This window comes from Mytilus galloprovincialis, chromosome 2 (genome assembly GCF_965363235.1).
Source record: "Mytilus galloprovincialis chromosome 2, xbMytGall1.hap1.1, whole genome shotgun sequence".
In the NCBI taxonomy this organism is placed as follows: Eukaryota; Metazoa; Mollusca; class Bivalvia; order Mytilida; family Mytilidae; genus Mytilus; species Mytilus galloprovincialis.
This window is the reverse complement of record NC_134839.1, coordinates 78,631,569-78,747,470: the sequence shown is the minus strand read 5'-3', so window position 1 is coordinate 78,747,470 and position 115,902 is coordinate 78,631,569. Positions and strand designations below refer to the sequence as shown.

Sequence of the window (115,902 nt, the reverse complement as noted above, 5' to 3'; positions counted from 1 at the left end):
TTTTTAATGCCATTCTTTTATCTGGCATTTATCCCAGTAAATGGTCTGAGAGATACATTACTCCCATATTCAAATCTGATAACCCGCAGAACCCTGAAAATTACAGAGGTATTGCCATCAATAATAGTCTTGGCAAACTTTTCAATACCATTCTGTATAACAGACTTGATAAATTTTTATCTGATAATAATATCATAAACAAAACTCAAATTGGTTTTTCTAAGAAAGCTCGCACTTCGGATCACATTTTTGTACTAAAATGTCTCATAGAAAAATATGTTAAAAGAGGCAAAGGTAAATTGTATGTATGTTTTGTAGATTTTCGCAAGGCCTTTGACATTAAGGTTATTCATATTGGTATATTATACAAATTATTACAGTATACAAATAATGGTATTTTTTATAACATTTTGAAATCTATGTATAGTAACGACAAAGTGTGTGTTAAAGTAGAAGACAAAATAACTGATTTTTTTAGATATAATGTTGGTGTACGACAAGGTGACGTTTTGAGTCCCACATTGTTTAAACTGTTTATTAATGATTTGCCAGATATATTATCTAACAATTATGATGATGTCAATTTAAATGATGAAAAGATACCATGTCTACTTTATGCTGATGATCTTGTATTAATATCTGACTCAAAAGAAGGGCTTCAGAAGAGACTTGATACTTTGTGCACATTCTGCAAAGATTGGTGTATGGAAATAAATGTGAAGAAAACCAAGATTATAATATTCAATAGGAGTGGTAGACTCCTTAATGAAAATTTCAATGTAGGAAATAATTCTATTGAATGTGTTAAACAATACAAATATCTTGGCATAGTCATCCAAAATACTGGAAACTTTAATGAAGCCAGGAAACAATTATTCCAAAAAGGTCAAAAGGCTTGTTTTAAACTTTATAAAGATTTGAAATCATCTAATCCTCCTATTAAAACTCTTTTGCATTTATTTGATCACTGTATACAGCCAATTGTAACTTATGGTTGTGAAAATTGGGGTGTTATTAACATTACTTCTAAAAGGAAAAATTTGTCCCTTTATGACATTTTTAAAGATTGGGAGTTTGAGAAGCTAAATTTAAAATTTTGTAAGTATATTATTGGTGTTACAAAGATGTGCACAAATGTAGCAGTCCTGTCTGAATTGGGTAGATATCCTCTTTATATAAATTTGCTAACACATATGTTTATGTATTGGCATAGACTAGAGAATTCTCCATCTGATTTATTGAAAAATGCTTATGCTGAGTTAAAAATGATAGAAAATAAAGGTCAAACTAGTTCCAATAATTCATGGCTCTCTAATATCATTTTCTACAGTGAAAAATTGGGTATTGACCTAAATATATGTAAAAATCTAGGAAAAAATAAATTTAAAAACTTATTGAAAAAACAGCTCAAATAAAATTTTCAAAATGATTGGGAGAAAATGCGAGATTTTTATTTACAGAATCAAGGCAAATTGGACACTTATTTTTCATTCCAAAGGACATTTGACTATGAAAATTATTTAGATTTAAAGCACCCACAAAAACATTTGTTAACAAAATACAGACGTAGCAATCACTGTTTAAGAATAGAAACTGGCAGACATGAACGAATTACCAATGTATGTGGTAAATATGAAATATTACCTCGACATGAGAGGATATGTTTATATTGTAATACAAATTGTATTGAAAATGAAATGCACTTTCTTCTGGAATGCCCTATTTACAATAACCTCAGAAGAGATATCACTGATTATATAAAAAAATACCCCAGTTTAGATAGTTTAAATATAAATGATCTTTTTTCATGGATCACGATTAATGAAGATAGCAGATTTTTATCTATTTTATGTGCATACCTGGATAAAGGCCTGCAACTAAGAAAATCAGAAAATTAGTTAAATACTCTAAAATATATCAAAATTATCTCCCCTTGACCACTGATCCTTTCTTCATGCATTTGAATTATTATTTTATGTTTCTTTAATCACTCTGTAATGTTTATGTCATGTTGTAATTAATGTTATGCTCTTAATGGGCCCTTTAATTTGGAAAATAAAAAAAACATTGTATGCAACCCGACTTTTAAAATTCATAAAGATTACTTAATTTACTTAACTTTACTTTATGTACTATTTTATTTGATTTTGCTTTTTTCCTCTGCGTCAAAAAAGCTTTGTAATATTAGATATAAGGTTAGTCTTTTGTTTTGCTGAAACGTAAAACATAAAAAATCTATCGAACTTTTAGTTTCGAAATCAAACATCTATATTTATCATTTCGCCGAATTTTATTTTGTTTACATTTCGAAGAAATACACGTGGTTTCACTTTCAATTTTTGTTACAAGATATTTGATTGGCCAGTAAATAAAACACTGTCCAATCAAAATTAACTTGTCAAAACAAACACAAATGCGTCAAAACCTGGAAATTCCCTTTTCCGACATTTCCAAGAACAGCTCGCTCTAGGAAATATCAGACCAGTTTACCAAGGCACTTTGTAACGTAAGTTATATCCGGTGTCATGTGTGAGAACTTTTGTCAACAAGACATAGAGAACGCAGTATTATCTTGCACAAAGACATGCGTCGTTGATAAAATCAAATGCATGTCAATGTCTAGGTCTCAAACATATTGCAAAATCACAAATCTAAGAAATGTTTTGCATTTTTTTCTATTTATACCCAATAAAAAAATGTCACATGTACCCCCAAATATCATTGCTGCTAGGTTTTTCCACAGGAAGTTTGTTAAGTGGTTAAGATATACTCATCTTTAGATGAAAATTACTGATAAATATTAAAATTATTCATATTTTGGGGACATTTGTAAATTGTTATATCTATAGGAATTACAGATATTTCATATGTGAAGTAGATTGAGCTTGCTGAATGTCATGACCTTGTCCCAAATTTATCTAAATATTGTGTTCGCTGGTTTTGGATCGGTGCAAATCATGTGTGGTAAAGCTATGCAAAAATGAGTAAAAATTCCAAGAGGAGTAAATTGCAATCTGAAGCATATACATTTGAGATGGAGGAGTGTAAGATAACACCAAAAATAGAACGACAAACCAGTGCTGAATATGCCAGTAATATGGACACTGCACAATATGTGACACTAGACAATGTTCCATCTAATCAAATTAATGCTGGCCATGGTGTGCTGGCACAAACATGTAAAAAGGTGGGAATATATTATTTTTTTAGCATTCTCAAATAACATTGTATTTTTAAGTTACATTAATGATTTTACAGGCACTTGTGTTTAGATTGTAAATTGAAATTGAAAATACCTTGAACAAACTGTAGAATACATTTGTATGTCGTCATGTACATGTACAATGTACATGTATGTGCATGCTCTGGTCTTGCCACTGAACATTTTCCTCAATAACATGCAGTACATGAACAGCTTGTACATGTAAATTGTTAAACACTTTGAAAACTTTTACATGCTGCATGGGTTTTTGTTCAAATTAGTTAAATATTCAAAATCAGAAGATAACAACACTGAATCAATAAGAGAAATTGTATACAATGTATGTAGATTCTAATAAAGTATCAATACAGGTAAGGAGGGTAAAATTAGGACAGCAACTGAAAATGACATGTTGGGTAGGAAATGAAATTTTTACCTTCAACATGTCACACAGAATTCTCATTGAGCATGTTGAGTTACTGTAACAATAGGTCACACAGATACCTCATAGAGTTACTGTATACTGTAGTAGGTCTCACAGATTTCTTATTGAGTTATTTATTCAACAGGTCATACATATCCCTTATTGAGTTACTGATTCAACATGTCATACAAATTAGGAGATAACTGTATTGTATTTTAAGCTCCGACGGCATCAATTGGGGATTTGATGGTCGCAAATTAAGTTTACTGGCGAGGCGTTAGCGGAGACAGTAAACGGGTATTTGCAACCATCAAATCCCAAATTGATGCCGTCGGAGCTTAAAATACAATATTGTTATCTCCATTCTAATGAAACTGACAGAAAACAACGTTAAAACATGTATTTAAAATCTGTCATATGCCGTCTGCGCTTGCGCGTACGTCCCATAGCATCAATTGTCAATTGATGCCATGTAAGAAAGTGACGTTATCCAATCAAAATGAACGTTACAAACGTTGTTGCATTAGAATCCCTTATTGAGTTACTGATTCAACATGTCATACAAATAAATCCTTTATTGAGTTACTTATTCAACATGTCATACATATCCCCTATTGAGTTACTGATTCAACAGGTCACACATATCCCTTATTGAGTAACTGATTCAACATGTCATACAAATCCCTTATTGAGTTACTTATTCAACAGGTCATACATATACTCATATACAAATCCCTTATTTGGCTTCTGTTTCAACAATTAACTCACATATTATAATTAAGTTATTTATCAACAAGTCACAGAATAGAAGTTCCTTCATAATATATTTTAAGTTCCAAACGGAAAATATATTCTGGAATATTATTACCACAGGAATAAATATTATAAATGTTATAAAATATTTGTTCCAACAGGAAAAGATATTATGACAATGTTTATAACAAAGTTTCCAATGGAACTTTTGTTAGGCAGAACAAATATACGTTGACAACACAGACCTGTCATTGGGATTCTGTTTCAACGACTTACCCACAGATTTTCATTGAGACACACGGGTCACACTGTTTCATTGAGACACACGGGTCACACTGTTTCATTGAGACACACGGGTCACACTGTTTCATTGAGACACACGGGTCACACTGTTTCATTGAGTTACTGTTTAAACAGGTTATTTTAATACAATAAGGGATAAGGGATGTATCAGTCATCAATACATATAATTACTCTTTAGTCCAATCCCGAAAACTTGGACAACTTCCTGTGTGTGTCAAGTGTTACAAAAACAAAGGTCATCAGTAATGAGCTGACGGAGGAAAAGTTAAGAAAGTGTACTCATTGCAACCCTCTTTACATTCACAGGTTAATTTATTTAATATTTTATTAATGAATTTTATACATATCATGCATATTGTATACATATATAAAAAGCTGCCGAACCAACATGTGTATTAGAAGTTATTGAGAATTATTTGATTCAAAATCAATAATACCATTGCTTTTTAGTCTGGTCTTTGTGCACAATATTGACTTTTGTGTCTTGCATGTGTTTTGCATTTTGATATTTTGTTTTCAGAATTGTCCAATGATTTTGTATTGCAATATAATCCCAGGAAATAATAACTCTTAAAAGCGCTTTAAAAGAATATGTAATTGTCTGTAACAACAAATTGAAATCCCTTCCAATTTAATAATTATTTTTGTAACAAAATCCTAATGCATGTAATAAAGTTTTCTTTTGGGAAATTGAAAAATTCAATCTAAATAGATTAAAATATTGCTTTTACTTTCTGTTTGAGATAAAGGTGAGTTTGCTGAAAACCATTACTTTTGTTATGATATATTTGTTTGTAGCTCCATAAACATACTAAAACTCATTTATAATGTCGATAAACATCGCCTTGTTACCATGGATAAAATAAACTAATATATTCCTTAGGGTAATTGTATCTAAATTCATACATAAGAATAATTTAGTTTATGTCAGGGTTATAGAGTTGACTCAAATATATTGTCTAACTGAATATTTTAACGATTTTTTTACATAAAAAAAAAATAATTACACAGTTTTTACCGTAAGAAATAGATAAACATCCAACCAATGTGTTCCAAGGGACAAGTTTGTTATAAAAATATCAAAGCCATCTAGTTGCTGATTTTCAGCATTTAAAATGACCACTTGGTCTGTTTTAGTATACCTCAATGTTGAATGAAGGGTGACCATTAATAAGTTAATTTTATTTGAATTTTGAGTACTTACACAGTAAACCAAATATATTGTTCATATTTTTTTCGGCAGAGAATTGTTATACTTAAGATTAATTTGTGATGAATGTGTATTTTGACTAGTCCTGATCTTGGAAAAAAAGAAATCTGTGTGTGTCTGTTTATAAGTTGATTTGATTTTGATATTTTTAGTTTGTTTTGTCTTTTCCACTCTCTCTCTCTTTGTTCACATTTTTATTAGTTATATATATATGAGTCAGTCAACCATTGCACTATTTATGTGAACTTATTGCTTTAAATATCCCAAATATTTATAGTTCAAATATATTATATTTTTAAATGTCATGAATTTATTCTTATAATATGGGTACGTTATCTTTCCAGGAAATGTTTTTAGACCTTGTTAAATCTAGGTCAATGACACAATGATAATTACACGTGTCTTATCAGAGTGAATATCTTAAGATGAAAACATACAAATTAAATAAAGTACAAGTCATACAAATGAAATTTTATAAGCATATTTATATTTTTATTTGATAGTTATTTACTCAACACAAAATTACAATGTACATGTAACCTCGGGCATTGACTCATTTCAGTAGCTTTGATTTTAAAATAAAGGAGTGAAGCATAAATAATCAACCAACATAAATCTTTATTGAGTTAGACATATTTTGCACCCTTTTTATACAACCGCAAAAAAAGATTTTGCGTCGTATAATGCTATCATGTCGTCTGCACATAGTCGTCTGCGTCGTCGCTGAAAGACACATTTTGTTTCCGGACAATAATATAAAAAAGAAGACGTGGTATGATTGCCAATGAGACAACTATCCACAAAAGACCAAAGTGACACAGACATTAACAACTATAGGTCACCGTACGGCCTTCAACAATGAGCAAAGCCCATACCGCATAGTGAGCTATAAAAGGCCCCGATAAGATAATGTAAACCAATTCAAACGAGAAAACTAACGGCCTTATTTATGTAAAAAAAAAAGAAAAAAATGAACAAAAAACAAATATGTAACTCATAAACAACCGACAACCACTGAATTGCAGGCTCCTGACTTGGGACAGACACATACATAAATAATGTGGCGGGGTTAAACATGTTAGCGGGATCCCAACCCTCCCCTTAACCTGGGACAGCGGTATAACAGTACAACATAAGAACGAACTATAAAAATCAGTTGAAAAAGGCTTAACTCAACAAGTGGACAAAAATACAAAAATACAGATGGACAAAAATACAAAAATACAAAATAACTTTTGTTTTAGTGAATGGATCTATATAATTTTTTACCAGAAGGTTCAATACCACTAAAGGAAGGTTGGGATTAATTTTGGGGGTTATGGTCCCAATAGTTAGGAATCAGGGGCCAAAAAGGGGGCACAAAATAAGCATTTTTGTAGTTTTTATAACTTGTGTTTAAGTGTATGAATCTCTTTGAAATTATACCACTAGTTTCCATATCATGAAGGGATGGTCAATTTTAACTTTAGGGGTTATCTCTCTCAAGAATTTTTAGAATTAGGGGCAAAAGGGCCAAAAAAAGGGAAAAAACTAGGTTTTTCTGGTCAATGGACAATTAAGACAATTTAAAAACAGTGTAAGGGAGGTAATTCAAAAACATTTAACATACAATGTTGGGTATGTTCTGATTTTCCTCCCTTACACTTCTTGTAAATTATGTGTAAAGAAATGTAAAGTTTTGGACTAATTGCAAAAAAAAGGGGGGAGGGGGTAGCAGTTTTTAATTTTTTTCCCCAAATTTTTCAAATTCCAAATTTTTGAAAAGTTTGAAAAAGAAATTTTAAATTGCACAATATTGCGCAATAGATTTGTAAGATCTTGACATTTGTTTTGTGTCAGAATTTCATATTATGTCAAAAGTTTGATCACGATCCAAATTCAGAGCTGTATCAAGCTTGAATGTTGTGTCCATACTTGCCCCAACTGTTTAGGGTTTGACTTCTGCGGTTGTATAAAGCTGCACCCTGCGGATCACCTTATTGTACCTGGTTTTGCAATGGTTATGAGAATAAAGATATTGTTATTAACATAAATCTTCATTAGGTTTGACATAAATACTTCATGGAAATTCTTTTAAAACTAATTGGATGGTTTTGGATTACATGCTATTGATGGTCCTTTCAATTTTGTTGACAATTTTGACTGTTTGTCTTTTTACACTTCCCTTCTAAACACTCTTATCAAAGTGAAGTTTACTTAATTAAATCAAATGGTCCTTTGAAAAAATCTTATTGCAAATTTATTTGCTACAACTCAAATGAATAAAATTGAGAAGCCTACTCAGGGCCATAACTACATTGTGGCAAATGAGGCAAATGACTCATGTTGGAAATTTCCTAAAAAAAGCCAAAAAAACTGAAACAAAAGATTGTCTTCATATCAAATTGTTTTCACGGAAAGTGTCTTGCAAGAAGCAAGTTCTCTTCACTCTCTGATGTCGCCCCTGCATGTTTTTGGTGGTCCATGTTTCTATTTAACTTGGTTTTCAGAGTTGATGGTCTATTGTTTGTACTTCTGTGTCCCGGGTTTGTCTTTTGATCATTTATTGTCCTACTTTATGACTATAGTCTGAGTGTGGATTTTCATTTGTAAACGTGTGCAATGTTGCATGTCCACCAATGTCCAGACATTGTACAAGAAAATATTTTAAGAATATACGATGCTACTGGACACAGTAAAAATAGTCGTTTCTGCATGGAGAATTGAATTTGATATCAAAGAATACAAAACTGCCTTTTTTTTTATATATATAAAACCACAGGCGCTTGTGTATATGATACAGATATATTTTTTTTTTTTGGTTGATTAGAATATTCAAATTTGTATATTTATAAGACATATCTATCACTTCTGTGCATTTTTCACCTAGTTTTGAGTGATTTAATGACTTAGAGAAAATACCCAATTTTTCTTAGTAGGGATTGTGAAATTGGGTATTTTCTCTTGAGTTGTTTTAATGTATTATAGATAAGAAAAATTAAATATTCTAATAAACAGCAAAAAAATCAAAACAATATCTGTATCATATATATCCAAGGACCTGCGGATAAAATCTGATAGCTGACATGGTTTAAATTAAAGACAGACCACAAATTTCCCTGTATCAAATCATTTGAAAAGAAAAAAAACTATTTATTGCCACATGACCTTTTACATTGAAGGGTTTAACTTGCATTAAGTCGTGTTCAGACCCTTTAACAGAAAATAAAGGAATATGGAGTGAATGTGCACGTGCACAGCACCTAATCGCACACAAAGTTAATGCATAGAAAAAATACAAATGATCAATGGTCAAAGTTTTTATTCCTGTTCTTCATCTTGATAGTTGCTGAGGGTCTTCAATAATAAAAGAAATATTAATACCGTAAAACAAGGTCAAGATGGTCCCCAGTGTCGACTTAAGCAGCACTAGTACTTAATGTATAATACTACACTGTCACTATATTTAAATCTAGTCATAAACAAATCACCAAAGTCTAAGCACAATACAAGACAAGAACAGACAGATAAATCCGGTATTAATGATTATGAGAATTACGTATTTGGTTTATCCTACATAATGGTCTTTTTATCATGTCCCTAAAACCTAAAATTCTTAAATTACAATGAATCTATTTTTTTGCCTTGAGACCAGAATATTGTCAAAAAAATAGAAAAGAATTATGTGCGTTTCAATGTAAGAAAGAATCTGGAAACGCTCACAATGCACGATTTTGCGTTATGTTTCTCAGAGCTTCTGGGGGCCTTGAGCAGCCCCCACACCCTTGCCTTGTCAAATTTTTTTGCCTTACTACGCTCAGCGAGTATATTTGGCCTCACCATTATAAAAGGCTAGTTACGGTCCTGCTACTTCAAGTTTGGGGGTGATAAAAAAGGTAGATATACTATAAACTCTTACTGGAACTGTGATAAATGAAAAGTTAATTGACAGTTTAAAGATATTCCTTTAAGGTACTATACTGTGTCAAACTTGTTCCTTTATTGTTAAGAAGCATGGTAAATGTCAAATTTCAATGTAAATTGTTTCAAATTCATTATGTTGAGGTCTTTAATATATATAGCTTCTCATTGTTGCAGGCCATTTACAGATATTGGATTTTATACATTTTTTAACTGCTGAACTAAAGATGTATTCAATAAACAAAAAATACTGGTTGCTTCTGCTTTATCATCCTGTTTTATTTATTTTTTTAGTGCATATGTTGATAGTAATAAAATATTTTTTGAAGTCCAATTTTGCAAAAAGTGTGACTATGTATTATATCAATTCTATTTATTTCAGCATATCTGTTCCGGTATGTCCCTTTGGGCCAAGACCCAACTACTACCTCCAGAATACCTGAAACAAATAGAGACAATCTATGCCACAAAGTTTCCCATAGAGGTCCGTCATTATTTTGCAGAATGGATAGAAGAACAGCCATGGTAAGCTTATTTCTCTGATAGAAGAACAGCCATGGTAAGCTTATTTCTCTGATAGAAGAACAGCCATGGTAAGCTTATTTCTCTGATAGAAGAACAGCCATGGTAAGCTTATTTCTCTGACTCTTGAAGTTACTTAATATGACCAGTAATACATTATGAGACCAACAAAATAAAAGAATCCATTGCAGTTTTATTATTTTACTATTTGTGTTCTTTTTGTGCTAATTAACATCAATTTTTATTATGCCCCATTTATGGGCGTTATGTGTTTACTGGTCTGTGTGTCCGTCAGTTCATCTGTCTGTTTGTTCGTTCATCCTTCTGTTCGTCTGTCCCTTTTCAGGTTAAAGTTTTGGTTAAAGTTTTTGGTCGAGGTAGTTTTTGATGAAGTTGAAGTCGGATCAACTTGAAACTTAATAAACATGTTCCCTATGATATGATCTTTCTAATTTTAATGCCAAATTAGAGATTTTATTCCATTTTCATGGTCCACTGAACATAGAAAATGATAGAGCGGATGGGGCATCTGTGTACTTGGGACACATTCTTGTTTTATCAAATATGTTAAAACTGAATTTAACAAATTGTACCTACTTATCCATACATAAGAATGCTACGATGCCATAGGCACAGTAAAATGAGACCTGTGACATTAAATATTTTAAAAGTCTTCAGAGAAGTCTGGTGGTGAAAAAAGTGTAAAAAGCTTAAACTCACAGTTTGAAGCAATTGTAATTATTCACTTTTGTATTTAAACTTTGCAAAAGTGCTTTAAAAGTAGTAATTGCTTGGTAAGGGAATTCTGCATTATACACAAGTACGGTTTATTTAGAAATTACCGGTATAACAATGATAGCCCCACAATTACTTAGATTAAATAAATATGATGCAGAGATTTCTGATTTTAAGTTATAAAGACCCCACAGCAATTTGTTTTTTTATACTATTTCAATTACAATATATTTAATTGAAAGACTTGATTTTATCTTAGGTTTCTACTGGATGAAAACAATTCTGAAAATTGTCAGTTTGTTGCCAAGAAAACAGTAATTTCATCAGATGAATGGGAGTCAGTTTTGTTTTGTTTTTGTTCATTTTACTTTTGTTTACATTTCATATTTATTCTTCAGTATTCATTATATTATTGTTGCTTGTTTGTCAAGTTATTTCAATTGTTTTATTGTTCTGTTACTAATTATTCAAATAAAAAATTGGTGTCTTGCTCTTTGGCCCTTTGTTCACTTAAACGTAATTGAGCATCCTATTTGTCAATACTTTTAGGAACATTCTACAATTTTAGGGGTATATCATGTTTTGTAAAAATTGTCTCTGTTTAATACCGTATAGCAGGTTATTTTTGCAGGTGTAAAATTTTGCAAACTTTACTGAAATTGAATAAGGTTATTATTTTGGAGAATTTAAAATTTTTATCAATACCTTCGCATTTGCACCAAAAATTTAGCAGAATTTATTATAACGATTTTGTTCTATCCGTGCAAATAGGCGAAAATTCACAGAACATTGAAATGTGATAGTTTAAGCAGAACATTGTGTCCTACTGACACACAGTTTTGTTTTTATCTACTGTTTTGAACATAAGGCTTTCAGTTATGAAAATAAATAAGGAAACTCTATAGAAATGCAAGAGTAAATATTTATTCAGATTAATTGTTTTTTTTCTTCTGATGACATTGTAAAGAACTGCTAAATATGTTGATTTGAAATTAAATAATAATTGCATTCCTATGAGTTTTGAGGCCTTATTTATTTGTTTATTAGGACACCCTGCATATGCTGGTAGTGGTATCAACCCTGATATTCATATGTTGAAGACATCATTTTTCAATCAGTTTAATTGAAGTCTGGAGCTGGCATGTCAGTTAACTGCTAGTAGTCTGGTGTTATTTATGTATTATTGTCATTTTGTTTCTTTTCTTTGGTTACATCTTCTGACATCAGACTCAGACTTCTCTTGAACTGAATTTTAATGTGCGTATTGTTATGCGTTTACTTTGCTGCATTGGCTAGAGGTATAGGGGGAGGGTTGCGATCTCACAAACATGTTTAACCCCGCGGCATTTTTCACCTGTCCCAAGTCAGGAGCCTCTTGTTAGTCTTGTATAATTTTAACTTTTAGTTTCTTGTGTACAATTTGGAGTTTAGTATGGTGTTCATTATCACTGAACTAGTTTATATTTGTTTAGGGGCCAGCTGAAGGACGCCTCCGAGTGCAAGAATATCTTGTTGCATTGAAGACCTGTTGTTGACCTTCTGCTGTTGTCTACTCTATGGTCGGGTTGTTGTCTGTTTGGGACATTCCCCATTTCCATTGTCAATTTTATTTTAGTAGATAGAACCTGGTATTTCCTGATTAACCAGGCATGTGCTCACAGGTTTATAGTTTGAAAAAGCTTGAAGTTTTATTTCAGTTAGTTGGAAATTATTTAAGTATTTTGTGTGTTCACATATGAATGTACAAGGTATTCTGTTTCAGTGTAAGTTTTTCCTTATAAATACTTATTTAAGTCATAAAAACCAATTAGTGTCACTAACTTTGATTTAAGTTTTGATGTATTTATATATATAGGAGTCAGGTAGATGAAACCAACAGCCAGCATGAACAGTATGCTGTTACACTACTCGTCAGCCTGTTACAACTCATACAACAGAAGTCAGATGAGCTTCCTACAACAGGAGATTACTTTTTACTAAAGTTACGTTTCCAAAATGTGATAGACCAGTTACGAGTATGTATGACATAGACATTTTTTAACTGAGTTTGCAATTAGCATTACTGTTACAGTTAATAAAAATAATAAGATGTGGTATGATTGAGATAACTCTCCACCAGAGGCCAAATGACGTAGAAGTAAACTTTACATTTGTAGGTCATTGTATGGCCTTGAATAATTATCAAAACCTAACGTGACTGCATAGCAAGTAATATAGATAATATTGAAACAGCTTCATGAAACAGATTTGGATGATATACCTCATGCTCAAAAGCTATATTGTTTAACTTTGTAGGAAACATATGAGCCTTCACCATTAGCATTTGTTAAAACTGTAAAGAGTTGTCTGACCTTAGAAGAATCTCTGGTAAACCAGGCAGAGAATGTAAGTTTATCATTAATAAGTGACGTTTTGTTGAAGTAAAAATTTGATTTTGCTTATGTTTATACACTTTTTTATACGACCGCAAAATTTGAAAAATTTTTCGTCGTATATTGCTATCACGTTGGCGTCGTCGTCGTCGTCGTCGTCGTCCGCCGTCCGAATACTTTTAGTTTTCGCACTCCAACTTTAGTAAAAGTGAATGGAAATCTATGAAATTTTAACACAAGGTTTATGACCACAAAAGGAAGCTTGGTATTGATTTTAAGAGTTTTGGTCCCAACATTTTAGGAATTAGGGGCCAAAAAGGGCCCAAATAAGCATTTTCTTGGTTTTCGCACTATAACTTTAGTTTAAGTTAATAGAAATCTATGAAATTTTGACACAAGGTTTATGACCACAAAAGAACGGTTGGGATTGATTTTGGGAGTTTAGGTTTCAACAGTTTAGGAATTAGGGGCCAAAAAAGGGCCCAAATAAGCATTATTCTTGGTTTTCGCACAATAACTTTCGTTTAAGTAAATAGAAATCAATGAAATTTAAACACAATGTTAATGACTACAAAAGGAAGGTTGGTATTGATTTTGGGAGTTTAGGGCCCAACAGTTTAGGAATTAGGGGCCAAAAAGGGACCCAAATAAGCATTTTTCTTGGTTTTCGCACCATAACGTTAGTATAAGTAAATAGAAATCTATGAAATTTAAACACAAGGTTTATGACCATAAAAGGAAGGTTGGTATAGATTTTGGGAGTTTTGGTCCCAACAGAATAAGGGGCCCAAAGGGTCCAAAATTAAACTTTGTTTGATTTCATCAAAATTGAATAATTGGGGTTCTTTGATATGCCGAATCTAACTGTCATGATTGTGTATGTAGATTCTTAACTTTTGGTCCCGTTTTCAAATTGGTCTACATTAAGGTCCATAGGGTCCAAAATTAAACTTAGTTTGATTTTGACAAAAAATGAATCAGTTAGGTTCTTTGATATGCTGAATCTAAAAATGTACTTAGATTCTTGATTATTGGCCCAGTTTTCAAGTTGGTCCAAATCGGGGTCCAAAATTAAACTTTGTTTGATTTCATCAAAAATTGAATAAATGGGGTTCTTTGATATACCAAATCTAACTGTGTATGTAGATTCTTCATTTTTGGTCCTGTTTTCAAATTGGTCTACACTAAAGTCCAAAGGGTCCAAAATTAAACTTAGTCTGATTTCAACAAAAATTGAAATCTTGGGGTTCTTTGATATGCTGAATCCAAAAATGTACTTAGATTTTTGATTATGGGCCCAGTTTTCAAGTTGGTCCAAATCAGGATCTAAAATTATTATATTAAGTATTGTGCAATAGCAAGTCTTTTCAATTGCACAGTATTGCGCAATGGCAAGAAATATCTAATTGCACAATATTGTGAAATAGCAAATTTTTTTTTAATTAGAGTTATCTTTCTTTGTCCAGAATAGTAAGCAAGAAATATCTAATTGCAAAATATTGTGCAATAGCAAGATTTTTTTTTAATTGGAGTTATCTTTCTTTGTCCAGAATCAACTTAAATCTTTGTTATATACAATATACAATGTATATTCACTTTTTACTACCAACTGATAAATTATAATAAATAACATTCAGTGATAACAAGCAGTTTTTTTTACATCTTAATATTTTATGATGTATTTAAATGAGTAGTTATTGTTGCAAACTCCATTAGAAATTTTAATTGAGATTAGTTTTGGAATAAGGGAAAGGGGGATGTGATTAAAAAAATTGGGTTCAATTTTTCTCATTTGAAATTTCATAAATAAAAAAAAAATTTCTTCAAACATTTTTATGCCCCACCTACGATAGTAGAGGGGCATTATGTTTTCTGGTCTGTGCGTCTGTCCGTCCGTCCGTCTGTCCGTTCGTTCGTCCGTCCGTTCGTCCGTCCGTCTGTCCCGCTTCAGGTTAAAGTTTTTGGTCAAGGTAGTTTTTGATGAAGTTTAAGTCCAATCGACTTCAAACTTAGTACACATGTCCCCTATGATATGATCTTTCTAATTTTAATGCCAAATTAGAGTTTTTACCCCAATTTCACGGTCCACTGAACATGGAAAATGATAGTGCGAGTGGGGCATTCGTGTACTGAGGACACATTCTTGTTTTGAGAGGATTAATATTCAACAGCATAGTGAATTGCTCTAAGAGAAAACAAAAATTTTAAGTTCATTAGAACACATTCATTCTGTGTCAGAAACCTATGCTGTGTCAACTATTTAATCACAATCCAAATTTAGAGCTGAATCCAGCTTGAATGTTGTGTCCATACTTGCCCCAACCGTTCAGGGTTCAACCTCTGCGGTCGTATAAAGCTACGCCCTGCGGAGCATCTGGTTTTGCATATTACTTTTATTGTATGATTTTCAAGATATTAATTTTACAAGGACCTGCATCTCACGCTTTATAGAAATTGGTGTTGTTGTTTCTAGTTTAATTCTTGAACAATAATTGTTGTAAAGTCATAAACTTATAAAAGTACAATCATGCACTAACAATACATTTTGTACAATCATACAGTTTTTAAAGCAATTGCTTTTATGCCATCGCGTATGGCCATCTTTGTGACCCAGATCAGAGACTCCGCCCAGATCAAGCCATAGTATTTTGTTAAACAAGCTCCTGGTCTGTCATTCTTTAACACCTATGTATGTTTTCTAATGCAATACATAGCTTGAAACTTTAAAAAAAACGTTAGTGGATTTAAGAAGTTTCAGAATATGTTCTTGTAGATGTATTTTTGTATTTAAAGGGTCAACCGTTTGACTATCAAATAAAATAGAAGTCCGAGTGAAAAAAAAGTACATTTTTATAACTGCGATTCCGTTTTCCGCCGTTCGTACGATGTTTCAACAAAATATGGATTCATTTCAGTTGTTGATTTAGTATTGAAAATTTAACTGAATTATCTCCTATTAAATACGGTTTTATATGTTTAATTTGTGTATCTTTAAGAGGTCGGGTGCTCTTGTTCATTCATAAAATTATCGTTCATTCATACATTTATCGTAAAATCAAAATCACTACACAGGTTAATGCGTAGTGTCAAATGATTACCTGTAATCTAAAAATAGACAAACTTTGTTTGCGCAAATAATTTAGCGGAACGAAACCCTGATTGAAAACACATAACAATAAGTTCGTTTTCCTTTTCTGTCAAAACTCCGTAATATTTATTGATCACCTTACTAATGAAATGGACCCGTCCAAACGTAGTAGATGCCAAGTCGGTCCAGATGAAGAGATATTTCAATTTGGAATTTTCTAGTTACATAGATTGAAAAAAAGTATGTCTTTTTAAATATCATGATCAAAACTGGGTATGCATAATAAATGTCAGATGAAACCATTATCCTCGTCTTTTCAGTGAACAAGTCTACTACGTTTGTTGACATTCGACGGTCCACCGTGTTAGCAATTTTATTTCATATGTTTTCGAAATATTTAAGATCATTTTTCGCAATGTTTCCTGAAAATTGATAAATATCAAAGCAACGTAGAGCTGTTTGTTCTTGTTCGTATAATAAAATTGAGAATGGAAATGGGGAATGTGTCAAAGAGACAACAACCCGACCATAGAAAAACATACAACAGCAGAAGGTCACCAACATATCTTCAATGCAGCGAAAAATTCCCGCACCCAGAGGCGTCCTTCAGCTGGCCCCTAAACAATATATATACTAGTTCAGTGATAACGATTTAATGTCATGTTTGTCTGTGACTACCCCCCTTTTCGGGATTGCATGAGAATTATAGTTATCTCGTACCCACATGCACTTGTTTCTATCCATAGGAAGGTCGACTATCCATATAAAACTATTTTGGATAGAAACAAGTGCCTGTGCTCGTACCGCATCAGAAGGACACATTTCAACTGAGCAATAATGTTTGGAACTTAGTTTTAAAAATGATGACAAAGTACCATTATGAAAATATTTTTATTAAGCTGAAATATATATTTATTCTTTACATGTTTATGTCTTGTAAGATATTTTATTTCTTTCCCGTTTTTTAACATTTGCGTCTGGAAAGTTGAAATGTTTTAACTTAATCATTTGTGTTAATGGTTAAATATAAATTAATAATGAAAATTGTTAAAATTAAATCAATAAAGGAAATTATTGCCCAGTTACAAACACTACCAGGGGATAATCCATGATGATTTATTTTTGAGTTATATGTTTCAGCACATGTATATTTGACCCTAACTTTAGCCTGGTAAACGTGTTGTCTCCTTGTGAAATATAAAACATATTAAAAATGACTTTCTGCTAAAGTCTTTTATTTATATAAAGTTAAAACCTTCTTACTTCTAACTAGACAACACTCGTGTCAGGTTTAATTATTATATATATGATGAAAAATAAAAGTCCCCAAACATTAACATGACAGCAATTGCTTTTACAGCCTTTAATTATAAATTTTGCACAGTCATACACTAACGATAAATCTTGTACAGTCATTCACTTATAATAATCGTTTTCATACACTTTTATGATAAATGTTGTAAAGTCATTCACTTATAATAAATTTTGTACAGTCATGCACTTGTAATATATGTTGCAGTCATACACTTGTAATAAAAGTTCTACAGTCATTCACTTATAATAAATGTTGTACAGTAATACCCTTGTATAAATATTGTACAGTCATACACTTATAATAAATTTTATTTATACACTTGTAATAAAAGTTGTATAGTCATATAATAAATGTTATAGTCGTACACTTACAACAAATGTTGTACAGTCATACACTTACAACAAATGTTGTACAGTCATGCACTTGTAATAAAAGTTGTGTAGTCATATAATAAATGGTGTACAGTCGTACACTTATGATAAATGTTGTACAGTCATTCACTTATAATAAATGTTGTACAGTCATACACTTGTAATATATGTTGTAGTCATACACTTGTAATAAAAGTTGTACAGTCATTCACTTATGATAAATGTTGTACAGTAATACCCTTATGATAAATGTTGTACAGTCATACCCTTATAATAAATGTTGTACAGTCATACCCTTATAATAAATGTTGTACAGTCATACCCTTATGATAAATGTTGTACAGTCATACCCTTATAATAAATGTTGTACAGTCATACCCTTATAATAAATGTTGTACAGTCATACACTTAATATAAATGTTGTACAGTCATACACTTATGATAAATATTGTACAGTCATACACTTGTAATAAATATTGTACACTTATAACAAATGTTATACGAAAATGGCTTATATAACACATGTTAGCATCGTTTGTTTACGTTTCCTTGTTTGTGATGATTTTCAGTGTCACAGGCGTGTATTTTCCCGTAAAATGCTTTTATTCAGACGTCATAGCTCTATGACGTCAGGTAGTTCATTCATGAAAAAGCATATGACGTGGGAGTACGATCAGAATAGACCAAACAATATATTCATATTTTACCACAGGTGGGTACTCAAAGCGTTTGAAGGACGTCATGTTAGAATAAATGTTATAGTCGTACACTTACAACAAATGTTGTACATTCATACACTTACAACAAATGTTGTACATTCATACACTTGTATAGTCATATAATAAATGGTGTACAGTTGTACACTTATGATAGTACAGTCATGTACTAACAATAAATGTTGTACAGTCATACACTTTTAATTCATGTTGTACAGTCATACACTTGTAATAAATGTTGTACAGTCATACCCTTATAATAAATGTTGTACAGCCATACACTTATAATAAATGTTGTACAGTCAGTACACATGTAATAAATATACAGTCATACACTTATAATAAATATTGTACAGTCAGTACACTTGTAATAAGTGTTGTACAGTCATACACTTATTATAGCACAGTCATGCACTAACAATAAATGTTGTACAGTCATGCACTTATGATAGATTGTGTACATCCATACACTTATAATAAAGGTTGTACAGTCATACACTTATAATAAATGTTGTTCAGTCATTCACTTACAATCAATGTTGTACAGTCATACACTTGTAATAAATGTTAAGTTAAGTATGTCTGCTTGACATGTTTTGGGATTTTTGTCAGATTTTCTTAATCCTCTGGTTTTATCAATTTTAATGCCTTAACAAATTTTGCCCATTGATCTCTATTTGTCTGTTTATAAATCTTTATCATGTATAATTATAAGCCATCTGTGAAATTCTTATAAAATCTTTGTTATTTTTAGCTCACCTGGTCCGTCGTCGTTAACTTTTACAAAAATCTTTTCCTCTGAAACTACTCTGAAACTACTGGGCCTAATTAAACCAAACTTGGCCACAATTATCATTGGGATATTTAGTTTAAAAAATGTGTCTGATGACCCAGTTAACCAACCAAGATGGCCACCATGGCTAAAAATAGAACATGGGTGTAAAATGTAGATTTTGGCTTATATCTCTGAAACCAAAGCATTTAGAGCAAATCTGACATGGAGTGAAATTGTTTATCAGGTCAAGATCTGTCTGCTCTAAAATTTTCAGATGAATCGTAGAACCTGTTGTTGGGTTGCTGCCCCTAAATTGGTAATTTTAAGGAAATTTTGTCGTTTTTAGCTCACCTGGCCCGAAGGGCCAAGTGAGCTTTTCCCATCACTTGGCGTCCGTCGTCCGTCGTCGTCCGTCGTCCGTCGTCGTTAACTTTTACAAAAATCTTCTCCTCTGAAACTACTGGGCCAAATTAAACCAAACTTGGCCACAATCATCATTGGGGTATCTAGTTTAAAAAATGTGTGGCGTGACCCGGCCAACCAACCAAGATGGCCGCCATGGCTAAAAATAGAACATAGGGGTAAAATGCAGTTTTTGGCTTATAACTCAAAAACCAAAGCATTTAGAGCAAATCTGACATGTGGTAAAAGTGTTTATCAGGTCAAGATCTATCTGTCCTGAAATTTTCAGATGAATCGGACAACCTGTTGTTGGGTCGCTGCCCCTGAATTGGTAATTTTAAGGAAATTTTGCTGTTTTTGGTTATTATCTTGAATATTATTATAGATAGAGATAAACTGTAAACAGCAATAATGTTCAGCAAAGTAAGATTTACAAATAAGTTAGCATGACCAAAATGGTCAGTTGACCCCTGAAGGAGTTATTGCCCTTTATAGTCAATTTTTAACCATATTTTCGTAAATCTTAGTAATCTTTTACAAAAATCTTCTTCTCTGAAACTACTGGGCCAAATTAAACTAAACTTGACCACAGTCATCATTGGGGTAACTTGTTTAAAAAATGTGTGACGTGACCTGGCCAATCAACCAAAATGGCTGCCACAGCTAATAATAGAACATAGGGGTAAAATGCAGTTTTTGGCTTATAACTCAAAAACCGAAGCATTAAGAGAAAATCTGACAGGGTTTAATTGTTTATCAGGTCAAGATCTATCTGCTCTGATGTTTTCACATGGATCGGATAACCCGTTGTTAGGTTACTGTCCTGAATTGGTAATTTTAAGGAAATTTTGCCGTTTTTTGTTATTATCTTGAATATTATTATAGATAGAGATAAACTGTATACAGCAATAACGTTCAGCAAAATAAGATCTACAAATAAGTTTCATGACCAAAATAGTCAATTGACCCCTTAAGGAGTTATTGCCCTTTATAGTTAATTTTTAACATTTTTCATAAATTTTTGTTAATTTTTAGAAAATATTTTCCACTGTAATTACTGGGCCAAGTTCATTATAGATAGAGATAATTGTAGCAACAAGAATGTTCAGTAAAGTAAGATCTACAAACACATCACTATCACCAAAACACAATTATGTCATGAATTTATCCGTGTCCATTGTTTAATATGCACAAGACCAAGGTGAGCGACACAGGCTCTTTAGAGCCTCTAGTTTGTTATTATCTTGAATATCATTATAAATAGGGGTAAACTTTGAAGAGCAATAATGTTCAGCAAAGTAAGAATTACAAATAAGTCAACATGATCGAAATGGTCAATTGATCCCTTAAGGAGTTATTGCCCTGTATAGTCAATTTTTAACAATTTTTCATAAATTTTTGTAATCTTTTACAAAAATCTTCTCCTCTGAAACTACTAAGGCAAATTTAACCAAACTTGTCCACAATCATCATTAGGGTATTTAGTTTTAAAAATATGTCCGTTGACCCGGCCAGCAAACCAAGATGGCCACAATGGCTAAAAATAGAACATAGGGGTAAAATATAGATTTTGGCTTACAACTCTGAAACCAAAGCATTTAGAGCAAATCTGACATAGAGTAAATTTGTTTATCAGGTCAGATCTATCTGGTCTGAAATTTTCAGATGAATTGGAGAACCTGTTGTTGGGTTGCTATCCCTTAATTGGTAATTTTAAGGATGCTGTTTTTAGCCCAGCTGGCCCAAAGGGCCAATTGAGCTTTTCTCATCACTTGGGGTCCATTGTCGTATTTCGTTGTTAACTTTTACAAAAATCTTCTCCTCTGAAACTACTGGGCCAAATTAAACCAAACTAGGCCACAATCATCATTAGGGTATCTAGTTTAAAAAATGTGTCCGATGACCCAGCCAACCAACCAAGATGGCTGCCATGGCTAAAAATAGAACATAGGGGTAAAATGTAGATTTAGAAAATTTTCCCTCCAAATTTCAATGGGTAATATCTCGAAAACAAGCAAATATATCTATATTTTATTTTTTCCTTTTTTGGTTCATTCATTAATCCAATATCAATATATACTTATGTTAATAAAAGCTTGTTATTTTGAAACTGAGTAGCGATCTTCCTTAAGTGTTTTGATATTATATAGATGAACAGTCCTTGAACCCTAGGGATTCAAACCTTATAGCCACTGCTACCCGATTAAACATAATCAAGTGGCCAATAAAGACACTTAAAGTAAACAAAATTGATTAAATTAATTTTTGAAATATGCTGAATAATTTTCTCTTTTGTGAGGTTTGACTAAGTAGCATTTTTTGGCTGTTTAATTAAAAGAAAGGCACATGATTTGTCTTTTGCTCTCTTTGTATAATTTTTTATTTTATAATTTTTTATTTTATTTTCTAGCCTTCACTAGTTATAGAAGATCCAACAGTGCAGCAACTGGCAACTAACAAACAGATATCTAAAGACATAGACACCCTTCAAACATGGACTTCGGTATAGTTTAAATAACTGTAAACAGAAGATTAAGTCAATCGTCCTGAAGAGCAAGAAAAAAACTGGAATATTCATTCATAAATTATAATAATAATTTGAAGCAACAGTTGCTCTATTAGATATTTAAATATAGGAGTATATAAAAATATAAAAATTATATTGGTAAATCTTTGATTTATCATTCCTTCAGGGAATTTGTTTTCACTTTTGGATTTTTTTGTAACTATACCTTTTGAAGATCTTTTGGATACATCTAAATCATAAGCCAAAAAATGGAAATTGCAATTTTTGCAGCTTGAAATTTTTTACCATCACACACCGCTAATATTGGATCTTAGTAAATTCTGAGTGAAATAAAATCTGTATGAAAGAGTTTTTTGTGTATTATTACAGGTGACAGACACAGAAATAAAACAACTACAAGATAAACAGGAAGCATTGATTATACACTGGAAAAATTCACCAAACATTACAGGTACTTATACATTGAAGTTCATAGGAAAAGGAGCTTGTGATATATTATTGTCTGTCAATAACTACTCCAGTGTTTAATTATGATATTGTAAAACAGAATGTACACACTGATTTTGTTTCTTATCATTATAAGTTCATATATATATACAACTCGTCTAAACATCAACCCAACAATGTTAGATCTGTAAATTTGCTTTCGCAAATTTTTGGTTCTTCCCTCGCCGGGATTCGAACCCATGCTACTGTGATATATATATATACTGTGAAAGGACTGAAATTATAACTGATGTAAAATTTCCCTGTCTACAGTACTCAGATATATATATATATATATATAATTTCCCTGTCTACAGTACTCAGATATATATATATATATATATAATTTCCCTGTCTACAGTACTCAGATATATATTATATATATATATATCTGAGTACTGTAGACAGGGAAATTTTACATCAGTTATAATTTCAGTTCTTTATATATATATATATCTGAGTACTGTAGACAGGGAAATTTTACATCAGTTATAATTTCAGTTCTTTATATATATATATCTGAGTACTGTAGACAGGAAAATTTTACATCAGTTATAATTTAAGTTCTTTCACAGTAAGAATTGAAACCTGAAAAATCAAGGAAAGTTATGCGTAAGGAGAAAGGCAGAGGGGCAGATTGGAGGCTGCCAAAAAGTGGCTGTTCAAAATTATATGAGTTTTTTACCACATTCATTTTTAGTCACAAACCTATGCTATTTCAAATATTGAATCACATTCCAAATTCAGAGCTGTTTTTAGCTTAAATGTTGTGTCCATACTTGCTGAACTGTTCAGGGTTCGACCTCTACAGGAAAAATTGGTTTGTTATCACTCTGACAGCCTCTTGTATCACTTGATTAACATGTAAAGCTGCTCACTTTCTTAATCATTTTATATAAAATTTATGTTGGCAAAGGAGATTGTGTTTGTAAATTGTGAAAAAAAGAGGAGGCACGAAAAATATCTAAGTCTACAGTAGTCTTATACCGATTCCTCGATATTTGGATATCTTTCATTTAAAACAATGTTTCATTTTAAAATGTATAACAGTGTAACTTACCTAATCCGACACTCGAGTATTCCATCATCCTGCTTTAACCGACACATTTTCACGGTCCCAAAATATGCCAATCCTTGCAGAAAAAACCTGAGTATTACAACACCCTGCTTGATTCGACATTTTTTTCTGGTCACCCAGTGTGTCTGATTACACAGGTTACACTGTAATGTGCTTTATATAGACTGAAATGTGGGTCTATGTACTTTTGTTGAGATTTCATTTTGTATGTATCTCCAGCACAACTTGGCAATGCCTTAAATCAGTTACAACAGAAATTGGAGTTTGCTAAAACCCAGATACAGCAATGGCAACAAGGGGGAGATAATCAGCATGAGTTAGAGAAACTGAGGAATGAGAAAGAAGAGCTGATGAACAAGGAAAAAGAAATTTCAGCACAGCAAAAAAATGTTCAGACAGAATTATCAGCCAAGGCTCAAGAAGTTATGGAACTTCGTTCGGTAATTAGAGGAAATAAAATTTTATAACCATTGCTTGAAAGTCATATGTTATTATTTAAGTATACTTTTTACATTTCTAGATGGTATTTTATATTAATTGCAATTGATATATTTTTTACTTCATGGTTTCAATTTAAAATTGTTTTGAGAAAACTTTGGTTTGATCATATTGCTTAAAATTTAGCAGAAAAAAAACATTTGAAGTTATCGATTGTTGGTATTAGCTTCTTATAGTATTATGTACTTAAAACTAGTGTTGTCAAATCGTACACTTTTACCTAACCAGTTACTCGTATAATCGTTCGACCGATTAACCGGTTAACCGGTAGTTGAAGTTTATGTTTGAAGGCCTTATCAAAAGTACCCTACACATCGATATAAGAAGATGTGGTATGAGTGTCAATGTGACTACATTCCATCCATGTCATACATTTACGTTTTTATAATACGATGAATTGAAATTTGGCCTTTGGTTTTAAAAGGCTTGTCTGTGAAGATTCCTGTCGAAGTTTGACTTTTGATAATCAAATACACGGTGTCAATTATGGCGTTTGTACTAACTTCAAATTGAAAAATAAAAAAAAACGTCTTGATCTCGTAGAATTGAATATGTCTGGAACCGATGATTCTTCCATTTTGTCTTGTTGTCTCCAAAAATAATGTGAGTTGTTTCAATTAAAATTGATTAATCCTGATATTCGTACCATCAAGTATACATTGATTACATTCACGTTGGCTTGCTTTTACAGTTTTTGATTTAGCATTTAGTTATGACAAAGACTTGCACGACGGAGATTTCACATTCAGATGTAGGTCTACACAATATAAGATCAAAAGTGAAATAACCGGTTAGCTTTTTTGGTATTCGGTATTCGGTCGTTCGAACGGTTAACCGTTTAACCGGTTAACCGTCGACAACACTACTTAAAACATAATCAGTTTTTATAGATAAATATTTAAAATTTGTTGTTTGACAAATCCTCTGATTTATTAAAGAAATAGTATGTTGTAATAGGGAGCCGAAGCATATGTTTATCTCTTGAATTGTCATAAATCAACATCCAAAGAATCAGTACTGTCAATAGACCACTTTCGAGTTCATCCGTCACCGGAAAAAACTCGTCAATTATACGCGCCTTTATGACGTCATTTACCAGATAGAGGGGGTCGCCTGTATCCCTGCACTATTTACGTTCATCAAGCGTCTTAGTGATCCTCATTGTGCAGGATAAACTAGAAATAATGGTTGTTCTGTAGGTAGTTAATCACAATTCCCTAATGACAGCAATGCTGATTGTCAATTTTGATAATTCAATTTGCCGAATAATTTGTACAATATAGAATTATAGTTTTCCAACCACTCGCTCAACATTGGAATGGAAGTAACGACGCCCCTAAATGCAAAAATGACGTTCACTAAAACCCGAGTTGTTGACAGAAATGCATGGAACTCGAAAGTTGTCTATTGTCATCAGTTATTGTCATAAAGAAGAATCAGATCTGTTGCTCTGAAGCTGCCAAGCATCTCTATACATAACTTGTCTCTTATTATACTTTTTAAGTACAAAAAAATACAACACAAAAATTATTGAATTCTGAAAGGGGCTATTTGCTATCCAACTCTAAATATCCTGTAAGAATTGTAAATGATTACATCTAAAGCCAACAAACATGGCTGCCAGCTTGCCACATTACTAGAATTATAAAATTTTATCATTTAGACGTTACTTAACAAATACAAGAAATCATTCCTGTTTTTGGAAGATGTGCAAAAAAAAGTGATTGATGTAGAGTTGATTGCATGGAAACGTAAACAACAGTTGTCTGGGAATGGTGCACCAATAGAGGAGAAACTTTTAGACAGACTACAGTCATGGTATGTTATTTTCTCCAAAAACAAACAACAATTTTTTATTTAAAACCGTTTTGCTTATTTTACAATTATTTATGATATAAACCTTTGAAATTTGCCTTCAATGTCAAGTTATAAATTTAATGCTGCAGAATGCAAGATGGGTATGCTAGTCTGTATAAAACTACATGATTATTGACATTTTTCATTCAGATTTTTTATAACTTTTCAAGTTATGTTTTACCAATTACACAAAAGATTTTATTAATAGCATAATTTACATGAAGTTAAAGAGAAACAATATGCATTTTAAAATTACACTCCAAAAAGGAGGTTTATTTTACTCTGTCTTTGTTTTACTATTTTTAGCACATGCAAAATCTATAGTTGGATTTAAGGTCTAGAAATTTAATCTTTAATTAAAAATATGTCCATGTTACAGGAGTGAAAGCTTGGCAGAAATCATCTGGAAAAGTCGACAACAGATTTTACAGTTTGAAGTTTTACGTACTCGTCTCCCACTGAACACCTCAACAGAGAACCAGTCTGACATATTACCAGACTTGAATCAGAAGATTACAGCACTATTGTCATCTTTAGTTACAAGGTATTTAAAAATTATAAGGTCGCTGAACACATAACTTACATATTTATGTTAGACTTTTTATGCCCAACCTAGGGCATTATGTTTTTCTGTCTGTGTGTCTGTTGTTCGTTCGTTTGTCCCTCTAAATTTTTTGGTCAAGGTAGTTTTTGCTAAATCAACTCAATCCAATCAAGTCCAATCAACTTGAAACTTAGTACACATGTTTCCTATGATATGATCTTTCTAATTTTTATACCAAGTTAGAGTAACTTTTTGTTGCAATTTCACAGTCCACTGAAAATAGAAAATGATAGTTTTGAGTGGGGCATCCGTGTACTATGGACACATTTTTAGCTCACCTGGCCGAAAGGCCAAGTGAGCTTTTCTCATCACTTGGCGTCCGGCGTCGTCGTCCGTCGTCGTTGTCCGTCGTCCGTCGTCGTCCTGCGTTAACTTTTACAAAAATCTTCTCCTCTGAAACTACTGGGCCAAATTTAACCAAACTTGGCCACAATCATCATTGGAATATCTAGTTTAAAAAATGTGTCCGGTGACCCGGCCAACCAACCAAGATGGCCACCATGGCTAAAAATAGAACATAGAGGTAAAATGCAGTTTTTGGCTTATAACTCAAAAACCAAAGCATTTAGAGCAAATCTGACATTGGGTAAAATTGTTCATCAGGTCAAGATCTATCTGCCCTGAAATTTTCAGATGAATCGGACATTTCATTGTTGGGTTGCTGCCCCTGAAATGGTAATTTTAAGGAAATTTTGCTGTTTTTGGTTATTATCTTGAATATTATTATAGATAGAGATAAACTGTAAACAGCAATAATGTTCAGCAATGTAAGATCTACAAATAAGTCAACATGACCAAAATGGTCAGTTGACCACTTTAGGAGTTATTGCCCTTTATAGTCAATTTTTAACCATTTTTCGTAAATCTTAGTAATCTTTTAGAAAAATCTTCTCCTCTGAAACTACTGGGCCAAATTTAACCAAACTTGGCCATAATCATCATTGGGGTATCTAGTTTAAAAAATGTGTCTGGTGCTTTGCCCAACCAACCAAGATGGCTGCCATGGCTAAAAATAGAACATAGGGGTAAAATGCAGTTTTTGGCTTATAACTCAAAAACCAAAGCATTTAGAGCAAATCTGACATGGAATAAAATTGTTCATCAGGTCAAGATCTAGCTGCCCTGAAATTTTCAGATGAATCGGACATTCCGTTGTTGGGTTGCTGCCCCTGAAATGGTAATTTTAAGGAAATTTTGCTGTTTTTGGTTATTATCTTGAATATTATTATAGATAGAGATAAACTGTTTACAGCAATAATGTTCAGCAAAGTAAGATCTACAAATAAGTCAACATGACCAAAATGGTCAGTTGACCACTTTAGGAGTTATTGCCCTTTATAGTCAATTTTTAACCATTTTTAGCTCACCTGGCCCGAAGGGCCAAGTGAGCTTTTCTCATCACTTGGCGTCCGTCGTCCGTCGTCCGTCGTCGTCGTCGTCGTCGTCGTCGTCGTCGTCCGTCGTCGTTAACTTTTACAAAACTCTTCTCCTCTGAAACTACTAGGCCAAATTAAACCAAACTTGGCCACAATCATCATTGGGGTATTTAGTTTAAAAAATGTGTGGTGTGACCCGGCCAACCAACCAAGATGGCCGCCATGGCTAAAAATAGAACATAGGGGTAAAATGCAGTTTTTGGCTTATAACTCAAAAACAAAAGCATTTAGAGCAAATCTGACTGGGGTAAAATTGTTTATCAGGTCAAGATCTTTCTGCCCTCAAATTTTCAGATGAATCCGACAACCCGTTGTTGGGTTGCTGCCCCTGAATTGGTAATTTTAGGGATTTTTTGCTGTTTTTGGTTATTATCTTGAATATTATTATAGATAGAGATAAACTGTAAACAGCAATAATGTTCAGCAAAGTTAGATTTACAAATAAGTCAACATGACCAAAATGGTCAGTTGACCCCTTTAGGAGTTATTGACCTTTATAGTCAATTTTTAACCGTTTTTCGTAAATCTTAGAAATCTTTTACAAAAATCTTCTCCTCTGAAACTACTGGGCCAAATTAATCCAAGCTTGGCCACAATCATCTTTGGGGTATCTAGTTTAAAAAATGTGTGGCGTGACCCAACCAACCAACCAAGATGGCTGCCATGGCTAAAAATAGAACATAGGGGTAAAATGCAGTTTTTGGCTTATAACTCAAAAACAAAAGCATTTAGAGCAAATCTGACATGGGTTAAAAGTGTTAATCAGGTCAAGATCTATCTGTCCTGAAATTTTCAGATGAATCAGACAACCTGTTGTTGGGTTGCTGCCCCTGAATTGGTATTTTTAAGGAAATTTTGCTGTTTTTGGTTACTATCTTGAATATTATTATAGATAGAGATAAACTGTATACAGCAATAATGTTCAGCAAAGTAAGATTTACAAATATGTCAACACGAACGAAATGGTCAGTTGACCCCTTTAAGAGTTATTGCCCTTTATAGTCAAATTTTAACCATTTTTTCGTAAATCTTAGTAATCTTTTACAAAAATATTCTCCTCTGAAACTACTGGGCCAAATTAAAACAAACTTGGCCACAATCATCATTGGGGTATCTAGTTTAAAAAATGTGTGGCGTGACCAGCCCAACCAACCAAGATGGCCGCCATGGCTAAAAATAGAACATAGGGGTAAAATGCGGTTTTTGGCTTATAACTCAAAAACCAAAGCAGTTAGAGCAAATCTGACATGGGGGTTAAATTGTTTATCAGGTCAAGATCTTTCTGCCCTCAAATTTTCAGATGAATCCGACAACCCGTTGTTGGGTTGCTGCCCCTGAATTGTTAATTTTAGGGAATTTTTGCTGTTTTTGGTTATTATCTTGAATATTATTATAGATAGAGATAAACTGTAAACAGCAATAATGTTCAGCAAAGTTAGATTTACAAATAAGTCAACATGACCAAAGTGGTCAGTTGACCCCTATAGGAGTTATTGACCTTTATAGTCAATTTTTAACCATTTTTCGTAAATCTTAGAAATCTTTTACAAAAATCTTCTCCTCTGAAACTACTGGGCCAAATTAATCCAAACTTGGCCACAATCATCTTTGGGGTATCTAATTGAAAAAAATGTGTCTGGTGACCCCGCCATCCAACCAAAATGGCTGCCACGGCTAAAAATAGAACATAGGGGTAAAATGCAGTTTTTGGCTTATAACTCAAAAGCCGAAGCATTTAGAGAAAATCTGACATGGGTTAAATTGTCTATCAGGTCAAGATCTATTTGCCCTGATATTTTCACATGGATCGGATAACCTGTTGTTAGGTTACTGCCCTGAGTTGGTAATTTTAAGGAAATTTTGCTGTTTTTTGTTATCTTGAATATTATTATAGATAGAGATAAACTGTAAACAGCAATAATGTTCAGCAAAACAAGATCTACAAATAAGTTTTCATGACCAAAATAGTCAATTGACCCCTTAAGGAGTTATTGCCCTTTATAGTTAATTTTTAGCATTTTTCATAAATTTTTGTAAATTTTTAGAAAATATTTTCCACTGTAATTACTGGGCCAAGTTCATTATAGATTGAGATAATTGTATCAACAAGAATGTTCAGTAATGTAAGATCTACAAACACATCACCATCACCAAAACACAATTATGTCATGAATTTATCTGTGTCCATTGTTTAATATGCACATAAACCAAGGTGAGCGACACAGGCTCTTGAGAGCCTCTAGTTCGTAAATCTTAGTAATCTTTTAGAAAAATCTTCTCCTCTGAAACTACTGGGCCAAATTTAACCAAACTTGGCCATAATCATCATTGGGGTATTTAGTTTAGAAAATGTGTCTGGTGCCCCGCCCAACCAACCAAGATGGCTGCCATGGCTAAAAATAGAACATAGGGGTAAAATGCAGTTTTTGGCTTATAACTCAAAAACCAAAGCATTTAGAGCAAATCTGACATGGAATAAAATTGTTCATCAGGTCAAGATCTAGCTGCCCTGAAATTTTCAGATGAATCGGACATTCCGTTGTTGGGTTGCTGCCCCTGAAATGGTAATTTTAAGGAAATTTTGCTGTTTTTGGTTATTATCTTGAATATTATTATAGATAGAGATAAACTGTAAACAGCAATAATGTTCAGCAAAGTAAGATTTACAAATAAGTCAACATGACCAAAATGGTCAGTTGACCACTTTAAGAGTTATTGCCCTTTATAGTCAATTTTTAACCATTTTTCGTAAATCTTAGTAATCTTTTAGAAAAATCTTCTCCTCTGAAACTACTGGGCCAAATTTAACCAAACTTAGCCATAATCATCATTGGGGTATTTAGTTTAAAAAATGTGTCTGGTGCCCCGCCCAACCAACCAAGATGGCTGCCATGGCTAAAAATAGAACATAGGGGTAAAATGCAGTTTTTGGCTTATAACTCAAAAACCAAAGCATTTAGAGCAAATCTGACATGGGATAAAATTGTTCATCAGGTCAAGATCTAGCTGCCCTGAAATTTTCAGATGAATCGGACATTCCATTGTTGGGTTGCTGCCCCTGAAATGGTAATTTTAAGGAAATTTTGCTGTTTTTGGTTATTATCTTGAATATTATTATAGATAGAGATAAACTGTAAACAGCAATAATGTTCAGCAAAGTAAGATTTACAAATAAGTCAACATGACCAAAATGGTCAGTTGACCACTTTAGGAGTTATTGCCCTTTATAGTCAATTTTTAACCATTTTTCGTAAATCTTAGTAATCTTTTAGAAAAATCTTCTTCTCTGAAACTACTGGGCCAAATTTAACTAAACTTAGCCATAATCATCATTGGGGTATCTAGTTAAAAATATATATTTGTCCGGTAACTCGGCAAACAAACCAAGATGGCCGCCATGGCTAAAAATAGAACATGGGGGTAAAATGCAGTTTTTGGCTTATAACTCAAAAACCAAAGCATTAAGAGCAAATCTGACAGGAAGTAAAATTGTTGATCAGGTCATGATCTATCTGCCCTGGAATTTTCAGATGAATCGGATAATGGGTTGTTAGGTTGCTGCCCCTGAATTGGTAATTTTGAGGAAATTTTGCTGTTTTTTTGTTATCTTGAATATTATTAGCTCACCTGGCCCAAAGGGCCAAGTGAGCTTTTCTCATCACTTGACGTCCGTCGTCGTCCGTCGTCCGTCGTCGTCGTCGTCCGTCGTCGTCGTCGTCCGTCGTCGTTAACTTTTACAAAAATCTTCTCCTCTGAAACTACTGGGCCAAATCAAACCAAACTTGGCCACAATCATCATTGGGGTATCTAGTTTAAAAAATGTGTGGCGTGACCCGGTCAACCAACCAAGATGGCCGCCACGGCTAAAAATAGAACATAGGGGTAAAATGCAGTTTTTGGCTTATAACTCAAAAACCAAAGCATTTAGAGCAAATCTGAATTGGGGTAAAAATGTTTATCAGGTCAAGATCTATCTGCCCTGAAATTTTCAGATGAATCGGTTGTTGGGTTGCTGCCCCTGAATTGGTAATTTTGAGGAAATTTTGCTGTTTTTGGTTATTATCTTGAATATTATTATAGATAGAGATAAACTGTAAACAGCAATAATGTTCAGCAAAGTAAGATCTACAAATAAGTCAACATGACCAAAATGGTCAGTTGACCCGTTTAGGAGTTATTGCCCTTTATAGTCAATTTTTAACCATTTTTCGTTAATTAAAGTAATCTTTTACAAAAATCTTCTCCTCTGAAACTACTGGGCCAAATTAATCCAAACTTGGCCACAATCATCTTTGGGGTATCTAGTTTAAAAAATGTGTGGCGTGACCTGGTCAACCAACCAAGATGGCCGCCACGGCTAAAATTAAAAAAAAGGGGTAAAAATGCAGTTTTTGGCTTATAACTCAAAAACCAAAGCATTTTGAGGAAATCTGACTGGATAAAAATGTTTATCAGGTCAAGATCTATCTGCCCTGAAATTTTCAGATGAATCAGTCAATCGGTTGTTGGGTTGCTGCCCCTGAATTGGTAATTTTGAGGAAATTTTGCTGTTTTTGGTTATTATCTTGAATATTATTATAGATAGAGATAAACTGTAAACAGCAATAATGTTCAGCAAAGTAAGATCTACAAATAAGTCAACATGACCAAAATGGTCAGTTGACCCGTTTAGGAGTTATTGCCCTTTATAGTCAATTTTAACCATTTTTCATAAATTAAATTAATCTTTTACAAAAATCTTCTCCTCTGAAACTACTGGGCCAAATTAATCCAAACTTGGCCACAATCATCTTTGGGGTATCTAGTTTAAAAAATGTGTGGCGTGACCTGGTCAACCAACCAAGATGGCCGCCACCGCTAAAAATAGAACATAGGGGTAAAATGCAGTTTTTGGCTTATAACTCAAAAACCAAAGCATTTTGAGGAAATCTGACATGGGATAAAAATGTTTATCAGGTCAAGATCTATCTGCCCTGAAATTTTCAGATGAATCGGTCAATCGGTTGTTGGGTTGCTGCCCCTGAATTGGTAATTTTGAGGAAATTTTGCTGTTTTTGGTTATTATCTTGAATATTATTATAGATAGAGATAAATTGTAAACAGCAATAATGTTCAGCAAAGTAAGATCTACAAATAAGTCAACATGACCAAAATGGTCAGTTGACCCCTTTAGGAGTTATTGCCCTTTATAGTCAATCTTTAACCATTTTTCATAAATTTAAGTAATCTTTTACAAAATCTCCACTGAAACTACTAGGCCACAATCATCTTTGGGGTATCTAGTTTGAAAAATGTGTCCGATGACCTGGCCATTCAACCAAGATGGCCGCTACGGCTAAAAATAGAACATAGGGGTAAAATGCAGTTTTTGGCTTATAACTATGAATTCAAAGCATCTAGAGCAAATCTGACAAGAAGTTAAATTGTTAATCAAGTCAATATCTATCTGCCCTGAATTTTTCAGATGAATTGGACAACTGGTTGTTGGGTTGCTGCCCTCCAATTGGTAATTTTTAAAGAAATTTTGCCGTTTTTGGTTATCTTGAATACTATTATAGATAGCGATAAACTGTAAACAGCAATAATGTTCAGCAAAGTAAGATCTACAAATAAGTCAACATGACCTAAATGGTCAATTGACCCCTTAAGGAGTTATTGCCCTTTATAGTCAATTTTTAACAATTTTCATTAATTTGGTAAATATATGTAAATTTTTACCAAATATAGTTCTCTGTTACTAATGGGCAAAGTTCATTATAGATATAATTGTAAGAAGCAAAATCGTTCAGTAAAGTAAGAACTTCAAACACATCACCATCACCAAAATACAATTTTGTCATGAATCCATTTGTGTCCTTTGTTTAATATGCACATAGACCAAGGTGAGCGACACAGGCTCTTTAGAGCCTCTAGTTATAGATAGAGATAAACTGTAAACAGCAATAATGTACAGCAAAGTAAGAACTAAAAATAAGTCACTATGACCAAAATAGTCAATTGACCCCCTAAGGAGTTATTGCCCTTCATAGTCAATTTTTAACAATTTTCTTAAAATTTGAAGATTTTCAATAACATTTTCCACAGAAAGTACTGTTATAGATAGAGATAATTGTAAGCAGCAAGAATGTTTAGTAAAGTAAGATCTACAAACACATCACCATCACCAAAACACAATTTTGTCATGAATCCATCTGTGTCCATTGTTTAATATTCACATAGACCAAGGTGAGCGACACAGGCTCTTTAGAGCCTCTAGTTGTTTACTGTCAATAATATTATGTTAACCAAAACTTGTGATAATTTTTCTGAAAAATGATTAAAATACATAAGAGCTGTGTTGGATAGAAATGTACCTTATGTAAGTGTACGTTAACATGTAGATCTATAAGAAATGGAACAATTTTGATACATTCAAATTCATGATGACTGTTGGTCTGTTGTGTAGGTTTCTAATAACAAATCAATTTTCAAACAGTTACAGACTTACCTTCATATTTTTTTCAACCCAAAAGAGGATAACGGATGTATTGATGTTTTTTTGCATGAGGTCCATATTGTGAATTCAGGTTAGCTTTATTAAAGTTTCAAAAATATTTCATTTTTTCAGTACATTTGTGGTGGAACATCAGCCTCCTCAAGTGTTGAAGAAAGAATCTCGGTTCACGGCTAAGATTAGATTGTTGGTAGGAGGAAAACTAAACATCCATATGAATCCACCTACAGTGAAAGCTTCAATAATCAGGTAATATATGTTATCTATATGAAACAACCTATACACCATATCCCTGTTTGTCCGCCACTACTGGACATCACAAATGTTCCTGTAAAATTTTGACAATAGAAATTATCTGATGCCACAATGGAAAAAGTGATTGTTGTATGACGTCAAAAGTTCAAGCGGGACAGATTTCCAAATAGCCATAATGTGTATTGTGAAAACTTCTATGCTCAGGTTATACAATTTTCTCCCCAGTCTGTTTAAGAACTGTTTTATTCATCCCTTTTGTGTTTCAGTGCTGTGCTATTGGACAGACTGCAATACTGTTCAATAACATCACCAAACGATTTTTGATTTTTACACCCCTGCACAACAGAGTAGCAAAAGTAAGATATTATTTTAAACCAATACTAACAGGATTGCTTGGATTTTTCATACAATTAAAGATTTATTTACAGTCATAGTGTCAAAGTTGGTGAGAGACAATTTTAGTGGGAGAATGCTATAAATCCAAATCTGGTGCAATAATTCAATACTATAAGATTATCCCACATTATCTTTATATTAGTATGTTTAGCTGGCAAGTAGCATTTCTATTTGCAGCCCTTATTATTTAAACACACAGAATTGTAATCCTTTAAAAAAAGGGTTTATGGAATGTATTAGCCTTTTTATAACATTTCTTATAAAACACTTAAATACTTATTATAATATGATGTTCTCCTTTTGCTTTGGAAACAAAGCAAGATTCTAATTCCTATAAAACATATTAGTATTTTTTTGCCCATACCATAGTGGAGGGGGCATTGAATTTTATCTTTGTTCCTCTGTACGTCAGTCCGTACATAACCTAAATTGGTTTCCGTTTTCTAACTTCAGTTTGCCTCAACCAAATGTTATGAAACTTATACACAATGCTTATTACCACAAAACACAGATCAAGTTTGAATTATGGTGGCATCAATTTCACAATTCCAAAATTATGTCCCTTTTCAATGGCTGAATTACATATTTTTCTGTTTCCAATTACAACCCTAAACAATGTTTACAGCAGAATAAGACAACTAAAATCTCTTTAAACCTGCAGTTTTTACAAAGACTGCACATATGTATTCCATGGATCTATTGGCATTATCAACTAATAAATAAATCTGTCTTCTGATTGGTTAATAGCGACACGCCCACTATGACGTGGTATATTCATACTCCAACATGTGTGTATGTTGTTATTATTAATATAAATAATATAAAAAGTTCTTTGAGCCTTATTTTTGATAGAAATTTATTTATAATGAATGGCAATAATTTGTTTGAAATGATTTATCTTTCTACTACAAATGTATATAATTTCAGTAATGTAACTTTTTATTCCTAGATTTATCATGTTAAATTTGGTTTTTGTTATGTTTATTTTAGTGAGGAACAGGCTCGAGGATTACTGAAGAGTGATGTAACAGCCAAAGATGCTGATAGTGGGGACATATTGAATAAAGAAGGAACGATGGAATATCACGATGGGAAAGGAGAACTGAGTATACAGTTCAGGAATATGGTAGTCTATTATAGTTTAAATCACACTTTGGTCATTCATTTTATGTGCTTATTTGGTTAAATTGCTCTCCTGTATGTTTTATACTTTTTTTGACAACAGTGCTTGACAAAAAAAATCAGTAAAGTTTAAAAAAAAAATATCATAGACATAAAATCTAAAAGAATTCACTTGGCAATACATTTTATTCAACACTTTGAAACAGAAAAAAACTTTACAGTGCAGTTTAAAAATATATTTGGGTGAAAAAGACAAATAGATAACATTACAGTTAAATCTCAGTCATGCAGATCAATAAACCTAATCATAAATAGTATGCAGACTTGCGCCAAAAGTGAAGATAATTTAAAGATGGCTGCAACATACAGCTGTGAAGTACCTGTCATATTTCAACCTTTGATTTCTAGTTTATATTTATCTGAACTTAATGTGTAATGATATAGATAAAGAAGTGATACGTGTACAGGGTTTTCAGGAGTGTTGAAAACATTATTGTTATACATGTAGTGGAATGTTGACAAACCTAAGCCATTTTAAGTTAGCTGTTTCATCTAGATTGTTTTGATTTAGATACGTCACAATTATAAGAAAGCCCTGTTTAAATTCAGAGTGAATTGACCAGCTGCAAGAAAATTGGTTACATATCTGGTTTTATTTAAAAAATATATTTTAAATGGTGGCATAAACACTTTCATCTTCATACAAATGACAAGAAAATTATATTTTTGTTAGTATAAATATTTTTTATGTTATGAATATTTTTTTAATCTTTTTATATTTTCATTACAGCAACTGAAGAAGATTAAAAGAGCAGATAAAAAAGGGACTGAAGTAAGTTTGTACATTTTATGTTAAACTAAAGTCAGTAAATATTATATTTCTTTTGAAATCTGCAATAGAAAAATTAAAAAAATAATTCAATCTGTGGAAAAGAGGATACAGTTTTTTAGATATTCTGTTTCATAAATGCATGGAAGGATAAATACATTTTTCAAGATTGGATTAGCAATTGAATATACTCACATTCCCCATTTCCATTCTCAATTTTATTCATAGGTTATACCGTATAGCGGGTTATTTTTGCAGGGTGTAAAATTTGGCTTATTTTCGCATATAGAACAAAATCGGCAAAATAAATTCCATCAATTTAAAAGACCTAATGCAAAGGTATCAATCAAAGTTTTGAATCCACCAAAATAATAATGGCCAAAATATTTTGTACACCTTATTCATTGAAATTTGCGAAATTTTACACCCGCCAAAATAACTCGCTATAAGGTATGACCATGATTAGATATGTTTAGGTTATCTCAATAAAGTGCCCTTGAATTGTATTATTTGATATATTATGATTTTAATCATTTTGAACCGGTAACATTGGTATATATGTTGATGAGAAAAAAAAGAGTGGATGTCAAAATGATACTAAAATAAACCAAAATTTTGTTATAAAGCACATCATTCCATTATATTATCCATGATTAAACTGTTCCTGTGTTTGTCATCATCTGTAAATGTATCATGTGCGTCTACTGGATATCCAATCTTTTCCAACATAAGTTTTCATTTAATTTGACATTCAATCTATACACAGGGTGGATTCTGTCAACCAGGTAATTTCATTTGAATGGCTTTTAAACAGTTTAATTCATATATCCAACACCAATATTTCTATTCAGTAAAATGAATGATAAGTTTTCCCAGTTCTATTGAGCTACTGTTTTTATTATTTGTTTTTATTGCATAGGCTGTAACAGAAGAAAAGTTTTGTATCCTGTTCCAATCTGATTTCCAGCTTGGCATTAATGGTGAACTGATGTTTCAAGTTTGGGTACGTTTGATTATTAACCTTAAGAATGTTAAGTTAAAAGCATGATTACTATTTTCTTTAAAAATCTGTGTACACATTTTTGTCGGATCTGCGACTTTTGTCGCAGAAGTCGCAGAAAAGCTCGACGTAGGGATGGTGATCTGGCAGCGGTGGCTACGGCAGCGGAGACATTAGCTAACTTCTTAAAAGCTTTATATTTTAGAACGTGGAAGACATGGATGCTTTATACTTTGTATATGAATGCCTCATGTTACTAAGTTTCCGTCAGTCATATGTCTAATGTCCTTTACCTCATTTTCATGGTTCAGTGACTACTTGAAAAAAAAACTAACATTTTCTGTAATGTTAAATTCTCTCTTATTTGAAGTAATAAGATAACTGTATTTAGTATGTGCGTACCTTGCAAGGTCCTCGTGTCCGTCAGACAGTTTTCACTTGACCTCACCCTCATTTCATAAATTAGTGAACAAGGTTAAGTTTTTGTAATCGAGTCCATATCTCAGATACTATAAGCAATAGGTCTAGTATATTCAAGGTATGGAAGGACTGTAAGGTGTAGATGTCTAAACTACTAGGTGTCATCTGACCTTGACCTCATTTTCATGGTTCAGTGGTTATAATTAAGTTTTTGTGTCTTGGTCTGTTTTTCTTATACTGTATGCAATAGGTCTACTATATTTGGTGTATGGAATGATTGTAAGGTGTACATGTTTAGCTGGCAGGTGTCATCTGACCTTGACCTCATTTTCATGGTTCAGTGGTCAAAGTTAAGTTTTTGAGTTTTGGTCTTTTTTCTAATACTATACACAACAGGTCAACTTTATTTGGTGTATGGAAATATTTTATGATCTATATGTCAGTCGTGCAGGTTTTATTTGACCTTGACCTCATTTTCACAGTTCATTGCTCAGTGTTAAATTTTTTGTTTTGGTCTGTTTTTCTTTAACTATAAGCAATAGGTCAACTGTATTTGTTGTATGGAAGATTTATTAGCTGTACATGTCTGCCTGGCATATGTTTTTTTATATAAATAAGGCCGTTAGTTTTCTCTTTTGAATTGTTTTACATTTTCTTATCTGGGCCTTTTATAGCTGACTATGTGGTATGGGCTTTGCTCATTGTTGAAGGCTGTACGGTGACCTATAGTTGTTAATGTCTGTGTCATTTTGGTCTCTTGTGGACAGTTGTCTCATTGGCAATCATACCACATCTTCTTTTTTTATATTCATCTGACCTTGACCTCATTTTCATGGTTCATTGGTCAATGTTTAGTTTTCTTGATTAATGTTAAGTAGATGAAAAACAAACAGAGTACTTTAAAATATAAATTTAAAAATGTAGGTAAAGGAGCAATTTCCTACTGAAAACTGCTATCTTATAACCTACACTCATTGTCATTCATAACTTGTAATTCAATATTTGCATTATACATGTACTATAAAAAGGCAAAACATATTCCTGTGTCAACATTTTATATGAAATCACTGTATAATTATTTTTTTTTAGACATTGTCACTTCCTGTTGTTGTAACAGTCCATGGAAACCAAGAATGCAATGCCTTAGCAACAGTGTTATGGGACAACCAGTTTGCTGAGCCAGTAATTATTAGTAGTTTTCAAAAGAATGTAAATTCTTCATAAGTTTTAAGCATGCATGTACTATATGGTAAATGGTAACGTACCTTGCATGCCATTGCCTTATGGTCTTTGTTGTTAGGTACAATAAGGTAAGGTATTGAGGTAAGATTAATGAATGACCTTTGTGGATTATATGGTCATAATGCTATGGAGCTGCCCTTATATGGAATGATTACTTTTGCTTTGGGTAACATATCCTTTAGAAAAGAGAAAGTATGAGGCACTTATTTGGCACCTTGATCCTTCAGATGTTCATAAGGCAAAGTCTGTTGGACATTGGCATGGACAAATTTCTCATTTATTTTTCCTAATTAGTCACTGTACTGAATTTAGTAGGTGAGGCAATTGTGTTCAGTGCAGATGTTGTGTTTTGTTTTTGAAGAGCGGTGACAACAGTTTAAAAGTCTTACTTTAGATAATAACTACAGGCTATATCCAAGATTGCTTCTTTAGACTTTTGGTAAATAGTTCAACCGATTTGTCGCAAGAAAACCTTTAACATTAATACACATTCCATATGACTGCTGGTAGCTCTAGTTTGCTTTGCAAATGACATAAATTGTTTTGACAATTTTAAGAATAGTCCTTTCCAAGTTATTAGATTTTAATCATGAAAACTCTGCAATTTAAAACTTACAAAGGTGGTCACAATAACTATTTTTCAGCCTTATTTTTATAACAAAAATTATTTTTACAAGTTACTGACATATTGAGTAGAGACCAGTGGTATTGTAATATGCATGCTTGTATATAGTGTAGTACCGTTTAATATTTTATATCATGCTGATACATATATGTATAACAAAAGGACTATTGTTAAACTGTACATATGTATAAGCATTTAGTGGTAAGTTATTTCTTTTATGCCTGTCACATTATGTGGCTTAAAGCTTAATGGATTGTACGCTAAATCATTGTTCTTTGAAATAAATGTTCCATGCATGAATGTTAAATGTATAGTTAATATAGTACCAACATATAAACATTTTGTAAAAGATTTAAATCCATTTAGTTATATTTAAAAGCATAAAGTTCAAACAGGTTGTTTGTAGGCTGTTCATGCTATATATTCTTAATTTATGTATTTGCAACATCAGATTAGAATTATTTGCCCTTTGACCTAATAAATTGACATTGATTTTATGCATTGTTCCTGTTCTTGCAGCCAACAGTTAAAGTTAAAAATATCCCAAATTTCATTTAACTGAAAAAGGAGTTGACATTATATATAGAACGCATGAATAATGAATAGAAATATAAAACAAGAAAAAGAAAATATCATTTTATTAACACAAGTAAGTTATTGAAATTTGTTAAATATTTTACAACCAATTTACCTTAAGCTTTAAAACTGACATTTTCTTTATGCAATTTTCACCAAATGACTTCATATTTGGTCAACAGCTTGACACGATGGATTCATTCAATGGATCTGTTATACACCTTCTCCCTGCTTGACAGTGTTGGATTCAAGGTGTGAAGTCTCAATTGATCTGTCAGACACCTTCTCCCTGCTTGAGCCACTGTACCTTAATCAACCAACAATTTATCAATCTCCGTGCTTGAAAGTGATGGATTAAAGGTGTGAAGGCTCAATCGATCTGCCAGACATCCTCTTCCTGCTTGCCAATACTTTGAACTTTCAATATGTTGAATGAGCATTGCATTTTAGTCGCACAATACTATATTACTGAACAGAATGACTTCATCTGCAGTTTGAGAGTGATTCCTTGTGATTTTTAAGCACTTTTCAGATCCACCAACATCCTGTTTTCTCATACATAGAATTATTAGTGGGGTATGCTTAACATAGAAATATGCAAATTCTTGTTTCAGATGGTTATACCAGAGTTGCTACACTTAATGTGACATAATTAAGGCAAATTGTACAAATTTGTTTCACAAAATTTTATCGTTTATTGACCGGTGCATATTTTGACAATTCTCCTACATGGAATCCATATTGCTTATCATCAATTTTCATCTTTGATATTGTAGGAATTAGCTTCAAGGAAATCTTAATAATGAAGGAACCATTATTTACTTTTAGGGAAGAACACCATTCCAAGTTCCTAGTCAGGTGTCATGGACGTTAATGTCACAGCTCCTCAACACTAAATTTCAGGCAGTGACAGGGAAAGGACTCAGCCCAGAAAACCTGAACTATCTGGCATCAAAAGTGTTTGGTAAGCATAATTTTAGTCCTAAAATTATCCAAACAAATTTTGTTCTGAAGGTTGTATTTCTGCTGATCTCTACTGTAAGATGAGATGTGATACTTTTATTCATGCTTTGACTTTAAAAGTGAAACACTTTTTGAATATTGTGCATAATTTGTTTTGTAATAAACTATTATATAAAGTTTTATCATTCAGAAGGTAGAAGACAAGATGCTTAATACCTTGCATATAGATGACTTTACAACAGAATCCATTGAGTGTGTAGTTAAAGATAATATCTTTGGTTAGCTTGCTTTCTAGCTGAACCGTGAAGTCATTGTTAGGTTAGGTAGACTACCCTTCTTTTAAAGGTAAACTATAGTCTAACAGATATGCGATTAGTCTGTAGTAATAGACTACCCTGAGGAGGGTAGTATACATAACCTAATAATGACTTCACCTAACAAGCAAGCTAACCAAACATTCTACCTTTACTTACACACTCAATGCATTCTGCTGTAAATATTTCACGACGTTTCTGTATGTATTATGTCATATTTATTTATTTATTTCAGGAGGAAATAATAAAACAGATGAATATTCAAATCACAACATAAATTGGTCTTTATTTAACAAGGTATGGTCTGGTTATTGAACAATTTGGGTTTTTTTTTGTCTGTGAATAGCTGATATATTATTCGAATAAAGCCATATGAAATGTGTAATTTTTAAGTGTTCATATATTTAAAAAGGAGAAAGTCAGGATAACACAGCAATCTTAAAAGTATTTTGTGAAGGGTGAAAATAGCTGAAATAGAACTGTCGATATTCTTAATTACCTGGGCCCTTCAACCTTGATTATTTCAGAATGACCTTTGAATTGTCGACAAATTAGAATGATTACTAGTATAAATATTTAACAGATGTGAGATAAACATTAATGATGCAGTCTCCTCCTAAATATTAAATAGGTTAACAATTTTCCTTTTTATAATAAACTCATTTCTGATATCTTGTATAATGAATAATTAAAGATCTTGTATTTAACTCATTCTAGTGGACCAAGTTTAGACCAAAGTTTATTGGGCGGAAAATTTTTAGAAAATGAGTTTTCTGCTGTTTTATTGATAAAAAATGTTATCTGATTTTGTGTTGATAGGATACATTACCAGGGAGGAGTTTTACCTTCTGGGAATGGTTTTATGCTGTTATGAGATTGACTAAAGATCACCTAAAAAGTCTTTGGTGTGATAAGTGAGTTTATTTTGTTGCTGAATATGTTGTGTTTATGGTTAGTTTTGTTTGTAGGTATTTTTATATTCAAGACACAATGAACCAGACAATCAAATGGTTTAATGTCAACAAAAGTAGATACCTTTGGAATATTCAATAACACTGTGGTAAAGTTTGATAACACTGAAAATAATAATCCTAAATCAGCCCAGAAAGGAAATTATTGTTATGTACCGGTACAAACGAAACCAAATGACCACAATCATTTGTGTATTTTCGTGAAAGAATACAACAAAAGCTGTCACTTCAAATTCTATATTTATGTTCTAACAAATTCAATATGCAATTTACATGGGTATTTTGCACTCTTCAATTGATCCTTTCCGTTATTTTAGTTTTTTATTCCTTAAAAATGAGATTTTAGTACAGACTGGTGCTTGAAACAAGCTTGATGACACACACTTTGTATTATGTATATATTTCTAAAATGACATGAACTTAAAGAAGGAAACCAAATCCTAATGTTACATGAGCTGATATTTATCATTTGTCGTTTTTCCTGTTTGAATGGTTTTATAATAGTCATTTTTGGGGGCCTATATAGCTTGCTGTTCATTGTGAGCCAAGGCTCCGTGTTGATGGCCATTCTTTGACCTATAATGGTTTACTTTTGCAAATTGTGACATGGATGGAAACTTTTCTCATTGGAACTCATACCACATCTTCTTATATCTATTTACACTATTTTATACAAACCTTTCATTGTATTTATTGTACATTTTTCTAAAAAAACTTGTAATCTTAATTTTAGGACAATTATTGGCTTTGTCAGTAAACAACAGGCTCAAGAATGGTTACAGATGAGACCTGTTGGAACCTTTCTGTGTCGATTTTCTGATTCAGAGTTAGGTGGTGTCACTATTGCATGGTCAGCTGAGGACCCAAAGTCTCCTGGTAAGTTCTATGTGTTATTTGTAAATATTTCATCAACTTTTTTTATCTCTACCATAGATGGATATAATTGAGGGTAAGAATTGTAAGTAATTTAACTGTTAACTCTGAGAACTGTTGTATTGCAAGAGTTTCCAAGGTGGAATCTGCTTGATGATTTTTAGACTATAGTAGACAAACTTTCTTTAAAAGATGTGTTGTTTAATGTGAAGTCTTCAGGCATGGTCATCTTTTTAGTGCATATTTGGTGGTAATGGCCTTTCCAGACTACAGCATGTTCCAAAAATTTGAAATTGGCTCAACATAAATCACTTATTGACTAAATATATCACACATACAGGCACACTTTCAACTTAAAAGAAATAATATAGTTAAGTGTTGTCATAATAATTTTAATATTTTACTACCAAAACAACAGGCAAGACTATCTGTAAAAAATATTTATTTTAAAAAAAATGTCCACTGGCTTAATGTCAATTGAGCAATTCATTATTCTTAGAGGTTTTAGTTTATCAAACAAAAAGATTGGAGTACTGATATGTTTGCTGAACCTGGTATTTGATGAATCTATTGTCTTCTTTTCTTTTAGGAGAAAGACAAGTGTGGAATTTGGCTCCATATGGCACAAAAGAGATTAACATACGTACTCTTGCTGACAGAATCAAAGATCTTCCACAGCTTACACACTTGTTCCCAGATATACCAAAAGATCAAGCCTTCAGTAAATATTACACAACAGATACCTGTAAGTTATTATTATCAGTAAATAATAATAAAATTTAAAGAAAGGTTTAAAGAAAAAAATTGACAGAACCACATGTGTGAGATCTGAATATGCATCTAAATTCATCAAAAATGCTAAAAATATTTTTGATACCTATACTTACAATTACTCCTAGAAATAACATGGAAAGACGTTTTTGCAGCCTTTGACTTTAGTCGAAAAAGAAGGGCATAGCGATCCTACATTACGTCAGAGACGTCCACAAATATACACACTGTGGTTAAAGGTTTTGATATTTAATAACTTTCTTAAACTATCCTGGATTTCTACAAAACTTGGACAGAAGCTTGTTTATGATCAAAAGCTAGTATCTAGAAGAAAATTTTGTTAAATTTTGTACCTATTTATCTGTATTTTACTTATAAATGGACTTTCTTGCACTATCCTCGGTTTGTACCAAATTTGGACAGAAGCTTGTTTATGATCATAAGATAGTATCCAAAAGAAAATTGTGTAAAAAAAAAATCTATTTTTTCCGTCTTTTACTTATAAATGGACTTAGATTTTCTGCCAGGAAACAAAACATTCACTCTGTGGTTTAAGTTTTTAAAATTTTAATAACTAAAAGTCTTTCTTATACTATTTTGGATTTGTACCAAACGTGATCAGAAGCTTGTTTATGATCAAAAGCTAGTATCTAGAAGGAAATTTTGTATAAATTTTGTACCTATTTATCCGTATTTTACTTATAAATTTTTTATGGACTTAGTTTTTCTTCCAGTTAACATTACATACAGTCTGCAGTTAAAGTTTTTAAACATTTATTAGATTCATAAACTATCCTAGATTTTTATTAAACCTGGACAGAAGCTTCTTACTATCAAAAGTAATATTTTTATTGATTTTTTTCCTCATTTTTGTTGAGCCTGCGATTAATAGCAAAAGTAGGCGATACACTGGGTTCGGTGGAAACCTTACACATTTTTGAACTCAATTGTGCTTTGTAAACATACAGATATTTTACATATCAGTCTGAGCTCAGTGTTTTACCATTGTTGGGTCAACAAGTATGATTTTGCATTAATTAAGTGTCTAACACAGATTTTAGTTTGTTTGTGTTGGAAATTTCAAATTTATACACTCTCAGTATAACAGTTTATACCAGAACATCATATTTATATCAATAAATGTTATGATGCTCAAATTATATCCATGATTGCCTTTTGTTACTTTGTTACAGGATTATAATTTTTGTTGAGCCTGCAACTTTTGTTGCAGAAAGCTCGACATAGGGATAGTGATCCGGCGGCAGTGGCTACGGCGGCGGCGGTGTTAGCTCACTTCTTAAAAGCTATATATTTTAGAAGGTGGTAGACCTGGATGCTTCATATTTTGTATATAGATGCCTCATGTTACGAAGTTTCCATCAGTCACATGTCCATTGTCCTTGACCTCATTTTCATGGTTCAGTGACCACTTGAAAAAAAAGTTCAGATTTTTTGTAATGTTAAATTCTCTCTTACTGTAAGTAATAGGATAACTATATTTCGTATGTGCATACCTTGCATGGTCCTCATGCCCGTCAGACAGTTTTCACTTGACCTCGACCTCATTTCATGGATCAGTGGTTATAGTTAAGTTTTTGTGTTTTGGTCTGTTTTTCTCATACTTTATGCAATAGGTTTACTATATTTGTTGTATGGAATGATTGTAAGGTGTACATGTCTAGCGGGCAGATGTCATCTGACCTTGACCTCATTTTCATGGTTCAGTGGTTATAGTTAAGTTTTGTGTTTTTGTCTGTTTTTCTCATACTTTATGCAATAGGTTTACTGTATTTGTTGTATGGAATGAATCTGAATGATTGTAAGGTGTACATGTCTAGCAGGCAGATGTCATCTGACCTTGACCTCATTTTCATGGTTCAGTGGTCAAAGTTAAGTTTTTGAGTTTTGGTCTTTTTATCTAATACTATATGTCATAGGTCAACTATATTTGGTGTATGGAAATATTTTATGATCTATATGTCAGTCGTGCAGGTTTTATTTGACCTTGACCTGGTTTTCACGGTTCATTGCTCAGTGTTAAGTTTTTGTGTTTTGGTCTATTTTCTTAAACTATAAGCAATAGGCTCAACTATATTTGTCATGTTTGTTGTATGGAAGCATTGTTAGCTGTACATGTCTGCCTGGCATATGGTTCAACTGACCTTGACCTCATTTTCATGATTCATGTTAAGTTTATATGACAGTCGTAATAAAGCTTTATATTTAGGAGTATCAACATAATATCAATGATTAGTGAAGAAGGCGAGACATTTCAGTGTGTGCACTCTTGTTTAAAGATAGTTGTTTTACATTCCTTTCCTTAGGTCTTTGGTTAATAGTTATCTCATTGGCAATCTTGTCATATCTTCTAATTTTTATATAGGATGAGCTGTAATGAATTTATTTAAAATTTGAAAAGGTTGGCACTTCAAGTACAAAAAATCCTTGCCTAAATCATCCTGTTCTGTGCCAAAGAAAATCACCATTGCTTTCCATGGAGTTATGATGGTATAATACTAAACCCGTAACGGGAGGGATTGTGCTTGATATTCATATGATGAAGACATATCTCAATCAGTTTAACTGAGGTCTGGAGCTGGCATTGTCAGAAACTGCTAGTAGTCCTTTGTTATTTATGTATTATTGTCATGTTGTTTATTTTCTTTGTTACCTATTCTGACCTAGGACTTAAACTCTTAAATTGAGTTTTACTGTGCATATTGTTGTGCGTTGTGGCTAGATGTATAGGGGGAGGGATGAGATCTCAAAAACATGTTTAACCCCGCCACATGTTTGCCCATATCGTAAGTCAGGAGCCTCTGGCCTTTGTTAGTCTTGTATGATTTTTATACGACTGCAAAATTTGAAAAAATTTTCGTCGTATATTGCTATCACGTTGGCGTCGTCGTCGTCGTCGTCGTCCGAATACTTTTAGTTTTCGCACTCTAACTTTAGTAAAAGTGAATAGAAATCTATGAAATTTTAACACAAGGTTTATGACCACAAAAGGAAGGTTGGGATTGATTTTGGGAGTTTTGGTCCCAACATTTTAGGAATTAGGGGCCAAAAAGGGCCCAAATAAGCATTTTCTTGGTTTTCGCACTATAACTTTAGTTTAAGTTAATAGAAATCTATGAAATTTTGACACAAGGTTTATGACCACAAAAGAAAGGTTGGGATTGATTTTGGGAGTTTTGGTTCCAACAGTTTAGGAATTAGGGGCCAAAAAAGGGCCCAAATAAGCATTATTCTTGGTTTTCGCACAATAACTTTAGTTTAAGTAAATAGAAATCAATGAAATTTTAACACAATGTTTATGACCACAAAAGGAAGGTTGGTATTGATTTTGGGAGTTTAGGTCCCAACAGTTTAGGAATTAGGGGCCAAAAAGGGACCCAAATAAGCATTTTTCTTGGTTTTCGCACCATAACTTTAGTATAAGTAAATAGAAATCTATGAAATTTAAACACAAGGTTTATGACCATAAAAGGAAGGTTGGTATTGATTTTGGGAGTTTTGGTCCCAACAGTTTAGGAATAAAGGGCCCAAAGGGTCCAAAATTAAACTTTGTTTGATTTCATCAAAAATTGAATAATTGAGGTTCTTTGATATGCCAAATCTAACTGTGTATGTAGATTCTTAATTTTTGGTCCCGTTTTAAAATTGGTTTACATTAAAGTCCAAAGGGTCCAAAATTAAACTAAGTTTGATTTTAACAAAAATTGAATTCTTGGGCCTCTTTGATATGCTGAATCTAAACATGTACTTAGATTTTTGATTATGGGCCCAGTTTTCAAGTTGGTCCAAATCAGGATCCAAAATTATTATATTAAGTATTGTGCAATAGCAAGAAATTTTCAATTGCACAGTATTCAGCAATAGCAAGAAATCTTCAATTGCACAGTATTGTGCAATAGCAAGAAATCTTCAATTGCACAGTATTGTGCAATAGCAAATATTTTCAATTGCACAGTATTGCACAATAGCAAGAAATATCTAATTGCACAATATTGTGCAATAGCAAGAAATTCCAATTGGATTTCAATTGGAGTTATCTTTCTTTGTCCAGAATAGTACTTGAATCAACTTAAATCATTGTTTTATACAATATACAATGTATATTCACTTTTACTACCAACTGATAGATTAAAACAATCTTTACCATTCAGTGATAACAAGCACTTTTTTTACATTTTAATATTTTATGATGTATTTAAATGAGTAGTTATTGTTGCAAACTTCATTAGAAATTTGAATTGAGATCAGTTTTGAAATAAGGGAAAGGGGGATGTGAAAAAAAAATTGGGGGGTCAATTTTTTTCATTTCAGATTTCATAAATAAAAAGAAAATTTCTTCAACATTTTTTTGAGAGGATTAATATTCAACAGCTTAGTGAATTGCTCAAAGGCAAAAAAATTTTTTTAAGTTCAATGGACCACATTCATTCTGTGTCAGAAACCTATGCTGTGTCAACTATTTAATCACAATCCAAATTTAGAGCTGAATCCAGCTTGAATGTTGTGTCCATACTTGCCCCAACCGTTCAGGGTTCAACCTCTGCGGTCGTATAAAGCTGCGCCCTGCGGAGCATCTGGTTAATTTTAGTTTCTTGTGTATAATTTAGAGTTTAGTAGGACGTCCATTATCACTGAACTAGTATACATATTTGTTTAGGGGCCAGCTGAAGGACGCCTCCAGGTGCAGGAATTTCTTGCTTCGTTGAAGACCCATTGGTGGCCTTCGGCTGTTGTCTGCTCTCGGGTTTGGCATATTCTCCATTTCCATTCTCAAATTTAGTTGAATGCATTTGTATTTTCATTTTCTAGTGCCAGATATTAAAGACCCAGAGGGCTATATAAAAACTCACCTGATCAACACACTCACTACACCGTAAGTATCTATACAGCAAGTTAAGAATGAAAAGTATATTCCATCATGGATTATTATGATTGTTGTAATTTGTAATTTTTCTGCAACCTTTTTTTCTGAAATAATATGTATTATACTTCATATATATATATTTTGCAGCAAAAAGCAGCTTCAGCTTATAAAACAACTTCTACAACTTAATTTTGTACTTTGCTATCTTCATGTTGGTAAAAGGATATGATAGTGATGAGTCTTCTCTCTTTTTAAAAAATTCCTTGTGCACATTTCTGCCAATGTTAATCTTTCTGTTTCATTTGCACACATGTCATGGAAAATATAATCTCATTTGCATATTATCATTGTACGATTAATTATATACTCTTCCAAAGGAAAGATTTCAGTGATTTTTATCAGAATTTCCCTTTATGACATTGAATGCTGTAGAGGTTTCTTTGTTTGTGACATTTATAGCTCAAGTGGTTACCCTTCCTCATTATTCAAACAATACACATTGACTGCACTTAAAGTAAAAATTTGCACCTGTTATAAACAACAAGTTTGACTTATTTTTGTCATTGAATGATATCTTGTTTGTGACATTTTCAACTCCAACAGTTTTTTTTCGGTACGTCTAAACACTGCTCAGGACCTCCTGAGTGCACCCAGGACATACAAAGTGCACTCAGGACCCTTTATAGTCATTGTACCTGTACACAGGATGGATGTATATATTCGTTATACGCTTATCATTTTAGAGTTAAATTTTGGTAGAATTTGAAATCAAACTTAGATAGATACATGTTAATTCTTATAAAATAATGAGGGCACGTGTCACTGATTACACAACTGCCGTGAATTATCATATCAACAAAATTGATTGGATTATCTTTATTGCTGTTTATGATTGTGTTGCTAGTACAGGTTGACATTTAAAATGGATATACACAGAAAAAAAAAATAACTTATTCGATGTACTTTTTCAGTTTATTTTTCATGATGAGTAAATTAATTGTGTTGTGTTTTGCAGTTCATGAATAAAGAAAACAAAAAATCATATTATTTTATGGTTGCCTTTTTTCTGTAACAAGTTTGATTTTTGTTTTTCAATGTGATTCTTTTCTCTATCTCCAAATCAAGTTAATAAACAAATACAAAGTTCACTGAATATCTAATCTTTATTCTCAACAAACCATATACATCACTGGTGATAAGTGTAAAGTTACGACCATCCGAAAATGATAGGCAACTCTAGGGATAAGTTTTCCTTTTCCGATTTTCGTGCTGTAAAGGGTTCATTTGAGTCAAACGTCTCATATACACTTATTGTGAGTGCGTTTATATTGAAATCAAATTTTATACATAAAATCATTCCAATTTTCGTAAAATTGTCATTCAAAAATTCGGACATGATGGTCAGTACTTAAATGTGTGGTGGTCGTAAAGTCAACTATAGTATTTTGGATGATGGTCGTAACTTTGAAAGGTGATTGTAACTCAAGTTTTTTGACAACTTTTATTAAAGTATTTTTAAAGTAAAAGTAATAAACTCAGATGTCATATATGGTTTGCTACAAACAATATTATTGGTTACTCTGATAATGGTATGCAGAAAATAAGCTAAAGAATTATTAAACATACACAGTTCTGATGTATTCCAAACTCCCTTCATTTAGGAGTAACAGTAAAAACTAATCAACTCGCATGAAGCCAAATAGTATGTTAAATTAGGGTTAAGTATTACTACATTATTTACTGTACGTTAAGGCATAAAATTGTTAAATACACGTGTATTCCCTCATATTTATATGTTGTATGTATAAGTAAAAAAAACTTCGCAAACATATCCTATAATATATTCATATAATAAAAGTTACGTTTAAACCTCTTGCCTTGCCTTATTCAGTCTTATTTAATAAAGAAATACGACCATCACAAATTTACGTTACGACCATCCTCAACATTTTTGTTCTTTTAGTTACGACCATTTTTGAATGACTATTTTACGAAAATTGGAATGTTTTAACGCATTACATTTTGTTTCAATATCAACGTTTTTGTTAAGAAATAATACCCAAAATATCATTATGTTTAGAAAACGGAGACAAATCCATTTTTCAGAATTTATTTTCACATTGAAATTCGTCCAAGGCATGTATTACTGGACCTTAATGAGAGAAAAATATCTTACTAAATGCGGATTACTGAAAACATTTGTATTACTCAGAAATAAAATTACTGGACAAGTCGATAAAAATGAGAAAAAACATCTAACTACATGGGATTTGATTGGTATTTTATGCCCCACCTACGATAGTAGAGGGGCATTATGTTTTCTGGTCTGTGCCTCCGTTCGTCCGTTCGTTCGTCCGTTCGTTCGTCCCGCTTCAGGTTAAAGTTTTTGGTCGAGGTAGTTTTTGATGAAGTTGAAGTCCAATCAATTTGAAACTTAGTACACATGTTCCCTATGATATGATCTTTCTAATTTTAATGTCAAATTAAAGTATTGACCCCAATTTCATGGTCCACTGAACAAAGAAGAAGATAGTGTGAAGCTCAGGTTAAAGTTTTTGGTCAAGGTAGTTTTTGATGAAGTTGAAGTCCAATCAACTTGAAACTTAGTACACATGTTAACTATGATATGATCTTTCTAACTTTAATGCCAAATTAAAGTATTGACCCCAATTTCACGGTCCAGTGAACATGTAAAATGATAGTGCGAGTGGGGCATCCGTGTACTATGGACACATTCTTGTTTTAGTATGGAACAATGCAATTAAAGTCCATTGTAAAATATAGAGAGATATGAAAATACGAAAGAATTATTTAACTTAATTTTTGAACTAAGAAAAAAACTAAAAAAAATTATGGACCAAAATTTTAATAAAATACGAAAATCTTAAAACATTGTGATATTAATTTTAAACGTCACCTTGTACTAACAACACAATTAACAAACAACAGACAACAATAAAGATAATCCAATCAATTTTGTTGATATGATAATTCACGGCAGTTGTGTAATCAGTGACATGTGTCCTCATTATTTTATAAGAATTAAGATATCTATCTAAGGCTGCATTTCTTTCTAACCAAAATTTTGTAAACGTTGTGTGGCGTTTGTTGTTGTTTTCTAAACGCTACGAAAGTAGAAACAAATACAACATTTAATAAATCTTTACTGACCCTATTTGAACTTTCAATTATGCATGCACATGTTGTTGGTAAACAGTTTTTTTACAAACATAGAAAAAATATATCGTTTAATCAAGTTCAAGTTCAAAACAAATGTAGGGTTTTTACTAACAAACGACGAACGACAAACTGTTGACGCATCTTTAGCGATTGCATAGTTTGTCAAAATTTATGTAAACTTTGCAAACGTATGTTAGAAACAAATGATCAAAACATGTGCGCGCTTAGTCGTTTGCATCGTTTCTGTTAGAAAGAAATGCACCCTAAGTTCGATTTCAAATTATACCAAAATTTAACTCAAAATAAGAAGTGTATAACGAATATATATCATCCATCCTGTGTGCAGATACGATGACTATAAGGAGGTCCTGAGCGGTGTTTAGACATACCCGTATTTTTTGTGTATTTAAAATTTGTATAGTGATCACCAGTGTAGTGATCACAACGTGTGCCCCTTTTATTATGGACAGATAGAATTAATTTTCTCACAACTACCTTTTTCTTCAATTTAAAAAAAAAATTGTAAGATATCCTCTGTCTTTTGGTAAATTTGGTGCAATTTGAGTACTGTTATGTCACATGTTCTTCAGATAGAATTCATTAACCTGGTTTTATGGTTGTATAATAAACATGCAATTGTTTTGCAATTGGTTATGTCAGTTTTTCAGAAACTTAAGTCATAAATGTTACCTTAATCTGAACCCTGAGCTAATTTTCTTGATTTATTGTGTAATTTTATTAAAGTAATTGAGATAAATTCCCAGATGCTGTTAGTATTAAGGTAAATCAACTATATGATTGTCTGTCAACCAGGGTTCACTGTGGCCACTGTTTCAGATTGATTTTTGTTTGCTTTTGTCAAAAACAAAGCAAAATATTTCAGTAAATGTCAGTTTGATAAATCTTAAAAAAAGAAACAATCTCTTTAGAGGAATGTTTTTATATTTTTAATTTTTATAAAACCTATTTACATTTTTCTTTTGTAAATATTTTATTTTTCTTTTTATCTTGAATTATTAATGTTCACAAACGGTTTACAATCATCATTAAATTAGATCTGATCATTAATGAATCCTTTCTAAATTATTATGTCAGGTACCGTTGAAAGCAGGCCACAGACCTGTCAACTCTCCTGATTTAGTGGGGATTTCTCCCGGGCAAGTATTGATATGACTCTAGAAGTCTTCTGTTATACAAACGGAATATTTCATAACGAGGGAATAATTAGAAGGTGATTAGGTTGATCTTAAATAATGGACAGAGCATGTTATATAAAATAAACCACGGCAAAAAACTTTTGAAATTTATGACAAATGAAAATTTACACTTGTCAAGAGTGTCAAAAGTCATGTAAAAAGGTTCTATAAAAATTTATCTTTTAAAATATCACCACAAGGATTGCTTCTACTTTTAAGGTTATAAAACTGATGTTTACTGAAATGTCAAAGTTCCATGTTTTGCTATATATCTGACAAAAACAAACAAAAATCAATCTGAATAACAACGTGGACACTGTGACCCATGGCAGACAGTTGAATAAAAATCAAAGAAGAAAAAACCTATTGTAAAGTTGATTTTAAAAATTTTGATTTTGTTCTTTGCTTTCCATGTGATTATAACTGATAAAAATATGATACTGTTATGAGTTTCTTGAAGAATCATCAGTGGCATAGCTAGGCCATTTTCAAGTGTACGCCCGAACCTCAGCAAGTTGTCTGAGGGCCCCATCAGGTCCTGGTCATATAACCTGTTGGTATTGGGTTTGAAGGGCAAAGCCCCCAGAGGCTAACGAGAAACGAGTTATCAAGAATGAGATAACATTTATGTCATTGAAAACTCATCAATAGCAACATACTTAGAGTCTAATTTGTTTATCTTTTGTGTTTAATCTATTCATTTTGTTGATTTGAGATATAAAGATCATTGGTTTTAGAGAAAATGACCAAACCAGTTACTTTAAAATATGTTTAAAAGGAGCCATGGGGTAAAACAATCACTCAACCAAGACCTCTTTTTATGTGCAATTTTCTTAAGTGGACATGAATTAATTAACTTTAATAGATTTTCAGGTGTATTATGAAAATTGGCAAAGGTTTCCGTGGAATTCTAGTTCTCGTCTAGGACAACTTCCCGCAAAAAAATCTTTTTATCAGTTCATTACAGGATTTAACAAAATTAACATTTTCCTTAGATATTTTTTCTTGATCTTCTTCTGCCAAAGTCATATGACAATCAATGAAGGTTTACAAATTTACCAGACCGTCTGTTAATTGCGAAAAAATAAGTCCATCAACTGAAAAATGAAAACAAAATTCTTATAAAATTTTGCTTCAGACATTAATCATAAAAAAGCTTCTGCTAAAGTTTCATAAAATTTGATGAAGGTTTGACAAATTACTTAATGTGTAACAAACTAACCCCAGACTTTATCTACTAGTTATATAACTGCAAAAACAACTTCCTTTTATCAGAAAATACGAGTAAATTAAATATATGTCCAACTTTCGTAAAATTCCATGAATATTTGACAAAGTTATTGATATCTAAAAAAAACTTTAAACAACATGCTGAACCTAAATATTGACGCGGCCAACGGAATCTAGGATCACTATGTCTCGCTTTTGCGACTGAAATGTTGCAGGCTTGACAAAAATGCAAATCTCAACAGATAATGAGTAGCTTTAAACAAAGGGAAAGTAAGTAGAATTCACAGTACATTTAGACTTTGACAGAAGATGAACAAATTTATAATACGAAACCTTTAAAAAGTAAATTTCGTTACTTTTATTCGCAATTATACAAGCCATTGAAGAAAGATATACAAGGCTTATATAATTTTAACCAGTTCTTTTTAGTTTATTGAAATTAAAATATATTTTTTTACCAAAATTCAAGTGTACCCCTGGGCGTTTTGACGTAAACGTAGCTACGCACCTAATCATGTAACAGCTAAACCAGCAAAAAACAATTTTGGTTTCGTTAAATTTCCAAATCCTACAGACTTACTCTGTAAATCAATGTCAAATGACAGCAATCTCAAAAATGTGTTGTTGGTCAATATGTCGTCCAAATGTTATAGTGGAAATTACCTTATGATTATGAAAATATTATTGACTTATTAGACCATTATAAAATCATGCAACTGACCTTGGTCAATATAGTGTCAAAGAATTTTTGATTATCCTAAAAGTTCTTCTTCTGATGTCTTTTTGGTTATTTATGTTGTTCAGTTGTTGTCTCTTTCATGTCTAACCCTCATCTCCTCTTACAACCTAACTGGTAAAGATGTCAAAATTACCTTATATATAGAAAATGCCATAAAGACATCAACATTTGTTTGACATCTAAAATATTTAAAAAAAAAATGGTATTGGTGAAAAGAAAAGATATGGGGTATCATCCAAGACACAAAATCAGTACTTGCTTAGGGAAAAAAACACAAACAGCTAATGAACAGTGCTTTCATTGCTGTTCTTCATCTCAAAGTAACTAAATTAAATTATAAAATACATGTATACATGACTTAGTTTAGTATATTATGCATGCATTGCTTCAATAATTTTGATAACATTAAGATTACAAGAAATCCAAATAAAATTTAATGATATCAGTATAGCAGGTGAGACATCTCATCATGCATCCCATGTTTTATAATTGGTTTCTGCTTTCAATTAGCATGTTTTACAGTCAATATTTTGTGAAAAACATCAAATTTTCATAACTATCAGACAATTTACAAAATTATCCTTAACTCCGTCCATATTGACCAAAATCAAAAGTGATGAGTTTCATAATGATTTGTTATGTAAATAAAATTTTCATAATCATAAGACAATTTCCGTAATAGAATTATGACAGACCAAAGTCACATTTTTGAGACTGCAGTCATTATCAAATATATCAACCAGATATATGTGTCATGTAAGTGTGTAGCATTTGGCAATGTAATGTAAATAATTAGACTAGAACAGCTTTTATTGACATGAATGCAATTAAATATGCACATGTAAATAAACGTGGACATAATTGGAGTCGTCGGATGCTTTAGTATCAATTATTGTAGTGAAATGAAACAAAAAACCTATAACACTAATTCCTAAGCTGTTAATCTAACCTTTTTCAGTTGCATCCTTCAGTTAAAAAACTTATAAGTAAAGTTAATTTTGCCTACAGCAAAACAATGGTAAAGTATAAGTTTTCTCTTCTGTGGAAAGGTTTGACCTTTCTAGAGAAGAGATATATTCTATAATTACTCCCTTTTTTTTTCTGGAAATGTGTTGCTCCATCTTTGGTCATCTGTGAAGTGCTTTGAATTTGAAATTGTATAGTATTAAATTTTATAATCAGAGGAGTTTTAAAAAATCTTTTCAAGTTATGTTTTATATACATGTATACATTATTTAAAACTGCATTTTTGCTGCAATTTCTGGAAACAGTTGTTTGTTAATAAGTACATTACATGTACATGTATGCTCTGATCTATAAATTAAAGTCTATCAGTATTTGGTTCAGTCACTCTATTATTCTAAACATTATTTGTATTTTCAAAGAGTCTTTTTTGCCTGATGTGACCATTGGTCAGGTGTTATTTTAAACTGCCAGTAATTTACATATCCTAGTTATCTGACCTATCAGGTTCTAGTTTCATTTGATTGACAGATTAAATCACACATCTTGCGACACTTTCCTTTCTTTTCAAGATGATATCGTAATTTTTCCAACAACTGGCTATTTATTGGATTTTTAATATTTGCTATATGGATAAGATCATGAATTGTGCCACTGACAAGATTATAATTTGAAAATTTTATCTTGGAACCGATACTATTGATTGGACATCATTAATGTTTACATGGACTACAAATCATTTCATGCAATGGTATACGCCAATATTGCTGAATGCATTTGTCGTTACTTGAACACTTCTATTTAAGATATAGCTAAAAGTGTTAAAACATTTCTTTATTGATAATTATTCACAATTACTGTCACAAAACAGCTGCTAGGATTTCAGTCAATGTCATCTTGACTTAAAAAGTTATCAGACAATATATTAATATTTGATGTTGGCTTATAAGGAATAAATTTCCTGACCTTTCTTATCATGGAACTCACGGACATCAGAATTTATAACTGAAAGTGTTAGACTTGATATGTTGTGAAGGACAAGTCAAGAGAAATTGGAGTACCTAATTTCTTATTTGTGAACTACTTATATTGTTCAAATTCTGTACAGATACATTAGACAAAAAGACATAGAAAAATATCGTGATGCAGAGTCTTCATTAAAGAAGCAGCTTCAATGTAATGCTCAATTGACAGTATAACAGCTTTTCTAACTGTTGCTTGTTTTAGTTAATTTGACATGAACTGGAGTGATCTTTAAAAAGGAATATAATAACATCTATATTTCAGTGAATATAAATAGCAGTATATAAATATCAGTATATGTGGTATAAGGTGAAAATTACTGACAGAAAATATTTGCAAAAAGTTATAAGCCAAAGGTATGAGTTGTGATATTTTAACTGCTTGGACTTAAATATCTCAGACAATAAATCTGAAGTAAATTATTACTCTATCACAGTAAACAGTAGACAGTGTTTGCATTTATAAAAGATGGATAAACCTATAGTTATACCATTGAACCTTTCAAACATTCAGAATGATGGATTGGACTTCAAAGATACTAATTATCACTTTCCAGATTATTATAAGGTATTAGCCACTGCGTATTTGGCTATTATTGACATTTTCATCATAATTGGGAATGTGTGGGTTATTTTTATAATTCTATCAAAACTTCGTAAGAGTATGTATTTGTTGTCATCTCTGGTTGTTTCAGATCTTCTGACTGGTATTACCTCTATTCCTTTGTATCTATTGTGGCTTCATCATGTTGATCTATTTATATCACATCCTATGTGCTTCGGTTCATTAATGACATCATTGTTTCTAACTTCAGCCTCAATTTTGAATATTGTTGCCATGACAACTGAACGTTACATTGCTATTTGCCACCCAATGTATCACAAGTCTTTTGTTAAGGTCAATTTCAGAGTTATACTTTCAGTGACAATTGCTGGAATTTGGCTGACAAGTTTTCTCATCAGTCTGTTTTCTTTCATTTTCATGAAAAGAGATTTCCTGATCTGCTCCTATTACAATGTTTATAATGGTCAGTTTCTGTTTTGGGCAATAATATTAGGAGTTTTCAGCCCTTTCTGCCTTTTGTCAGTTATGTATGTCAAAATGTTTCTTTCTGTAAAAAAATGCTTTAAAAGAGAAATTGTACAAAGAATCAGATTAACAAGCTCTAGTTCTCAAACTCGTCAGAAAAACATTTACAAGGCCCTAAGGAAAATGGTGTCGACTCTATGTTTGGTTTTGACTTGCTTTGTGTTTTGTTGGTTTCCATTTTTTATTACTATAGTTTTACGAGTGGTATGTAAAGAGTGTGAATTGCCAATATTGGCTTATGAAGTCATACTGTTGCTTGGTTTGACAAATTCTTTTACAAATCCTATCATTTATTGTTTGAGACACAGGTCATTCAGGTTGTCATTGAGGCAAGGATCATCTGCTGAACAGGAAAGAAGTAACAGTCACAACTTTTCAGATTGATAAGTACTTATAACTTCAGGTGAAAAACAGAAGTTATTCATGCCCAAAGTGCTACACATGAATCAAATTTTCCTTTACTTTATACAAGTTGCTTCAACAATAATCGTAAGTAGTGATACTGGTTTGATATTGGTTTGATCACTCTCACAGTGCTTTTTTCCAAGTTGCTATCTTATGTTTTATTGTTCTGAATTACTCTTCTATGCAGTGTTTGGTTAAAATAGGATTTCTTTTTACATGCATTAATTTAATTCATCCAACATAACCCTCCTTGCGATCAATTTCTTATGGTACTCATAGGCAAATTCAGGGGGCCCTGGGGGGCCGGCCTCCCTGTTTTTTTTGGGAAAAAATGGTTGATTATATAGGGAAGCATGACTGGAGCCCCCTTTAGGTCAGTCAGTGGGCCCTCCTCATAAAAAGGTCTGGAGCTGCCACTGGTACTATATATAAATCAACTATCATATACTAAATTTTTACCCTTTAATAGCTCATATCATAACTACAAGAATATATATGTACTATATTTATAATCAATATTTCTCCTATCCTAAATCATTTGTCAAGTTATGGCTGAAGTTTATGAAGATTCATTAGGTATTAACTGATGTAGAATATTAAACTGATTATTTCTCCTTAAATAATGTCTAATAGAACTGACATTGATATGGTATTTTGTTGGATAGAATTCTCAAATTGCACCTTTGTAAGACAGTTCTCATTAAAGGGAAATAAAACATGTGAAACAGCATTAGTAAATTGGTTTTGGTAGAATTAGTTCATTTGAGTTCTTTGATAAAGGATATTTCAATGTTAAAAGAGTCATATAAATTGGCATTGTGCATCAAACTATTCTTTTTGTAAAGATGATTTAACTATGAACTTGAAATCATTTTACTGTAACTTGACTGTTAATGGTGCTATCCATCTATGGCAGTTTATTCCAAATTCTGACCAATTTCAGTTGTTTTATCAAACCAAACTGTTCAACTGGTCAGAAATTTTGGCAAACTGCTACAGAAAACAACAGTCAAGTCGTGGAAGTGCAAAAAGAATGTATTGGATTTAAGGTGGATATATCTTAATTATCTGTTGTTTTATACATTACTGTATTGTTATCCACATTGTTTTATTATTGTTGATGTGAAATAAATATGTTATCTTCTGAGCTTTTGGGTTTAGTCAGATTTACAATGAAATATTTTTATTTGCTTACATACATTCACCATTCTACTTATTTGGTATTTTTCAAAGATTTTCTAAAAATATGGAACCAAAATCAAAAGTGCCAGTTCAAACAATTCAAAATGCAGTGGTCATTTATTTGTCTTTCTTAGCCAGATGAATTAATAGTCAATACTTGTTATACCCTTGGATGAGGGGTAAACTGGTCTATCTCTGTATGTATGGTTGTCTGTCTTTAAAATCTTTTTTGTTGCATTTTTATCAGCAAGTATCGGTCATATCTTATTGTTAAAATGCACCAAATTCCATCTTATTAAGTATACTCTGTGACACGTTTTAAGTTACTTTCATATTCTTCTTTTTGTTTACTTTAACTTGTATATTAACAAACACAACCTAAAAACAAATTAAAAAAATCAGTTGAAAAGGGTTGAGTCATTAGATCCATAAAAAGGACCAAAACAACTAAGAAAAAACTATAGACTTAACATACTGAGATGAGGATACTTCCAGTTACTGAAATCTAGTTCAAACCCCCAAAAAATCATGTATTCAAGATGAAATATAGATTCAATTTATTAAGTGTTATTAGAAGTCAATGTAGAAAAACATATATATTTTGTTTCAACATAATCCAAATTTTATCTTTGAGAATTGAAATTTACATAAAAACTAGGGGCATTATGTTTTTTTGGTCTGTGCATCTGTTTGACTATTCATCCATTCGTATGTCTGTCTGTCTGTCCCACTTTAGGTTAAAGTTTTTGGTCAAGGTAGTATTTGATGAAATTGAAGTCCAATCAACTTGAAATTTAGTACACATAGATATAGAAAGATGTGGTATTAGTGCCAATGAGACAAATCTCCATCAAAGTAACAACACATGTTTCCTCTGATATGAACTTTCTTATTTTTTACCCAAATTTCATGGTTCATTGAACATAAAAAATTATAGTGTGAGTGGGGCATCCATGTACTATGGAAAGATTCTTGTTTCTTCATCTTGTAAGAAATGATTTGTTCTTATTTTGTACTGTTATACCACTGTCCCAGGTTAGGGGAGGGTTGGGATCCCGCTAACATTATTTATGTATGTGCCTGTAATTCTGTGAAGGCCGTACGGTGATCTATAGTTGTTAATGTCTGTGTCATTTTGGTCTCTTGTGGACAGTTGTCTCATTGGCAATCATACCACATCTTCTTTTTATATATGTCTAATTATGGTAACTGTAATGTCTTTTCTTCACAAATCTACTCAGGTAAAGAATGATTGAAATATGAAGAAGAAATTTTATTTCTTCTTTATTTCTACTGTAATACCTTTTGTCAGCAGTAAAAACACACCCAACTTTGCACAATAAAAAAGAAAACCATGATCAAACTAGATTTAAAATGTGATAGGCATAAATTGGTAGCATAAAACTTTGCTGGCTTTCTCAAATAACTGCCTTGAACATGCATAGAATATTTGCCACTGGATGTTAAGCAATCGATCAAATAATGTTTTTTTTAATGTTCAATAAATTATCTGCCATGCTTATGAATTTTTACAGTAATTGTATCCTCACAAGTATTCCTAATGCCTTGATCCATTGATTAGCTTAGTAACGAACCATTTAACCCCGTTTTGGCCTATTAGGGTTGAGTGGTAATTTTTTTTCTGTTTTTGATTACCAGTATGAATTTCAAAGACAAGTGAAAAATAATTGTTTGTTAGTATTATTGAAAATAAGTATTAAGGTAAGTCTGATATAAACAACATATTTAGAACTCACTTTTTATTTTATGGATAATCAGAATTCAGCTTAACAAAGTAAGACCAGTGAAAATATATGGGCGCACTTGTTTCTAGTAAGCCGGTCATGCGCCGGTCATGTGACCGGCGTACGCCTATTCGTGCGAGAAACAAGTGGAACGGCTTATATACCGGCAAATCTAACATGGCTACCCAAGGACCATTACTACCAGCTATAATAGGTTATGGCCTATTCCAGCTGTTTGAGATAGATGAAGAAGGAAAATTGCAACTATATCTTTTACAGACTGAATTGTGATATTTATTAAACGTTCACAACTGTAACAAAAACGTTCTCAAGAGCGACAAAGCATTTATACGTTGCTCAATTATTTATAATTAACAATTAACGACAGGATAAATATGATAATAATAATAACAATAAATATTTTATTTATAAAGGGTGACTACAATTAGTTACAAATACTTATCTTCCTTGAGACCTCGGCAATTCTAGTACAGTATATAAATACAAATGTTAGTTTGTTTAGTTAGGTTTTATGTCGTTTTTAGCGCGTTTTGGCTATTTCGCGATGATAACAATACAGTTTTAAATGAACAAATTCGGTTCTTACAACAGTCAGCCATGTTTTTCGCCGCTTAGCCGGTCAAATCAAACCGGCTCGAGCGGCGTAAGCCGGGCATGCGCAGTGCTGAATATTTTTACAAACAAGTGTCATGCCGGTTTGCCGACGGCTAACGGCGTAAGCCGTTTGCTAGAAACAAGTCCTACCTATGAAATTGGTCTAGACTAATCAGATGTAAGATGTAGCAGCTAGAAGCTATTTTTAGTTCACCTGGCCCAAAGGGCCAAGTGAGCTTTTTTCATCACTTGGCATCCATCATCTGTCGTTGTCCGTTGTTGTTAACTTTTTACAAAAATCTTCTCCCCTAAAACCACTCTGCCAAATTAAACTAAACTTGACCACAATCATCATTGGGGTATCTAATATAAAAAATGTGTCCAGTGACACGGCTGATAACCAAGATGGTCGCCATGGCTAAAAATAGAACATAGGGGTAAAATGTAGATTTTGGTTAATATCTTTGAAACCAAAGCATTTGGAGCAAATGTGACATGGGGTAAAATTGTTTATCAGGTCAAGATCTATCTATATATTTTCAGATGAATCGGACAACCCGATGTTAGGTTGCTGTCCCTGAATTGGTAATTTTAAGGAAATTTTGCCGTTTTTGGTTATTATCTTGAATATTATTATAGATAAAGATAAACTGTTAACAGCAATAATGTTCAGCAAAGTAAGATCTACAAATAAGTCAACATGACTGTGCCAGGGGTTTCATTATCTTTTATGTTGACTGGTACTTTCCATGTTTCTAGGTGGTACTTTTCTTTTTATTCCATGAATATCTTATATAAAAATTCCTACATTTAGGCAGTACTTGTCAATAGCATAGGAGGGTAAAAGTACCGGGTACCGCCTGCTAATGAATGGCCTGTGACCAAAATGGTCAGTTGACCCCTTTAGGAATTATTGCCCTTTATGGTCAATTTTTAACAATTTTCAAATAATATTTTGCAAAATATTTTCCTCTATAACTAAGTGGCCAAGTTTATTTTAGATAGAGATAATTGTAAGTAGCAAGAATGTTCAGTAAAGTAAGATCTACAAACACATCACATGATCACCAAAACACAGTTTTGCCATGAATCCATCTGTATCTGTTGTTTAATATACACATAGACCAAGATGAGCGACACAGGCTCTTTAGAACCTCTAGTTGTTATTCTTATCAAATTTCCCTTTTGAAGACATTCTTAGACTTAAGGGCATACGATACAGTTACAGGGAAGGTAATGACGTTGCTAACGTTAAATGTTATTTTCGCGACGTCAAACTATGACATATCGGGAAAAGATGCATTTTTCGACTGATTTTTATCATTCAAACTGTTTTAATTTGAAAACGAGTGCATGGACCCCTATTTTTTAAAACAGCAATTTGTTTCATTTTGCAAGGAGATTATGTGACCCAAATTTTATAAAACTGTAAATAGCGCATTTTTTAAAAATTTTGATAAACATGCAGCAAAAAATGACGTTTTTTCCTCTATTCATGAACATTTGATAAATATAGAGTTATTTCGGAATAAAAATTGCATAATTTTTAATGATACTTATAAAATACAGAAATTACCGATTATTTAACAAAAAACAAGTTGTGTTTATCTTTTAAAACAAAAAAGTTATGTCTTTCTTTCGAAAAAGAAAATACTTACACAAATCTGAATTTTGAGCAAAAATACAAAATTTCAACCTCATTTTACTCAAAAAGTAGCACATGAAGGTATATTTTTTATTACATATTTGATTTAATCAGATAAAAAATAGCCTATATGCAAATTTTCATCAACTTGTAAATACAGGTTCAAAACTGTATCGTATGCCCTTAATCCCATTATACTTCATAGGTATAATGATAAAGAAACATAAAGAATCCTGGTCAGTGATCAGATGGCACACATGGTATTAATTAACTCATCCTTGAATTTCAGTATTGATCAGGTGCTAATTTGATTTACCCAAGAAGATGTCATGAGCTTAAGTAATTTCATAAAATGAACTGTACAAACATTTTATATAACTGGCTTAGTTTACATAAATGGTTGGACCTGAACATAATAAATGTAAAAATTAGGAGATGTGGTATGATTGTCAATAAGACAACTATCCACCAGAGTTCAAATGAAATGGATGTAAGCAATTATAGGCCACTGTACAACATTAAATACTGTGAAAACTTCATAATGTATAGTCCACTATAAAAGGCCCTAACATAAAAAAATGTGAAATAATTCTTTTGAGAAAACCTAACAAAAAATACTTTTTATCTCCCTGTAGAGGGGGAATAGTATTTATATTTCATTGGTTAATACTTTTATACAATCCTCCAACTGATATTTACAACAGATTTAAATTTCTTGTGGGTTAATTGTTTGCACATTAAACCAGTAATTTCTAGTACAACAATTTGTAGCTTATTTATTTTATATTATGTCAATTTATTAGCAGTTTGTTTGACAATAGCCCAATTGTTGTCCTGCCATATCATGGGGTGTTGCACAAAGGGGAAAAAACAAGGGAGGGAAAAATTGTCCCTTTGTTTGGTGACATAAGTTACAATGTTTCTCTTCTCTCTCTATGAACTGCATTAGCTTGACCAATATAAATTGTGCCACCTTGATACATTTTTTATGTCCCAGTCATGGGCATTATGTTTTCTGGTCTGTGTGTCTGTTTGTTCGTTCATCAGTTTGTTCGTTCATCTGTCTGTCCCGCTTCAGGTTGAAGTTTTTGGTTGAGGTAGTTTTTGATGAAGTTGAAGTCCAATCAACTAGAAACTTAGTACACATATAAAAAAGAAGATGAGGTATGATTGCCAATGAGACAACTGTCCACAAGAAACCAAAATGACACAGACATTAACAACTATAGGTCACCGTAAAGCCTTTAACAATGAGCAAAGCCCATACCGCATAGTCAGCTATAAAAGCCCCTGATATGACAATGTAAAACAATTCAAACGAGAAAACTAACAGCCTAATTTATATAAAAAAAAATTTTTTTTTTAAAATGAACATGCTCCCTATGATATGATTTTTCTAAATTTAATGCCAAATTAGAGATCTCCCCTCATTTTCAGGGTCCACTGAACATAGAAAATGATAGTGCGGATAGGGCATCTGTGTACTAGGGACACATTCTTGTTATGCATAAATTTGCAGCATAAACAATATATGTGCAAATTCATTTCAGTGCGAATTAATTTTTTCCACATGAATTTGAGATGATTTGCTTTTTATGTTTAAAGTAAAGGTACTTTGAACAATGCTAAGAATTGTCTTTGGTGCTGCTTTCCATATGAATTGTTATCAAATTTGACATTTTACCAAACCAGCTACACAAATAACCTTTCATAAGAGACCAAATTTGTCTACTGCACTTTAAAAGCATGGTACTGTGTATTTCATTATATCATGACATCCTTCAGCATTATATGGTTTGGTTTTAAGAACTCCTGGTGAAGTTTGATACAGAAACGTGTTTTTAATCCTGTTTTATTTTGAATGTCAAAGGTCATTACTCAAGATAATTCAATGTTTTCATAGCACATTTTCTTTATCTTCTCAAGTTTATTTGTCAGAGGATAAAATTACTTTGAATTATAAATATTGAAACAAGATTTATCCTAATTATACAATAAACAAGAATGTGTCCCTGGACCCTAGTACATGGATGGGGCATAATAAATGGGGCATAAAAATCAGTTTACTATCTCTGCTAAATAAAATTATTTATTTTCAGTGGTGCTGCACCTATGAACTATGATAACCCTTCAACACCTCAAGCCATTTACAATGGTCCAGACTCGCCAGCCAGTATATACAGTCAACCTATCTCAACACCAGGATCAAATGTAACCAGTACCAATAACAAGTAAGTCATACAGTCAACCAATCTCAACACCAGGATCAAATGTAACCAGTACCAATAACAAGTAAGTCCTACAGTCAACCTATCTCAACACCAGGATCAAATGTAACCAGTACCAATAACAAGTAAGTCATACAGTCAACCAATCTCAACACCAAGATCAAATGTAACCAGTACCAATAACAAATAAGTTATACAGTCAATATACAGTCAACCTTTCTCACCACCAGGATCAAATGTAACTAGTACCAATAACAAGTTACTCATACAGTCAACTTATCTCAACACCAGGATCAATTGTAACCAGTACCAATAACAAGTAAGTCATACAGTCAACCAATCTCAACACCAGGATCAAATGTAACCAGTACCAATAACAAATAAGTCATACAGTCAATATACAGTCAACCTTTCTCAACACCAGGATCACATGTAACTAGTACCAATAACAAGTAAGTCATACAGTCAACCAATCTCAACACCAGGATCAAATGTAACCAGTACCAATAACAAGTAAGTCGTACAGTCAATATACAGTCAACCTATCTCAATACCAGGATCAAATGTAACCCGTACCAATAACAAGTAAGTCATACAGTCAACCAATCTCAACACCAGGATCAAATGTAACTAGTACCAATAACAAGTAAGTCATACAGTCAACCAATCTCAACACCAGGATCAAATGTAACCAGTACCAATAACAAGTAAGTCATACAGTCAATATACAGTCAACCTATCTCAACACCGGAACAAATGTAACCAGTACCAATAACAAGTAAGTCATACAGTCAACCTATCTCAACATCAGGATCAAATGTAACCAGTACCAATAACAAGTAAGTCATACAGTCAACCTTTCTCAACACCAGGATCAAATGTAACTAGTACCAATAACAAGTAAGTCATACAGTCAACCAATCTCAACACCAGGATCAAATGTAACTAGTACCAATAACAAGTAAGTCAAACAGTCAACCAATCACAACACCAGGATCAAATGTAACCAGTACCAATAACAAGTAAGTCATACAGTCAATAAACAGTCAACCTATCTCAACACCAGGATCAAATGTAACCCGTACCAATAACAAGTAAGTCATACAGTCAACCTATCTCAACATCAGGATCAAATGTAACCAGTACCAATAACAAATAAGTCATACAGTTAACCAATCTCAACACCAGGATCAAATGTAACTAGTACCAATAACAAGTAAGTCATACAGTCAATATACAGTCAACCTATCTCAACACCAGGATCAAATGTAACCAGTACCAATAACAAGTAAGTCATACAGTCAACCTATCTCAACACCAGGATCAAATGTAACCAGTACCAATAACAAGTAAGTCATACAGTCAACCTATCTCAACACCAGGATCAAATGTAACCAGTACCAATAACAAGTAAGTCATACAGTCAATATACAGTCAACCTATCTCAACACCAGGATCAAATGTAACCAGTACCAATAACAAGTAAGTCATTAAGTCAACCAATCTCAACACCAGGATCAAATGTAACCAGTACCAATAACAAGTAAGTCATACAGTCAACCAATCTCAACACCAGGATCAAATGTAACCAGTACCAATAACAAGTAAGTCATACAGTCGACCAATCTCAACACCATGATCAAATGTAACCAGTACCAATAACAAGTAAGTCATACAGTCAACCAATCTCAACACCAGGATCAAATGTAACCAGTACCAATAACAAGTAAGTCATACAATTGATATATCTCAACACCAAAAGCTCATGTTACCAGTACTTCCTTATATCAAATAAGAAAAAACAGTCAATATTTAGTCAACCATCTCAACACCAGCATCTAATGTAACGAATACTAATAAGTTAGTCATATATAAATCTCCACCAGAGACCAAATGACATAAAAGTTTTAAAAAATCTGGGTAACTGTACAGTCTTCAACAATGAGCAAAACTTATGCTGCATAATCAGCTATAAAAAAAAATACAAATGTGAAACAACTTAACTGAAATAAACCATTTTTAGCTCACCTGGCCTGAAGGGCCAATTGAGCTTTTCTCATCACTTGGCGTCCGGCGTCGTTAACTTTTACAAAAATCTTCTCCTCTGAAACTGCTGGGCCAAATTTAACCAAACATGGCCAAAATCATTATTAGGGTATCTAGTAAACCAACCAACCAAGATGGCCGCCATGGCTAAAAATAGAACATAGGGGTGAAATGTAGATTTTGGCTTATAACTCTGAAACCGCAGCCTTTAGAGCAAATCTGACATGGCGTGAATTTGTTTATCAGGTCAAGATCTATCTGCCCTGAAATTTTCAGATGAATCTGACAACCAGTTGTTGGGTTGCTGCCCCTGAATTGGTAATTTTAAGGAAATTTTGCTGTTTTTGGTTATTATCTTGAATATTATTATAGATAGAGATAAACTGTAAACATCAATAATGTTAAGCAAAGTAAGATTTACAAATAAGTCAACATGACGGAAATGGTCAATTGACCCCTAAGGAGTTACTGTCCTTTATAGTCAATTTTTAACAATTTTTATAAAATTTGTAAATTTTAACTAACATTTTCCACTGAAACTACTGGGCCAAGTTCATTATAGATAGAGATAATTGTAAGCAGCAAGAATGTTCAGTAAAGTAAGATGTACAAACACATCACCATCACCAAAACACAATTTTGACATGAATCCATCTGCTTCCTTTGTTTAATATTCACATAGACCAAGGTGAGCGACACAGGCTCTTTAGAGCATCTAGTTAAATCATGTTTAAGACAATGAATGAAAAACACCCATAACTGTACTTTTCTTGTAGGTATAACTTCTCACTGTGCTTAAACGGCTTTGGGTAACTTAAGTTACCCACAGCCCAAGATGGCAGACTCTAAACTCGTTGATATTTAATTCATACAAAATGTACCTTTTGCGACGTTTTTCATGCAGAATGTAAATATTTATAGGATTATTGAATAAAGAAATGACTAACAATTACAATAAATTTGTTAATATAGAGTTCACCAAAGCGCAAGGTCAACTTTAAAAAATGCATTAGATGTCCGTAACTTTTTGATCGAAACTAAGCAGACTGTCCGTAACTTTATTTTCAGATGTGGGTAACTTTTGATTTAAAATTTTAAGAATTATAATTTCAACAATTAGAAGACAATTAACATCATATTTGTAACCTTCGCGGCCGTTTTTACTACTCATTCACCACCAAATGTGATTTTATTAACGCATCATACTTACACCACAGACGTTTTATGTGGGGTTTGTGGTACTCCATCCTGGTTATGGTTTGAACTTTTATTTACTGATGTGCGTCTTATCGACGTTTTTCGCTTGTCAGACGAAGGCTTTTCCATACTCTTTAATGTTTTGAGTTTAATTATATGTTTGCGGTTTACCTTCACCTCTGTTTCTTTCTATGTGTATTTTGATGAATACTCTTTGACGCGGCTCGGTATTTATACATCCCACCAGTTAGTTATAGTGTTATGATTTTTTGAATATGTTTCCTAGTATGTTTTTTTTTCTCTCTTTGTATGTTATCAGGGGTTGTTAGACTATTAAATTACCCTGTTGTCCTTCGTAGTTATTTATATTTTTATATACTATGTCGAATTGTTACACTATGTTGACTGCTCTTTTCCTTTTATTGTCACTGACTTTTACCTATTGTGTCTTTTAGTTTTATTCAGTTTAATGAGATTTAATGCAACTTGCATACAAATGAAATATGCAGCTAGCTGTAAAACTAGGTTTATTCATTTATACAAAATGTCCTTTTTTTAAGTTTTCCCATGTACTGTAAATCTTGGCCAGGGTGCCGCAATATCACTGTGCGCAACGTCCCAGTGTGTCCAGATTGACACCCCTTTTATTTTACTGTCAATGCTGATGGGATTTGTTTTTGTGGGGATGAGAGAAAAGTATTTTTGGCTTTTTCAAAAAGACGGAAAAAGTTTGTGCACTAAAGTCTCGTATAGTCTATCCACTGCATGCCTGGGCAATTTGGGTTCCCCTCCAAAATCCCGGATTCACACTACCCTTGTCGTTGCTGGCAGAAAATCAGTTAGTGTATACATGCTACATGTATGTGTAAAAAATACTTGTGTAGTCTACTTGTTCAAAAATAAAAACGAACAATGATGTTTCAACAGTTTATCTGCTATGATCGGAAACAACCCTCCGAACTAGGCGATTCAGGTACCCCGACGTTATACAAAATGAGACCCGAGTTTTGTGGATTTATCGTGATTTTTTTCATATTTTTCCCAATTTTGTCTTCCATCGATACAATGAATTATATCATACTAGACATCTACTTCGTTTTGTGAATATGTATTCGATGCCATCTCTATCATCAGTTTAAACATTACATCCGCGTATGTCGATTCTTTGAAAGTTACGGACATCTCTATTGGTATGATGAAAAAAGTTACAGACAAGTTGTTTTGAAGTTACGGACAGCCTAAGTGTTTTTTAAAATCGTGCTGTGATCATTTATTTTGTAGAATTTAATCACCTTTCTAGTTTAGGGGTTTCCCTAAACGATTAATACAACTTTTAAATTCAGTTGTTTAATTTATGCATTTGTGGTACTGTTATTCTATAGAAGAAAAGTATCTAACCGACGCAAGGCGGCTCCATCTTGGGCTGTGGGTAACTTAAGTTACCCACAGCCGTTTAAGCGCAGTGACTTCTTCGCAACCGTGAAAGTTTACAACAAAATTATTTCACCAAATTACTTATTTTATTCTCAGGTTGTTATGAATAATGTTGTTCCCTTATTTTAAGCAAAAGTGTATAGAAAACATATATTTTTTTAATCAGTATTAAGTAAAGCTATTGTCAGACACCAGAAATGACATATTAAACCGGCTATTAAATTGGAAGCAGCAAATTATCCCCCTTATTTTAGGCAAATGTTTATAGAAACCATATATTTATTTTTTAATCAAAATATGTAAGCTCTCGTCTGACATTTTAAACTGCCTTTAACAGATATTTTTGTGTGTTTTTTTTCTATTGGAATTTGTTAAACAATGGACAATGATGCAAGTTTAATTATTAAGAATTCAGAAAATGTTGTATACAAATAATAGACAATAGACAATAGACAATATTTATTAGCACAAACACATTTACATTAAATGGTTATGGCATACAAAATTAAGACAATAAACTGACAATAGTTAAATTAATTATAATTATATTAGAGTGACAGTGGTATTCACGTAATAATGCTATGAAATTGAAATCCCATTATTTAATTGAGTGAAGTTGTAGTAAAATGATATTAGATATTTGTGTAATTGTACATGGAGAACAAACAAATTTCACCAACAAACTAAAAAACACTGTTCATATTACCAGGAACATTATAATGGTTTACTTTTATAAATTGTGACTTGGATGGAGAATTGTCTCATTAGCACTCATACAACATCTTCTTATATCTATATATTAGATATACTGTTCCGAGATATTACATAGAATGTATTGGAGAGCTTTATTGATCACAAATTTGTTTTATTTTAGTTTAATGGATCTTGGTGCAATAGCTGAGGCAAATGAAGATGACATGCTGGATGCATTCATTAGTCTGGATTATAATGCTGATAATCTGAATGACATGAGTCTCATGGAAATATTGCCTAGCATGATGGCTAATAATTAACATATATGATGTCTGTGTTATTAAAACAATAATCAAAATTGGATTATGGTGAAAGAATGTACCCAGTAACAAGAAAAAAACAACAATTAATTCATGCTTTAAGAATATTGAGTCTTTGAAAACTTATTATTGTTCGTTGAATTAGTGTGATGTTCCTCTTGTAGTAAAATGTTACCAACAAAAATAACAATAACCATCATTATTTAATATGGCATTGGTCAGTCATTCACATTTATCAAATTTATTTAAGATGACTATAAAACAAATGTCCATTTCCCTCATCCCAGGTCATGGTTTTAGAACAGACCTTGCAGACATGTCAGTCCCTTTAAGATTAATTGATTTCAAGCCATACTGTAGTTTTAAGTTGCTAATACTAAAGATAAAATTTGGTTAATTTTGGAGTAATTGAATGTACAATTTTGAAATTTTGAGACATAGATTTTGAATATCTGAGACTGTTAGTGGTGAAATTTTGAGACATAGATTTTGAATATCTGAGACTGTTAGTGGTGAAATTTTGAGACATAGATTTTGAATATGTTAGACTCTTATGGGCGGTATGGGCTTTGCTCATTGTTGAAGGCCAAACGGTGACCTATAGTTGTTAATGTCTGTGTCATTTTGGTCTTTTGTGGATAGTTGTCTCATTGGCAATCATACCACCTCTTCTTTTTAATATCTTAGTGGTGAAATTTTGAGACAGAGATTTTGAATATCTCAGACTCTTAGTGGTGAAAATTTGAGACACAAAGATTTTGAATATCTTGTGGTGAAATGTACTGCTGAGATGAATTAATATAATAGGACACATTGTGCATTCCCAAAATTTGCTACTGATGATTATTGTTTAACCCTAGATTTTTATAAGGTCTGGATAGTGTTCACAGAATAGAGTATTATTGGCAAAGTAATATAATCGAGAAATATGGATAAATGAACAGAAATAATGAGAATACTGGGTCAATAAATGATAAGAGAATAAAAATTATTTGGCAAAAAATTAAAGAATAGAGAAAAAGGTCCAAAATATTTCAAAAACACTGACATCAAGACCATGAAGATACAAACAAAAAAAGATTAACATTTACCTTTATTTACAGTAAATTCACACAATAGGTTATTGATATCAATCAAATAAATTAATTCTGTATGCTGGCTGAACTGTGTAAATACTTGTACAATGTTTTATTTTGTGTAAATACTTATACAATGTTTTATTTTGTGTAAATACTTATACAATTTTAACCAAGAAAGACAATACAGAGCTTGTTTGTATGAAAGCACTGACTGAAGTCTTATTGTGCTTTGTTATTTATATTTAATTTTTTGGTAAAAACAAGGATTTGTGTAGTAAGAATAATAACCAAAATCCTTGTTTAAAACAATACAAAATTAATGCAGTGATTTTCTTTTTAGCTGGTTTTGTAAAATTGTTATAAGTGGATTCTGTAATAGACCTGCTTAGGTTTTTTTAAAATGATTGATAAAACACCACCATGACAGAAAATGGCCGTATTATAGAAAGACAATCTGTTTTGAAGTTTGTTTTCACTTTATTATATTTGCATTTGTAATACATGAAGATGTATCATTAATTTTTTACACTGTCCATTAATTATGAATTCAGTGATTGAAAAACAAATTTTAAAGTGATTTTAAACGAAGAGTTATAATTATATATTGGAACTTTTAATATTTTATCTGTGTATATAAATTTGAATGAAGATAGCATAACACAAAATTTTATAGTAAGTATTGATGGAAGAGATATGATATTGTTATTGTTTATGTATTATAAATTGGAAAAAAAATATCTACTTTGGTTAGTTTGGTAACTGTAATGAACATAATATTCTATACATATAGGATTAAAAGAAGCTATATTTTTATGCCCCACCTACGATAGTAGAGGGACATTATGTTTTCTCGTCTGTGACTCCGTTCGTTCGTCCGTTCGTCTGTGCTTCCGTTCAGGTTAAAGTTTTTGGTCAAGGTAGTTTTTGATGAAGCTGAAGTCCAATCAACTTGAAATTTAGTACACTTGTTGCTTATGATATGATCTTTCTAATTTTAAAGCCAAATTAGACTTTTGACCCCAATTTCACGGTCCTCTGAACATAGAAAATGAAAGTGGGAGTTTCAGGTTAAAGTTTTTGGTCAAGGTAGTTTTTGATGAAATTGAAGTCCAATCAACTTGAAACTTAGTACATATGTTCCCTATAGTATAATCTTTCTAATTTTAATGCCAAATTAGATTATTACCCAACTTCACGGTCCATGGAACATGGAAAAGGATAGTGTGAGGGGGGCATCCGTGTACTTTGGACACATTCTTGTTTCTCTATAAGGTATATTTTATTGATAAATTACCATCCATTTTATGCAACTATGTCAGTTCTGATAACATATATGTGTACAGAATATTGTATACAGGTTTTATAAACATTTTTAGGATCTTTTTTTTTTCTTTTAACAGAAAGATTGTGTCTTACAAAAAAATAATATTAAAACTTGAATATTGTCTGGGTCTTACAGTATGTCACATACCTTGTAATACTCCCATGTAAAGCAGACAAAGTGGTGAGTGTTTTAGTCAAAAGGAACTTTGAACAACAACCATACATAGAATTTAAATATTATGTATTATTTTTCTGCAGCTAGATGACCAACTCGCTGTTAAAAAGCTTTTGTTTAACGGTTGCAAGAGGAGATAATTGACAAACCTATGTAAGTGCCTAGACGGATATGTAATCATATTTTCCTCTTTTTTTTTTTAACTGGTGCCATATGATTTTGTTTGACAATGTATATGTAGAAATATAGGAACTTGTTTGTGTTTGGAATAATTATGCAGTTGGTTTATTGATTAACAAGATTTCACAAGCACATATTTTTACATTTTTTGTCCATAAATCCCCAATACTAGCTTGGCATTTTTATTAGTGACTTTAAATATTGCTTGGTTGTTCTATGAATGGTATCTGTCCATAGATGTTTACCATACACCGGTCACTTTAAGATGATTCATCCAAGATTCATCCATGTCGTAGGTGAATTTCTAAGAATCATAAGAAGTCATGTTTCAGATACCCACATGAATCATTGGACCTTCCATTCATCTATTGTGCTTGCTAATTTATTATGAAGCAAAATAACAGTTGTCATCAGGTAATGGATAAAAAATTAGTTTTGTTAGGATAATTAGTTGACATACCAGTACTTCTTACTCCGTGTGAAAGCAATACTTATAATCATCCTTAAGTTACCTTGATTCAAAACAATTATCAGGTTTTTTTGACTCTTTAATGTTGTATAATACACAATGTGAACCCTTTTGGGAGAAAAGGTAGGGAACTATCAAAAATGACTTATATTTTACAATATCTTTTCTCAGGAAACCTAATAATCTATTTATCATGCTATTTCTGGTCTTATTCACCTTTTAAAGACAATTTACAAAACGTATTCTCCTAAATTGTGACATTACTTTAAAGTTCTGCTCATATATACAATATACAATATCTTTACTCAGAAAACCTGATAATCTGTTTATCATGCTATTTCTGATCATGTCTCAAAGCTGTGATATGAAACTTAAGAAGTGAGTGAGCAGGGTGATGTTAGCATCATAATTGTATTCATATTTTCTCGTTGACCTGTATGAACTGTAAAATGTTAAGACAGAGGTTTCTCTGAATTTTTGACTTCATATGATTGAAAACAACATCTAATGGTATATGGTTGTCTTTCTGTTGTATTATTATTTTTACTTCATATAAAGTTGGTGTGTGTTTAATTTGCAAAAAAGAAATTTATATACTCAATGTCAAAATTATGAATTTATATATATTATATATCAGTTGATGAACTTAGAATACAGTTTTTCATGCCACTCATACCATAACAATGTATTTATTTCACAAAACCATCCGTTTTAATATGCTTTTCAAGTTGTATTGAAGTCTATATTATTGTATGATGAATAAATGAATGAATATAGTTATGTTTTTCCATGGTAACTTTATACACACATTTATTTACTAAGTTGGTCCTTTTCTCATAGTATCAAAGAAACAATCCAAACCATGGAAAGCATTTACCAATGAACCATGAAGGTCAGATGATAAAAACATCATTCATTACACCAAATATAATAAAGCCATATTGCTTTAAGAAGTGGGACCAAACGTCATGGAACGTTCCAACTCATACATAGGTTGAGAAAAAAAACAACAGACAACATGGCTTAGAGTACTGTGAATTGGTTTATTTATGTAGGTTCCCATTTTCTTTGATAGAGGAAAACTATGATTATTTATTCATGGTTTTCCAAAAAACTTCAAGTATTCATAAAGCAAATTGGTAATTCGTTGAATATTTCAGTTTGTGGTTTCCCTGGTTCCATGAAATAAATGGAAATTGGTATCCAACAAATTATAATGAATTTACAGTATCTAAAAATAAAACATAACCAGGAAAACTGAACATTGAACCAATGAACTAGGAAATTGAAGTCAAGGTTAAATTAATCATGCCAGACAGACATGTACACTTTAAAAGGCATTCCATGCATAGAATATACTTGACATAGTGCTTATAATATCTTGGAAACAGACTTAATCAGGAAAATTAAATAATGACCATAGAACTATCAGTGGCGTAGCTAGGCCATTTTTAAGTGTACGCCCGAACCTCGGCAAGGGGTCTGAGGGCCCCATTGTGTCCAGGTCATAGCACCTGTTTGTAGTGGGTTCGAGGGGCAAAGCCCCTCTGAAGCGAACGAGTTATCAAGAATGAGATACCATTTCTGTCAATAAAATTAAAACTCACCAATAGCAACATACTTTAGAGTCTATTTTGTTTATCTTTTATGTTTAATTTATTCATTGTGTTGATTTGGTTTTAGAGTAAATGTCCGAACCAGTTACTCTCAATATGTTTAAAAGGAGCCATGGGGTAAAGCAATCACTCAATCAAGACCCCTTTTCATGTGCAAATTTCGTTGATGGACATGAAATAATTAATTTTGATAGTTTTCGGGTGTCTTATGAAAATTCGTAAAGGTTTCCGTAGAACCCTAGATCTCGCCTGGGCCTTTGATTGCTTCCGCAAACAATAATCCATTTATCAGTCCATTCCAGGATTTAAGAATATTAAATATTTTTTTTTAGATATTTTTTCATGATCTTCTTCTGCCAAAGTTTCATGGCAATCTATGAAGGTTTAAAAAAATATTATTTAAAGTATCAAACAGACCGTCTGTTACTTGCGAAAAGATAAGTCCGTAAACTGAAAAATGAAAACAAAAAAATCTTTTAAAATTTTGGTTCAGACATTAATCATAAAAAAGCTTCTGCTAAGTTTCCTAAAATTCGATGAAGGTTAGACAATGTAATTGATGTGTAACGAAAAACCATAGACTGTATCTACTTGTTAACTGCAAAAAGGAATTTCTTTCTTCAGTAAATACGGTAAAATTAAATATATATCCAACTTTCGTAAAATTTCATGAATAGTTGACAGTCATTGATATCTAAAAAAAACTTTCACAACATGCTGAACCAAGATGTTGACGCTACCGACAGAATTTAGGATTGCTATGTCTCGCCTTCGAGACTAAAAAGTTGCAGACTCGACAAAAATGCAAATCTCAACAGATAATGAGTAGCTTTAAACAAAGGGAAAGTAATTAGAATTCACAGTAGATTCAGACTTTGACAGAAAATGAACAAATGTATAATACGATACCTTTTGATTGAAAAGTAAATTTCGTCACTTTTATTCGCAATTATACAAGCCATTGAAGAAAGATATACAAGGCTTATAATATGATTTTAACCAGTTCTTCTTCATGTATTGAGATGAAAATATTCTGTTTACCAAAATTCAAGTGTACGCCCGGGCGTTTTGACGTAAACGTAGCTACGCGCCCGACTATTAAAATGTGGACCTTGCAAGTTGGACATGTAATGCAATCATTCCATACTTCAAATATAGTTGGATCTATTACTTATAGTTATAGTAAAGAATACAAACAAACTACAGAAAATTAATATTGACCAATGAACCATAAATATGTAGTGAAGGTCAGATGAAACTGTCCAGACTAACATGTATTGGTAACAATCATACCATACACTACATTGTTGGTCTACTGCATTTATTATCTGGACCTTAGCATGTAACTTTATCCTAGATCACTGATCCATGACATGAGGTCGCATCAGGTGCACCCTGTCTGACTGATATAGATGTTGCAAGTTCAGGAAACCAAATACCAAATATAGTCTTCCTATTACTCGTAATAAGTGAAAAATTCACATGTTTTTTTTTTTTTTTTTTCAAGCAATGCACAGAAACTTTGTCATATAACTTCTTGCAAACAAGGTATGAAGCATCCAGTTCTCAACTTAAGAAGTATACAAATAGTTTATGCCTGCAGTAGATGCTGGATTATTATATCTATGTCTCATAATTGGACTTTCATTGCAGGCAAGACAAAAAAAATCAAAGAGCTGAAAGCTCTGAGGAAAAATGACGCCACTGCCTCTAATATTTGGATATTTTTTATGCAAGTCTTGATTTTCACATACCGTAATAAGTTGAACATTGCAACATGTCTCGTAAGCATATAATTGATATTCGTATATGAGTGTGTGAAGTGAAGATGACAACTGACTGTTTTTTTAATACAAATGAATAGGTCAAGAGTCAAGACTACCTAAATGATCTACAGTATCCAATGACTACTGGCTGGTGTTTTTTTTTTTTGTACAAATAAATAGGTCAAGACTACCTGAATGATCCACAGTATCCCATGACAACTGTCTGTTTTTTTTTTGTACAGATAAATAGGTCAAGAATACTGCAATGATATACAATATCCAATGATTACTAGCTGTTCTTTTGTACTAATAAATAGGTCAGGACTATTTATATGATCTACAATATCCAATGACTACTGGCTGTTCTTTTGTACGTACTAAATAAAGACTACCTGAATGATCTAAAGTATTTTAAGTAATGTGTATTTTTTTTTTTCTTGCAATTACATTTTTCTAAATCAAGAATACAGACTACTAGTATCCTTTCAAACCAAATGATTATGAAGAGCCTGTTGTAATAGTCCTATAACATGACTTCGCATTATTATTTCAATTTTTAACGTTTTTATACTGATATTTTCATTTTTTTTTAATTTTTGAATGCAAAGTGTGACACATTGATAGTAAAAAAAATTTATCAGAACAGTAAATAGAAATAGTAAATAATGCTCCTGAGGTCATATGTTATAGGACTTATTACCCACATACTTATTAAATAAGTTACTAGTGACATACACAAATGTAGTTATTTCTGTTACTTGAAGCAAATTCTATTTCTGTAGATTTACCGTACACAATATTGTTATACTTGTTTTATTTCACATTGAAGATTAGACAAATATGGATACTCCTTTGATTTTTTTTTTATTTCATGTCAGTCAGGTCCCTTTATATGAAACTTGAAACCACTTCTCTGCCATATTGATATTTTATAACAACTCTGCCCATGACCCATATAATTTGATATTCATTCTTTAACCATATATCATAGTAAGCTAGTTTTTTTTATTTTACTCTAATCCACAATCTTTCATGTTAAATTTTGTCTCCATTTAAGTTTATGCCATTGAACCATCATGGTATTAAACACAATTCCAAGTAATTATGCTGTTATAGAGGGTCACCATATACATGTATTCATCTTGGGTGGCATTCCAGTTATTGAAATTTGTGTCAGATTGGATAATGAACTAGACCTTTAGGAATTGATCTCATAATTTAATATGGAGCTATCGTATGCGACCCCTACTCGGTAACAAAAATAAACACGTCAAGCGGCAAAATTTATCACCAGAGATTACAAGTCAAAAGAGGATGCATCTCCAAAATGCTTGCCAAACTGGAACTACAACAAGATCTCCAGACAAGGAGAAACAAGGAGTTGAAGCCAAAGTTAGTATTTATGTACAAAGAAGTTGAGGGGCTGATTCACGCTATTGAACCAGACGAATTCCTCTTAAAAGCATGTCCGAAGAGAACCATATCTGCCGAGAAATTCAAAGAATACCACGAAACAATTATTGTGGAAAAACAAGTAAAGAATAACTCTTACTGTGAGTGTATTAACATTCCACCAAGTAAAACACCGTTCAATATTCAAATTCACACTTTTAGGGCCTTAATAATAGGGTACAAGTCAAATCGGCACCAATAGAAAAAGTCAAATCTGCACCTGGTTAAATCGACATTTAGTCAAATCGGCACCTATTTGAAGTCAATTAGGCATCCAATAATATATATATTCAACCCTTAAAAATGTAAATAAACATGATAAAATTAGGTTAATATTTCTGGCCATCCCCTTCCTTATCTAACTCTTCTTGGGTAAATACTGTAAAATTTCTGGTCAACCCATTCCTTATTTCTACTGTTTTTGCTTAAAATACTGTTAAAAATATATATTAAACAAATCTAACAAGGGTGCCGAATTGACTATATCAAGTGCCGATTTAACCAGGTGCCAATTTGACTAGATGCAGATTTGACTATACCGGGTGCCGAATTGACCAGGTGCCGATTTATATTAAAGAGTTAAATCCAAAAGAGGATAATATTTTTCCACCTAAAATGCAGTATGAAAATCAAACGGTTTATAACAACCAAGATATTGTAAATACTCTTAATGTTCATTTTTCATCCGTAGCTGAAAAACTTATTGGAAATAATACTTCAGATATGGATTTTTCTATGCTACAAAATTTTACTAGTGAAAAATTAAAGAAAACTGAAAATTTTCATTTAAAACTCATTTCCATTGGAGAGGTGTGTTCTCAACTAAAACATCTTAATATTAATAAATCCGCAGGTTTAGATGGAATAGGTCCCAAATTTTTAAAGCTAAGTGCAGAAATAATATCCCCATCATTAACTTTTTTAATAAACAAAAGTATAACTTCAAATCGTTTTCCGCAAAAATTAAAACTTGCAAGAGTAACTGCTATACATAAAGGAGGACCAAGAGATATTCCCTCAAATTATCGTCCAATTTCTATTTTGAATACCATATCTAAAATTTTCGAAAGACATGTATGTACACAGTTATATGAATTCCTTAACAATAAAAAATTGTTACATATCGCCCAGTCAGGTTTCAGACAAGGTCATTCCTGCCAAACAGCGCTAACTAAACTAATTGACGAATGGTTAAAATATTTAGATAATGGAGAAATAGTTGGTACAGTGTTTTTAGATTTCAGTAAGGCTTTTGACCTTATTAACCATGCCATACTTCTAGAAAAGTTAAAATTTTATCATATCGGAAAACATATACTAGATTGGATAAAATCATATTTGTCTGACAGACAACAAGAAGTCCAATACGCTAACATTAAATCTGATAAATCGTTTGTAAAGTATGGAGTGCCTCAAGGTTCTATTTTAGGTCCGCTGTTATTTTTAATATATATAAATGATTTACCACTTCATGTTAAACAATCCAATATGGATTTATATGCTGATGATTCAACATTGCATTTTCATGATAAAAACATTGAAAAAATAAACAGCATATTGCAAAATGATTTAAATGCTATACAATCTTGGTGTAACAATAACAGTATGAAAATCAATGCACAAAAAACTAAGTGTATGAAATTGGGTTCAAAACAAAAACTTAAACAACTATCAGAATTATGTATTACCGTCAACGAAACATGTATTGAGAATGTCCATTCTTTCAAATTACTTGGAATAGACATTGATGAAAATTTAAGCTGGGAAGATCATGTTGATCGTATATGTAAAATTATCTCATCTAAAGTATCACTTTTATATAAAATTAAAGTATATTTGCCAATACACATAAGGCAACTATTTTATAATGCATATATTCTACCATATATAGACTATTGTAGTTCAGTTTGGGGAAATTTATTACAAAAAGATTCAGATAGAATCATAAAACTTCAAAAAAGAGTAGCAAGAATTATACTGGAATGCGATATTTCTATTCCATCTAATTTCATGTTTTCTTCTTTAAAATGGCTATCTTTTACCAAAAGAATAAAATACCAACAATCAATTCTAATGTATAAAATTGTAAATGGGCTAACACCTGATTACTTAGCAATACTAAATATTGATGATGTGCAACGCCACAACTTACGATCTGTCTCTAATAATGATCTTTTTGTTCCAAGACCAAATACAAATTTTTATAAAAAATCTTTTCATTATTCTGCAACCAAAGTATGGAATAATTTACCACTCGAAATAAAAAAATGTCCTAATGTGGAATTATTCAAGAAACATAGTTATAATCATTTTCTTGAAAAAAATATGCAAGTCAACTAATTTGTTTTCCTCTAACAAAACTATATCAAATATTGTCATTTATTACCCTTTGTATATTTCAATGATTGAATTGTGTATATACTAGTAATATATATTGTAAATTAATGTATGAATGTATGAATGTTAACTGTATGCTTGTATTTTGTTTGAGGGCCTCAATGAAAATTAGACTATTTCTAATTGAGTTACCCTCTTTAAAATTTATTATTATATTATTATTATTATAACCAAGGTGCCGATTTGACTAGAATTCCGTAAGACAGTGATCGCGCCGAATCAGCTAGACGACACTGTTGTTCACACATCAAACGTAGAGAGCTTCAAATCTGTTCTCCCGCCCCGCCAACAAAACCATTGTATTAAAGCCAGCATCGATATCGACAATTTATTCACATGTCATACAGATACCAGGGGCGTAGCTGAGTTGAAATAAAGTGCAAGCATATATCGCCGAGCTGAGCGAGGCGAAAATTTTTTTGGACCATTTTATGATGAAAATGATAAATACCCTATCTGTTTCTTACTATACCATATTTCAAGAAACGATAGTAACATCCTAGTGGGTTTCGTAATTTGGAAACCCGGGAACAGATAAGACACAAAATGACAAGCAAAAACTTTCAACATTGAAAACTAACTACAGATGAAAAACACGGACCCCGAAAAAATGTGGCGACCTCCGGTGCTCCGAAGGTAAGCAGGTCCTGCTTCTTGCAAGACACCCGTGGTGTTTCTCACGAGGGTCATTTTAAAATCAAATGAGAGGTTTCTACGACAACGGTAGAAGGTCATTTGTAACACAGATACCCTAGGTGAATCAATAGTCTTTTGGACGAAATGACAATGGGAATACGAAATCGAACGGCTACTTTTAAGTCTTGACTTATAAGTAAGGGAAATAAATCTAAGATGTTTTCAAGGTGATTTTATTGAGCCTGTATATAATTAAATGTTAATACTGCATGTAAGACTTAAACTAAAGTATAGACTAGTTAATATCCAAAGTCCATAGACTAGTTAATATCCAAAGTCCATATATCTATTTTTTGCCAAGGCAAATGATCTCAGAACTCTCTCGGTGTCAATATCCATTTCTCTGTGAACATGTATGAGGGCCAACGAAGATAGTCTGTCCTGTACCATGGTTGAACGGAGATAAGTTTTCAGTCGGCGTAATGAACTAAATGACCGTTCGGTAGTTGACGTAGTTACTGGCATTGTAACTAGGATTGCGAAAATTGCAAATATTGAAGGATATAGCTCCTTATTAGTCACTGATAGAGAGGCCTTCAGAGATTTGGGCTTCTCTATAACATCTGGACTCGACCAGCGTCTCTGCCATCTCTGTACCTCTGAGTTAAAGGTTCCTTGATTGTCTGTCAAGTCGTGTCTATATGTTTCGTATAGTTTGTCTATACACTCTGCTGTCAACCATTCTAAAGGTGCAGGTATAAGGTTCTGGCCTTGAAAACGATCAGAGTTATCCAATAAACGTCCTGTAAGTTCTGCAATAAAATAGTCAAGAAAGGGGCAATACAAGGCTTGCTTCCAATACTGACTTGGAGTGTCAGCTGGGTGGTTAGCCCGGTTGACCTGTCTTCCGATTCTTCTTGGCATGGACGGTAGGACTTCAATTGTGTCAGCCATCGTAACCGCCTTATCAAAAAGCGCATCCCAAACAGAGTCATCGTTTCGCTCGTCTGATAATTGATCAATTATCAGTTTACACTCACGTACAGCTTCTACCAAATCGCAACTCTTACTCTGAAGATAAGTGGCTAGATGCACAATGCTTTGTAAAATGTGCTCCGTTGTTACTAATCCAATAATAAATTCAAATGTGGATATTGCAGCTAAGAACTGACCGGCCTTGTCGTCACCATCTTGTCGCAAATGTTCAAGGGCACTGACAATAACAGGGAAAGCTACCCTAAATGTGTACAACGAATCAGCGCGACTCGTCCAACGTGTTTCACACAACGTTCTTAGTTTTCTTCTCCCATCAAGCTCCTCTTTGGTTAATATGTCAGCATCTAGCTCATTGTAAAAAGCATCCATCTTTTTTGCAGAGTAGTCAAAAGAGAACGCAATGTCCTGGACTGTGCTCATGATGGTTCGAACGCTTGCATCTTTACAACTGTGAACGATTGCGAGGTTTAAACAATGACTCTTACAATGGACATAAGATGCCTCGGGAAAACGTTCCTTCACATGGGCTTGCACACCCTGGTGTTTTCCAGACACATTAGCTGCTCCGTCATACCCTTGAGCACGCATTTTGTCTCCATCTATCTCGTATTCATCGATAGTATCTAACAGGAGAGTAGCAAGGGCTTGACCTCGTATACTATGAGCGTGTAAAAATCCAACGAATTCTTCGCGGACTTCCAATCCATTGTCTGTATGTTCCAGGAAACGTTAGCAAAGAGATACTTGTTCCTTTGTTGAAGTGTCTGTTGCTTCGTCTGCAAGAATGGCGAAGTAATCACTTTTATTACAATCGCGCACGATATTTTCTCTTATTGTTCTGCCAATGATTTTGAGTATTTCATTTTGGATATCAGGAGATGTGTATTTTGCCTTTGCATTGGTCGGTTGTGTTAAATGCTTTGATAGAACATCATCTTCTGAGGCAGCATGATTTAATATGGCCATAAAATTACTGCGTTCCTCTGTGTGACCTCTAACAGCTATATTTTGCCTACCACACAAGATAAGAGTTTCAATTATTCTTTTCATTATATGTCTATTTTTTCCTATCTGAAGATCTCTACTGGAAGTGAGGGTATCGCTGATTGATGGTTTTTCATTACGTATTACCCTAAGGAAATTGTCCGCCATTTCCACAAACCTAAAATGACTAGAATCGCTCCTTTCATGGCGTTTAAAATATCCTGAAATATTGGTCCAATCGGTGACAGGTCTGATAAAAGTCTTTTCCTTGATAGAATCATTTCTTCCAAATAAAACACAAGGAGCACAATACAGAGAATCTTCAGATTCAGAATATCTCAGCCATTGGTGTTCTTTGAACCATACATTCTGTACTTTCCTCTTCACTCCGTTTTTCATAACTCTACAAAATTTACGAAATTTGAAAATCTAAAGTTACATTTCTGGGCCAAAATATTCGTTTGTCTTAAAAATAACAAGAAATGGTAAAGTTATTTAGATACTATACTATACAAAGGATATGATTAACGGTCTTGTATGTTGTACTGTTACACCATTGTCCAAGGTTAGGGGGAGGGTTGGGATCCCACTAACTGGTTTAACCACGCCACATTATTTATATATGTGCCTGTCCCAAGTCAGGAGCCTGTAATTAAGTGGTTGTCGTTTGTTGCTGTGTTACATATTTGTTTTTCGTTCATTTATTTGTACATTAATTTGGCCGTTAGTTTTCTCGTTTGAATTGTTTTACATTTGTTATTTCGGGGCCTTTTATAGCTGACTATGCGGTATGGGCTTTACTCATTGTTGAAGGCCGTACGGTGATCTATAGTTGTTCATTTCTGTGTCATTTAATTTGGTCTCTTGTTTAGAGTTGTCTCATTGGCAATTACACCAAATCTTCTTTTTTTATATTGTATGCAAATACAGGCATAACCATTACACGGTCGCTGGGTTGTTGGGGGAAGCCCAACGGGCCGTGGTAATTGTATTTGGATACTTATACGAAAGTGTATTCTGATGTTTCATTAACAATTTGGATTTGGAAATTCAGAATTTTTTCTGTAACTGCTAGTACATGTAGACCATGATACAAAAAAAAAATACGAGGTGCACAATGACATTATATTGCTAATATTCTGAGAAATTTTTCAGTAAATCTGATTCGGCGTTTAGGAGCTGAAGGCGTTGCGGATACAAAAGTGTAATGAGAGAACGAACGAATAGACAAACATATGGACGAACGAACAAACGAACAGACGGACGGACTTCCCCTTCACAATATACAGCACCTCCTACTTTACAAGTGGTGGGTATAAAAATGACAAAAATGTTTAAATCACCATTGATCCAAATAAAACACTTATATTGGGTGGTATAGGTTTTTTTGTGCAACGTCAGTTTTTGTTATGTTCTGTTGTTTAACGTTTAGTCCTGCAAGATTTATTATATTTTGCAAAAAAAAGTTTCCCGTTCATTGGTGATTGGCATTTTTTAACGTTCTTCCGATCGTGTATGTACCCCCTCCCCAATTGTATCACTCTCTTGTATATGACCCGGGGGCGTTCTGCATTTCATATGCAATTATATATGATTATTCTGCACGGGTGCATCATATTTTCTTTTTCAAATCGTCCTGTGAAAATGAAGACCCTCGTGTTCATGTGCAAAATGTAAATTCTTTGTATATACATGTATATCCGAAGCCGACTAAGTTACTACAGAAAGCCAGGAAGGGGTGGGGTATTTATATCATAACATATAAAAGTAATATTGTTTTTTTCATATTCTAATTACCTAGATGGGAAAGAGTAGTTTCCATACGAGTTTGGCTCCCATTTTTGCTGCAGTAGGTTGACTTTTGTTTCATGTTTTGACAACTCATCATTTGTTAGGCTAGACATATCAGGATAAGGGGGGTCAAACAATGTTATTTTTTTGCAGTAACGTCTTGTGAAAACGATGTACATGGCTCATTTACATCTTTGCTGGGCGAATTAGATAAAACGTTTTGGCTTTCGTTATCCGCTGCCTTCTTGCTAAAATAAAAATCTAGCTTCTTCATTTTTATTTTGATTTCTACCGGGGTTAAACTTTGTGTCGTGATTGTAGTTGCAAGTACAGACACCGCCAGACACGATAATCCGGAAAGACTAAAGACTATCCGAAATTCAATTTCAGGATTTTTTTTTTTTTTTTTTTTTTTTGTGAAAAACATGTGCAAGTAAATGATTTTTTGCGTAAAGGCAGCTACGCGCCTGGATACAGTCTGTTACCTACAGGCTCTACTGTTGTAACTTTGTAAACAAAGATTGAGTCGGATTTCCAGTACTTCGATCCGTCTTATAATCAGTAGAAAGTGGACCAACATGTACACATTACCGGTATATTTTCTTATAAAAAAAGGCAGTTGTTTGTAAAAAGAAAAGACTATCAAGTTTTCCGCGATTAATTATATATCTTAAATGTTTTAACAATGTTTTAGTTTTACTTCACATAATCAATAAAGTTATAGATTTATGAGTATCTTAACAACATTGGTTGGTACACTTCGATCTTTTTGGTAATAAGGACCAGAGGTATGTAAACTGGTTCCCGGTTGATTACTACACAAAAATGATAATACAAGCAAAATCCAGTTTGTATGTGAAATAGTAAATACGAAACCAAGCGCGGCAGACGGAGAAATGTAATGGAAAGTAAATACGAACCAAGCGCGGTAGGCAGAGAAATGTAATGGAAGTTCAGTTCACTAGTATCGGAAACATGCAGCTGAAAGCGTCAATTTTCCAATAATATCAGTCTTTGGTTCAATCCTTCTTGCATATAAAAGTTTTAATTAATCTTTTCTTGTAAATAAAATCAAAACAGAATTTCCTGTATGGTTTCAATGTCAGCTATTTCTGTACAGCAGCTTAAGTAACAACTTTTTTCTCAAAGAAGTTAGATAAATCTATGTGTACCAAAAGGTACAATTACCGATAGATTTAACAGAAATTAAAAAGTCACAGTATGTTGAAGACAGAAAATCCTAGTATTTTTGTTTTATTCTGTTTAGTGGTTCCAAATCATGATCAAAATATGAAATATTCCCCATAGATGATGGTACTGCTAAATGTCCAGTGGCAATTAAAATGCATATTCAGGAGAACATGTTTTGATATGAATATGAAGCTGCTTTGTACTAGACTGACACCATTTATCTGGATTTTTAACCAGCTACTTCACAACAAAAGTCAGAAGGTGGACTTGTCACAATATCAGACATGTTGTTATTCTTCTAGACTGACAGGCTTTTGCTCTTACTCTCATATGCCTCCTGATCTGCAGAGAAGCAGCAAATATTGATTTTCAAGTCTTTGGTTCGACATGGCAAGGAACATATCCACAACTTTTATAAATTATGTATAACTGATTAACAGACAAGATTAAATAAAATAAAAAAACAAGTTTAGTAAAAAAATTGATCTTTAATAGATGCAGTATCATACAAAACAATACAAATAGCACTCACTCATCACAGACAAAAAAGGATTCATGTTTCACTGAAGTTTGCAGATGCACTGTAGATTTTAAGTATACAGATTTTTTTTCTGAATTATCAAAACGATTAATTTACTATGGATTCCAAGAACTAAATTTTGTAAAATGGGAATGAAATGCATTTAATTTTGAAAAGTAATGATGCAAAAATGCATCTGTAAGCTATAATCTTTCATGCATTGAAATTATTAAAATGGTTTTTAATCAAGCTTAGAAAAACATAAAGACTTCATATACAAATGAACAAAGTAAATATATAATGATTTAATAAATAGAAAGGTAATGACAGAACACAATACTTATATTATAAAATTCATCCCTCGATGGTGTTGATAATACAAATCTGATAGTTAGTGGTAGAACTTATGCATAATGTTCTTAAATAATACATTTTGCTTTGAAAATTGTTATTATTTGTTATTTATTATACATCATAAAAATTAATATACAAGATGACATTGTTTGAATGGTTCAATGTTGTACTTCGTAACAATGAAGTATTACCAAAAGGTTCCTGAATCCAATTCAAACTTGAGAGATTTTGTTCATTACTACCACATGATTTATAAACTGTTCACGTCTATTTTTTAATATGACAAAATTAAGCAACACCAGGACTCATACTCATATCAGCATTCAGAAGTCTTCACCATTTTTTTGCAGTTCAATTTTCATTAAAATACCCTGCAAAATAAAAATTTCATAAAATAATTAAAACATATTAAATGTAGGATATATGGAATACAACTGAGAGGCCCTAAAGAGTTGTTGTCCACCTGATATATTTGCATCTTTGACAATGGCCACCACTAAAATATAATAGACTACAATACAGTTCACGACTGGTGGTTGTATTTGAAATACCAAAATGCAAAGGGAGTGTTGTTTTAAATACTTTTATTTCTGTGGGTTGTGGTTGGGGACATATAATTTTCTGGAACAGCCCTTCATGTGTCTATCTGATCACATTTACTTTTTTAATGTTTTCTCCATTCGTGGTTGTTTGCAAGATAATAGGCACACTTAAAACCATTAAAAACTGTCATTTAAAAGCAATAATTTGCTACAAAAGGATAAATGACATTGCTTTATTTGCATCTGCTTTGCATAAAAAAATCTTCTCCAAATCAATGTTCAATTTCTAATTTAAACAGTAAGTTCATCATTGTCAGTTTATAATTACCTTAATCTTTACATATAGCCTTGATCTCCTCCTCGTACATCATCTATTTTTAGAATCATTTTAGTTAATTGTACAGCTAACAATATCTGTGCTCTCTTTGATGATAATGTTTCTATAACATGTTGATCTTTCATATCTATAAAATAGTATTCAGATTTAGCAAGTGCAACTTACTATACAGATAAAGTTGCGTAAAAACTATGTAGGACTTCATCACGATTAATTAATGTTCGTCCCTGTGTCAAAACTCTGTTGTAAATAATTTTCTTTTATTGTAGACATTTTCTAATAATTGGTAAAGGTTGTAACATTTAACTTTTCATACATTTCTTAATGATTTTGTATCATTAGTTAGGAGATGATGTTTACCCTTTTAGAGAATTCAAGATAAATCTTTTGCCAGGTGGGACAAACCGGTATGGCGAAAGCGAGAAAAGCAATCAAGTTGAGATGACCAATGATAATCTGTTATCGCTATTTTACCTATGACGACGTTGTCAATTTCATTAGCAACGCCAGGTGCCTCCTTAGTTTCTAGCGATAATTTTCCATCTCAACGAATAGCATGATATGAAAAATTATCACAAAAAAAGATCAAAGGAAAAATGCACAAAATAGCAATAAATATTTTTAATATATTGTAAATTTTCTCTCTTCCAGCATATGCATCAAGTATTTGCAACTGGACATTGAAAAACAACCATCAGTCAATGAAAGAGACCAATGTATTACTACACCAACAGTAAACAATCATACTAATCATACTTATACAGTGAAAGACTGTTCATTACATTATAAACAATGTACAGATAAGTTGATAGCTACAAAACATTGCTACCTTTACATTATATAGAGCAACAAGTGAATCTGTGAGCTACTGCTCACTAATGAGACCCCAGCCCCGCTAAAAATATATGATAAACAGGAAGTTGTCGGGAATTAAATGATTTTAATGGGGTTAAAATCTGAAAATTCATCACATTACCGGTATAGTTGACTCATATAATCCCTGAAACCAAATTTAAGAAATCCTTTAAATGCAGTTCCTGAGAAAGATGCCACGAAAAATATTCATTTGACAGATGGACGGACGGACAGTCAAGAGGTCAAACAGTATACCCCTTTTTTTATAGTGGGAGTATAATGACAGCTACATACCATTGCTTCCTTTAGCGAGACAATCAATTCCTAGACGTGGATTGTTTTCCTTTATTTGTCTTGATTTAATTTCTGCTAATGTATATATTGGAGACTGTCCACTATTTTCTGCTAAAGCTAATGGTATACTTTCTAAAGATTCAGCAAATGATCTCATGGCATACTGTTCTAATGTAGATATCTGTAATATCATAACCAATGATTAAACAGATGTTATATAACAAATATTTTAAATCAGACTAAAAATGTACTTATTAACACAAAGCAAGACAGAACAAGTAAAACTAACCTACTGTCATCGACTTTTCAACCATAAGTACCAATAGACTTGTAAAAAACAAAGTATTAATGAAAATAGTTTTTCTTACATTTACTAAAATTGGTACATTATTATTATCTGCATCTCAAGCAAATCCATGAAAAATTGTATATATGTCGTGTACATGTTATAATTTTGTACACATTATTACTTGTACAAACATTTTGTACAAGTAATTACTTGTATGATGACATCATACAGGTTATTATTTGTACAAATACAGTTGTACAAGTAATTACTTGTCCAATTTATATTGAGAAAAAGATAATAACTTGTACAAATCATTATTCCACCTTTGTATACAAAAAACTTTTCCTTTAAACAAATAATCTATAATAAGCGCAATAGTATAAACTTGTAATATGTTAGTAATTTTTATTTGATAAATATGGTAGCCAATTTGTACAGTTAAGTAGGGTATTAAAGAATAAAAATTGAAAACATCAAACAAAAGAAAGTTCACGATGAAATAAATAAATAGTGAGATGACAATAAAGTCTTCTAATAATTCAGTATTCACATGTGAAAGGTAAAGAGATACTTTAAGTAATGTAAAGGAAGTTAAGTTCCAAAAAGACAGCACTTCAAAAATAATTCTTAAGATGGAATGATGTTTTGAATGAAGCAGAAATTATTTACTATTGTATAGTTGATCAACTTTACCCTCTGATTAGAACAGAACACTCTGGAGTTAATATTGGTCATGGGGGCATACAAACAATAACTATAAGAAGTTAAAAAAACACCACAATTTGCCAATATAAGCAGAGATGTTATCCCGATTTTCACTCAGATGTGCGAATGTTCTGAAAAAAGGTCGCTCCTCCTATCATTACTACAGTCTTTAATCCTAGTAGTTGAGTCAAAGTCAAAGATTTTGCTCTCTGCATGGTAGACCATGTTGATTATCAATCATTTACTATCAGGAACACTGTACCAAATTTCAGTGGTCTGCGCCCGTAAAAGGCAAAGAGAGCAGCTGAAGTGGCTTACCAACTCACTGACATTGTTTTTACTTTTTGGAGCTCCACATATCCTGCATAGTTATAATGAATGGGAATTTCTTCTTTGGTCAGAGCTTTAATTTATACATGATAGACAACTTCCCCCTCAAAATCATGTGTCTATAAGAATATAGAACGCTGACACAAAGAGTATGATGATTTCATGATCACACGAGAACAACTGACAATGGTCTGAATGATTAAGAATTGTGCAATTCTATATAAAAAAAAAACAAGTAAATAAATAATTATATTTAAAACCCAACTGTAAGAGAACAATTGAATAACTGTTTCCATCCATTGAAAAAATAAAAAATAAAAATAATTGGATGAAGATTTTTATTTTATTTATTCCTTTCAATGACTCTGTCACTTGGCACTAGTAGTCCGTATTTTAGTGGCACCTAGTTATTTGGAACAATATGCTCAAATTGTCATGTTTGCTGAAGTTATTACTTAGGCCACGGTTTTTTAATTTGTTGGTTTACGGATTTTCCCCATGAAAAAGTCGGGTCGGTCGGTCGGGAAAAAAAAAGAAAAAAAATCATCTTTGAAGACAAAAAAATATGCAAAATCAATATATATTTCACCTTTCTAGCAATATGTTTGTTATGCTATTTTATCATCATTTCTAAAATTTTAGTTCGATGAAATATTATTGCTCAGCTGTTATAAACTAGTCTACGCATGACATTATCTAGTAATTTACAGTAAAAAAAAAGGGGATGCACGGACAAAGACGAAATTAAATCATCATTTCAGAAACAAGAAAAATAGATTCGCGTAGCTCTTAATCAATTCCAGAAAACTTGGTAAATAATGATCTTCAAGCACGAAAACTGATAAAGAAAAAATGCATAAACGTACGAAAATAAGTTTCACGTGACACACGTGTCAAAAACCTAATAGAATCGTCCACTGGAAAAACGATATTATCGGGTTAATCTGTTGTCTTGCATTCCCGTTTTTTTATCCAAATGAACGACATTTTTTTTACTACCTATAAAAACAAGAAAATTCCTAATGATTTGTTAATATTCAGTTCTTTAATTTGATGCCTTCACCCTGTCCACATTTGGACAAGTCTATTTCTATGAGATGATGCATCTTACGGACTGATGACAAATAAGGTAAACGAACTTATTGTGTAATTGGTTTTAAACACAAGTTTCGTTCCGCAAAATTATTTGCGCATTTCAAGGTCAGTTATAATTGATTTGTCTATATTTAGAAACGTAAACTGGAAGGGTTTTTTTTCACAACAGAAAGTGTTGTCAATTTTGTTAGTGATTAATGCATTCCATTTCAGGGAAAAAATATTTTAATTATTTTTCAGGGATAATGCATTTGTTAGGGTCGGCGGGAATAAAAAAGCGTGAAAAGTGAATTTTATTTTTATTCTGGAAATCAGCAAAATCGGGTCGGCGGATCCGTAAACCAATAAATTAAAAAAATCCTGGCCTTAAGAAGCAGATGAAAGGAAGAAACAAATAAAACTAAAAGATAGCGAGTTGTACAAGTTATTATCTTTTTCTCAACAAAAACTGTACAGGTAATTACTTGTACAATTATATTTGTACAAGTGATAACTTGTATGATGGCATCATACGAGTAATTACTCTTACAAAGTTTTTGTACAGGTAATAACCTGTACAAAAAATAATAAGATGTACACGACATATACATGCAAAATAAATTTTCTGCAAGGAGATAGTTATCAACAAATTCTGTGTTACATGGTGAGCATATGACCATGGTTCATATGTAATAAATGTAATATAAAAAGTGTCTTCAATGACTTATATTGTAAGCAGGACTTAGCAGGTGCTCCTTTCAGACCTTATCTGCTAATTAGATAGTTAGGGAATATGAAATTCCTGGAGCACTTCCAATTATAATTATCTAACAATGTACAATTATGGCTCGTTGAAAAGGTGAATATACAGAATTGTCAACAGGAGAAGGTCTGCGTCCTCAGTGAAATAACTTTTAAGGGTTGACAATTTTGGATATTCATCGATTCTAAGGGGCAACAATTGTTTTATTACACAGAACTAACAGTGGAAGGGCCTTTTGAACACTTACTGTATTCTTTTTAGTTACAAAAGATGACGTTTGAAACTGAAGAATTTATGTTCTAAAATTTCTCGAATGTACAACAAAGGTAGAATCTTTTTGTAATTACTGATGGCCCTTAAAAGAACTGTTTATAAGTAATATAATATGCTGCTGCAGTGCTGTCACTATTTTCATGTCTGAAGCCTTATTTTATCGTTTCAATGGGCTTCCAGTGTAATGTGAATGCTGCCATTTTGTTTATTTACATCTTTGGCATCATTTTCATGAAGATAACTCGTGTACAAATCTAGAAACTCAAAAGGTTATTCACGTGAAAATTTTAAGGGTTATTCGTCCTTCCTTGAAATACAATGAAAATAACTGAATAATTCCATGTCAAGTGATAACGTATAACATAATTGGAATTGTTTATAATATATGCAAGGTAAAATAACTAAATTCGTTGTACATGGATGCTTCCTTCACACCATACTATGGTTTACCTTTAATATCTGCTGATTAGATACAGCTAGGAAACATGAGATTCAGGAGTACCTTCAATTGAAAGTGTCTAAAATTTATTTTCATGTACATGGATGCTCCCTGCACACCTCACTATGGTTTACCTTATCTGCTGCTTTAGCTACAGCTACTGAGCATGAGATTTCTGGAGCACCTCCACCAAAAACAATTCTGTTATCTCTAACCAAGTTACGTATCACACATAATGCATCATGTATACTTCTTTTTCCTTCCTCTACAATCTGAAAAAATAATTATACATTACTTTTTTCATTTATACATTCAAAGGCTTTTCCTTCTTTACTGTTTAAACATTTTTAATGACATTGAAGAGTTCTAGAATCATTTCCAGTATTCCAATTATTTCTACTAAAAATACAAATTTTTTTCCCTTGCCAACTAACACCTGAAACAACCATACAGGCATATCAACTAAAAACATTTATTTCTGAAATACAAATGCAAATTGACATATCATATTATAAGGTTGATCTACAAAATTGTTTTAAATTTATTTATTTAATATTAAGCAGCAATGTAGATCTATTCTTATGAAATAAGATGATACATAGAACTTGAATCTTAATCATGAATCTTTTTAATAGCAGAATCTTATATGCAAAGGGAATTAACAATTATTCTCATGCATTTCTTCGTATGCTCATTAATAAAAGAAAGTAAGTTTCCACAATTTTAAAGAAAAAAAATATACTTGGTTTGGTTCGTGTGTGGTTGCATTCTTTTATACAGTGCTGCAAGAGATAAAATCCTAATACCCGTTAAATGTATTATGCAAGTGTATCAAATGACTTAAAAATACCTACCATCTTGTTACCTCCCCTGATAAATATAGTAACAGCTCTAGAATTCTGACATTCTTCAATCACTAACATTCTGTCTTTGGTGGTACCAAATTGTAATTCTTTAACTATTCCTGCTTTCCCTAATTTTTCTTTTGTTAATTCTTCAAATCTGGGAACAATTCTTCCACCTGTAGCAATGGCTATTAACTGTCCAATGAAAATATAAAATAATAACTTTACTTACATTAAATCTTTTGTTGTTGGTATGTTCTTGCAGATGGAAAAAAAATATAAAACAAAAAAATGAAGTAATTTGGAATATATTTGTGGTATCTAGCCACAAGAGAAATTTTCACAAAAATCCATCTCATATCAAAACATCCTAAATTTCTACATAGGGCCACACCAATTTCATTTCTTGTTCTACGTTTTTTTCATCCAAAAAAGTTGGGCGAGCGAGCGATTTGAAAATTTTAATAAAAATAAAATAATTTTACAAATTTTTTAGGCGAAGCTTGAAAAGTAAAGGCGAGCATTTATATATTTTTTTTGTAAACATAAAATCATAGGGTCACACAATATTAATCATAACAAGATTGTATAAACTTGATTTACCACTTGTGTTTTGACATTACTTTATCAACTGCCAAGTGCTTTTTTTCCCTGTTCACCAAGACATGAAATGCCATAACCATTTATTGTAAATGTGTTTGTGCTAATAAATATTGTCTTATTGCCTACTTTTATTTGAAGCACATTTATGACTTTTTGTATAAGACAACCATTTAACTTCAATGTGTGTATAATGGGGGGGGGGGGGGGGGGGTATGGTTTTCTGTCTGAGACTGGTTTTATTATTTCCTGCAAAGCACGGTCAATTTTATAAAGTTTTTCAATACTTTTTTCAATCAAATTAATTTTTTCAATATTAAACAATATAAGGTAAGGGGAAAATCTGAATTGTTTTTCTCTTATAAATATATATTAGTTTCTGAGGCATCATATCTTGAACTGAATAATTGAATAATTATTTCAACAGCTTTAATTGATCTCCATTGAATTGCCATGTGATAGAACCTTTGCTCTTCCCAGGCCAGGAAATGACCTATAACTAGATACACGACCATGTCTTTTTTTGATCTTTTTGTTGTTCTGCCAGCAAACAATATTGCAGTTGAAGGCAACACTTCTCCTCCTGCATACTTAATTCTAATAATGAACATCCAACAGCATTATTTATTTGTTGACTTTGAAAACAAATCTGTGTCAATGTCTGAAACAGTTTAAAGGGCTTCATTTGACGTTGACTAAAATGCTCTTGTTATCACTTTATATTTTTGATGTTTATAAAAAGAGTCACGTAGGAAAAAGACATGAATACATTTCTGGATGCGGAAAGCGGGAATATTAAAAAAAAGTTGAGCGGGTGGGTCCATCGAACAAGGAATTAAAATTGGTGTGGCCTAGAAAACCTATGTAAATATCAACACACCTTTTGACCATGGACCCAGTTAACAGATCTGAACAAATTTACTTAAAATGTCTAATTATACAATGTAAAACTGTACAGCAGAGGAATAAAACTTTAAAATATGAACCAGTGGGATAAAATGTTCTGTATAGTTGCCAAACAAATGAACAGATTAAAAATCTGACATCTTCACAGAGCCAAAGGACGAAAGATACATGGCCTTTTTTAGTCTTGTATTATTTTAATTTTAGTTTCTTGTGAACAATTTGGAAATTAGTATGGCGTTCATTATCACTGAACTAGTATATATTTGTTTAGGGGCCAGCTGAAGGACCTCTCCGGGTGCGAGAATTTCTCGCTACATTGAAGACCTGTTGGTGACCTTCTGCTGTTGTTTTTTTCTATGGTCGGGTTGTTGTCTTTTTGGCACATTCCCCATTTCCATTCTCAATTTTATGTTCAAACATTTTTTTTTAAATGCCGCATGTGAACATTAATTTTATTTCCCACCATGGTGGGGGCATACAAGTATAATTTATCATGATAGACTGTTGTAGTTATTGACATTCTCATCCCAAAATTAAGTTGTATACACCCGATCTTTTTCTTTTGGCAGAAGTTGTGACTCGTTCAAATTAAGAAACTGTACCAGTAACAGTAGTTACACTGATAGCAACCAAAAAGGTCTTGTCACAGCTAAATCCTTCGACTTTAGTTACAGAACTCTGCAGATTATAAATAACAACCTATTGTTATTATTCCTGTCCGTTACTTCCATGTTAAAATCTATCCAATATTTGCATTAATATAAACAGCAAATTCCAAGTTATAAAAAAAAAGATCAATTTCTTCAATCAACTCAATAATCAGCATTTTTATATAATGTTGAATTAAATTACATCAGTGAGATAACTCTTACCTCTATTTCTGGTCCTCCAACCCATCTAACAGCAGGCAATTCTTTTTGTAATAGTAAATGATTAGCTTCATCATCAAATCCCCACTGACATATTACTAAGTTTGAACCAGCATCTTTAACCTGTGAAAAATCAAGGGAACTTTTTAATTCAGGTGTGATTTTTCTCATTTACATTCTATCCTGAAAAAAATCCTTACTTTGGTAACAAGCCAAAAATTTTAAAAATTAAGATGAATATTTCACAAACTTATCAATATTAGCTTAGTTTACAACAATATTTCAATCATTTTCCTAACAATACTGCACATTAATGTTGATCAATGAACCATGATAATTTCACAAACATGTATACCATGCAATGTTTTACTGACCAAATATAGACAATGCATCATTCAAAGTAAATGAAAAGATGAAGTAGAGCAAGTCAAAATTGCCCAATAATATTTTTCAGTTTTCAGAACACCTCTAGACTTGTACATGTGGAACTGATAAATAGGGTTAAATTAATCAGCTGTAAAGGTTGAACATTTCTAAATGTTGCCATTGTTGGATAAATCTGGGGACTAGAACTTAACATAACAAACAAACAAGATTGAGCTAATTTAATGTGCAATTTTTTTTTAATTTTGACAAAACATTATATACTTGTAAGAACTAATAGTGATATTAATAAGGTGTAATTAAAGCTGTTTCCCCAAGAGCAAATTACTATTTTTGGCTTAGGAACAATAAAATGAATTACAGTGAAATGAAAATCGTTGAAAAAATCAACAATATAAAAGTCTTTTCAACCAAGTGAATTCCAGTACCTGCTTGACCATGAGGTCAAATTTTTCCATTTCATACTGTCTAAGTTTTCTGTAATCCTCAACAGACTTGACCTCTAACCCGTGTTTGGTCTTTGGTTTAGGTGGTTCAAAAGGACATGTTAAGATAGCTATCTTAGCATCCTTCACAACCTACAACATAACAGTTCATTATAGAGAACAATATGTACAAGTTCATAGAAAAGGTAGGTAATATCACAATAGAACGCACTAAAATATTGTTTATCCCTGCAATGCAATTCTTTAGCAAACATGTTTGAAAGGTTCTTAACAATGCAGACTTGTATCTTCATTTGTAATGCTTTAAAGTAAGTGGTTCAAGGACAGTTGAATGCTGATTTATTTAACAATATACATGTAGTATAGTCTTCCAAATGCATTTCAACTAGGTATTACCTCTATGCCTTTTTTAAAGAAATTTTCTCTCATATCCTGCCAAACACTTCCTTGGTAATATGACTTGTTTTATGATATTTTGTAATCAAGCACACATGTAGTATTCATATGTTTAGACATTTTTTTTATTACAAACATTTGTTGTGAACTTTGTATGCTAATGTTCAAGACTTTTACCACGAATGCTTACATTGTGCTTTTGTACCGTTTTAGCAAAAACAGTGATGATTCATGACAAAGTGAATTATTTATTATAAAGGAATTTATAGTTAAACCTATTTTGTTGACAACTTATCTCTGTCAGAACTTTACCTTAGGCATTTGTGGATGGCTGAAGTCTTTGTCAACAATCACACCTTTGACCAACATGGTATCTTCCATTTTACCACCAACTTTGCCTTCCACTTTTATCAACTCAAAATCAACATCTTTCCTTTGCAGATCAGCCACTGACAAAATAGCATCCACAGCAATCTCTGCCATCTGTCTATGGCATCTGTTCACTCTGAAAAATTAAACAATATTCAGTCATTTCACAGTCCTACTAGCATCATTAACAGTAATACTTGGACAATTATGACTATATATATATGTATCTACGTTCATATACAGTTGGGATAAATCTGAAGGTGCTTTTCAGTTGACTGCAAAGATTTACTTTTACAAATAGTGATTTGGATGGAGAGTTGTCTCATTGGCACTTATACCACATCTTATTTCTATATAGGTAAAAAGATAGAGCATTAAGAAGAAAAAAATAATAATACACTACAACTGTGTAACATTCAAGTGTTGCCAGCTATTATGGGCATCTGTTTTCTCTCATGATTCTTAAATAAGTTATACATAATATGTTATCTATACATGACATCATGAGAGAAATATTGAAACAGTATTAACATTTTTGCAAAAGATGTTGGTTAAATATTTACAATGTCTTAGCTTACATTTTTGAGCCAAGTGTTGTCATGGCCAGTTGAATTAATGGTTCTTTGTTCTTCAGGTCTAACTGAAATGTTTCACCAATGGTGTCAAGATGAGCACAAGCTACTTTTGCTGCCATTTCATATCCGTCAGAAATTCTAATTGGATGTATTCCACGGTCTAATAACTTTTCTGCATGTTCTAACAAAGCTCCAGCCAGTACTGTAAAATATAAAGTTTGTTTAGCAAATTTCATTTCAACACAATTTTGAATGAACAAAAAATGAATTGTTATGTATAAGACATACAAGTCATTTATAACTAGATAACTATATATATGCAAAGTCTGGTAAATTTATTGATAAGCAGTTTATTTTTTAGTTACTTAACAATTAAAGGTTTATCTGAATGGCAGTAGGAATAAGCATGTGTAGTAATGACATGTCATTTATCTATGATACAAAGAAACTAGAGGCTCCAAAGTCTCAAGAGCCTGAGTCTTTCGACAATAGCTGCATTTGGGAAAAAAATATCAAAGGGCAATGACTCTGTAAAGAGCTCACTGACAATTTCACGTTGACATAATTGTTGATCTGATCCTGCTCATAACTTTGGTGTATACAAAAGTTTGTAGACGTTCGAATCTAATCTTTTGAAGGGAAATAACTCTTTCCTTCATGATGACGCCTTTTGACGCCAACCCCTTTACTCCATAATGACGCCTTTTGAAGCCTGTGTAGTACCTTATTTGAAATGCTTCGACTACAAAATGTCTGCATCAGACATAAAAAAAATTGTATCCAATATAACAATGAGATTCATGAGAATATCTGACTTGAATTTCATTGATGAAATATTCGTTTTCACAACGCATAAACACTTTAAACCAGATGATATTTTTTTACTGAAAAAAATCCTATGCGAATCAAGTATATTAAAAAAAAATCCATGGAGGAAAGGGTTAACAATCTGCTTAAGATTAAAGCTATGATGGCTAGTATGTAGATCTTGTCTTCATAGTCATAGTTTATATAAATGCATATCTTTTATTTGAGATAATAGAAAAATACAAAAAAATTGACAAAATAGTAGAATATTTGTTTTTCCCTATTGACACATGTAAAACATAAATAAATTCAATATCTAGTCGCAAAAAGACAGTTAACAGTGATTTCAAAGGATTTTCAAATAGGTGGCACTTTCATTAAAAGAAGGAGTCCCTAGGCAAGGGGTCTGGGGACCGCCTGGGCCCTAAAAGCCGGCGAAAAATCGTGCAAAATCGTGCAATCTGAGCATTTCCTGGCATGTTTTGAAGCTGTGAAAAGTGATCATTTTTAATGTGATATTTTAAATTTTTTTCAGCATTCAGCCTGGCATGAGCATAATGAGATTACCATATTATTTTTGCTGTGAAAATTATAATTTTTGATTGTGACATTGTTTTGAAGCTGTGAAAAGTGATCATTTTTTATTATTATTATCCTTCGTTTATAATTTATTCATTCATATTTAATAATGACAAAACAAAGAATAAGAATTTACGTTGTAAAATGTTAGGCAACAAATAATGCTTGAAGTTGCACTAAAAAACACTTTTTCGTGTATGGCTTCATTTATTGTCAAAGACAGTTTAAGGAATTTGTTGCATTTTTTACTCGATGTCGTACTTTCATCTTTGTTTGTTGTTTTTCTTCGTTTTATGAACCCATGTTCCATCAAACTTGAACGTTTCATTTTTCACTGTAACTCGACCATATTCTTTAGTGAAAAGCCAGAGTAGTTTCGATTGGAAAACGCACATGTTATACTTTACCTGATTGGATAAAATATTTATATAGACCAATCAGAATGACTGACACATCAAGTGTTTGTTATACAGGTAAACACAAGTGATTTACTTCCTAGTTCTGATTCGTTTTATATTTAACGTAAATAAGATATTTTTAGAAATTTCCTCACATTACAAAATATACAGAAATATTTTTGTGAGAAGTGAAAGTAGGCGGCACCTCTACATTACACAGACAGCGGAATTCCGCCGCCTATGGGCTACTTTTGAAAGCACCGAGTAACATATAAATAAATTCAATATCTAGTCATAAAAAGACAAATTTAAGACAAGTTTGGCCAGATATATAGACATCTTACCAACAACTCCTGTGGTTCCGTCTCCTATTTCATCATCTTGTGACTGTGATAGTTGTACCATTAACTTAGCTATCTGATGTTCAACATCCATCTGTTTCAAAATGGTAGCTCCATCATTTGTAATTGTTATGTCTCCATCAGGGTTCACCATCATTTTATCTAACCCCTTTGGTCCAAGTGAGGATTTTATAACATTAGCAACAGTTTTGGCTGCCATTATGTGACTCTGGAAAAAAACCATTAAACTTTGAGTATGAAATGTTATGAATTACAACTTCTCAATCACAAAATGCAGTGCTTTATTAGTGTTTTCAGGTGCAATAATATGGAGTGTTTAATTTTTTTTTTTATGACAATGTAAACTAATGTAAAGCAATTGTTCATTCAAAATAATAAAATTAACTATCAACTGAGATATGCTCTAATATATGAAAATTTTATAACAATTAGAATATACAAGAGTGCACACACTGAAATGTCTCGCCTTCTCTACTAATCATTGATATTATGTTGATACTCCTAAATATAAAGCTTTATTACGACTGTCACATAAACTAAACATGAACCATGAAAATGAGGTCAAGGTCAGTTGAACCATATGCCAGGCAGACATGTTCAGCTAACAATGCTTCCATACAACAAATATAGTTGACCTACTGCTTATAGTTTAAGAAAATAGACCAAAACACAAAAACTTAACACTGAGCAATGAACTGTGAAAACCAGGTCAAGGTCAAATAAAACCTGCATCATAAAATATTTCCATACACCAAATATAGTTGACCTATGACATATAGTATTAGATAAAAAGACCAAAACTCAAAAACTTAACTTTGACCACTGAACCATGAAAATGAGGTCACGGTCAGATGACATCTGCCCGCTAGACATGTACACCTTACAATCATTCCATACAACAAATATAGTAAACCTATTGCATAAAGTATGAGAAAAACAGACCAAAACACAAAAACTTAACTATAACCACTGAACCATGAAAATGAGGTCAAGGTCAGATGAAATCTGCCCACTATACATGTACACCTTACAATCATTCCATACAACACATATAGTAAACCTATTGCGTATAGTATCTGAGATATGGACTTGACCACCAAAACTTAACTTTGTTCACTGATCCATGAAATGAGGTCGAGGTCAAGTGAAAACTGTCTGACCGGCATGAGGACCTTGCAAGGTACGCACATACTAAATATAGTTATCCTATTACTTACAGTAAGAGAGAATTTAACATTACAAAAAATCTGAACTTTTTTTTCAAGTGGTCACTGAACCATGAAAATGAGGACAAGGACAATGGACATGTGACTGAAGGAAACTTCGTAACATGAGGCATCTATATACAAAATATGAAGCATCCAGGTCTTCCACCTTCTAAAATATATAGCTTTTAAGAAGTGAGCTAACACCGCTGCCGGATCACTATCCCTATGTTGAGCTTTCTGCAACAAAAGTTGCAGGCTCGACAAAAACAAGAGTGGACACGCTGAAATGTCTCTCTTTCTTTACTAACCATTGATTTTATGTTGATAGTCCTACATATAAAGCTTTACTACAATTATAACATTTATATCTGAACATCATCCAAGAAAATGAGGTCAAGGTCAGATAAACTGAAGGAGAAATAAATTTATCACTATTTTATGAATTTTTCCTTTGATCTTGCTGACTGATAATTTCCTTTTTCAACAGAGTTGAGCAATATAAATTTTTGCTAGAAACTAATTGGATGTAGTGCCAATTGTCAATGAAATTAACAACATTGTCATAGGTAAAATAGCAATAATCAGAATATCATTGGTCATCTTGCTTTTTGCACTTTCTCAGTACTGTCTTAAGTAAGAAAATAAATCCAACATCCCAGACACTTGGCTGGCCAACCCTAGTAACAGGCAGGAAAGGAGCCAGGCTTATGCTCTTGTTCAAGATCTTACATGGAGAAAAATCAGTCATCATCTACATCAAGAGACCAATCATTACAACCAGACAATATCAGACAGGTTTTCCAGAGACCTCACTTCAACAGATGCCTAAAAATACAGCTTCATCGATATCCCCAGGACAAACACTTGTTGAGTGGAACCAACTACCTGAAAGTGTCATTCAAGCCCCCTTTCAGGTATGTGTGTTAAGAGTTTCTGAAATTAATATATGCATTTTGTTTGATTCATCATGATGAGGGCCTCTGGGAAGATTAGTTATATAGCTAACTGTGTAACCGTCTTAAAATAAAGTATTGTTGTTGTTGTTATTGATACCCGATTTTAACCCTGTACCATTTGTGTACAGTTATAGCAAACATCACATAATTTTATTTGTTTTAGTACCTGCAAATATGTGATAGTTTGTTTATTTTCAACTTGGCTTGACACAGTATATCTGAGTGATGGAAATTTGGACTGCAGATTAACCACATAGTAGAAGGTGTAAATGGGCAGAAATCTACAATGTACTTCCTTTTTCTGGTCTCGTTTGTATGAAACTTTGAGTAAAATATATATTTATCAGTCTAGTATAAAATAGGAAGGAATGCAATACCAATTTCATTTTCTAATAATTCCTTGATATGAAAAAACGTTACCTGATGAATGCGTTTCTTTCTTTACATTGCATATGACGTCATAACTTAAATAACGTCACAACTAAAATCCCTAACAACAGAACCAAATCGGAAACGTTACGGTATTTCCGTGTTTTTTTTTTTAAAAATATTTGTTACAAAAAATAATTCATACAGACTTCGTCCCCATTTACAGGTAATGCACAGGGGTTTGTTACAATTGCTGACACCTACCGGAAAATATATTTTCGACACTCTCGAAAGTTTACCACAATATGACAACAAAAGACAGTGTGTACCTAATAATTCCCGCCAAATTTTACATTATTAAAACCTAAAATACCGTAGACTTCTGAAAAACATAACATTTATGGTAAACACCCGAGAGTGTCGAAAATATATTTTCCGGTAGGTGTCACTTTAGTACTTTCCTTTTCAAATGTAGGGCCTCGATTCGTTCTATTTCAGAAATGTCGAGTTTGTTTTAAGGATTACAATAGTTATAGAGGTTACTTAAGGTAATAAATATATGTTATTGAAGAGATCATTCAAGTGGGAACAGATTTATTCAGGTCACAAAGTAAGTGAGAGTCTTAGAAAAATTTTACAACAACAATTTGAAGCATTGTTGCAAATGAGCTTCCTCCCTTGTGTTTTTTTAGGGGTTCATCTATCAGTCAGGGTGCTACTTAAACAAGTGATTTCATTATGACCTATTTCAGTGATTCGATAAATTCAGTTATCACCTATTTAAGTGATTTTGGTGTTTCCTTTGATCTTCAAATGCTAATTTCATTGATTTTCCATATTTTCACAAACTTTTCTATAATTTTCCTACATAGATCAGTTGTCCCTTTTTCTATGGATATGAACCTCACCAGTGCGCTTGGGCAGTAAGTTAGTGCGCTAAAGCTTTTAAAAGTACCCTTGGGAATTGCTCTGTGATCAAATATTCATTAACTACTCTGACTATCAGACAAAGGTCAACAATATTAGGTAACCTGATTGGTTTTCTTTAGAGTTAGAATGATACACTTCAAGGTTATGTCCTGATCTACAAATTATTCCAGAAAATGCATATTTTGATCTTCTCAAATTACTTGTTTCAGTGATTTTAAAAAGTCTGGGTCTATTTATAGAATTTTTAAAAATATTTCACAGCCAAAATCACTTGAAGTGATTCTGAAATCACTTGTTTAAGTAGCACCCCTGACTGTCTATGGATAGTAAACCCAGCAATTGTAACAAACCCCTGCGGGTAATGCCTGCCTCATATTACCTCAAAAGTTTATGTTTGATGGGCTCTTGTGCAGGTTTGAATTTAATATTTACTTTCTCTTTAATGACAATTTGTTCCAACATTGGCTTAGGTGTATCATATAAGACTAAAGTCTATTAGAACTAAATAAATCATGTACTCAGACATCTCTAGTGAAAGGAGACAGTGCGATATAGGACACACTCCTATATAGTGATACATATAATATCCAAATTGTTATGAGCTAAATTTCTGCAGAGTACTGTGAGGCCATTAATTGTCAAATGTGTATGCAAGTTGGGGCACAGTCAATTTTTTCATTTGTTTACCTTGTGGGCCTCGGAACCCGTCAATCTTTTCTTACTGCCTTGGTCTCGTATGATGATGAAAGGGCGACCATATTCATCAAATGCAACAGAACCTTGTGCAGACATTTTTTTCTTTTTATTCTGGTGATGGAAGTAGATTCAGATGGCTATGTTTTTAGAATTTTCTAGATTGTATTTCTTGAACCGGAAGCCATGTGTGTTTCAAACTTCCGGTATTTGATTTATACAATTTTCAAACTATGTTTTCGGAAAATATCTTAAGTTAAATCATATAATAATAGGAAAAATCGAGCACTCAAGTAAAAAAGTGTATAAAATATGTATTATGTGTTGTTATAAAAATAAAAATAAATAATAATGCAATCTTTATCTCATGTTTTTCTTTTTCTACAAATTAAACGACTATTCTCTAGTTTCGTTTTGATAAATGATCAGTCTTATAATCTGAATTTTTAACCGAAAATGTCAATGTAAACAAACTGCTTAGCAACTTCTGACTGCTTCTGACAGTAGACGGGCTCGCGTCTTATAGTTTACAAAATGTCTTTTTTCGGACTCTCTCAGCTAGGGTACCAAAATACGATACGAGAAGGTTCAGCTCGCTCAAAGGCTGATCCCTTAAGGTCAAAGACACAACTGGGATTTATTGCACTGCCGCCGTTACAGGACAAAAACCCTGCAAAAAGATCCATTGTTCCAATTAACCAAGTATCCGGATATGGCCCAGGACCACAAGGCTCACACGTAGAACATACCCGCATGAGAACGAAACATATCAGAAACCCACAAGGTATTTAAGTAATTTTAAAACATGCACTATTCTTCTCAGACTGCTGACCCCATAACAGGTTGGGATCAAACCCCCTGTATGGTGATTATACCTGTATAGAGGGATAATCCTTCTTTAGAGGGATAAAATTATCCCTCTATAGAGGGGTATTTTTGTTTGCATTGGATTTAAAGCAAATAAGGGCAGAATGGCATTTTCTAGTCAGTGCTCCAGCTATAATTCAAAAGGGGCAGGGTGCCAGTGTAGGGCAGGGCACTTTTTTATGATAGGAGAAGGCACTGCTCATTTCTTTTGTCTACGTCCCTGCGTGTATCACGAGTTCACATATTTTTTTACTGTATATATTGTCAATAAAGATGCATAAGTTGTTGTTATGATTATTTATTCTATAAAATTTGCATAAGAAAAGTCATTCATACTACATGTTCATATAACATGGCAATACACATTCATACCATTAACCAAAAGAGGCACAATAAACTTACTATTCTCCCCCACCCCCTCTCCTTCTAAAAAGAAAGAACATAAAACTAAACATCTCATAGTTTACCATACATGTACATGACAGAGTAGTTGCATTTCACAATTTTCATCTAGAGCTTGGCCCTCAAAACTTTTTTTATTGTTTGTGTTTAGGAATATATTATTTAGTGTAGCTTCATCCTGTTGATTTGTGATGAGAGTTTAATTACACACTTCCATTTTTGTAAGTTGATAGCTTGACACCATTCAAACAATTGATATATACATATTTCTTAATTGAGAATGTATAAAACATGGATTGCCAAAAGTATGATTATCAAAAATAAATTGCAATATATTTTTTTTGTATGTTCAAAGACAGTTAGTATCCTTAAGGTAACATTCTTATATAATTTTGTATTCAATTGGTTATTTTTTCCTATTTTTAGTGCTAGATAATATTTTAGGAGCACAATTTTGTTATAAGCAACTCCAAAATTAATTTCCAACATGTTTACTTCTGCTTGTCGCTCACAAGTTGAGATGGACGATGTTTCTGTGAAGGCAAAGTTGATTACTTCAATTCAATTCTAAATTCATGAAAGACTTCATTCATACACTCTTCCATTGTGACTTGGAGATCGAAAAGAAAATGCCGACACATTCATCATATTTATGACAAAAAGGTACATTGTTTTAATTAAATTACCTAGTAATTAACACCTTTGAAGTCTTATCCACAATAATTGATTGTAATGACATGATTAACCTCGTTACCTGGGGGCAATCACCAGGTGTCATATATGTAATTTAACTTCTGATAAGAAATCGATGAAACAAAAGGCAATTTTACCAAAACGGCACAAGGTTTTTTCAGAAAACGGCGTCAGGACAGAAGGGCGCGGCGCCCTTCTATTTTGGGCTAACGAGACCACTGCTAGTTATATTGGCTATAATCTCTAGCATTATATGCATCAACATATGCACTTTACTAAAAATTGGGATAACCAGTTTTCTGCTAAAGTGACAAAACTTGCAATCTATTGTTTACCTATCTGAACACCTGATCAACAACAAAAGGAATAGTTGACCTTTAAATTTCATGTTAAATCTAACAACAGAAATTCTGTTCAGTGAGGCATAAGTGAGCAGAATTTACCTGATCATCACAGCTTTCAATCATGGTGAACAATAGATTTTACATTTAGTCAGATAAGCAGCAAACTGGGCATGTGCATATTAAATTAAGTATATCAATTGTTGCATCAACTGTTGCAGGTTACTGCCATTAAATAAGTAGAAAATGCCATTCTGCCCTATTTTGATTTAAATCCAGTCTAAACAAAAATACCCCTCTATAGAGGGACAATTTTATCCCTCTATAGAAGGATTATCCCTCTATACAGGTATACTCACCTTATAGAGGGGTTGTTCCCAACCTGCATAATGATATATTTTCTAATTTCCATTTGCTTTTTATTGATTTTGCTATTTTTTGTGGATATCAGGTCCGTTCGCGCCCAATACACTAGCCTGGCATCCGGCCCAATCTAGCTGCGCGTCGTATACTGGCAAGATTAGCTAGGACCCCAGGCTACCAATACACTTTCAAACCCTACACGTTCGCACCTCGCATGTTCGCACCCAATGTCCGTTCGCACTCTACACGTTCGCGCCCAATTTTGTGCAATATAGTTGGGACTAGTATACGAAAAGTTAGAATAGTATTCCCAGAATATAGAGACAGAAAGCACCTAGTGTCCATTCAAAACAGGACTAATTAATTCGCATACAATTTGTTTGCGCTCGATTTTCGCTGATTTTATACATTCAGCCATCAGTACATATATACAATAATAAATATACGGTTTTTTTTATATTTTCAAGTGTCTGGCTAACCATAAATTATTTTTCTGAGCCTTGAAAATCCACTTTTAAAGAAATATATGCATTTATACATATAGGGACAGAAGAATTCGGTCTACATACTCTGCAGTTGATAAATTTTATTTTTAAAGGAGGTGGTCTCAACCCTGGATAAAAGGGGGTTCCAACTAATTAAATAGCCCATTTCAAGTGCATTGATAGTAAAAAAAAAAAAAGATTCCCCTGGATCCGCCACTGACCCATATATAGAATATAGAATTGAATATCTTTATGCACTAAACTAGTCTATTCTCTGTATCTCACAAAACGTGCCGATTGGACCATATATGTGTCGAATTGACAATGTGTCAATTTGATTTATTCCAATCCTATAGTCTTTTCGGCACTCTGATCTGGTCACTGATTCGGTATCCGGTATAGTCAATTCGGCACCTATTCAATTTTACATCTGGTAAATTCGGCACCCATTATTAGTATTGTGTTTTTCAAGAAGACTCCGTTTTTCAGATTTATGGCATTGCTAGTTAACATCTTTTCAACTGCACATAAATAGTATTAAACATGTTGCCAGTCGTTATGCAAGTAAACAGAAGATGCAGAAAAACAATTTAATTACTATAACTAGACTTTTTATCCTTATCTGTAGGCAAAACAACACCTTATGTGACGGCTTTTTTATTAAATTTAATTTGTCCTGATATAAAATTGAGAATGAAAATGGGGAATGTGTCAAAGAGACAACAACCCGACCATAGAACAGACAACCATGAGCAGAAGGTCACCAACAGGTCTTCAATGCAGCGAGAAATTCCCGCACTCGGAGGCATCCTTCAGCTGGTCCCTCAACAAATATATATATACTAGATCAGTGATAATGAACGCCATATTAAACTCCAAATTGTACACAAGAAACTAAAATTAAAAATAATACAAGACAAACAAAGGCCAGAGGCTCCTGACCTGGGCCAGGCGCAAAAATGCGGCGGGGTTAAACATGTCTCGACCCTCCCCCTACACCTCTAGTCAATGTAGAAAATTAAACGCATACAATACGCACATTAAAATTCAGTTCAAGAGAAGTCCGAGTCTGGTGTCAGAAGATGTAACCAAAGAAAAATAAACAAAATGACAATAATACCTAAATAACAACAGACTACTAGCAGTTAACTGACATGCTAGCTCCAGACGTCAATTAAACTGATTGAAAGATATGTCTTCATCATATGAATATCAGGCACAATCCTTACCGTTAGGGGTTTAATATCCTACCATCGTAACATATGTCACATCTATAATACTAAAATTACGAGGTCCAATTTGTCAGCCGTCATCACGTAAAAACGAAGAATCAAAGAATTCAACTTTATATACAACTAATATAGTACAAAGGTGTAGATTAAAAATTACACCACTCCAGGCCCTTTTGTTTTCCACGTAATTAATATCGCCAATAATTAGGAAGTTCCGGGTCGAGTCCGATACCGATACCAATAGTATAATCACCTGTTACCTATTACCTTATCTGTACGTTCCGCATCTGACAGGCGCACCACCAAACGGTGTATCTATAATACTAAAATTACGAGGTCCAATTTGTCAGCCGTCATCACGTAAAAACGACGAATCAAAGAATTCAACTTTATATACAACTAATATAGTACAAAGGTGTAGATTAAAAATTACACCACTCCAGGCCCTTTTGTTTTCCACGTAATTAATATTGCCAATAATTAGGAAGTTCCGGGTCGAGTCCGATACCGATACCAATAGTATAATCATTTGTTACCTATTACCTTATCTGTACGTTCCGCATCTGACAGGCGCACCACCAAACGGTGTATTCAGGATTAATATGCTATATACACGGGTCATAATCACAGGGTTGACACTATTAAATTGTCAAATTGTTACCTATTGTAGTATTTTAATCCGTAAGACTTTCTAAGATAACAATTACGAATACTAAAAATCTGGACTCAAAATAAGTTTCATTTGTTAGCGGGCATGACGTAAAACAGCGAATCAAAGAATTCAACTTTATTTATAACTAATATAGGACAATGCTGTTGATTAAAAAATACTCCATTCCAGGACCTTTTGTTTTCCAAATAATTAATATTACCAATAATTGATAAGTTCCAGTTCGACGGGTTCAAACAGAAAGATTTGAAAGCAGAGAAATTGTGTATCTTATAATCGGCATGACTTTATCAGATGACAGTACTAATACTAAAATAAGGCTTGCGCATAGTTATATACTTTAATTCAGTCACGGACCCGCGATATCACTGGTGTGTTCTAGTATATATGAAGAACATAACCCGTGTCATGCCAACAACTAGTTTTAAATTAATGTGTTTAGTTCCGATGCAAAGACCTTATAAGTGAATGTTTCATGTAGGTGCCGATTTTACTTTACCAAATCCTTACTCAAACACTATTGTTAAATTCTAAATGAAAAATGCAATAGCCTTTAAAATGGATGAACATGTTTTACCAGCTATCATTCATGTCGATCTTACGACATTTTTGAAGGTGATATACTTAGCGGCCCTAGATTCCATCGACGGCGGCGTTAATATTTTGGTGCAGTTTGTGGTTAAAGTTCTTTTGAACATCAATCTCCTATTCAAATCTATGACATTTGGACAGAAGCCCAAAAAATGTATCCAGAGCGAAATTTTGGAACAAAAAAAAATCCCGTATATTACTGTCGTTGCTTTCTCTCAGGCTCAGTTTGAGGATAAAGTGTTTCGTCAATTTTTTGTTATTAAAATTTTAAAAATAGGGTTTTTCTTTATTATTACAGAGCCATATGACATATACAGAATACCATTAGGCACCTCACAACAATATGGATGGTGGCGAACTCGGGAACCTCTTAAGCAAAACGAACCGTGGACATATGTAAAGCGACAAGTTCACGTAAACAGTGAGATGACACGGTAAGATTTGCTACAATACAATAGTAATCATTATAATACTTCATGTAAATTCATATTTTTTCTCTCGAAAATGTTATCACTGTGGACATTGTGCAGGGGTAGTTTCGTAGAAATAAAAGCTGGCATTCTAAGTCTTGGTGACATTTGTTTTATTTTTTGCATGCATCATTGCATTAAATCGCAATAACATGTTTGTAAAATGTTCAGCATTCGCAAAGGTATATGCGCGCAAAATTTGCCGAAGTTTCAGTAATACTTCAGTACTATTTTGTATATTCTTTACCAGTTTTAGCAGATTCAAAGTACGTCCACCTGATCACTAATTATGATCATATGATGATGATAAATTGGTGTCGGATGTTCAGTTACAAATATTAAATGCATATATTCCAGGACGAAAAAATGTTTATACATGTATGATGATAAAAAAAAACTTCTTTGTGCGAGACCAACTCACTGAGTCTGGGTTTTTTTTTACGTAGCAGTTCCTAATTTTATATCCATAGGATGACAAGTCACTCCACCCGGACACATTATTTAATCTCCGAGCCAACTAATTTTTGCTCTAACTTCGTAATGTTTCGTGCAAAACGGAAGAGCATCACCTTGTTGGTGTATAATGTGCCAAAATATCTTTAACTGGGGAAAATATGCTATTTTACTTACCTAAAGACAATGATTTGAGGGTGAAAATGCTTCTAACCCAAATATACTGAGTAAAATGCCATCCCAAGTATGAAAAGTGAAAACACACATCCCAATGTTTACTCAAATGTTACATAATGCTTCATGTAGTACTCATAGTCCATTTCGGTGTACATGTACTCAATTGCAGACACTATGATATAATATGATTTCAATAGATTTTATTTTTGAGTGTCCAAAAGCTTCATTCCTAAGAAAATGAAAGCATTAGTAGAAGATGTTATTAAGAAAGTACTAATGATGAAGAATATATGATACTACAACTTTTTTAGAATCTTGTGTTTTTCTGTAAAGATGATACTAAGGAGTTGGTTCACTAAAAAACTTTTAACTCCGATTGGTCGTATGTCATGAACAATTCAGTGTACTTACGATCAATCTCATGCTGAGTTCACACGTAATTCGAAGTATTAACAAAAACGTATTTCTAGTGCGAATTGGTTAATTCGAATTAGCGAATTCGAATTAAAACAGAAGAGTGTGTGAACGCGATTAGCGAATTCGAATTAAATGTACGTGTGAACAAGGCATTAGTCTTAGATTTTTTTGTGAAACCGACTCCTGATGTTTGAACTAGCTGACAGCTATAATGTTATTCGTGGTCAAGAGACGAATGTAAAAAAAACAAGAAGAAATGGATCGTGGCATAAGATGGCTTTTTAGCAATAGCATTGTCAGTTTATTTTCGATCTATATGAGTTCGATTGTCCCTCTTGTTTTTTTGCCGCGATATAGCCTTTTTGTGTTATAAATGCGGCGTAAAGCAACCAACAATCAATCTTTCACCCCTATTTTTTGTGCTTATCAGCTTTCAATATTTAACAATTTTACGGCGTTGTGTACTGTAGTTTCATACTTGAAGTATTGATAAAACTATTGAATATTGCTATTAAGTATGCATGCGTTTAAAGTAATATTTCGTGGTTTAAAAGCTGATGCAGTCTTAACATACTAATCGAAAATGTAGGTTGACTAGAGTTCTGAACGAAAATGTTATTGTTTAAATTGACGTTTCCCATTGTAGAGTTTCATGTCAATCATTTTTGTCAATGAAACCTTGCTATTATAGTGTTTTGAACCTCAAGGAACGTACATAAAAGATATAAACTGTGAATTTAAACATTGAGAAGCCGTATGTGAATAGATATAGTTAAAATGATCCTACCTCTTTAAAACATAACAGTATTGTAATGTCCAGATTAAGACCATTTTTGTTTTCAAATAGAATCGAAATTTAAAAAAAAAAATGAGGGTGTATTTTTTCCAAGCAAATTCATACTAGTAACTATATTAATATAAGTAAACAAAAAATCTTCACTAACCGACCATTAAGTAATGATCTGAAAATGGGATTATGCATT

General features: G+C 32.5%; 3 protein-coding genes across 5 annotated transcripts; 2 read left to right on the top strand and 1 right to left on the bottom strand.

The window, feature by feature from the left end:
* Positions 1-2,382: 2,382 nt before the first annotated feature.
* On the top strand, positions 2,383-73,438 carry LOC143064482 (signal transducer and activator of transcription 5A-like). Of its 3 annotated transcripts, none has more exons than XM_076237338.1 (22): positions 2,383-2,506; positions 10,175-10,317; positions 12,905-13,064; positions 13,345-13,434; positions 22,499-22,591; positions 22,985-23,066; positions 24,399-24,619; positions 26,341-26,495; positions 26,914-27,078; positions 35,182-35,316; positions 36,709-36,844; positions 37,631-37,672; positions 38,589-38,672; positions 40,179-40,298; positions 42,361-42,496; positions 43,045-43,106; positions 43,629-43,723; positions 44,514-44,656; positions 45,243-45,398; positions 50,252-50,315; positions 67,418-67,549; positions 73,098-73,438. In XM_076237338.1, exons 2-22 carry the CDS (start codon positions 10,190-10,192, stop codon positions 73,234-73,236), a joined length of 2,538 nt encoding a protein of 845 aa, XP_076093453.1. In that variant the 5' UTR covers positions 2,383-2,506; positions 10,175-10,189; the 3' UTR covers positions 73,237-73,438. The 3 variants fall into 3 exon arrangements, with proteins under 3 accessions (XP_076093453.1, XP_076093451.1, XP_076093450.1); XM_076237336.1 differs by lacking the exon at positions 2,383-2,506 and adding an exon at positions 2,763-3,187 and having other exon boundaries at positions 40,179-40,271; XM_076237335.1 differs by lacking the exon at positions 2,383-2,506 and adding an exon at positions 2,763-3,187.
* LOC143062422 (5-hydroxytryptamine receptor 4-like) lies at positions 57,441-61,886 on the top strand. The gene has a single exon (XM_076234119.1). The coding sequence runs from the start codon at positions 59,106-59,108 to the stop codon at positions 60,108-60,110; it is 1,005 nt and encodes a 334-aa protein (XP_076090234.1). The 5' UTR covers positions 57,441-59,105; the 3' UTR covers positions 60,111-61,886.
* A 16,327-nt stretch (positions 73,439-89,765) lies between the features above and the next one.
* LOC143064481 (T-complex protein 1 subunit epsilon-like) lies at positions 89,766-108,267 on the bottom strand. The gene is made up of 11 exons (XM_076237334.1): positions 107,753-108,267; positions 103,585-103,810; positions 101,460-101,658; positions 100,825-101,017; positions 100,099-100,248; positions 99,290-99,409; positions 96,921-97,106; positions 96,201-96,338; positions 92,194-92,374; positions 91,036-91,171; positions 89,766-90,536 (listed from the first exon to the last, which is right to left on the bottom strand). The coding sequence occupies exons 1-10, from the start codon at positions 107,855-107,857 to the stop codon at positions 91,044-91,046; spliced, it is 1,626 nt and encodes a 541-aa protein (XP_076093449.1). The 5' UTR covers positions 107,858-108,267; the 3' UTR covers positions 89,766-90,536; positions 91,036-91,043.
* Positions 108,268-115,902: the final 7,635 nt, after the last annotated feature.

Coding starts and splice junctions, on each gene's coding strand:
- LOC143064482 (XM_076237335.1), top strand. CDS start 2,981: ATGAGTAAAAATTCCAAGAGGAGTAAATTGCAATCTGAAGCATATACA. Junction 42,497..43,044: donor TCTGGCATCAAAAGTGTTTG/GTAAGCATAATT, acceptor TATTTATTTCAG/GAGGAAATAATAAAACAGAT. Junction 43,724..44,513: donor AAAAGTCTTTGGTGTGATAA/GTGAGTTTATTT, acceptor TCTTAATTTTAG/GACAATTATTGGCTTTGTCA.
- LOC143062422 (XM_076234119.1), top strand. CDS start 59,106: ATGGATAAACCTATAGTTATACCATTGAACCTTTCAAACATTCAGAAT.
- LOC143064481 (XM_076237334.1), bottom strand. CDS start 107,857: ATGTCTGCACAAGGTTCTGTTGCATTTGATGAATATGGTCGCCCTTTC. Junction 100,249..100,824: donor GCCATCCACAAATGCCTAAG/GTAAAGTTCTGA, acceptor GTTATGTTGTAG/GTTGTGAAGGATGCTAAGAT. Junction 96,339..96,920: donor TCAGGGGAGGTAACAAGATG/GTAGGTATTTTT, acceptor TTATTTTTTCAG/ATTGTAGAGGAAGGAAAAAG.